At 44.3% G+C, this 120,430-nt stretch overlaps 2 protein-coding genes across 5 annotated transcripts; both read right to left on the reverse strand.

Annotated features, from left to right (window-relative positions):
* Positions 1 to 37,944: 37,944 nt before the first annotated feature.
* Positions 37,945 to 70,555, reverse strand: KIAA0408 (KIAA0408 ortholog). The gene is made up of 5 exons (XM_049817683.1): positions 70,421 to 70,555; positions 67,289 to 67,627; positions 66,863 to 66,942; positions 64,153 to 65,527; positions 37,945 to 38,145 (listed from the first exon to the last, which is right to left on the reverse strand). The coding sequence occupies exons 1-5, from the start codon at positions 70,553 to 70,555 to the stop codon at positions 37,945 to 37,947; spliced, it is 2,130 nt and encodes a 709-aa protein (XP_049673640.1).
* SOGA3 (SOGA family member 3) lies at positions 70,553 to 116,212 on the reverse strand. 4 transcript variants are annotated; one of them, XM_049818241.1, is made up of 10 exons: positions 116,100 to 116,212; positions 113,024 to 114,060; positions 112,435 to 112,659; positions 108,785 to 108,943; positions 85,275 to 85,346; positions 83,472 to 84,638; positions 82,557 to 82,571; positions 81,848 to 82,183; positions 74,750 to 74,848; positions 70,553 to 70,666 (listed from the first exon to the last, which is right to left on the reverse strand). In XM_049818241.1, exons 2-8 carry the CDS (start codon positions 113,975 to 113,977, stop codon positions 82,073 to 82,075), a joined length of 2,703 nt encoding a protein of 900 aa, XP_049674198.1. In that variant the 5' UTR covers positions 113,978 to 114,060; positions 116,100 to 116,212; the 3' UTR covers positions 70,553 to 70,666; positions 74,750 to 74,848; positions 81,848 to 82,072. The 4 variants fall into 4 exon arrangements, with proteins under 4 accessions (XP_049674198.1, XP_049674195.1, XP_049674200.1 ...); XM_049818238.1 differs by having other exon boundaries at positions 83,463 to 84,638; XM_049818243.1 differs by lacking the exon at positions 82,557 to 82,571.
* Between the last annotated feature and the right edge of the window lie 4,218 nt (positions 116,213 to 120,430).

The raw sequence follows: 120,430 nt of genomic DNA on the forward strand, positions 1-120,430 counted from the left end.
CTCATTTCTCCGCCATCCCAGAACAACACCTCGCCGCTGGAGTCGGGATACAGCCGGCAGGATTCAGCCTGGAGCGAAGGGGCAGCTCACCGACCTCCCGCCCCGCTTGCTCTCCCTGCCCTTACGCTGCCTGGAGCAGAGGCATTAATGCCGTGCCTGTGCCGTCACAGGGAGAGACGTGGCCTCCCCGTGTTCACATATATGTACTTTATCCATCAGACCCAGCGCGAGCCCTTCCCGGCAGGCTCCCGGCCACCGGCCGCCCCGGCTTCAGGTGCTGCTCTCCTGCACCCACGCTCTGGCGGCTGGGCCAGAGCGCCAAGCCAGCTGAAAACTAGCCCTGCGTCACCAGGGTGTAATCCTTAAACTGTAATTTTGTGTAAATTTGCAGCTGGCGTCAAACGGCACCGTCGGGGACAGCCCTGCCCTCACTGCCCTTCGCCGGGCTGTTGGTTTCCCCTCCTGGAAGAACGTGTGCTGCCGTGCCAGGAGCCAGATCAAGGGGAAAAAATGCCTGTTTCAATGCAGATCACTTTGGGTATTCAAAGCAATATGCAAATAAGAGCCAGTCTTTATTGCTATGTCCTTGTTAATACACATACATAAGATGACTCACTTCTAAGCAGTTGTAGCATGGCTGAAGGATGTATCCGGCAATACATCTTCTCCACCTTTATTAAAGCTGTTTTTCAACCCAACTGTCAATACAAATGTCTTGAAGTTGGTCTAGTTGATTAAATATTATGATTGAACATGTAGAGGATTTCAATTAATCATGCATTTGGAAAAGGAAAATCTTTGCACTCTGAACAGATATTTTCAATTTTGTATTGTTAAGAGAATTCTGTGAGAATATGAAATATTCTAGTCTCAGGTGGCAGTATCTTTATACAACAGAAGGATTCATTCCCTTATTGCAATGCTCCCAGTATAAACAGAAATACTGCAACAGGCGGGCTTGCCTCTTATTTTTCCTCTTGGGTTCACAGAAGAGAGATTTTTCCAGTAGGATTCGGTCCTGCATGTGTTTCTGGAAAACCTCAGTACCGAGTTAGCAATCTGTGACCGTGAAGCAGCTCTCCCCAGGTCCTGCTCCAAGGCCTTGTCCTCTTCTGGAGCAGAGCAATGCCCAGACACGTCCCAGCTAGGTCTGAAGCAGAGGAGAGCGCTGGTGGTTGGAAGCTCGTGGTTTTCTAGGTAACACATTGCCACCTAGCAGCACTTAGCGAAAGTAGCACAAACCTGACCTCCAGTTCCATAAACAGTTTGCTTCACTTTTGGTTTTATTGCCTTGTATCATATACGACGTGATGATTAGAATAGGATATACTCGGAGTGCAGAATGAGAACTGTAGGAAAACAAAGAGATGAATGGGATCCTCTCTGAAAACAGACACTAAAGACCCCTTAAGGGTTGTAACTTCCAGCAGGACAGTGACACTAGTCCCTGCATGTTTGACTGTACCATAAGAAGGAAAAAAAGAAAGGCAAAACAGAAGAAAAAAAATGCACAATCCTGCAAAGTTTCTTATTCATGCAAACAATCCCACTGATTTCAATAACAGTTTCTCCTTGCATTGCTAAAGCAGCACTGCCCTAGGAGAGTCAGGTCACCACCTGAATTATTTAGTATGTTCCCATTCCCTCTCACTGACCCAGAACCTGGCGACAGGGTACTGACTAAAAGAGCAGCGCTTCACTCTCAGATCCAGGGCTGCCAGACTGAAATATTGAATTCCGATAGATACAGAGCTCCCTGGTGCTATTTTTACAACCTCCTTTCAGAGCCATGGAACAAACCGATGACAAATCCGGGCTTAGATCTCAGTAATTATTGGATACTAACTGACACATAACCCCACAGTCAGTTAATAAAGGGTCCCTTAACTGTAATTTTTAGGAGGCAAATATAATCAGCTCTGTGTGGAAGTGTAACAGGCTAAAGGATGGCCTAATGCATGCTCCAAAGACTAGATCCACAAAAAAAGACGTGGATACGTGCATTCTATTTCCAAATTTCTGAAATCTTTCTAAAATTTAGATTTCAGGATCCAAAATCATGACACTCGGTTTCTCTTCACAGCCTAACCCTGGAGGCTCCCAAATCCCATTGGTGCCTGGTAGCTGCGATTCCTGGGAAGGGACGATTTATATCAGGCTAGCTGACAAGACTACCACCCCAGCTGTCTCTCCTGTCCCCACTGCGGATATCTGAAATACCCCTGAGCTGCCACAGCTTTCTAAATGCAGCCCTGCATGCCAAGTTAAATTTGGGTTGATTTTGTGAGGCAGGGTCTGCCCGGGGACAGGGCAGTCACCGTCCAGACCTCGGAACTTCAGTGTTATCGGGCACTCGTATGTCAGCCCATCCGCCCCATGCATCACACCCACCAGCGTGCGGGACTGGGGCTGTTTCCCACACAGTATTCAGTCACTGGACATAGCCGCAAAGGACTCAGCTCTTCCCAGGTAGCTTCATACCCATCCTACCACGATGTGTTGATTTTACGTTCTCTGCCCATGTCGTTTAAGGGTCTCCTCCTGTGGACCTGGTGAGAACCAGCAGAGCTGACCACGGGCTCCACCAAGACGTGGCTGGAAGAAGAGGCAAAGCAACACCCTCCTCTGTAGCACGGCATGAGAAGTGTCACCCAGCCGGGCTCAATGCCCTCTTCTGCCCAAGAAAACCAGCTGGTTTCTCTGGGGAAGGTGCTCTGATCAGCAGGTTTGCGGCGTATTCTGGGGAAGCTGAGGGAAAGGAGCCCAGGCCCCCCCCATGCTGAAAGCTGTTTCACTTGGTATAGAGTAATGAAATATTCATCAGGCCAGAGAGCAGGAGAGAGGTTCGGCATGGCCACAGCTTGGTGTTTGCTCACGCCCGCAGTGACCCAGCAAATATTGATGCGTTTAAACATTCATAGCTACTTAAGTTAGTGCATGCCATACAGACCAGTTTGAACAGGTAGAGGGTAAAGCATGTTCTTGCTCTGCAAAGTCCTCTGTCTGGTTTCGGCTCACCACTGGAAGAGCGGGATCAGTCCAGCCAAAAGGGCCAGCAGGCCCCTGCCACGTGCTCCCACCTTTCACTTTACCAGCACTGTCGTTTGATTAGACGTTCATCTTCTGGCAGGAAAAGTACAAAAACGTGCTCGTGTGTGGTTTACCTTCCTACACGAGATAAGATGGGATTTCACAAGACCACTCAATTTCCAGTATAGCTTCAAACACCAGCTCATCTCCGCTGCAGGGCGGTGGTCCCACACTTCTTCCTCCTCCTTCCCGGGAGCGAGGACCGGGAGCAACTGCGCATTGAGCCGGTTGAGCTCACCGAACTGGCAGGAGACTGCTTTAGCACGACAAGAAGTTTTTGGTTTGATTCCAGGGCTAAGGAACTGAACCAGCCTGGCTTGCTACCAGGTGAGCCTCAGGGACGCAAAACAGCGGAAGGAAGACGGAGGAAACCGTAGGAGGAAGGCCGTCGCGTTTTAGCGGCAGTGAGCTAGCAAACGGGCTCGGCTGTATTATTATTCCTGATGTTCCCAGCAGCGCTCAGGGCATTGGCAGTTTGAGGAGAGGGAGTGCGTTCGAAATACACGGCCCAAGGCAAAGCCGAGAGATGCATGAGCAGGTGCCCCTGTTTTGAGGGGGCAGCCGGTCGCTGTGTCAGGCTAATTGTAATGGAAAACTCCACCCTAAATCCCTTTGAAGATTTGGCTGTGTTTTCTCCCTCTTCCTCAGTTCTCTGTTGCTGCTCTGTTCTGTAAAATTTTCAGGAAAAAAAGCCGTCCTGCCTTTTTCTGCAAGAGCATTTGAATTGCACAGAAGTAGGCCAGGTGATAATTGCACAGCACATTGTAGTGCTGCTAAAATGTCAGCTGTTAATTAAAGTCTCTCCTGAAAATGGGCCATTAATTAGGGCAAATGCAGCCGTTCTGTATGGGTTCTGACTAACCAGTGAGTAAAAGCATTATTTCAACATCGGTATTGGAATTCTTCATTTTTATTTGCCTGAGGTGTGTTTGCTAGTGAAAGAAAAACAACTGAAAAAAATTGTAAGTCCCTGAACTTACTGTTCTTTCTTTTAAAGAGAGTTTAAAATAAATATTCTGGCACAGGAATATTCACGCACACACAGATTGCAACAGGGAACATTTCAGTATTGGGTCCAGATGTCTCTAGCAGTTGTATAACCTTGGTAGGAATGCTTAAATGCTGTAGATATTAAAACACAGCTCTGACCTGTGAAAACAGCGTATTGTGGCACTTCACTCGTGTCTTTCTGTTCTTAAGAAAATGGCACTATCTGAATGAATAATGTTACACAGACACCAAAATGTTTGCTAAATCAGGGCCAGAAAGTAAAGCATGTGTTTCCTTCAAAGCTTTCCTAAACCACCGTGAATTACCAGGGAGAATCGTAATATTAATAAAGGATCCAAGTGTTCCAGCCTAAAGATATATATATCCAAGCCTTGCAGCTTAACCATCTTGCTTTTTGTCTCTTTGGCCTGGATTCAGCAAAGCAATTAAGCCCCTAAATAGTCCCATTGATTTCAGTGACACATAAGCACTTGGCTGAATCAGGTCCACTCTGCCTGCCAAACCTCATTCCTTCTTGCTTCACAGTGTGTTAGAGATTTTGGAAGAGCAGTTCCAGTTGTTATCAGTAGCTGTAAGGTGAAATCATGGTAGATGTTGGCACTTTTAGCCTAGATACCTATGCAGGAGGTCCATTTATGAGAAACTATGCAGAGATCTGGCTGAAGATTTCAGTCTTTCACAGCAGTGTTGCCTCATTTCCACAGAGGGCAGTTGAGCACTCCGCCACAGACACCCATCATCGCATCCCTGGCAAGGTCTTCATCTACGGAGCAGCCAGATCTTCACAGCTAAAGCAGAGGCAAGCCCTTGATTCAGGACTGACCTCTTGAAATCCAGTCATTGAGGAGAAGCCCATGTATCTGCCGTGCCAGAGAGGCATCCGTCGCCCGTGGGTGCACCCAGCTCCCAGCTGGGACGGGCACCAGTGGGGGGCTGACACGCTGCCCACCAGCTCCCTGGCCTCAGCTCCTACAGTCGCTGGTCGCAGAAATGCTAAATCGACATTGGTTTTGTTCAATACGCGGTTCTAGTTCCCGTTTTGACATTAAGAGATAGTAAGCGGTTCTGGGTGAAATGGAAAACACTGTGATGCGATGTGAGGATTGTTGATAAATGAGCAGAGCTGGAATATTTTTAGGTACCATTTTTAAGGTAGCATTATTCCCTTCTTTCAACTGCCTTTTCATCGTTTCTCTTCTGTCTTTTCTGGTCATCGCTATTTTTTGCTCATAACATTTTTCTAGTTCACACTTTACAGAGAAAGAGGAAATTGTGAGAATTAAGTGGCGGGAGGAGCTGCAGAGCATTCCTCTTTAAAAGCAGAGATGCTTTTCTTTTTCTGAAGTATGCGTTATATAAGTGTATCACTTCTACAGCTGAAATATTTCAAAAGATGGATAATGAGGTTCTTAGCTGGGTTGGGGCAGAGCAGCCTGCTGAATCCTATGACTCCGATTTCACTGGGGCCACTGGACTTTACATGGGAAAAGTGACCAGCTTAGAGCTTATCCTGTAGTTGAGCACATTAAACAGAAACAGAAAGCATGTAAAACTACTGTAATGGTAAAAGAGTTAATTAATAAAAAGAAACTTCTGACTGTCACCAGAGATTTCATTGTATTAAATCTAGATATTTTAATAGTATTAAAGAACTGTTAATGGCTGTGATCATGTCCCTGAAGTAGTTAATTTAGGAATAAATTCATTTATACCTACATGTTAGTATTTTTTTAATATTGTAAAATGCTGGGTTTGTATATATTGTTTCATTTTTCACAGAAAAAAACCATGAATATCTACTGTTCCTAAAGCCTTTAAAGATTAGCCAGGCCCTGCACTTTTCCTCCATTGAAAGCATAATCCTGTGCAGGTCTAATGTTCTAACCCACCACTTTTTTTACAGTGTCAAAATTTACTGCTTTTGTGGTTTAATTCGAAGCTAAAACCACATGCAGAGAGATTTGGAAGAAAAATAAACCTCCCGAGATTCCTGTTGTGTTACTGATGCTTCCCGTGCTGACTTGCTTCCCCCGTCAACAGATGACAACTGGACAAAGAACATACAAAATCTCAATCAACTGGCTGTTTTTCAAAATAAATAATTTAAGCCTAAATTAACACCTAACATGAATAACACTGGAATATAAATATCATGAGTTAGTTTTTCATTCTCGCTATGTTTTCACTAGCAGTGCAGTCAAACCTCATTTTACTTAAGTTGATCTAGATAGGTGCACGTTGCCAGCTGGCCTGAAGTAACAGGAGTGCAAAATCCCTGGACTATCAAAGGTAACCAGGGGACGGCAGGCTGGAGTCAGCCTGAGCGTAAATTTATATGATCTGTGTCCCTGAGGCAGGGCTGCTCCTGCTTGCGTTGGTTGCGCATAATCTGGTTGTACATTCAGACAGCTTTATTTCAGGATGCTGCTGCGGAGTACATCTGAAAATGTGACCAGCCTACCCCGACAAGAAATAGCATAAAGAAATGAGAAGAACACTTCATCGATTTTATCATCTCTCTTTATTGCCTTTCAGATACATGTGAATAAAATAGGATTTAAAATATTAACAAAAAGCCTGAATCTTCACAGAATGCCTTTCTGTCTTTCTGGTGCTTAAACAACACATACTTCCCAGTAATACACCAAGAAAACAAATTTTACAAGCTTTTAACTGCTGAATCGAGTGAATAAATCACAATTAATAATTTATTTAATGCAGACAAATTTGTTTTCCTATTCCTAGAAAGCTGGCGATGAGGTACCCCGTCATCATTCCCAAAGGTGCTCAGGATTTGTGCTGGTCGTCCCTCCACCCTCATTAGCCAGGCAGGCTGGTTTGCTCCGCTCGGAGGGCCGCTGCCCCGCGTGCGTGCCGGCGTGCGTGCCGGCAGGGTGCTGAGCACACGCCTCGGTGCGGTTTCACAGGGAGGCAGAGGGGCCACGTGAGCTGGCAGCGGGGGATGCTCTGCCCGTGGGGTTGAGCTAACACCTCTGCCGAGACCGAGCAAACATTCCCCCGCGATGAAGACAACGGGCACCGGCAAGGGAAGCCTCCCGCCTTTCCACTTTGCTCCCCTTCTGGGAGAATGATGGATGGATGGCTAGTCAGACATCCTTTAGGGAGGGTTTTGTAACACTAGGTATGGGTATTGTTATTCATCAAATGTGATCAGACATTTGTGGCCATATGTATTTTAGCAGCCTCTAATCTGGCATTCTGTGCAGTATTCCATTTGCTGTCTCTTCATCCGAGCAGGAAGAGATGGGTAGGGAGCATAATTACATTTTTAAAAAAAACCCTGCAAACGAAAATAACAGAAATGAATCTTTCTACAGATTTGGCACATGGGGAATTAGCCCCATCTCAAGCCCTAGGTGGTTTAAAATCCTGCCTGGGGACCTGGCACCCAACCTGTCTGCAACCGTTTGGGAGCCTCAGAGCAGCTGCTGTGCTTTAAATGTCACTGAGGGAGGATGGGACACCCAGGAAAAAAGTGAACCAGGAAATTTGTCAGGATCCGGTGCGTGGGACAGGCTCTGTCTGTCAGATGCCAGGTCACACAGCGAGGGCAGAGACCCCCATAAGTAGTGTGAGCGAGTATTTGCGTGGCTCCCACAGCGCTCCAGCCTCTCCCTCTGTTGCTCGGTGGTGCGTCGCAGCCGTTCGTCAAACAGCTACAACAACGCGTCCTCACCACGTAGAAGAGAAGCCAAAGTGCTGCCTTAAATGCATGCGGTACAGGTCTTTAGAGGAAGGTGGAAAAAGCGTTCCACCCAAAATGCGGTGGTAGCCGGCAGATCCCATCTCCCAGTGGGCTCCAGTGCAGCTACTGGTGAGTCCTCGCAGCGGCGCTCGGCTCCTGCTGTGGTCTGGACTCAGAACCAGGAGCTGAGCCAGTGCTTCTCACAAAGGTTTCTCAGAAGGGAGAAAGTTTTGTTCCATGCGGTTATTAAAAATCTGTCCTGCTATGACTTGTAGAGCCTTTGTCAATACAAATTATCAATGCAAATAAGCTCTTCCATACTAGAAGATGAAAGGCGAGTTTATTGGCCTAGGAACAGAAGCCACCATTTCTTTTGAGAGACCTTTTTTTTCAGGATTCTTTTTGTCAAACACCACAGATAAAAATTAGAAAACACTAGAAGTGATTCTCCAAATTTTTCTCTGCATTAGCTGCCACGTGAGCTCATTCCTTCTCCTACCCTGCCCTGCTACCACTTAACAACCTGGGACTTCGCAGGTCCCTTATGTACTACCGTGCCTCTACTCTGCCACATCGCTTTTGAAGTGGAATCGGTACCATTTCAAACAGCACTGAAATGCCATCTTAATTTACTAAATTGTGATGTATATTTAAGGCTGTGAGAGAAGACAACGGACCACAGCATGACCAGCACTCACTACCCCCTGCACTCCAAGCCCAGGAGACTCTGTATTGGCACTTGGCCCGACAGTTTTTTCTGTGAGCGAGAAAACCAAGGCGATGCGCTTTCCTACGGATTTGTGCCTGCCCGATGGCTCCTCCATCTCCTTTGCAACAACCCGATGTTCCCCGTAGGGCACCCCAAGGCGGAGGCAGTGCACCCCAGCATGTGTGCGGGCTGGCTGCCAGGGCGCTGGGTGACCACTGGCAGAAGGAGGGGTGTTTTGCTTAGCTTCCCCTTGAAGGGGAATTCGTTTGAGTCCCCTAAGGTGATTTGCATGAAACTTTCAGGAATCTGAATACCTCTGAGGCCTGGAGACCTCTGTCAGACTTGGCTGACATAAAGCAAAGGATTCAGAAACTGTAAGGGGAGTGACTGATGTACAGACAGCATAATCCCATAAAACTGATTTGGGGGCTAAAAATCTTGGTAATAAATGTGATTTTCACACATACATTTTGTTTCTTATCTGTATTCTTTGGAGTCACTATGATAATTTGGATCACATTTTTGAGACTGCTAAAGAAGGACTAAAAATGAACTTAAAAAACCTTAAAAATGGCTATTCTTACATAATTATTTGACTTACATTTGGAATTTTAAACTGGCAAAATTCCTTGAAAATAAAGTCATTACCAGTCAGGTAAGGGTAAGTGCACATTAGAGTTCACCTACTTCTAACAGATGCTGCAGTCTCAGGGAAATCCTGGTGGCCGAGCACCTTCTTCCCCATTTTGCAGGTAAGGCTTTTCACTTGGAGAGGTTTTTTTCGGGCTGCCATCCTCACTGGCAGCCCCTGCAGCCGCTGCTGTGCAGTCTGGTAGAGGGACAAATGCCCACAGCCTCCAGGGCTTCCCGCTGCAGGGCTTGGCACTGGGAGAGCAGGTCAGCAGCAAGGCAACCTGGAAAGAAGGGGAAGCCTTGGAGTGAGCCGGGTTGCCTGGAGTAGAAATTTACTTTATGTGGTTTTGCCCCACTTCTACCCCTTCTGTTCTTGATAACTGATTTAATTATGGCATTAGTTTTGCTCCTGGCTCCTGCAGTGAAGGAGGTTTGTCTATCTTTGCTTCCATTTTGACGCATAAATATGCTTTTGTAAGACCCCACCTGGCCAGATGGCTGCTGCTAGTCTTAGTGCTTCAGCAAGTGGACACAAATTGTCAGATTACCTCATCTAGATAGAGGTATACATAGATCTGAATACATTACTTGTGCACAGCATAAGAACTTCAGAGCTAATCGTGATGCAGCAAGGGAAGCAAGGCCAAGGAATGGGGCCCATTAACACCATTAACCTTAACCATTGGCACAAGGGTTTGTGTGTCCAGATCATCAACTGAATCGATGCTTTGGTTTGGCTGAAAAGTAGCACGGCCAAGAAAATGCATGTTGACTTGCAGACAGACAAGTTCTCTGGTCTAGTTCATTGCATGGCTATACAAGCAGTTGTGCCAGCCACAACGAAAGAGGGGAGTGCGGTGTAGGGACAAGACACGGAGGTGAGAAGGAAGAAGGGGCCACTTCAGCAAGCATTGCTGCACAACAAAGGTCTGTAGAGCCATAACCCAGGCTGCTTTAGCAGAAACTAGTAATTCTGATCATTCCTGCACCACGTCTTATCTCCTCCTTCAGTAAGGTATAGAGACATTATCCCTTCTTGGCAGCTTTTCTTTCTTTTTAAAAATAAAATAAGTTTCAACAATAATATAATATGTCTGTTTCAATGACACAGCATAGCCAAGGCATACGTCTGAGCTATTGTGACAGCTTTTTCAACAGAATAAATAAAAAATTCCCTGCTTTCTCCAATCCCCTGTATGTTAATGTCTTTTTGACATTTCATCCGCATTGCCCTGTGCTCTGAGATCGCTTTCCAGATCCAGTCAGTCTGATACGTGGAACTGTATGTTCCTTACAGCAGTCCACATCAGGGAAACCTCCACTTTTTCGTACACAGGCAATCAGATACGCCAGATACTAGCACCATTTCTGGTCAATATAGCTTTCCTCTGACACCAGACTTACACACATAAGGCCGGCGCTAAATCATAGGACTGCACACATACCTGTCACCGGCAAGCAGAGTGAGCTCACAGAAGAAATTTATTGTTATAACAGGATCACCTGCCCAAGATGTTCAGGGCTCCCCCGCACACTTTCCCAGGTTTTATAGCTCATATGGTATGGGGCAGTTTAAGGACTTTAGCTGCCTTTTCTAGCTCTCCCAGAAACACAATGGCAATGTGGGAGCCTACGACCCAGGAGCAGTGGAGTTTTCATCCCCTCGTAGTCATAACATTTATTTCTTTCCATGGGGGCTGCTCCTCTGTTCTTGCCTTATAAAGTCAAGGCAGGAAGGAACAAGGAGCAAGGAATTAATAACAATGGCAAGTTTATACAGTGAAGGCAGGAGGGAAGTGTCAGGAGAGTAACAGAAAAGAGGAGGAGGGGAAGAAGATGGGTGAGATGCTGTGCACAGACAGCTTACTTGACCTCACCAAGACAGGAGACGATCAAATCTATTTGCAAAGATGATATTGGCTGGCCAACGCTTTTGACATGAAGCAGAAGGATCCCTTGCTGTGGCCATGCTTTTTGAGCTTTGCAGCTGTGGGGTTTCTGCTGATAGGTAAGCACTGTCTGTGTTGTATATCAACGCCCAGGTGTCATCCTGCCTGGGGTGGCTGTATGACACAGGTCATGATCCATTCACTGAGGCTTGCACAAGAAAACCAAGATGAATTCCTCTAGCATGTAAGACTTTGTGGTGACCCAGCTGGAGAAGAAACTAGGAAACAGTCTGTGTTATAGATAGGTAGGTAGGTAGGTAGATAGAGAGAGATAGAGAGATATAGATATAGATAGAGAGATAGATAGATAGAGGGGTGTGTGTATACAGATGACATTGGTCCAGTTTGACCTCACCATGCTGTTTGAAATAATGGCGTATTTTGATAATCTTGACGTACCTACTATACATAGCCTTGCCTCAACGTAGATGATAGTTTTAGCAGCATGACCACTCTAGTCTGAGACCTGTCTTTGGAGTTAAGCGTGGATGCTGAGAGCAGACACAGATTATTGTCTAAGCACGTCCTTCAGCCTCAGGTTCAGGTGCTGCACTGAGTTTCTAGAGGAAAATGTGATAAGGGGCTCCTTTTAGTCCCAGGCGCTCGGAAGTCATAGAAACAGTGTGATTAACAGCACTACGCACAATGCGGCCCCGTCTCAGACTCGGCCGATGTTTGCCCCAGCACAGGGATGGAGTTGCCCCTTCCCTTCCCAGCAGGAGTTGCTGCAGCCATGGCAGACAGGGGGAGAGCTTGCGGCGCGGCTGCCCCCAGCTCCCGGAGGCCAGAAGCAGAGGCTGCAAGCTCTGGTGCTCCTGCTGCTACCTGGGACAACCTGGGACAGTCACTGGGTTTGCTTTAAAACAAATAATGGAGGAGCTGCTGATTGTTTCAGCATTCCTTCCAGATTAAACAAGGTTATTCATCATTAATAGTAGTTACATGTACTCCCAAAGTAACCGAGCGATACTTTAACAAAACAAAACGGGAATACAGTTTTCCTACAACAAAAAGCCAATTCAAATTCCCCGTAAGATTAGACGAATGGGGAAACCCAATGTTTACAGCAGGACAGAGGACATCATAGCTGGCGCTTTGATGATGTTAATGATACAACTCCAGGGAAGGCAACACAGCAATCAATATGCATTTTAGTTTGGCCTGGTATTCACAAGACGGGATTGACTTTGAGAAGGAAATAACAGACAGCCTTGCGCCTGAGGCTTACCCCAGAGCGGAGACTTCAGGAGTTGCGGCTTCTTAATAGGAAAACACCTCAGCTCCTCGTTCACTGCTGTCTTCACGTAGCTGTGAGGGATGGCCGCACTTTCTGCAGTGGAGATGCCGGAGTAATTACACTCACAGGCAGTTCTTCAGGTACTGGTGAGGGTGAGGAGGCGAGGCAGGCAGGCCGTGCCTGCAGCACTCATCTGCACCAGGGGAAGCTCACAGGAGCCGCACCGAGGCTTGTGCATCACGTACGCCTTGGCTCAATTTTGTCATCCTCATGCCCGCACCAGGAGGAGGTACCAGCTTCTACACGGCCCTTCATGCCAGCAGAGAAAAAGTCATGATGTGAACCAATGTGAACCAGTTAATACCAGGAGAGAAATCTTTCATGGTTTTAAGTGAGAAAATAGAAACCTGTTTTTTAAGCGCAGGGGTGGAGTGGGGAATCAACCGTCAGAACAAATGCCGAGAGAACTAGTGGGGGGTTTAGCTCTTGGTGTGCATTTGGCTCAGATGACTTCCACTCAAATTCCCAAACAACTATGCTTAATGTAGGAATAAATGGGTGAAGTGCAATGCTCTGTTTTGTTCAGGTGGTCAGATGAGACCATGCCCAGTCTGTCCTGGCCTGAGTTTACGAATCAGTGTCCAGTACCGAGTGCCATCTTGAGTATACTGTGTTACAGAAGGCCAAATGCTCCCTGCAGATAAAAACAAGCATTTAAAAAACATCATTGTAGGCAGGGAATGTATGATGATATAACCTAAACTTCAGTCAATGGCGTCCCAAACTACAAAATGTGACTGTCTGACAAAGCTGATCTGCAGCTGTGGCAGCCAGAGCGGGAGGTGCCCACTGTTTCTCTGTAATCCAAGCAGAAGTTAAATCACTGCAATTATAAAACGGCCCAGACGCACTCATCGGACAGAGACAGACATGTGCCCATCTCACTGTGCTATAATCCAACATGTGCTCCACGAAATGGGTTTTCAGCTGTCCCACAGGAGAGTGTTTCCAAGTCTTGTTGTGGGAAGGAATCAGCTGCCTGCTGGCCACGAGCTGCTTTTCCAAGGTGCTATATAGAAGAGGTGATCAGCAGCACAGGGAAACCGGTGCTGTATAAGCCTGCCGCAGCTGGCTTTCATTAGTGATTTGCAAAATGGCCATGGTTTGAGCAGCTAGTTCCACCGCCTTAGGCTGAACTGTCTCAGCCCAGCCTTGGTTTTTTTCCTTAGTGATGCAGCTCCTTGTGGTGCTTAATTGATTTGACCAGAGAAGGTGACCAAAGAGTCAATTTTCTAACATTTTGTGCAAAACGCATATATCTGTCATTTTAAGCTGAGATTTTCCAAGCTGCCAGGTCAGGACCAGATCCCAGGCCCTCTGTGTCTACAGCTGTATTCAGTTAATGACTTGAGACTTCCACTAATGCACAGCAGCTACAAAGCACATTTCAGGTTTATGGCCAGTGTATACCTGTGGTACTACAAAACAGCTGCAGCAGACGGATGGATCTGACCAATGCGGTAATCAAATATTCGGGAAGCTGTGTGGGAACAAATGGAAGAGTGTAAAAGCTGTTGACTGTGGGCAGGGTTTGGTGGGAGAATTGAGGAAAAAATATCCTGCAGTGGCAAAGACTGATGATATTTTGAAATTGCTCATCATAAAGTTCAGTTATTGCCCTGCATATCTATGCCAGGGAATACTCTATTCTCTTCCATACAGTTACCAGGGAAATTAAATAGGAGATTGCTACTATTTCAGGACTTAGAATGAAAAATAAACGTGCTAGTTTGCTGCAGCAGAGTGAATTTACAGGGAGTCTCTGTGCCAGGCTGTTGAAACAGACTGAAGAGTGCACATGGGTTTTTTATTCTTCATGTCAAAAGCAGACTTGGGCTCTGATTTTCCAAGCAGGAAAAATTGTTGTGGAAGTGTGTGCTCCCTACCTTGCTTGCAGTACAGAGTGAAAGAAGTTAAAGGTGCAGATGCTATTCGATGAAGCAGAGCTCTGCCTTAGTTAGAAGTGTTGCAAAGACTTTTAATGGGAGGAGTGTTCTTCTGCTCTTAAAATACTGCTGTGCCTCATTTGTAACCCCCGAGAGCTGCACACTGATACCAGGTTGCCAAGAGAGGCTGAATACTGTTCACAGGCCTCGAAGATGTGCTGGGGCTGAGGTAAGAACCAGAGCTTCAAACCAGAATTGCTGCGATGTGACATGACAGCATGTATGTGTCCCCTCCTGCCCCTTCCCAGGAAATCTAGCTTCTTTTTCATTACAAACTTAAAACAGCTTTAGGTGTATATTGATGCAGGGATCTAGCGTTAAAGAATGAGGATAAATGCAGAGAAGCAGAATTATTTGCTATACAGATTTATTATGCCAAGTCACTAGAGGAAGAGCAGTGACAAGCAGAACCCTCCCCTAAGTTATATTTTGGTAACTTCATAAAATTAATGACATGCTATTACATCCTGAAATTCACTTGCAGTTCCTGAGAAAATTCCTCTATGCTCTGCAATGGCACATGAAAAATGCATCCTCTGGCATTACTGCTCCGAGGCAGAGGAATGAGGGATCTCCTCTGAGGCACCGTACCGTCACTGCATTGGCAGCATATCAATTGCCAGAAGTCCTTGGTTGCCTCCACAGCATCTATTTAGATGAACGGTGGGGTATCGGGGTAAAGAAGAACGAGATGCTGATCCGATACCCCCAAGGAGTGCCTCTTTGCTGCAGGGACACGCTACCTCAGTGTGGAGTTAAGTGGTGTCACTGGAAGAGCACGAGACCCCTGGAAACAGAGTAGAGACCCCTGAAAACAGAATAGCCCCCCGGCAGAGCCCAACACTGGCCTGTCAGGCTGTGCCCTGCACGCTGTCACTGCCGTACCTCGAGGTGCTGCACTGCTGTACCCTCAACTCCTGTCAAAAGTGACACACGCCACATTCAAATGTTGCTTCAGACCTCTGCTCTCCTCTTGCCTCTCCCTACCTGTAGCTACAAATGAAACACAAGGGGTTGTGTCTGTCAGGTTTGCAAAATATTTACCGTAATCATCACAAATTGTGGTTTTTGCTAGAAATGCCACAAGGGGGAAGAATCGTGTTATTTACAGGGCAGCATTCCTTTAAAACCTTTGGTTTGTTCAGTCAAATGAAGACTGAGATTGCTCTACAAACCCTTTGTTGGGTGAGTGTATTGGGTCTGGCTGAGATGGAGTTAGTACTCCCTATAGCAGCCCTCACAGCACTGTGCTCTGCAGCTCTGTAGCTAGAAAGGTGTTGATAACACACCAGTGTTTTGGCTACTGCTGAGCAGTGCTGGCACAGCATCAAGGCTGTCTCTCCAACATTTTTGCCCTCCCCTCAATGGCAGGCTGGGGCAGGGCAAGATCTTGGGACGGGACATAACCAGGACAGCTGACCTAAACTAACCAAACAGATATTCCATACCATATGACGTCAGCTCAGATATAAAAGCTAAGTGAAGGGAGACGGAGGGGGGGACATTTTTGTCTTCCGGAGCAAGCACTACGCGTACTGGAGCCCTGCTTCCCGGGAAGTGGCCAGACATCGCCTGCTGATGGGAAGTAGAGAGTAACATCATTTGTTTTTTTTTCTTTGCTTTCGCGCGCAACCTTTGCTATCGTTTTATTAAACTGCCCTTATCTTGACCCACGAGCCTTTCGTTATATTTTTCTCTCCCCCGTCCAGCTGAGGAGGGGGAGTGATAGAGCGGCTTTGGTGGGCACCTGTTATCCAGCCAGGGTCAACCCACCACAGTCCTTTTTTGGCGCCCAACGTGGGGCACGACAACGGCAGTTTTGCATTAAGCGTTCTATAGCTAGTTATTAAGTGGCAAGCTCCTGTGCAGGTCACAGAGCTTGTTAGCTGCTTGCTTATCTCTAGCTTGCTGAGTTTGGGAACATGTTAATGCAAATAATGGCTGTGTGCTTTGTCCTGGCACTGATGGCTTTGTTGTGCTGTGGGAGTTATCTTGTGTGGAGAATGAAGGAACGTGGGAACGTGCTAATACAAATAGTGTCTATGTGCTTTGTCCTGGCAGTGATGGCTTTGCTGTGTTGTGGGAGCTATCTTGTGGAGGAGATGAGGGAACACATCTCCCTCTCCCTACCAGGCATTGATGTGAATGGTTTTATTATGCAGGCTCCCGAGGTCCTTGTTCACCCTTACGTGAGCTGTTCAATACTAATAATTAACACTGGTGGCATATTATGGGTATTGTGGAACCTGGTCTCTTCCTGGTATAAGAGGAGGCAAGTTTTAGGTGAGGCAATATTGAAATGTGCCCTCAAGCGACCAGTCCCTGGGTGGCAGGGTATATGGAAGGATTTGGGCAGATTCCTAGGACGGTTATCACCTCCCATAATCTGGGATTTTACATCCGAACAGGCAAGTAACCCTGGCAAACTGACACGTCACCTGATAGAAGGGTGCCTTGCCTATCCCAATGAAAACCAGCAGCTTCTCGCACTGTACTGGGGCCTGGCCTATGCCTACCGAGCCACAGTTCAATACTCTCAGAGGACCATGGTTGAGGCAGGGACCCAGACTGCATCTAAGGACACGATGCTCGAGATAGGGACCCAAACAACAACTACAGTAATTGCCCCAGTAGTGAAACGGAAACAGTGGACAAGGAGATCAACGGGTCCATACCATCGATTAGTGAGGGAAGAAGAAGAAGAGGAAAGGCTTGATTTAGAAGCTGGTCCTTCGATAAGGAAATTGGAGGAAGGAGTGAGGGAACTTAAACAAGAAGCAGAAACTACCCGGTCCCTGACATCCTCAGAACTTCGGGACTTGCGGAAAGATTACAGCCGCCAGCCAGGTGAGCGGATTGCTGCCTGGCTGCTCCGATGCTGGGATAACGGGGCTGATAGTCAGCTACTGGAAGGCAAGGAAGCGCAACAGCTGGGATCCCTCGCTAGAAACCGGGGAATTGAAAGAGGAATTGGGAAAGAGGCAGCAATTTGCAGTCTCTGGAGCCGGCTCCTCTCAAGTGTGAAGGCAAGATATCCATTCAAGGAAGATCTTGTAAATTCATCAGAAAAGTGGACTACTGCAGATGAAGGCATTCAGTACCTGAGAGAGTTAGCAGTGGTGGAAGTCATCTACAGTGATCTAGATGACGAGGAAGTTTCCAAAGACCCAGAGGATGTCCTGTGCACACGAGCCATGTGGCGAAAGGTGATTCAAGGTGCCCCAGCGTCGTATTCTAACAGCTTGGCAGCAATGTATTGTCCAGATATGGAAACACCAACTGTGGAGAAAGTGTCGTCTTGGCTCCAAAACTTTGAGGAAAATCTCTGTGTCTCCTCATCCCTACAGGACAGTGCCTTGGCTGTTAGGGATGCTCCAAGAAATCAGTTCTCCCCTGCCCCAGTCAGAGGGAAAGGGAGCCCAAGGCGTATGCCACGTGGTACACTCTGGTTCTTCCTGCGTGACCAAGGGGAGGACATGAGGAAGTGGGATGGTGAACCCACCTTTAAGCTGGAAGCCCGCGTACGTGAACTGAGAGGGAAGACAGCTGTTAAGAAGGGGTCACCCAAGAAGAAGGCTGTCAGCGTAGTTGCTGTAGAGGCCCAAGAAGGCACTCAGCGATCCTCCAGGCATAGAAGAACTGAAAACACCTCCCTTGATTCTGGTGAGGGGACTTCTGGTCTGGTACCGCAAGGATCGGACAGTGAATATTCTGATGAGGAACAGCAATAGAGGGTCCCTGCCTTCGGCCAGGAGAAGGAAAGGGATGATCGGATATACTGGACTGTGTGGATTCGATGGCCTGGCACATCAGACCCACAGAAGTATAAGGCTTTGGTAGACACTGGTGCACAGTGTACACTGATGCCATCAGGATACAGGGGCACAGAATCCATCTGGATCTCTGGAGTGACAGGGGGATGCCAAGAATTGACTATACTGGAGGCTGAAGTGAGCTTGACAGGGGACAAGTGGGAAAAGCACCCCATTGTGACCGGTCCAGAGGCCCCTTGTATCCTTGGCATAGACTACCTCAAGAGAGGGTACTTCAAGGACCCAAAGGGGTGCTGGTGGGCTTTTGGTGTAGCCACTGTAAATGCAGAGAAGATCAAACAGCTATCTACCCTGCCTGGCCTCTCGGAAGATCCCTTTACTGTGGGATTGCTGCAAGTTGAAGAACAGCAGGTGCCTATCGCTACCAGGACGGTGCACCGTCGGCAATACCGGACAAACCGAGACTCCCTGGCTCCCATCCATGAGCTGATTCATCACCTAGAGAGCCAAGGAGTCATCAGCAAGACTCATTCACCTTTTAATAGTCCTATATGGCCAGTGCAGAAGTCTGATGGAGGATGGAGGTTAACAGTAGATTATCGCGGCCTGAATGAAGTGACACCGCCATTGAGTGCTGCTGTACCAGACATGTTAGAGCTTCAATATGAACTGGCATCAAAGGCAGCCACATGGTATGCTACAATTGATATTGCCAATGCATTTTTCTCCATTCCTTTGGCAGCAGAGTGCAGGCCACAGTTTGCTTTCACATGGAGAGGTGTCCAATACACCTGGAATCGGCTGCCCCAGGGGTGGAAGCACAGCCCTACCATTTGTTACGGATTAATCCAAATGGCACTGGAACAAGGCGATGCCCCTGAACATTTACAATACATAGATGACATCATCGTATGGGGCAACAAGGCAGAAGAAGTGTTTGAGAAGGGAAAAAGAATAATTCAGATTCTTCTGAAAGCTGGTTTCGCCATAAAGAAAAGTAAGGTCAAGGGACCTGCACAGGAGATTCAGTTCTTGGGAATAAAATGGCAGGATGGTCGCTGTCATGTCCCTATGGATGTGGTTAACAAGATAGCAACTATGTCTCCACCAGCTAACAAGAAAGAAACACAAGCTTTCCTAGGCCTTGTGGGGTTCTGGAGAATGCATATTCCAGGTTATAGTCAGCTTGTGAGCCCTCTCTATCGAGTAACGCGGAAAAAGAACTATTTTGAATGGGGCCCTGAACAACAACAAGCCTTTGAGCATATCAGACAGGAAATAGCTCGTGCAGTAGCTCTTGGGCCCGTCCGAACAGGACCAGATGTACAAAATGTACTCTACACTGCAGCTGGGGAACATGGTCTCACCTGGAGCCTGTGGCAGAAAACACCAGGAGAAACCCGAGGTCGACCATTAGGGTTTTGGAGTCGGGGGTACCGAGGATCAGAAGCTCACTATACCCCGACTGAAAAAGAGATATTAGCAGCATATGAGGGGGTTCGAGCCGCTTCAGAAGTTGTTGGTACAGAAACATATCTCCTCTTGGCACCACGATTGCCCGTGCTACACTGGATGTTCAAAGGAAACATCCCCTCTACACATCATGCAACCAGCGCTACGTGGAGTAAGTGGATAGCATTGATCACGCAACGGGCTCGACTGGGGAAATCTAACCGCCCAGGAATTCTGGAAGAGATCATGGAATGGCCAGAAGGCAGAGATTTTGGAGCATCACCTGAGGAGGTGACTCGTGCCCAAGAGGCACCACCATATAATGAGTTACCAGAAGACGAAAGGTGTTATGCTTTGTTTACTGATGGATCCTGTCGTGTGGTAGGGAACCATCGGAAGTGGAAAGCTGCTGTGTGGAGCCCCACATGACAAGTCATTGAGGCCACTGAAGGAGAAGGCGAGTCAAGTCAGTTTGCAGAAGTGAAAGCCATCCAACTGGCTCTAGACATTGCTGAACGAGAAAAGTGGCCGGTACTCTACCTCTATACCGACTCCTGGATGGTGGCTAATGCCCTATGGGGGTGGCTACAGCAGTGGAAGAAGACCAATTGGCAACGCAAGGGTAAACCCATCTGGGCAGCAGCATTGTGGCAGGACATTGCTGCCCGTGTAGAACACATGACTCTAAAGGTACGTCATGTAGATGCTCACGTGCCCAAAAGCCGTGCCACTGAAGAACATCGAAATAATGAACAGGTAGACAAGGCTGCCAAAATAGATATAGCTCAGGTGGACCTGGACTGGGAGCGTAAGGGTGAGCTATTTGTAGCTCGATGGGCCCATGAGACATCGGGACATCTAGGGAGAGATGCAACATATAGGTGGGCTCGTGATCGAGGGGTGGACCTGACCATGGAGGCCATCACACAGGTCACTCATGAATGTGAAACATGTGCTGCAATCAAAAGAGCCACCAGAGTAAAGTCTCCCTGGAACAGAGGGCGGTGGTTGGGTTTTCAATATGGCGAGGCCTGGCAAATTGACTACATTGGACCACTGCCACGAACACGCCAAGGCAAGTGCTACGTACTCACCATGGTGGAAGCAACTACTGGTTGGCTAGAAACATATCCTGTAAACCATGCCACTGCCCGAAACACCATCTTAGGCCTCGAAAGGCAAATTTTATGGCGACACGGTACCCCAGAAAGAATTGAATCAGACAATGGGACTCATTTCCGAAATAACCTTATAAGCTCCTGGGCAAAGAAACATGGCATTGAGTGGGTATACCACATACCCTATCACCCTCAGGCATCTGGAAAAATTGAGAGATATAATGGACTGTTGAAGAGTATGTTGAGAGCGCTAGGCAATGGGACATGGAAGCATTGGGATGCAAATTTAGCAGAAGCCACTTGGCTAGTTAACTCTAGAGGATCTGCTAACCGTCCTGGTCCTGCCCAAACAAAACCCCTACATACTGTGGGAGGAGATAAGGTCCCCGTGGTGCACATGGGGAAGTGGCTGGGGAAGGCAGTGTGGATTGCACCTCCCATGGGAAAAGGCAAACCCATTCGTGGGATTGTCTTTGCTCAGGGACCTGGGTGTACTTGGTGGGTAATGCGGAAGGATGGGGAGACCCAGTGTGTGCCTCAAGGACATTTAACCTTGGGGGAAAAATAATCTGTGATGTGAGTTGTATGTTGCAGGAAGTAATGTAGCAGGAATGACCTGAACTGCAGAGGAGTGAACTTCGCAAGGAACCAGACAAGTGCATCGGTGACCCAAACCAAGCCGACGTTGGTGCCCAACGATTGAACGTACTGCTTCTCCTGTCCTGACCACTCATCTTGATGGATGGGGCCCAAGTCATAACCTGTGTGTGAACATCTGAAGGAGTGGAAGAAGCCCCTGGAATATCTATCTCTTAAAGGACAAGGGATAGTAATTAATAAGAATGTATAAATCTGTACGTTGGGTATAAAAGTTGTTTAAGTACGTAGTTTCAGTTGTAAGTGTTGGTAAGAAAGGATTTCAGTAATGAGAATTAAATACAATAGTATGGTTAGAAGATATCTGTATTAAATTATGTGGGACCTGAGCAGGACGCAAATGGTATGGAATAAGGGGTGGAGATTGTATTGGGTCTGGCTGAGATGGAGTTAGTACTCCCTATAGCAGCCCTCATAGCACTGTGCTCTGCAGCTCTGTAGCTAGAAAGGTGTTGATCACACACCAGTGTTTTGGCTACTGCTGAGCAGTGCTGGCACAGCATCAAGGCTGTCTCTCCAACATTTTTGCCCTCCCCTCAATGGCAGGCTGGGGCAGGGCAAGATCTTGGGACGGGACATAACCAGGACAGCTGACCTAAACTAACCAAACAGATATTCCATACCATATGACGTCAGCTCAGATATAAAAGCTAAGTGAAGGGAGACGGAGGGGGGGACATTTTTGTCTTCCGGAGCAAGCACTACGCGTACTGGAGCCCTGCTTCCCGGGAAGTGGCCAGACATCGCCTGCTGATGGGAAGTAGAGAGTAACATCATTTGTTTTTTTTTCTTTGCTTTCGCGCGCAACCTTTGCTATCGTTTTATTAAACTGCCCTTATCTTGACCCACGAGCCTTTCGTTATATTTTTCTCTCCCCCGTCCAGCTGAGGAGGGGGAGTGATAGAGCGGCTTTGGTGGGCACCTGGTATCCAGCCAGGGTCAACCCACCACAGTGAGGCAGGGAGGGAAAGAGGAGAAAGGATAGGGTCAAACAAATCCCTAAGACCCAAGGAAAACTCACTCAAACTCTTCAAACAACTGTGGGTTTGTATCCAGAAGGGGCAAACTGAAGTTTTGCATCGTATTGGTGCAAAAAAAAAAAAAAATATCTGGCCTGTGCAAAATCAGTCTGGCCCTTTCAAAAGCAGGCATAGGTTGGCTCTTAGGAAAACTACTTCTGCTTAAGTTTTCCATTAATCTGTTCAACGAAAGATTGTAAGCATTCAGTTTAACAGATTGCCCAGCTCTACAACTGACAATACGTCCTCTGGTTTTAATAACACATCACCGAAACCAGCCCCAATAAGGTTGAGAGAGGCACGCCATGGCAGCATGGCCAGTCGATGTGCCTGTAGGCTCACTGGGCACGGTTCTCCTTTTAAAAAGTTTTTTTTCTCATCACTCTAACAGTGTCTGTGAAAATCCCAGCCACACGCTTCAGGTTTATTTAAAGGCAGCAGCGCCTGCTTAGCAAGCAGAGCTGTACGTTGTGCTGACGCTGCGCTCCAAAGCACACCCGTATGACGATATGGTGCCGGGTTTTTACAGAAAAGAAGCGGAGGCCAAACCACCTTCTGCTTCAGATCAGCACATCAGCTTTACAACCGATGGGCCGTAACTGCTAGAAATTTATGTATGCATATACAAGCATTGTTATGCTCATGGGCTGACATAATGAAGACATGCTTGCATGACGTCGTCATTTGGATGCTCTTAGCTGAGCAGCTCAATGAGACAGCGTAATGAAATATGGGGTGTGAATTGCTTTAAAATAATCTTGGATGTTCGCAAACTTTTGCCTGAGTGGTTTGACTATAAGAAGAGAAAGAAGAGAGGCGCTGAATTAGCATTCCTGGGAAATGAATAAACTGTTGCAGCCTGATCAGGAAGGCAGACGTAACGTTTTCTCTCCTCAGGAAGTAGCGGAAGCTGAGTTCATACTGCAAAACGTAACAAGGGGTGTTTGTCATAAGTCAAAAATCAATGAACTCCAGCTGTTCCCATGGTTCTGGAAGGTTCATTTTCAATGAAGAAATATTTCTTCTTGCAGGAGCATGCCAGAAAACAGACTTTGCCCTCAGTGACAGTGTGGAAAGTCAAATGGAATGGGACGTAGCTTTCCAAGCTAGTAGAAAGGCTCTGTGATGAGCCCTTAAAATAAAATAAAAAAAATTAACACGCCAAATGAGGATTTTAGCCCAATTTCTACAGTTAGAAAATCAGCAGAACGAGACTTGCCTCTTCTTTTGAACCGAGGTTCAGGCTCTATTTTGAAAGTTGCCTCCTGGCTCACCAAGGAGCACTTTCTATGACCAATCCATCACCCTGAAGTATGCAGAAGACAAACCAACTTCTGGCATGAACCAGACTAGCCTTAGGGTGCCTACCTAGTAAAACATTGACTTATCTAACCAAGGCAAACCAGAACAGATGGATCATGGGGGATTTTGGCTTCTCCATCTTCCAGCCCGGCTCTGCTTGCTCTTTATTATTCAAGAAAGTCTTCTGGTTAAGTGTCTTGCCTCTGAGCAAGGATTAAAGATGCTTTAAGTCCCCTTTGAATAGGAGGAGTTGCCTCAGTGGTAGAAGGCATGTTAGGGATCTGGATCTCCAGTTCTGCTATTTATTCCGTATGGACATGGCAATAAACCTGTGTGATGGTAAGGAGGGAAAAGTAAATGCAAACTGCACCCAGGCAATAAATCTGACAGAACCCTCTTTACTGTTGGAAAAATGTCTCACATACAGCCTGTTTGGGTGGAAAAGAAATGATTTCATAGTTTCTGGAGTTCCTCATTCCTGTTTATGTCAGCGTCTCCCAGGGAAAAAAAAAAATATCAAAATTCTAGTGGGATTTTTAAGCCGGAGTTGGAGCCAGCCAGCCATCAGAAAGAATCATGTCACTCCTGAGAGCAAGCACAGCAAGAAGCAATGTCAGGGGGAATGGCTTCTGTGTCCAGTTCGCAAGCTCTAATAATGCCAGCACCCCACATGGGTGAATTTAGCCAAGAAACACACTGGAAGAAACCCACCTGTACTGCAGGCAAATAAAGATCAAGTTCACAGAGCAGTTTGGTCGCTAGCAATTATTCACACATAGTGAGTAAATAACTGTGTCAACAGGAAAGAAGACAAGGGAAGTTACAGTTAAATCTTGGTTTCACATTCTTCTTTTAAGAAATGTAAACCCAGAATAATTTCTTAGGGAAAGCAGGAATATTCCTGAAATTTCCTGAAATATTTCTGAGTTTTCCTTCTATCCAGCATTCATTCAAAGGATCCCCAACTATAAGTTGCAGCCGTGACTTCCCAGGAGAGCAAGGCTTGTAACTAATTAAAATGCAAAATTACAAATTTTATCATCTTCTAATGGTGGTGCTACCAAAGGATTACATGACCTTACCTACAGTGCTGAATTTATGTACTGCGCTATCTGTATTAAATAGTAAGTGTAAGTTAAGTAAGTGCGTTGATTTGCATGGTAAAGCTATTAAAAAAAGGGAGTTGGGTTTTTTTCCCCATTTTCCTCAAGCAGCACCTTTCTTGTAAAGCTAATCCTTGCCCCCAGCTGCAGTAGTAAGCAGCACTTGCCCACGAATACATTTCTCTGATGTCATGGATTTGGATTCAGCAATCCTTCTTTGGTCTATGTTACTGTAAGTGAATTCAATTTACCTAAACCAATGAAAAGGATATTTTTTAAACTACAGTCAGCTTTCCTTAAAAAAAGCCCCCACAATTTTGCAATCAACAGATGAACAAAATGTTCCAGAAAATAATGTCTTTTTCTTAAAAAGATTTAAATAGGATTTTTTTGAAATCTGAATATGCAATACAGCCTGAGTCTCTGTGGCTTTCATCCAGGAGTCACAGAAAAATAAACTAAAAAGATCAATGGCCTTCTGTCATTATTTCTGATAAATCTTAGTATACTTGAGAAAAGCCCAAGTCTGGAAGTATTAAAACAGAACACAAAAGAAGACTTAAATAATTACAGGTCGTCTACCTGATATCACATTCAATGTAGTATGTGTGGACAGTGTCAAGACACATAGTTTATGGAAAGTGTTTAGTGTGAGACATTGAAGAGTTTAGTTGATAAAAGTAGCTTGCACATATAGAATCACAGAATCATTTAGGTCGGAAAGGACCTTTAAGATCATCAAGTCCAACTGTTAACCTAACACTGTCAAGTCCACCACTAAACCATGTCCCTGCGCACCACATCTACAAGTCTTTTAAATACCTCCAGAGATGGTGACTCAACTACGTCCCCGGGCAGCCTGTGCCAGTGCTTGACAACCCTTTTGGTGAAGAAATTTTTCCTAATAACCAAACTAAACTTCCCCTGGCATGACTTGAGGCCATTTCCTCTTGTCCTATCGCTTGTTACTTGGGAGGAGAGACTGACACCCACCTCACTACAACCTCCTTTCTGGTAGCTGTAGAGACCGATAAGGTCTCCCCTCAGCCTCCTTTTCTCCAGACTAAACAACCCCAGTTCCCTCAGCTGCTCCTCATGAGTTCTCTAGACCCTTCTCCTTGTTCTCCAGACCCTTCACCAACTGGGTTGCCCTTCTCTGGACACACTCCAGCCCCTCCATGTCTTTCCTGTAGTGAGGGGCCCAAAACTGAACACAGGACTCGAGGTGCGGCCTCACCAGTGCTGAGTACAAGGGAACAACCACCTCCCCGCTCCTGCTGGCCACACTATTTCTGATACAGGCCAGGATGCCGTTGGCCTTCTTGGCCACCTGGGCACACTGCTGGCTCACATTCAGCGGCTGTCAACCAGCACCCCAGGTCTTTCTCTGCCGGGCAGCTTTCCAGACACTCTTCCCCAAGCCTGTAGCGCTGCGTGGGGTTGTTGTGACCCAAGTGCAGGACCCGGCACTTGGTCTTGTTGAACCTCCATACAATTGGCCTCGGCCCATTGATCCAGCCTGTCCAGATCCCTCTGTAGAGCCTCCCTACCCTCAAGCAGATCGACCCTGCCTCCCAACTTGGTGTCATCTGCAAACTTGCTGAGGGTACACTTGATCCCCTCATCCAGATCATGGATAAAGATATTAAACATATGCAACTTTTCATGATTTTGGATATTCTAATATGTGATATGACCCGAACCAAAAACTTTGTCCAATTGTGTAATGCAGCCAGCTTTAAAACACACAACATTCTTGTTTCAAAAATGAGTGCTCCCTGGCAAGGAGACATGTGACCCCATATCTCAAACTGGTTGTTAGTGAGGAATCATCATTGAAAGAGGACGTATCTGGGGAGCTTCTGCAGACCTCAGGCCAAGTCTAGCAATAGTCACCATTTTCATGTGGACCAAGAAGTAAATATAAAAATACTGATGCTAAAACTGGTGGTTGAGACAAGATGAAAGAAATAGATAAGATCAGGCTAAGACTGTTAACCATAGCGGTCTTGATCATTTGGCAAACCGGAACTATTCAATGAAAATAGCTTCAACACAAACCTGCAAAGTTTTACATTAAGGAAGAAGAGATACAAGGCAGGCTAGCAGACTGAAAGGCACTATCCTAGGAAACAAACAAACAAACAAACAAACACACAAAATGACCTAAAGAGTTCAATCATTAAAAAAAAGATGACACGGTTACATGGTGACATTTCATGAGGAAATATAAAGGGTTTAAAATATCTCTAGTTGTGTAGACATGGTGTTACAAGAACAGTGGCTGGAAAATGAAGCCAAACTAATTAATGTGAGAAATCAGACACATACCTATAACTTCCCTTTGCTTATGTGCATGTGTGTGTGTGTGTATCTGTGTATACATATATAAACCCAGCAATCCAGAACACACTAAATGGTAGGACAGATTCTCCATCGCTGTTGTCTTTAGTTTCTTTCCAGAAGCCTTAGCTAAACACATTATTTTTGGGTCAGAAATGAATTGTTGGACTCAGTACAGGAATAGCTGGATGAAGTGTAATGGCATGTTGTTTTACAGGAAGCCAGATTTGAAGATCTAACAGTTCCTTTAAACCACTGAAGCAACAAACCAGCACCGTTAGCAGGAGTATTAACAACAATTATTCAAAAAGCCAGTCCCGAGCAAAATATTCAGTGAGCACAAATGCTCCTGTTTTGCATTGATGCCCCAAAATTATTCTGTGGAAACACCATGATATGGGAGATTGTGGCCACATGTTCAGAGACCCTTGATTCCTCTGTGCCCAGCAAGGATTTATTCATGGATCTGCCATCCTTTTTTTTGGTGGTGTGTCTTTTTTACTGTGGCTTATGAAGTGGCTTGGGGAGGCAGTGTGGGCTGAGGGGACCAAGGGACTGCCTGCTGCGTGGCAGAAGGCTGGACGCAGCTTTTTACAAGAATTTGTTTCTTTTAGGTTTTATTCATACATAGTGATTCAGTAAAAGAAAGTTACATGTGAAAAGCAGATCCCCAACGTGTTTTGTAGAATCTAAACAGGTTTCCCATTTAGGTGGTCGAGGAGAGAGTCATGTGGAGAAATACAAAAGGTAAAAATCACAGGAGGTAGATTATAAACAATATCCTCAGTATGATACTAAAAATTCTGCTGGGGTCCTTCATACCTATTACCTTCATGACTTGCAATAGCAACAGTAACCCTTAAGAATAGAAATCTTTATTATACCTACTTAAGGACTGACAATGGACCTTATAGTTTGATACGGATTTTTAACTTGCATGTTTCCCATGCCAGATAATATATCCTAGGACAGTGTGTTGAAACATTTTTTGACTTGCTGACTCTTATTTTTTTAAGCATCTAGCCTGCCACTGAATTTAAACCTAGTGACAATAGGCTTGCCTTCCTTAGTGCCTTCTCACAGACCTTTTAGAAGTAGTCTACAAACCCTAGGTAAAAACATTCTGGTCAAGGCAGTATGAGCACGCTGAGCGGTTAGGGCTTGGTGACTTTTATCTTCACAGTATATAATGCCAATCATGGCACAGTAGGAGTACCCAGAAATGCTTGTGCCTGTTGGAATCAGGGAGCTCCCTGGCATTCAGGAAAGCTCTTCTCCAACCACCATACCCAGGTGCAAGTGGTAAATACTTGGTGATACCTCTTCGCAGCGATGTGTGTAGAAGGCTAGGACAGCCACCGACAGATGACCGTGTCCCTCAGAGGGGCACACAGAGATGACAGCCCCAAGAAGGCTGAAATGTAAGTGCCAGGAAAATCCCAGGTGCAGAAAGAGACCAGAGTCTTTCTTCACGTAGGCAACACCACTGCAAGTGCGGCAGCCGGCTCCATCCAGAAATCCATCCAGAAATCCATCCAGAAATCCAGGCCATCATGTACTCTGATACCTGCTGGTGTGTTCAAATACTGCCTTAGCACTGCTTTAGACTTGGCAGTGCTACAGGGATCTGGTTTGATGGGAGTACCCAGCATAAGAGACCAGCGTTTGCAAGAAGACTTTAGTAGGGTAGGAAGTGAATGAGCGGGGAAAGCCCAGGGCTGAAGTTGGATTTCAGAGGCAGACAGTAAAACCCAGCAGCCAGGAGACAGAGCAAATGCAGAGCCTGCTTCTGCGTGTCCTGCTTTTCCTGGCTGCTGGCTGCAATAGAAACGCTAGTGAGGAAACTAATCCGGCCGTTAAAGGCAGAAAGGAGTGATTTGGGTTGTGAGCAGCACAGATACATAGTAAAGCTGTCAAACTTCACTTGAGCTATTCCACCTTCACCAGGTCCCACCTACTTTTATATTTTACTTTGCAGAACACACAAGTTTGCTATCATTTTACAAACTTCACATGTCAGGGCCCCTCTCTCCTTCGAGGTCATTTGCTTCAGACGATGTAAATGTCAGCTGCCAGTTTTAAGTATTATTATTTATATGGAGCCGTCAAGGAGTGAGGGGGAAATGATGCAGGCAGCTCAATTCTGTCTTGTTAGCTCTCAAGAAAGGTCAGCAGAACCCTTCAAAAAGGACACACTGTCAAAGCCAAACTGTCTTCCAAAATCCACCCTGCAGAAACATTGCAAGAAAGCACATGCTTTAAAGCCAGCCAAGGTAGCACTGAAGTGCTGGGTTTTTTTCTCTTATCAAAAAGCTCCATTAGCGACTACTTGTGGTGTAAGAACCCAAAGTGGCCAGAGAATGGACAGAGCTCACACTAACAATTGCACCCAGCTGCATTTTGTTTGCTTTGGGGATTACTTTTTTTAGCCTTCTGTGTGACCTCACATCTGAGCAACTTTCACCCTCTGAAGAACATCCCCACGTATCCCCCTTTCATCCTCCCTGAGCTGCCAGTACACAGAGCGGCTCTCCACCCCACAACCTGGGTGGGAGCAGAGGAATGCCCTCTACCCACGCACCACGTCCAACCAAGCTGTACAGCTTCCAGCTCTAACACTCAGGGTAGGTTTTTTCCTGGCAAACTCGGCAAAGGCATATGGGATGTATGGCTGAGAACGTTAAGATTCAAGACAGATTGTGGCACTTAGCTGTGGATAGACTGACCAGAAATTTTATAAGTGCAAAAAAGGAGACCTCTCCGCAGAGGTTTGGCTCAAATCCCCCCAAAACTTAGGTGCCTAATTCCTGAGGAAATCTGTAGCAATCAAATGGCTAAATGTCCTGCCTGTTACGTAAAGGAAGCAGAAAGATATTACTTTAGCTCTCCTATCCGAATTGCTGATGCAATTCTGTGAAAATCTCCCCAAAGGGGACAAGATTAAAGGAGGAAAGGCAAATTCCAGATGAATGCCATGAACAGCTTCTTGGTATCCAGCGGTGCTCTCCCAAGAACCTCCCAGCCCAGAAATGCTCTGGAATAGTTTCAAGCATGCTGGGTTTCAAACTATTAAATCCACCTTCCAGGTTTTTGCTTCACCCAATTCAATAAAATCAGAAAACCCTCACATTTCCCTGAAGGCATCTAAAAGAAGAGAGAGATCCACTTACTATTGTAGCTACATAATACTTCAAGAAAACAAAAGTGAGCAGGGCTTTATGAACTCTGCCCACATTAATATTTACTGTTCTGGCTCCTTCTTAGCCAGATCCACATTGTTAAAGAAATGGGATCTTTCCCCAGCAGGATGTGGGCAAAGCCATATAGGAAGACCTCCCGCTCCTGGTTTTCCGATCCGAGGGCAACGCTGAGCCAAACTGCGTGGTTGCAGAGCCTTGCCCCTCTTGGCGTGGCTACCATGTCTATTTTTATTTTATCGGTGTGCTCAGCTGTTCTTTTTCCCCTTGGCCCGCACCATGCTGAGATCTCAGCTTCTGAGCCCTGCTTACGAAATTCAGACAGAAAGCACTGAGACGGAGAAGCATTAAAATAAAAAGTAGTTTCATGTGCACTTAAGCCTACTGTTACTGTGGGTCCAAGTCCTCTAAGAGAACAGCGTAGGGTACTTAAATCAGAGATTGAGGAGCTGGTTTTCACTGCTGTTTCTGATTCTGCCAGAGGAGGTCCTCAGGAGCAGAAGCACATGAAGAAAGACAAAAGCCCACTGCCAGAACACATTTTGGATGAGGCTATCACCGCTTGAAAAATGCACAGCTCCTTTACCCATGAGGCTGTTTTCCCATTGACACAGAATTTGCCTTTGCTGGCAGGTACTGAAAGCTCACTGGGAAGACTTGCCAGAAGTTGTGCTGATGGAGGGAAATGCAGATTCTTTGGTTCCTCCAACTCTTTACCCTCAGCTGTGCCCTTCTGGCCACCCCAGCAAGCTGGAGACCTTCCTGCGGGAAGCAGAGGCGGCTTGCCATGGCTCCTCAGCTCCCAGCTGGAGAGTGGGGACCGTCTGCTGCCAGGCCTGGAGGGAGCTGCCTGGGGTTTGCCAAGGTTTCTTGCAAGACGCCAGACAAACCCACCACCCACGTATGCCCAACTTCACCGTAAAATGGGAGCATGAGTGTTTACCCATCTCATATGCTGCCTCTTTTTAAGTCAGCGATGGCTAGGAAGTGCTTTGGATGAAGGGTTCATCAAAATATCAGGCCTTAGCCTTTCCCCTCACCATGCCTACTTTCACCACTTATCCCTGAAGAATTGTATCTGGAGTTTATTATTGCTCCGCTTTTACTTCTTCCCTGGAGATTTGCATTCCCCCCGCCCCCCTTTTATTCCCTTATTCTCCCTGGAAAGCCCACACTGGAGCAGTCTGTGCCTGGAGGACTGCAGCCCATGGAAAGGATCCACGCCAGAGCAGTTCATGGAGGACTGTCTCCCGTGGGAGGGAGCCCACGGCGGAGCAGGGGCCGAGCGCGGAGTCCTCCTCCCCCTGAGGAGGAAGGAGCGGCAGACACAAGGTGTGATGAACTGACCCCAACTCCCATTCCCCGTCCCCCTGCACCGCTGGAGGGAGGAGGTGGAGAAATCAGGAGTGGAGTTGAGCTGGGAAGGAGGGAGGGGGGGGGGGGAGGTGTTTCAAGATTTGGTTTTACTTTCCATTATCCTTTTTTTGATCTTATTGATAGTAAATTTAATTGATTTTGGTTTTTCCCCAAGTTGGTCTGGTTTTTTGCCCATTACCATAACCGGTGAGTGATCCCTCCCTGTCCTTGTCTCGACCCACGGGCTTTTCTTTATATTTTCTCCTCATCATCCTACTGGGGGCGGTTGGGGGGGGGGGGTGGGTGGTATGAAGTGAGCAAGCGGCCGTGTGGTGCTTTGTTGCTGGCTGGGCTTAAACATGTATATACTTGTTAGGGCCTTGTTTTTCAGAGATGCTGACACATGCAATTCCCGCTCATGTCAGGAACATTTCCAGATCTACCAACTTTTTAAAAATCAGGTCAAATGTAGTTTTCTGTTTTGCTGGTCTTCAGCATGTCGAGAACACCATGTTGGTATGGTGTAGACAACATGAACCTTGCTCCCTGCTTCCCTGCTCTGTGCTCTGTGTTAACAAATTGCTACTTGTAAGAAATATCATTATATTCCTTATTTTTAATAGGGTAGTGAATTGCCATGGAAACCGCCAGTCCATTTCTGCTCCTGCATCCTGGCATTTCCAGTTAGCTCAGAAATGCAGTCTGAACAAGCTGTCACCCGTAGCAATATCTGTGGTCAACTGTATGCATAGCCTGATTCTTGAAGGGTTCATAGAAGAAAAAAGCAGGCTAAGGAAAGAAAGAAAAAAGGTCTCCTTCTCCTCTGGGTAATGTCTGGTGCTCTCAAAATTAAGAAAGTTGGAAAGCACTGGGCTAGCTTAGCTTCTCTTCATCAGGGGCTGCTTGTGAGTTTACATGCTTGTGGCTTTGCCAGAGTGTGCTATAGAGCTCCTCTTTTTTTTTTTTCATTTTTCTTTTTTTTTTTTTTTTTTTTTTTGCTATATTAGCTCTATGGCCATATATAGGTGACATGGACATTAGCTATACTTTCTGTGGACTTTAACTTATTGGCTGATGTAGGACTACCTGCTAAAGCAGGAATTCCCACAGAATTACAGGCATTTTGGCACATAAGGAAATGACATTAAAACTATTAGCACATGGAATAGCCTGGGAAACTCCCAGGTGCTCTGAGGTTTAATAAAAGAAAAATTGTATTTGTATGATGCAAGGCCTGAAACAGAGGACAATTTCACTGTTTAGGCTAATTTAATCCCAGGAAAAGGTATTTGCTTTCTGGAACAGCTCATAAAATGATAGGAAATAGGGATGGAAGCAGCTTCAGGAAGAGTCTCAAATATCAAGGCAAGATAAGCCAGACTTGGACTGCCTCAGAGAGCTCCCTTCCCATGCCTTGCTATCCCTAATGTTGGGAGAGCTTTCTTTAAAAGTTAAACGGGACATCTGACGTTGCACTTCATTTAAAACTCTTCCTTCTTGTCTAACCCTCTATCGCCATGGAGAATTGGCTTTCCCTTTCTCCTCGCAGCATTTACTTTCATGTCCACCAGGCCTTTGCATCCAATCTCCTACTGCAGGGCAGTCCTGTTGTTTTGGTTTGCCCTCCGCAGCATATGACTGCCAGAAGGTGCCTGCTGTAGAAAGCCTGAACACGGTCCTGCACAAGCTTTGGACAAGGCCTTTGTTCAGACTTGGTTACTGCATTTAAGTCATCAGTGCTGTCAGAGCACAACCAGAGCCAGAGGGACATAAAGAACTGTCTGCTTAGCATAGTCTGTGTGCAAACACCACCACCCCCCCCCCCACACACACACACTGCAGTTTCTCTACCAAGGCAACCCACATTTTTGCTGGCTTTTGGCTTCTTTGCATAAAAATTGTAAAGCGACTTTCACAGGGCAGGGAAATAGGGAGAGAATGCATAGAACCAGGTAAAGTGATGGCTTATTCTCTCTGGTTATCATGAAATGGTGCTCTTCAGTATTTCCACTGTGATAAATGTATCAGGATATCTGAAACAGACGGGAATAACTTCAGATTTAACTCAGTCCCAGCCAGACCAGCTTGCAACAGACATATTGTTTCCTATTGTCAAAATGTGATTGGATGCCTTATTTTATTTGTGGGAAAGGGCTGAGTGTGCATCTTGAATGGATTAATTTCACTTCTTACATAAACCTACAAAACTGCCCACAGAGATAATCTAGATGAAAAGTGTTCTCTTGGTAACTACTCTTTCCCCTAAATTCTACCATTTTTTAATTCTAAAAAATCCATCTTTACAATAAATCTGAGCTGTGTGGTTGTATAATTTTGGGTTTCCTTTTAAGTACAAGAAGGGTTGCAGAACTTATAAAAGTGGCAGCGCGTATGAACCCTCCTTTTGCGATATTTGATTAACAATATTAGTCCCAGAGCTATGCTGCCATCAGAGAAGGCGAAATGCTATTTATGCATGGGAATAATAGGCTTCCTGACACCAGACTTCCCAGAGGGGCAATGGGGGGAGAGTTGGGAGTTTGCCCTTTATTCACACAGCCCCCCAGGTGGATGTAAGGGCCGGGCACGGTGGCCAGCAAGGCACCGCAGCTCGGCACAGCACCAGCACCTCCGGGATGCCCGCCTGGCCGGCATCACCCATAGGACCATTACACACAGCCCGGCTGCGAGCTGCCGCATAAAAACAACCCTTGCACGCAGGCAGTGACCCGGCAGCTAACTAGCAAGCGCGGTGCCCCAGGGTGGGCAAAGATTTTTCTGCCCGCATTCTCCTCCATGAACCAGTACAGCGCTTGCTTTGACCAATGCTATCGGATTCAACGCACCGATCCTTTTTATTTATTTCTTATTTAAAGAGGGAGCGACTGCTAAATAAAAGGTCAGATGTTACACCATTGGTGAAAGCCTTTTCATTACCCTCTGCCCTGTGCTGCTTTTCTTCATCGCCCCCATTCTCATCCCCACAGCAGCAAAGCCAGGCAGGGGTGTGGGAAAGGGCTCACGGGTGAGGGGCAAGGAGAGGAGCTGGAGGAGCTGCTGAGTTTGCACACCTAAGGCTGCGGTTTGGTAATAAAAGACCTTTAAGACTAGGGAAGTTAGGGCTCCTAGTACCAGATCAAAACCTCCCCAGTCCCCCGAAACCAGTCTGACACCAATAAACTCTGCCAGCTCCCACTTGCTCAAAGAACATTGGCAGGTATGAGCTTTTTTAACCGCTCCCCCACTCCCCTCCACGGGCTGCCGGGGCATCCCCTCCTCCGGCGACCCTCCTCCCCTCCTTCTTCACCAACCTCCGTATCTGCACAGGGGTTTCTCTCACATTCTAATCTCCTCCTTTGCTGCAGGTTTCCCTTAAATCCGTTCTCCCAGAGGTGCTACCACTGTTGCTGATGGGCTCGGTGTTGGCCAGAGTCGGGTCCGACTTGGAGCCGGGGGAGCTTCGAGCAGCTTCTCCCAGGAGCCGGCCCTGCAGCCCCTTGCCTGCTACCAAAACCTGCCACACAAACCCAAAACAACATATGGACGGTGGCAAGAAACAGCCTGCTTGTACGCAGGCTTATTTACAGTCTGTTTCAGTCAATACAAGTCTATTTCTGATGAGATGCCAGAGCCGACCCCATTTCCCAAGAACACATCAGTAAGGAAAGACCTATAAAACCAGATGAAGATCTCAGGAGGCTTTTTTTAAGACATTATAACCTTGACAGTTATGAAGTAAACAAAGCTGTTTTCACATCTGTAAGCAGAGATTCTGAAGAGTCAAATATGCTGAGAATTTTTACTCTTAGTGCCAGGTATTCGTACTATTTTTTCATGTTCAATAGAGTTCATCAAATGCATGCTCTGTTTTTATGTTGTTAAGTGATTTTCATTACATCTTCATGGAACAAATGCCATTTCTTCCAGCTTGATTTCCAAAAGAGCTTGCTGCTCGGCCGCTTCTGATTTTTACAGAATTTTACTTTACTGCTATCTTTAATGGAGTTGCTGCCATAGGCAAATGCCTCCCCACGCAGCGTCGCAGGCACGCTTCTCGCCACCCCTCTAGTACATTTGCAGGGCTACTGCACAGCAGTTCCCTTGGTGCATGCTAGTATATATACCTCTCTGGACATGACCTTAAGATGTGGCTGTCATGTCACATGCAGTAAACAAGATATTTAAAAAGCAGGAGAGTACTTAACCGCTGTATTTGCTGATGCTTTTTAAAGCTTTCAACACATGTTAGGGCAGAGAAATTCCTTAGGAGGGGAGCTCCAGTGCGTGGTGTCAGCCTGTGCCATCTGCTGAACCCGTTCATCAACAGCCTTTACTCCGGGGTGCTAAAACACAGTGGCTTTTGTTAGGGGTGTCCATCTCCATGGGCGCTAGGAGAAAGGCACTGGTGCAGCTGGGGAGGGTGGCCTTCCATGCAGTCGTCGGTGCCAGACGGGGAAGGCTTTTTCCACCCTGTTATCAGCCCCGCTCACCGTCTGTCCTTGGCACAGAGCAGACGTACCCCCGACGGCGGGGCAGGGGCTCGGGGAGGACGGGTCGCAGGGTTTGGGGTGGGAGTATGCGTGGCACCGACTGGTGCCAGTGGCACAGCTCCTGCAGGTCTCCTGCCGCCGGCCCTCTGCCCTCGGGGCTTTGGCAGAGAGCCTTCAAGGATCAGCAGCTGCAGAAATGAGCCAAAAATCCACGGGCAGCCCCACGTGCATCTCTTTTTTTTGTGGGCGGCCTTTCCTTCCCTGTGCCAGAAATAGGGTAAGCTGTGAACCGAGCAGCTGAAATTCAAACGCTCGGGGTTGAGGAGCTTGCTAAGGATTAAAAGCAGCATCGCTCTATCAGGTAGGCACCTTGTGAAGCTCGTGACAGCAAGACCTGGAAAGACTGCCCTCCGGTCCCAGCCTTACTGCTCGCCTGCAATTAAAGTCTCTGCTCCGAGAATTTGGCAGGACCAGAAGACGCGGAGAGTTGGCTGCTTTCGGGGCTGAATTCCCTTGCTTTTGTTCATCCTTTGAGGCAGAAGAAGCCAAGCCAGTGAGAACTGGCTAGAAACAAGCCTCTTCCCAGCCGGCTGGTGCCCGGCAGGAATCTGGGGTCCCCCAGGCAGAGTAGGGGGGGGCATTGCTCCCCGCAAGGAAAGGGTCTCATCCTTCCCCCCAGCTCCTGGTCCAGGAGCGCAGCCCGACCAGCAGCACTGCAATACCAGGCTGGCTAGAAACCACTGGTGAAACTGCACCTCGGCTCCCCACCTGCTACCACACGACGTAAATCCACGGGCACCTATCCTCCAGCACCCAAGCACTAGTCCGTCCAGCAGCAGGCTGTGCGGAAAACACAGCTTGGTTAATTCCTTACTACACTACGGTCCTTTTCCTCCCCAGTGACAGTTAATAAAGAAAAATACTAGGATGATATCCTTTAAAAATAGTTCTGCTTTAAGAGCATGTGGTTGTAATTACTGTCTTTATGGACAAGTCTATTATTTTTCTTTCCTTCCATCTCCTCTGTGTTATAGGAAACATGCCAGTTTTCAAGCATCCTGCTTCATGACTATTGGAAGGAAATTTCCAAAAAGCAGAGTTTAACACAGGCTCCTGTGTTAAACCCATCCCGAGCCCATCCCAAGAGTCACCCTCAAAACTGGGCTGGAACAAGAATAATGAACTGATATTTCTAAAAGTCCTGGGCACTTCCTTGCTTCTTGATGTTCATTCTTCATTTTTCTCCATTACATTAACCTCTTGCATGTTTTCTTTCCCTCTTTCTTGTCCTGATTCTTCTTACCCCAAGTCCAGCCTGCCTTCACCTTCTCCCCATCACCTCTTCTCTGCCCCATCTCTCTTTTGCCCACAGCTTTCCCATCAGTCCTCCTGCTGGCCCTGATGCTGGCCCGCTCCCCGTGTCCCTCTGTCCTGCCAGAGAGCTCCTTCCATTTCCCAGCATCTGATTCCCCTCCCAGGATTCTGAAATCATCCTCTCCTTATTTTCCCTCTTCTGCCCTCCTTTCCATGGTTTCCCATGTCACCACCTTTTCCCCTTCCTAGCCCCCTGTCCTTACCCTGTCCCCCAGCTCTCTGTCCCTCTGCTCAGCCACCCTCCAGCATCCCTTCTCCATCCCCATTTATCTTCCCAGGGGCTTTCCATGCAGGATTCCCCTTCCCTCTCCCCATTGCCTCCATCCACCACCCCCAGCCCTCTCTCGTGCCTCCTTCAGTTGCCACCAGAGCTGGGGTCCCAATCCAGCAGCGCTCCATCACTCTCCCCCCACATTAACTCATGCTCCGGTGGGGCTGGCACCGATGGGGGATGGGATTTGCACGGGGCCACCGGGGTCCAGGCGGTTTGCCGGGGGGGTTGCTGCCATGCCGGAGCAATCACTGCTGCCCGGAGGTGTTGGCACTGGCTTTCCACCTCCGTGCCGCCCCGGGGAACCGCCGTTGGAGCCAACAGGCACAAAGCGGTGCAGGCTCCAGCCCTACTGCGAGAGGTTTGTTTATAATGAAAACAGTCCTCCCGGATTAGGGGAAGCTGCCTCTTCCAAAAAACACATCAGATTTCAATATTAGATGGGGAGAAGCGGCCAAAGTAACACGACCCTCAAAATACCTTTGAACTTTCGAGTTTTTGGCATGAGAGCAGCAGGCACGGTGTTGCAGTCAGCCACCAAACCGGTCCCTCTTGCATGGCTAAAACCCCTCCTGCCACTACTGCTAAGGGTAACCGCAGAGTCCTGCCTCCCACCACAGAATTTTGGTGTGCAATACAAACGCGAATTAATGAATTATCAGAATACTGAGGGCAGATAAATATTTTCGTTATTCTTTCACACACAAGAATTCAGATTGGGCACAGTATGTATTGCCAGTGCCACTCACCACCTTTATTCTCACATCCTTTTGGTACCAGAAAGATAGTCTAGCAGGTTGGTGTGAGGCTTGATAATCCAGGAGAGTGGGACACTGGGCAGTCCCTGGAGCACTCAGAAAATTAAAGTGCAATATTTATAACAGTATTTTTTGTTTAGAGATTTGGGGGTTACTTTTCTCTTTTGGAAGCATGAACAGTGACAAAACCTGAAAATGCAAATGTCTGTAGTTAGGATGTTTCTATATACAAGAACTGAACCTTTTTTTAGGGAAAATCTGCTCTGTTACAATGCAAGGCTTGCATCTGCCACCTTTGGTGAAACCACACCGTCACTTGCCTGTCACATGCAGAGACATGTGCACACACAGTCAGAGTACTCCTCCTAGGTAATGCCCTCAACACACCCCATAATGTTAATTCCCAGTCTTTGCAGGGCCAGAACTGATCATTAGTTCACAGATTTATGTCTTTCTAGAAGAGAGCAGGAAAAAAATGAAAGTAAATGGAAAATATTGGAAAAGTAAATGTACATGCTTCTAAATTTCAAATACTATTTTATTTCTTTATGTAATTTATTATCAAAAACTGTTGGCTCCAAGTTGGTTTGAGTTTCAGAGAAGTTCTCTGGCCTCTGAATGCCCATTACCAGCAGTCCCAAGTCTGTGCACGTACTGACATTTCAAGTCTGTACAGACTGTTTTGCTGTAGTTGAAAACAGCTCCCAGAAACTGGGTGACCAGTCTGGGTCAAGCCAGTAGCAAACAAATGGGTGTATGGGGAGAGGGATATGCAGGGCTGTACGTGGAATTAGGGAAAGGAGCAACTGGAAATGACACTTCCCTGGTAGACAAAAATGTAACAGAAAGAAACAAAGTGTAGCCTAAAGAGAAAACAATCGGACCGGGCATGAACAAATGAGAGAGCGATCCAGACCATCATAAAAGTTGAAGAGCAGAAAAAAATACATGAAACAGAACACAAGTACTAACCTCAGTGTTGCCCAGTGCAGACATGAGATACTTGCAGGACTGAGCCTTGTGTAGACCATGAACGGGTTTGCTGCGTTAGAGTGAATCACTGCCTTATATATGAGAGGGAGAGGGGCTGTACGGGGCTGTTCCCCTCCCTCTATAGGGGACTTACGCAGAGAAGAGACATCAGGAAATCAACCTCTTGAAGATCTGCCTTCAAGAGTCCACAAGCCCTGGCAGTTTTGCCTGTGCTAAAACAAGACTACAGGAGGGACACGACTGCAAACCAGAGATGTGGTGTGCGCTTCTCCTGACTCGGCGGAAGCAGCCACCAGCTGCCATTAGCAAAACCTCAGGAAAACACAGCGGAGCGACCAGCGAAGGCTGCGCAGCATGTTGTGGTGCTGAAGTTTGCCGAGTCACAAGCCTGGGATGAGCGTATGAGCTAAAGACAAATGTGTGTTGACAGCAAAAAAAACAAAGAGAAAGTATCACGGGTCTTCCTGGGAGGCGACAGAAACGGGGCTTCGTGGGCACAGAGTTCGCTGGCGTGGCAGGCCAGGGGTGCTGAGCAGGGGGAATGCCCGCTCCTTCCAACTGTGCTCCGGAGAACAAGGCTTCATGCTTTGTCGTCTAAAGATGTTCATGCCGAAGGACAGGTGATTCATGTAATTATTCCTCCCAAAGGAGATGATCCCGAATATCTATCAACTGCTCCAGCTGGATGAGACATTTCTTGTCAACACCTCCTGTCTGCTGGCCACCAAGAGAAAGCAAGCCAAGAAAGCAAATCCACTGCATTTTTAAATTGCAATCGCTTCACTCAAAACTAACTGCAAAGCACTAGTAAGGTCAAAGGCTAGCCTTTAACTTGCCTTTCACTATTTTTGCGGTTCACAAAACAGGTCAGGAAATGCACAGTTTCAGACCAAAAGGTGACTGTTGTCTTCTGGGGCCGTCGTCCCAACAGGGGAGCCTACGCTGGTTTACCTGCAGACCGTCGCCGTCTCTGCTCTTACCCCCGTGTTTCCGCCCCTTTCTGGTGTTTGTCAGAGGCTGTGCAAAAGGCATGCCAGCACCGTGGCCTGCTTGGGAAGAATTCATTTTCTTTGGATGGGTTAATGTGCTGAGGATTTAACACGCTGAACCGATCAGCATGGGGTTCTGCAGACCCCAGAGCCATTACAGCAAGGGGGGCAGGACATGGCTGGGAAGGGGTGGGTGAAGGGAAGAAGGGAGAGAAGCCACGTCAGCCAGCAACTGGGCTCTCAAGTGCCCTAAATTCATTTAAGTACCTCGGGGGATAAAGTTCTTCATGGTTAATGCTTATTTCTATTTTAGTCTAGAAAGACAGTCCAGATATAAACAAACAGTCTCCTTGAAACAAACCCTCGAATGCTGCTCCACGTCTGACCTGCATGAACCAGCCTGGGGTTTCATGTGCGGTTACACAGATCTGATTTCACGCTGTTATCAAAAGGGACAAGACTGGCCCTGCCACACATCTCCAAAGCCTCCCTTGCGCTGTCACCAGCAGAAGCGGGGACCCACGGCAAACTGAGTCAGGGAGCATCTCAGACTGACCGTGAGTCTTGATTTTTCCCTCTGGGTTGGTTTTCAGCTGGACCTCTCCCAGATCCTGCTTGCCAGGCAGGGGCACAAGCATTCCTAGCGCTGGGAATGTGCAGCTGGGAGTAAAGTCCCCTTTGGCAGCAGTGCACGCTGCGGTCTGAGTGAGCAGCCCCGTCTGATGCCGACGGCATCGCAGGGCGACACTTGCGCGAGGGGTCTTGGGTCACGCGTGCCTGAGCTAAACGTCTGCATATGTGTGCGTGACCATGTCCATTTGCAGGTCCTTTCTCATAGACACAACAGAGCTGTCTTCACAGGCATGGAAACTGGTACACACATGATTTTTGTCCTGACTTGGCAAAGCTTCCCCATCTTGCTGCCATTAGTGCATTTTTTCCTTTCAGTGGTCCAGCCCTGGAGACCACCCTGAGCTCTTCATGGGATATGTTTGGCAGCTAGAAGGGTTTGCATGCCAGCTGGATTATATTTTATACATCAGCAGCCATGCCTGGAACAGCGCCTGATCTTTTGGCTTCCTTTCGGGTGACCTTCTCTTTCGTTCAACTCCTGCATGCTCTGATGCCCATCAGTCCATCAGGTGCCAGGGAAGCAGCAGCAGGACAGAAAGCCTCCGAGGATGTATTTGCCCTTTCCACACGAGTTCAGGCACTACAAGGAGGTTCATGAGGAGCAGCTTATGAAAAATTCAGCTCTTGTTGGACAATATGTCCTCTGTGTCAAGCAGTGGGCCAGCAGGAGCTTCTGGGGTTGACAGCTTTGGCTTGTCTGAGTTAACAGCCATGCAGTCAACCCAGCTCTGGCCCATAAAAACAATGAACGCTCTTGTGATCCCTTGGAGAAGTTATATGTCCTTTGGCTAGTGGCCCTGTGAAAGTTTGTGTGTTTGTACAGATCCTGTGTTTCTGTACAGCAATTTGGGTGTGCTCTCTAGCACACTCTTATGCTGCTATAGGCCACCTCTTGACACAATATAGTGCTTAAGATTAAACTCATATCCCACACCACATGGACCAAAGGATAATGCCTGCCTTTTCACAAACTAGAAGATACTGCTAGCATCAAACTATTCTTTGCAGATGCAACAGACGCTCATCTTTCACACGGCTCTGCAGACTGCTCAGCGTAACTTCATGTACTACAGGTAGTGAGGAGTGGGACCCCCACGTTCTCCTGGGACCCACAGGAATCTGATGTGAGATGATCCAGCAGGCTTTACCCACTCCTGCGTCCCCTCCTGCACATTGTCCTGTGCACTGGGAACGACATGCATTCTTTCCTCTGGATATGTATTTTGCCTTCACCCTGGAGACACCTTATCAGCTAGAAGCTCATGATGGACCATGGTCACTGAAGGTGTGGGATGAAAGCTCCTGCAAGGAGGAGGCAGGAGCACTGCTCCATGGTCCTGCTCCCAGGCACCACCGAGGCCATGGGGAACTCAGGGCGTGACAAGCACGTCACTGAGGAACGTGGCTGCTGTTGGCACTTTTTACATGATGCAGAAGGTGTGAAAGACCTTGAAGTAGACATAAGTTCTGCATCAGCTTGATTGGTGCTTTTACTGCCTATTTTGCTCTAAATGACAGCCAGCCCCAAAATATCCAAGTTAATGTATCATAGCAATAGAGTTTCATGTTGTGTCATACCATGAAGGACAAATGAAAGACCTAGTCCTGCAAAAATATTTAGTACCTTCAGAAGACTCTCAGACAGCCCTCGGTGGCTATTTATAGCAGGCGTACATTGCTCTGTGGTGCTCTGAGGTCCGGGGTCTGCTGTAGCAGAAGGATGCACAATCTGGAGCAAGCTGTATTTGCTCATGGCTAGTAAACCACGGAGTTTATTGTAGGTCTTCTTCCACTGCTGTTTGCTATTCACTTTTAAATGCTACTCACTTTTAAATACTACTCACTTTCTCTGCCAGAAAAGTACACAATTACTACTAACAATCAGAGTAGATTACACTCCTAAAGTAATTTCCACTGAAACAGAGACCCCTCCAGGGTGAATCACTCCCGCTTAGCTCTGCATAGCTGTGCTAGGGTGCAAGCAGGAACAAAATAAAGTCTATATCTTGAGTATAGGAACTTGAAAGAATTGTCACGAGCGTTTCCAGTAACATGCTGCTTTTCTTCTTTTTCAGTTGAATGTTCCCTTTGCTATCACCTTTTCCATCCTTCGTCTCCAGCTCAGTGAAGTACTTGGACACATGTGTAACTTCAAGCAGTCAGTCATGTGCTTACGTGCTTTGCTCAGTTGGGAGCCTGATTATTAACTACCTGCTTCATATCACGAAGGAGGGTTCTGTATGATCATAAGCATCTGCTAACCTCACCTTTGGGGCTCTGTGAGGTTACTCCAAACATTAGACCAAATAGACTTGTTCAAGAGCATTACAGTTGCTATTTCCCCTGGGAACACATCATGCCGGCATAGCATCAGTCTCAGCCTATGTACACCTCATTGAGATGGCAACTGCCCGTGTCCTCTGCAGAAAGCAGACTCTAAATCAGAGGCTTTGCGTGATACTGCACTATTACCACCCTGCAGCAACCGCTCTGAAGACAGCAGTCTCAAAGTCGAACCCTCCATGGCATTCAAAGCAAGGGGTAGGAAGAGTATTTTGTCAGCACATTGGTTTCTCTCTAGTTGTGCATGCAGTTGCACTGCATTAGCCTAAAGGTATTTTCCTGCTTATGTGCCTGTTAGTATGTACCTCATTCGGCTGACTACAGTTTAAAGTGAATTGGGTCTGGCAGAACACAAGCCTTGCTTTCCACAGCAAATTTCTTTAAGAAAGGCTCTCCTGGGACTGCAGGTTCACAGAGGGAGTGGAGCAAAAGCTGCAGAGCTGGGCACAGAGCCACTTCTGCAGGGAGAAAGGACTCATGTAGTGCCATCTGCCCTGGAAATATTTCTGGCGGTGTAAACATATATACCATGTCTTCAACGTGTAGCACACCCCATATAGAGAAAGCTAACACCCCTTGCTAAATCACACCCCATTTCCCCTGGATTTCACTCTACTTGGATAGATTCTTACAGAAATGCTAAACGCCAAATTCTCTGACTGACTTTAGTCCCTGTCATTTTTGACAGGCCTGAGTTAATGTGCTAAGAGGAATGCATGTTTAATGCTTTGTTCATGATTGTGCAATGAGGATGGAAGAGCTGTAACGGCTGTTCCATGATGCAGACACTATAAATAGAGCGTATGGAAAAGGATGCTCTCTAATGCATTATGTTCTAATCAATAACAACAAGCTGACTCCAATTATATTTTATTGTCTCTGAGAAAAGTATTTACATTGCAGAACTGCTGTGACTCACAGCAGTTGTTTAGTTAGGAGTCAGATTCAGTTAGGAATATTTTAGACTAATGGCTATTGTTTTCTGCGCTCAGGCACTGTACCATCCACTGGTCTTGCTGCAGTTAATACGTAATCCCCTCATTGAACTCTCCCTGCTTACATATATGGCTGTCTGAGCGCTCTCTAAGGTCGTATGAACCAAAATGTTCATATCCTAGCTGGATGCAAACCCCGACAAACATAAGAATCCTTTGTATGGGGAAGTCTAGAGATCCCAAGTGCGTATGATCCTTCATTCTTTTAACCTAAGTAAACAAGAGAGAGAAGAAAAGTAAAAGGGAAGAGAGGAAGATGACAGGTCAAAGTGATTTGCCCAAAGTTGCACAGCAGATGAGTGGCAGAGAGAGGAAAAACCCTCAAGTTTCCTAACCCTTGCATTGTTAGGTCTGACTGCAGTCCTCGGGTACCATGTTTTATTTTCAGAACGGTCTGAGCTATGTTGCATTACCTTGTATATATGGCAGACTAGCAACTGGTACACAGAGGATTACTAGTGATACCCAGGTGGCACATGGCAATTAACCAACACTTTAGTCATGTGGCAGAGACCTCATGTCCATATGAGCTTCAGGAAAACCTTCACAGAACATGATCAACCCGCAGACTTCAAATACTCAGAACACGAGTAAACAAAATCCAGACACTGCATACTGATACTTAATGAGAACTGGACCTGGGAAAAGCACATAGTTTTAACTTTCAGCCATTTTCCCTCTTCAGTAATGAAGTGATGATAAACACTGAGAAAAGTGCATGGTTTATCTTTCTTTCCTAAGAGATTTAAAAGCTTGGCTAATGCTTTAAAAAAACTCCCTTCAATTATATACTGCAATATGGCAAGTACAATGGTAATTATTATAATTTCATATATCTATTTTCCATAGCAGCATTTACCTCCCTGATTTCTCCAGAGCACTTAATGCTTTCTGGCAGCTGGTGAGGATGACTTGTTGGGAGGAGGAAAGCAGGGAGGGAGAACATATTTGGTGTTCCAGGAGAGCATTCACATCTACATGGAGGTTGCCTACAGCAACTAATAGTATAAAGTTCCTTTTGTCTTCCTAAAGTGGGAAATTTTAAGACACTGCTTGTGCTTTCTTGCTTTTTTCAACTGCCAGACAAGGAGAGAAACATGGAGAGAGAGGTTGAGAGGCAGCAAGAGAAACAGGTAACGGTCAAGACCAAAACACAAGGTACCCTCAGAGATAAACCAAGCAGATCTATTTGTCTCTTGGACACAGTTGCCCTTTGGTGAGAGGAAACCCGCTCCTGCCAGTGAGCTACAGACGTCAGAAGGCAGGACCTGAAAATATCCATTAGGACATTATTGGCAGGCTGGATCCCAAAATAGCATTGCCTTTGAGAAAGAGGAGGTTGGCTTGCTCTCAGTCTGTACCTCTTGACTGTTATGATTACGGACTGTGACTGTGGCCTGGGGAGTTGCTAATGTCTGGACCCTGATTTACAGAGAAACTGTGCATTACTGGGATGTCCATTTTGCCAAAAGTTGTTTTCCCCCCTGCTTTGTGAAGTCTTGGTAGTACTCAAGTACCCGAAGCAAGCACAGGTACCAAATTACACTTTTACTAGGAATGTCCAATGGTTATTCTGACATAAAATGTGAATTCACACAAGATCGCTGCTTGCCCAGTGCTTTGGGGAATCTAACATGCCACATAAGCACCAGGTGTGCTAAACTATCACAGTCAATTGGTGACATCCCCCTCCATTGCTGGCAAAGCTGTCCAGTTTCACAGACAGTACAGGGCCCCATAGGTACAGAATGAGCACAGCTACATAAATAGCATTGCCAGGGTAAATATGTAAACACACAATGTTAGGAGGTGGTCCCACATGATACTTTCAATACCAGACACCAGTTAGTACCTCTGCTATGACCTAGTCATTCAGAAATGAGCCATTGCTGATGTCTCGACCTTGGTGAGCCTATGAGTTCATGTGGAAGAAGATTTATATCATTTTGCAGTAAAATGTCTTTCAGTATTTGTCTGCACAGTTATAAGAAATGCAGGGTGTAGGATGCCTCTTGGTGTGATAAATGACACTAGAGTGTTTGGAGATGCAGTAGTTATACTTATTTTGGTTATAACATTTCCAGCGATAGTTTCTATTTGATTCTGCCTATGGTAGGAACTTTCAGCACAAGGATAAACATTTCTTTTTGTCTCTCTGTCTTGTCCATTTAATGCTGTACACTGTTCACACCCACAAATTCTGATCAATGTGTGGTTGTATGTGTCTGGCACGATGCAGTCCAAATCTCCCCTGGTGCCTCCAAAAAGTACTCAACTAGATTTGTGTTTCTCACACTAAAATGTGTGTCTCTTAGTTTTCTGATGTTTTTAAACAATTACCCAGTGTATGATTACCCTCCTACTTTATTTTGCCTACACCATTTTAAAGGGCATCTTTTTCTTAACCCTAGCTTGGCAGAACACTAAATACTCTCTGGTAATCTAAGAGAACAGTTCACTTACTGAAACAAAATTATTCACTTAAACAATTCTTTAATGAAGCCAGGGATCAGAAGCACTAAACAGGATCAAGGTCCAACCAAACAGGATTTTGTGTACTGCATTGGCATGCTTTAGTTATCCTCTTTTTTAAAGGGAGAGAGGATTATATTTTACTAAACAAGAAAAGTAGCAACTTTAATGAGACTGTACCACAAAAAATTTCATAACAGTGTGTTTCAGAGCAGTGGCTAACCTACTTTGTACCTGTGCAGGCTGAACTTGCACCCCTGTTTTTGGCTTGATCTTAGGCTCCTTTCAACCATCACTTGCCCCATGTCAGGTGGCTCTTCTAGGAAGAGCTAAGGAGATTATTCCCAGGTAGGATCCAGGACTGACTCCTTTCCACCTGTGGTCTGCCGCTACCAGAGGCAACGGGGCCGTGGGATGCTTTGCACGGCAGGGAGGTATGCCAGGGAAGCTGCCGTAGCGCGGGGCTCAGATTTGGAAGCATCATCTGGGTTTCCTTGTAGCCACATCCCGAGGAGTTCCCACTGGCAAGTGGTGTCAGCAGGGTGAACTCAGCCCCGTGCTTCGTCCAGGGGCTGCCCCTGAGCAGCTGTGCAAACCCAGCCAGTGAACTTCTTACGAGCAGGACTAACTTCTACGTATATATTTCAAGTGCAGCTTTCAGCTAGATTTTTCTCTATGTAGTTTTATTGTTTGTCTAACCCTGAGGATCTTCTAGTATTTCTACTAGTCATGGGCAAAAATCCCATGAATTTCAATGCAAGTTAAATTTGGCTGCATGAAGAGACATGTCATTTAGCCCGTGTGATGGCTTTTGGTCTTTCATTAGCATTTGCTGCCCACTGCTATACAAAACAAAATGACAGGTTTCTGAAAGGAAAGATTATTCTTTTGTATGTGTGTTTTCTAACCACATGAGTAACAAATAGACATGGCAATTTCACTGCCTGCGAGTGAACATCTGGACCTTCTTGAAAATCATCTTCCAGAGGCACCACGTGAACCTGCAGGGCTCGCTAAGTGGGACCCAGGTGTTCATTCTATGACTAAGTTGTGTTGAAGCGACTCAGAGACAACCACAAAGTGATATTCGGTGGCTGAGCATCTCTCAGGTCAGTGTATGCCCCAGCTCCACTTCATTGTGCGGATGTGTCCCAGGGCATCTGTAATCCATGTTAGGAATTAACTTGGTGTTGGCATAAAGAACCACCAAAAACCTCTGCCCAAATTGCAGCAGTGGTGGAAAGAGCTGATGTATGTCAGAATACAAAAAGAAGGGGATGGAAAACAGTATGAAATATGTTCTGTGTCATTTGATGATCCAGGGAGAGTTTCTTATCCAAAACGCATTGTTCAGTCCTGCCTATTTTGGGAGGACAGGATGGTATTGGAGGCAATTCCAAAGCATAGTTAGAGGCAAGGCAAAATTCCTCTTAAAGGATGCTTGAAAAGTTTGGGACCATTTTATTGGACTGGATAAAAAAGTTTGAATAAAAAGAAACATGACTAAAAGCACATAAAATGACCCAGACGGAGAAAGTGAATCTGGAAGTTGCACTCATTCTCTCTCTCATAAGAGACCAAATCCCAGTCTTAGTTGGTGGGGTTGTAGCTATAATGGTGGATGTGAGAGGTGTGGGTTCAATCTCTTTCTCTACCCTGTAATCACAGTTTGGCGAGGGAGGGAGGAAAGACAATAGCTGGCCAGATGCTGAAACTTGGTTTGGAAACCTGACTCCCATGAGAATTCTCTGGAATTACACAGTTCAATGCCTTTAAAACATGGGTTTCTCTGTGCCTCTGCTCTCCAGCTACAAAGTGGGAACAATGGCATTGCGCTCCATCCAAAAAATACGAAAGGGCCAATCCATCAATGTGCACAGATACATATTCCTGTGACCAAGAGCAGGACAAACATTATCTTCAGAACAAATTAACTCATGTTCCTACTTCTGGGGTTTTTGTTGTTTGGTTGTTGGGGTTTTTTTCTCTCTCCTTCCCCCAGAGCACACGACACTGCTGACTGCTACCACGGTCTAGCTGGGCTCGTACTGCAGCAGCAGTCCTGCTCCTGGGGGAGGTTATTCTATCGCCAGAGAGTCAGGAGGGCAGAAGCAGTGTTTGATGAGTCTTGCCTGCGACCCAGCATTCCTCTCCTCTTCCTCTGGTCTTTAAACTTAAGCCACTCAACCTATATCCATACTTTTTTCTCCAGCGTGAACCTTCAATAACAAAGCACCAGAAAGGGTAGCAAAAGTGACCTCGGAGTGAATCTAGGAACCAGCTGTTGTCAACACTGTGTGGATCCTTTACTTCCATACACTGACATGGTGTTGAAACGACAAGTCCCAGCGTGCAATATCACATCTTCATCAAAATGGTATATTAGTTGCCTAGCAATTACAAATCTTGGTCACAAAATATCTATACCTATGAGTATGTAGGCAAACATTATCTGGTTTGGTATTGCTGCCCCCTGTAAACTGTGTTTGAGGCATTTGTTGTAGCAAAATTCAGAAGTCAGCAGATTCAGAGCACCAGAAAGCTACTAGATTCACACCAGAGGAGAAAAAAGGCAATGCAGCACTTTTTGACTGCATTCTGCAGTATATACTGGTATATAAATCACACAGCAAATATCAGAAGATGCAGTTTGGCATTACGTCCAACCATGCTTGAATAATCAGGTCAGTCTTATTTGTTGCTGTTCCAATCTCTCCTACAAATACTAGCTTCCTTGTTTTACTCTGATTCACGCAGGCCCCACAACCATCTGCGATTTGGCAGCTTCTACTGAGCTAGAAAATGTCAGCAGGAGAGGGGAGGAGTGATTAAAGAGAAGAGAAGAGACAGAAACTTTTCCAGCCATCAGCTTGCCTGCCTTTTCAGCGTGCTTTGTGTGAGCTCTGCTGGCAACACCTACAACTTCTTTCTTTCGTTAGAACATCTGATTGTGCTAACTGTGGCTGCCCAGCACTTGATTAAAGACGTGTTTTAACTGAGAAGAGTGCAATTAAATGTGCGAGTTGTATGGATCCAAGACCTTAATCAGGGGCAGGAAAATAAAGTATTGCAGATTTGGAACCTGCATGGAATCTGTTAAATCATACTGACAGTCACAGACCAGCTTGGTTTTGAATCCAATATGCCTTATATGGTAAATTCAGCAATATTTTAATAACTTTATCCACTACCTTGATAGTAAGTTCTTTTGACGACAGTCTGCAAGGCTGTCAGCTGTCATTTGGGATACCCACATTTTTGCAGAAGTAGAACTAACATTCAGCAAATTGTGCAAAAAAAAAAAAAAGTAATTGGGAGATACTTGTTAATCGAAGAAAAGAATGCTCTTTGCATCTGTTCAGGTCCTTCTTTCACGGCTCCTTTCCTTAGTATTCTCACAAATTCAATGGCAGGAAATATTAGCTGAAAATTGATCTTAAAAACACAGGGCAAGATCCAAGATAGAAGACTTCTAATGATTTCAGTGGATTTTGGATTTGTTACTATTCTTTCTGCACTGAAAGGGAGTTCCTGTTGTCTCTCTGCTACGTCTGCAGAGTGGCTAACATAATCTAAACAGACCAGTCAGCCAAAGAAAGTATTATTATAACCATTATTTTGCACAAGGGGAACAAAAGCTGAGGCCTGCAGAACTATGCAAGCGCCTCACTCCCTCCTGTAGAAATAAGCAAGCACTAGGTGCCTATTTGAGAATCTCACCCAGTGGTTTGAGCAAGAGCAGCTACGGGGGTGTCCTGCTAGATCAAAAAACTGAGCACAGATCTCCAAAGTCCCAGTCCCATGATCCATCTTGCTGGTGTTTCTGTTCTTTGGATTAAGCCCCTACGGACAAACAAGAACAGAAAACTAATAATAAACATGTGGTTGTTAGACGAGAAATGTACGTACAAGGATGAACCCCTGGAGAACATACATCCATTTTGAAAAAAGACTCTTAAGATTGTGGATACAGATTTACAGAATTAGTTGCCGAGTTGCTACACAGTTTGCTGGCTAGAATAAACTTGACAGAGTTATCAAATTACTTGAGATAGTGACCAAATCTCTGAAAAATTCTTTCCTTGCCGATCTATGAAAAAAAGACTGTACCCAACCAGTAAGTTACTCACTGTGAACTGAGTCTAAGCAGAGCAAATGGTACCTCCTCAGCCTCCAGTGAGATCTAGCATTAAATAATATAGCTCTGAACTACTTAATAGGTTGATATTTCATGTTGGGGGGGAAGCAGGGAGAGAGGTCGAAGAGTCTGAGGTCCCACATGGAGAAGCAGGATGCAAAGCCCAGACAACAGCTCTGCCTTCCCGTCTGTTCAGTGTTCTAGCCAGAGACCTGCCACTTACCCTTGGGTATCCTGCTACAGATCACTAGGGGCTGATTTCTACCCCCCACTTGGCTGTTCTGCCTTTGGCTATAACAAATCCACATGTTGCCAGACCTACTGCAGGGTGTGCACAAGCACGCCTCACACCCTGTTTCAGGCCAGGCTAATGCATTACCAGATTTGAGCAACTCTATTAGGGCACTGGTGACAGAAAATCTTCTGTACCACAACAAGGGCACGTTAATGGCACAGTAGCATCTTTGGGGCACGGTTCTGGGCACGGAAAGTCTGCTTAGGCTGCAGTGAACCGGCACAGCAGGCACAACAGTGCTGGCTCCGTAGCAGGTTCCCCCTTCTCACCAGCTGCCTCTCCTCCCTCCGCGGGAGGCACCCACTTTCCTGGGAAGAGCTGCTGGAATGAATCGTACCAGTCCCCCACCCGCTTCGATGCAAAATCAGATCGTTTTTTCCCTTCCCCAGTATTAGGTGAGCTGACATCAATCCGAGTATTTGGCTTGTAAGGTGGTGGAGGTTTCAGTCTTTCCCTCTTGAAAGGGCAGTAAAAAAGAGCATGGCACATCTTACGTCACTACAGCTGTTTCTGCTCTGAGCTTCTGTTTCACCTCCTTCCTCCCACTTCCCCCCAGAAAATCAAGAGTTTCCTGCTATTTCTTTTTCTGCTTCATTTTCCTTCACTTCAAAAATAGGAATGTTAATGCTTGCTCCACAGGGCTGCAGAAAACCCATCTAGAAGATAAACGTACCAGTGCAGCGCTTTAACATCTTGTATCTAGCATGCTCTCACACTGTGAGATGCCTGTGGGGAGAAGGGTGGTCTTCCCAACCCCCAGATTTATGACTTAGCTGGATCCCAGTCATTTAGTCTACCTCCAAAGTCTAGTGATCAGAAGTTCTTCTTGTGTGAAAGTATTAAAGAGTTTTGCAGATCAAGACCTGTCTGAAATGGTGGAGATGGATGAATGCCCTCTCCTCTTGATCCAACTGAAAGCTAAAAGCTGTGTGTGTAATGAAAACCAAATTCTCTGTGTCTCTGCCACAGAAATAAAAAATTCAAGAATGGCATTTCCTTATCCCTGACCTGCTGCAGCTGGCCTTTTCTGTAATACTCAATTAGTCAACAGTGAGTAATAACATTGTCATGAAAAAGAGTTTTAGTCAACAGTGACTAGGTGTGTACACACAGCATTTCAGAAAGAGTAGAAGTGAGGCTATTTGGTTTTTTACTGTGTTTAGGAAAAGAAATGCTGTATGGTTCACGCTTCAGCAATCCTAAACTTGCTATGGGTGGCAAGAAGACCCTTCTTGCCTCCTGCCTTTCTTGGTCGGTAGTAACAGCAAGGAGTTCTGGAACAAAGATGATGACTGATGACATCAGCATCCACAAGAGCATTTCAATTCTGCTCATTTCCACTCATTTCAATTCAGCTCTGCCAGTTGCTCTTTCAGGAAAGTTGGTGCAAACCTGGGAATCCAGCTTTGAACACGGAGAAGTCCCTCCAATGCTCCTTTGTACACGAGAAAAAGGCCAATCCTTTTCCACATCCATGGCACTAAGTCACCAGTGCAGCAAAGCTGTATTTGCCCATGTGGCAAAGCTGGTCTCTGCTTCCTTGTTTTAGCAGGGATGTCCCAGGTGTGGCTGGAGCTTAGGGTTTTTTCCGTGGGTTTTTTTTTGTGGTTTTGTTGTTCTTCTTCTTTCTCCTTTGGATGTTGGGGTCCATGGCTTTTACACAATTGGTCTTACAGGCTAGAGTGGAGATCACCAGTGTAAAACATCAACAGGAACTTTTGAGCTGCGTGAAGTGCTTTGAGATTCATTATGGTCTCTGCATGCTGATAATACTTACACATGCATGTAAAATTTGAAGTTTCTCTCTGCGGTCATTCAAAATTCAAACTCTATGGGAGGTAGCAGGACTGGCAGATTAATTTGTGATTTGCTTTTGGATTTTAGGGAGTTTCAAGCAGCAATTAGACTAAACCAAAGGTCTGAATTTGAAGACTCAGTTCCTCTCCAACTTTCAATAAATTCCGGTCAGACACAGTTTACATTTGACCCCTGTGTGCCAAGCGAATGAACTGAATCTAATCATCCTGAATTTGGAAAATCTTTGATCTTTTTCAAAGTCATTTTTCTACACCCTGTCTTTCTCCAAATCACAGGAAAATGTAGGTAGGGAAAAATATGAGTATACTCAAAGTGGCCCTGTAAAGACAGCTGCAAACCTATAATGTTTGAACAGAATAGCATGAGAAAGGATTAGGACTGCTTTAGCTGAAATAAATGATAAATTACTTGGTTCAACTCCCTACCATAAAGTGTCTCAACATATCCTTTCACTGGGATTTTGGTTGGGATCCCACGTCCAGTGTAACACCTCTGCTTGTTCCAGCTTAGCTAAGACTGTAACCATGTACAGGTCCCACTGTTGCTGTTTCCATACAGGGGAGTGACAGCACAAAAGCAAGAAGGAAGCAGTAAAAAAATTGATCAGTGTATATATACATGTGGTGCATACATATCTGTGTGTGTGTAGACATAAAAGGAAAGCAGGCACTCTGAATTAGTGAGCTTTGATTTTCTCAGATGTTGCAGATCACAGAGATGGTGTCTCCAGCATTACATCAGCCTGGTTCTCCCTGGCATATTTAAATGAAACACAGCAGTCTAGACCAAAAGACATACGGGCTGCACGGAATGGCAATCTAGGAAAAACAGAATATCTAACACATAACTACTCATAGGAGGCTGTACGAGCAGCATAGTGCTACTTAAATCACCAGAGCACTGTTATCTTCATTTCTGAGTGTTGCAAATTACTTTCATCATCCACTTTCCACTCCCTACAACAGAAACAAGTTGGTTTATTTCCCAGAGCCAAGCTTAGACTGTTCAGTTCTAAAAACCTTGGTGGGCTGACTGCAGATTGCTTTGGCTGGAGATTTTAAAACAGTTTTAAACTCTTCTTGGCCCTTTGTGCATCTAGTTCAGCTTCTGGCTACCTTCCAATAGAGAATGAGGAATTCTTCACTTTCTGTCCAAACTGCTGTGAAATTTTGCTGTAAAATGAATTAAAATTGCAGAAACCCATCCAAGAGGTGGTTGAGAGGGAGACAGACTCCCGCATAGAAGAGGCAAAAGTTCTCTCCACACTACAATAGCAAAAAAGCCCCTATAAAACTATTCAGCCCCAAACTGGCTGCTTCAGTGCTTGTTGCAGAAAGACCACAAAAGGCATCTTTCTCTGACTTCTCAGAGCTGGTCTGTGGAAACGTCATGTGTTTTGCAGGTCTGGAGGTTTGCAGAAGAGAAGCTGGAAAGTGCAGAGAAGCTTCCAGACAGCTATTTTTACCAGGCCTATTTCTCTTCTCCTTGGGTGGTTGAATCTTCACCTCCCCATGGAAGGAGAGGGAAGGAAGGAGTAAAACTACAGAGAGGAGAAATGGATGGTCAGCTTCTCTGCATGGACAATCCTGTTTAATCTTAAGCTGCCAAAGTCTCATACCCAGGTACTGGGAGACCAGGACCAGTGCCTAAGCTAGAGGATTTTTCTGACTATTTCCACTTTTTTTTTTTTTTCCCCCCTGCATTACAAGAGGCAATATCAAGCTCAGAGCTGTAAGGTAGCCTTACAATATTTGGAAGGAGAAGGTGACATGCATAAGCACATTTTTTTCATTAAAAGATTTGATTGCATTTACTTATATGAAAATGGGCTTTCACAAACTGCTGGATCCCATTAAGTCACATGCTGTTTTTACTGTAAAGGATTTCAGTGCCATTCCTTGGGAGGAATCTGTTTACATACAATATTAGGCATCATTTTTCTGTATGTACTATGTATCTGACTGTGGTATTCATATACGCAGTAAATGGAGTCTTACAGCAAAAACAGCTGCATTGGACACTGTGGGACTTCCTGAAGGAAAATTCCGAAAATGTGTCATATGTATACAGAGGAGATGTGACAGTGTACAAGCCGGCTTGTGAACACCTTACCTCCTTTGGTAGCCAGCTACTTCTCTGAGTAGACATTTGGGGTTCAGAAGAACTCCCTGTATAACTTCTTACCAGCAATAGCTTGGGTAGCTCAACTGCCTTCAGCTGAATTTGGAAAAAAAATCCCAAACTCCCCAAACAATCAGAATATCTGTGGAAAATAGAAAGATTCTGCAAAGAAACAAGCAGAATGTATGTACACATATATCTGTCTGCAGTGCATTTCCATCCATATCTTAAGCAGCTCTACCTCATATATGGAACCAGAATAGCTGGCCTGCTGCAGGTATCTTGTGATGTAGAAATAAAACTCAGTATGATTTTCTGTGTCACCATGCCAACTGGCAGTGTCATGTTTGCAGAGTTCACACATGAGTGCAACTTTCTTCAATGAAAGTCCTTTTCTACTGTGAATACAATTTAGAAATTCTTCTAGCTGCGGTAAAGTACTTTAGGGAAATTTGAGGGGCACTGGCAAAAGACTATGCAGGCACATCTGCCAAAGGCAGTTTCATACCTCCAGTTGGAGGGGCAATCAAAACCAGACTCCTTAGCATTAAGATCCCTGTGACACGTTAGCAAGTTAGTAGAAGTCTATGCATCCACTGCAACCGAATACTAAAGAACCTCTGGCTTTACTGGGGTGACTAGTCAAGGGATTTTAGTTCACCCATTAATAGCAGCCAGTACAGCTTACTTACCTGTATTACATGCCTTAGCCGTATCTGTGCGGTGCCTATTCTCTTTCCCCCATTCATATTGGGATCACATCTACTCTGTAGTAAAGGGAAACATTATCTCATGCAATAGAGCAATGTATTTTGGGCTCATATGTTAGATAATCTGATTTAAAAGTATAAGATGTATAGACTCCCCCCTACAGTGCCTGACCATGCACACACAAACATGCACCAGTAGGAGGAATCAAACTCTGGACCCTTAAACAGAAACACTGTAGGCTGCAGTTACTAGAGAAAAGGCACAAACCAGCAGCCCCTGGATAGATACTAGGAAAACTATAAGAATAAACACTAATTGGTATATTGAACTCACTCTCCCCCCCCCCCCCCCTTTTTCCTTTCCCTCAAAAGTGGTGAGGGATTTAACACTACATGAAATGGGTCTGATCCAAATTCAGGAGGTGCCCCATCCTAGGACAGGTTCTACTTTTCCTTTGTTCCCCAGCTGTCCCTAGAGAGGGGCATGCCTCTGCAAAACAGCACAAGACTGTAATTTCGTCACAGTGGGGTAAAAAAAATCCATCCCTCCAGAAAAGACCATAAGATTGTATTTTTGTCCCAGTGTGGTAAAAAAACATCCTGTACTGAGGACTGAAGTTGCTTGTACTCTAGTCATGCTGCCTGGCACAACCAGTGGAGTTGAGGCACGGTCTGGCTCTTCCTGTACTCAGGAACGAGGCTGGTTCACATTTATCTTCCAGGAATCTCCCCATTTGAGCAGCGTGACAGAGTATGCCCTTGCACAGTGCTGGGAATCCGGTGTGGGTGGAAGACACGACATGTTGTACATTCCGTAATGTTCCTGCTGTGAGCACCACCATGCACCTCCTGGTAAAACCGACTGCTGCCACAGAAAGGATTAACAACAATTAACTGCATTCTTCAATAACCACCATCCCATCAAATATGGGAAGAGGAAGGACTGGTGTTAATACGACATAGTAACAGCAGCCTTTCAGTACCTCTTGCTATTATGAGCTCACAGAGCAGGAGAAGCGTACATACAAAGATGCTGACTGAAAAAAGACAGTACTTCATTACTGAAAGTTTCAGGTGGTATGAAGTAGGCGCACAGAGGGATCTTCCATTAGAAGCAAAGAACTAGCCACAACATTCACTACGTCTTGCACCCTCCTCTTTGATTCTTCTGTTTTCTTTCTGATTTTTATTTGCAGACTTTCACTCATATTGAGGGTTCAAGCTCTCTTTCTCCATGGCCATTCTGACACCATTCTTTTTAGAGGAACAGAGTTAGCAAGGCACCCTTAGGTATGAACTCCCACAGCCACACAGCAACTGGGTCAACGGTACACATCAGAAATACATCTTTGCCAATGCAAGTATTTTGCAAAACAGAAAAGGTGTGAGGGAGAGGGGTAAAAGCAAACCTTAAAAGCAGATTAATCATCATTTCAAAAAACGAGAGCACAAGTTTTGTATAATGTATGCCACTAACAGTTGATGAAGAAAGTGCATTTTCAGTGATGCAAAACAATAGATCAAGATCTAATGTATTTGTGAATGGCAATAGTATTATCAGCACTTTTTAGAATAGGCTGTCCAGAAAATATTTTGACTGCGATACAGACAGAAAGCCCTATGGTATGGCATATACATATAGAACAATGGCAATAAACCACATAAAAATATACATCCACTGGGAATCAAGGAGGATTCTGGAAAGACCAGAGGCAACAAAGGGCTTTGATTTAGTGCATTTAGAGCAAATGCATTCTGCCTTCCAGTTTAAAGAGCATGTACACAACCAAAGACACCATTACAGATTAGTCCAACAGAGAATATCAGCAGTAAAATGGCTAGAGTTGTATATTACAGATCTCAAAGCCAAAGAAATTCTTTGCATAGCAGCACTGTGAGAATTGCATAAGTTCTTGAATGCTAGGAAATTTAGACTTGGTCCAGAAATAACAAAACTCTAAAGGAAATGGCCTGCCTGCTGGGTTGCTGTAGATCTTTGCTAAAATGCTGCTGAAGCTATTTGGATATAAAATCCTTATTTACAGAAACAATTTTTTAAATGGACAACTGGAGAAATAAATTGGTGCTCTGAATGCTCTGGAAAATTATATTACACTGATTGCCAATTCTTTGCTATATGTAACAGCTAACTCCCTTACTGTATGTGTAATAGTGAGAGATAATTGTGGTGTTGCTGGAGAACAAGCAAAGTTCATCCCTTCAGCAACATTTTAAAGTTACATAAGAGGTCTATCACCAACACTGGAAAGACAAAACATTTAGTGGAAATGCACTCTGAGGTTGAGGAAGGATATCCAGAGGTTTTAAAGGGATTTTTTAAATTATTTTTTTTTAATCTCTGCTCCTTCTGCCTCTAGCAGAGGCTCTGACTCAGGCCAGTCTTCCAGCCTTCAGGCAGCCTGCTATGCTGCATATGTAGATAAGGGCTAACTGACTCCTCTAAGTGTTTCTACCCTGCCACGCTCCTCCCTAAAAGGGTGGCAGGGAAAGGTTATGGCTCCATCTCCCAGGGGGAGGGAGAATGATCCTTTCTGTCAACTAAGTACCAGCCAGCTGATTCCTAGTGACATCCCCATTTCAATGGGCAGCTGACTCTGTGTGCAGGGAGTTTTGCATTTATTTCAGTACTAAAGCCCATAAATATGCAATAAAGAGTCTTAGACTTGTTCAGAGCACAAGTAAGAAGAAGCTATTTCTGCATTAAGACTTTAGACAGCATATGGAGGAATAATATCAAAAACCTATTTTAAAAACAGGCTTACAAAACTCACCGCTTCTATAGGTGACACTAGGATTAATAGAAAGGTCAAGTTATACTTGATCATTTGTGGTTCTTGCATGAATGTGTGTGTGTGTGTGTGTGTAGAAAAGTCTCTCGCTTCAGAGATTCCAAGGTAACTATATTTTCTTGTCAGAGATAGCATGGGGGAACCTGAAAGTCCAACGGAGCTCTTCCCCCTATAGCAAACAAGTGCAATAAAGCCATTACTATGGTTCAGTAAGCCCAGTTCTGGGATATAAAAAATTCACCACAGTGCACTGACCTGCTACAAGTGCAGCTGAAAAGACTATATAAACAACTTCAATTTTCTAAAATTGGTATGTCCAACTAGCCACCTGCAGACCAAAATCACCAGTTTTAATACTTTTGGGCATCAGAAGCAATGTCTGTAATTAGGCGGACGCAGAAAATCTTGACAAAATGGACTTGTCCTTGACCTATTAGTTTATTTCAAAAACCTTCTGTTCATTAAACTTACATACATTAGGGAATGTTGTAGATACTTGATCCTTTCTCTGTTATTCGACAATGTGATATATGTCAAAGGCGATCAAAGAAACTGAAGGGAACTAAAGAAACACCTTCACTGACTAATCAAGGGAAATGCTTTTGTAGTTACATACTTCAAACAAAAGTGCACCACCATTTTTCAGAACAAAATTGCTTGAACAAAACTGCTTAACTTTACCATGAAGGTAATTTAAAGAAGTTTTAGTGCAGTCAACACTGACTGAAATTAAGAACCGTATTTTTTTACAATTCTCTCATATTACCCTTTCCTCAGCCTTAGGCATTTAAAGCTGCTCAACTACTTAGGCATTTAAAAGGTCAGTTTGCAAGGCATTTGAGTTTGCTAATTTCCACAGTTAGCTAGAATCTTAAGCCATGTTCCAAACTCACTACGAATCATCTCTAATTCTTCTAGTTCTAAGGAAGTTAATGGAGTGCAACCTTTAAATTAGGGCAAACAGGCAAATTTATAGTACTCTTGATTTTTCACTCAAGTACACAGATTTTTTGTCTCTATCCAAACTGTATAAATTTTCTTCGAGCTTTTCTGTCCTTGCATCTTTTCCGGTAACAACTTTGCAATAATGTCTGAATAAATTTTGATGAATTGTTCATCTGCTTGAAGCTTCATTTATTGTTGTGGGATTTTCCCACCACTCACACCTGGAAAGGACCAGAAGTCTAGATTGGGCAAATTACTCTGAGTGTGTTTTTGCCATGCAGGCAGCCACAATGGCAGGATAAGGCGGGATTTCTGGCTCTAATGCCTGCTCGCTCCAACACTGGCATGCCTGAACAGTTACTAATACTACCATACAGGCAATATTGATCAGAACACATGGCCTTCTGTTTCCTCTCTCTGCAAAACCAAAGTTGTGCGGAGGAAAGAAGAAAAAGGACCTAAAAGGAAGGAAAAAGGCGTGGATTCTCAACATGACTGGAGAAGGACAATAGATCACTATCAAATTAAGCACAATTAATTTTCCCTATATCGCCACATATACAATTCACTAGGACAAAAGCCTACACTCTCTCTCAAATCCTTTTTACATTCACATAAGAAGATGTGCACATTAATGGATCCTGGGATGATTTCTGAAATTCCTTTGAACACACTATGTTTCTCCAGTAGAAGAAGAAACGTTGCAAGACAAGATCAGGCTGATGTTGAAGAAGTGCCTCTTTACTCCTTTTAACCTAGACATGCTGTTTAAAGGTAACATTTATGATCATTACTGCACTACGCATCCAGCAACAGCCTCAAGAAGGGTGCAAAAAGTCCAGGATGAAGGACACTGTCTTTCTGAAAGTTCAGCAAGAGTCTGGGTAGCATCCATGTTTCTTTCACACTGTGGGAAGGAACAAGCCAGGCTCTGTGCACGTCATACAGATGGCCCATAATACCGAGTCAAGTGATGGCAAACACATACTTCCAACGCCATGAGTCTAGGATTTCGGGCACCATTGTGATCATACCTCGATGCAATATTTCCATACTAGATGCAGCGTGTTGCCAGAGTGCAAGTAAACTTCATAACTGACTGCCACGAGTCAGTCCGGGAGCAGTAAATTAGCAAGTGGCTCAGGCACTCTAGTCTAGGAGGAGAGTAAAAAAAGGAGTGTGGCTGCAGCACTGGGAACAACGGGCCTTGTTCTCCTGCCTTGAGTGAAAGTAAACAAGTCCATTGTTATCTGACTTTGCCAAACCTCAAAGTATAATGCTAGAAGGAAAAGTAAGTCTTACAGAATTGAGCATACACAACCCTTTTCTTCCCTTCATAAATTGTATGTTACACTAGTTGAAACTACCGAAGTGTTTACAGTATGCTATATATATATAATGGCACATTTAAGCTTTTTAAAGGGATTGGAACATTTCAGGAATGTCTCTGGTGCTGAAAAAGGCTAATGTATTACAAATCATATAATATTTTAATTCAGAAAAAATATGTTTGGGTATTTTGACCTAGCATCATAAGGGTTAGGAAACCGAACGAGGATGCCATGAAGCATGACTGACGAATCAGTCGAGCTAGTCTGCTTCAGATACATATTGTGCAAGGCATTATCGCTGCAATCAGTCACAAAAATGCATATTTAGGTTTTGTACATTAAATACTACACCTGTGAACCTATGTAAAAGATATACAAAATATAAATGTCATCAAGACTGTATATTTCAAACTTTTTAAAATAAACACAAAGTATATATATATGTATGCGTATAGGTTGTAATTTCAATGTCAACACTAGCACAGTTTGCCTCTTCTAAATACAGACCTGTATACTTCCTAGTCCAACACATGCACCTACAAACACATCATCATGCATACAGCTTTACGTTCTGCTGTTTGCAGAAGAGTCAGAATATACAGCACTATACATTGTTTCAACTCAAAATTGATTGGCAAATTAAGGAAGATGCCACTCAAAAGAAATTCCTTGTGAGCTATTACAAAAAAACAGAGAAAACCAGGGGTAGAGTTATTTCATCTCAATAAAAACACTGAAGACCATGGTGATGATGATCTAAGATTCAAAACGCTTTGTCCGGCATGTGGTGGGGGTCACTCTTGGACAAGATACAATGGTGTGGAACTGGTTGCTATAACACATACCGAACACAGTTATAATGAGGCGTAGAGCTTTCACAACACCATCCAAACCAGCTCTGGGTTCAGACTACTGAGGTCTCTGACCGAAAGGAGACAGAGCAGTTATACGCCGTTCTTCTCACAGCAGGCGGTGCTGACGGTGATCTGGATGCCCATCTGGAAGGTAAGCGTCGATTTGCTGGCCGAGCGGGCCGGGAGAACCCCTTCCCACTTGAACATTTAGCTGGCACAGATATCTAGAACACAAAGGCAATTCCTTGCTTTAACAAGTTACGGCTTTTGTGGAATGCAGCAGGAATGTCAGCAGACATCTGGGGTGACCTCAGAACAGGTGGTCTGAAGCTATTAAAAGGAGCACAGTAATGCGTAGAATGCAAAAGAACAGCTATTTCTATGTGTAGGGACTCTCACATCGGTTGTGGTTTAAAATATATGGAGACAAGTGTCAGACACAAGGAAAGGTATGAAATGTTAATGCAAGGCAAAACTGACATTCACTTCTCATTTCTTTTCATTTTTGGCAGTTTTTTTGTCAATGAACACCGTATACCATTCTAAACGTAGAACTCACAATACCATCTTACGTTACTGGAGTATGATCTACATAATCTTCCGGTATTTTTTGATAGATACTATTTCAGCAGTCACATCTTGCTAAGAACTCTGTTTCCATTAGTGCAACATGAAGCTGTTTACACTCGGTAGCTAATTCAGAATTGTTATGTATTAATGCAGTGTCATGTCTCCAAGCGGAGCCTTGTATACACAGGAAAACCAACAGATTTTTATCGTAGCTACAGTGATGTAAATTGGAAATATTGAAAATAAACCAAATGCCTCATGCCATGTGTAGTTCTTTACATCTTTGTGATGTGAATGCTGCTGGACCTAAAATGGTACCCCCTAATCAGGCAATATTCTACACTTAGTTTGTACAGATAGAAATGACAAAATAAAGTGTGAGCCTGTGGAGAAAAAAAATCCAATTGGCTTAGTAAAGTTATTCTGGGCTTACATGAGTGTAAAGTCAGTCATTCTCTAGTCATTATTTCTTCCCTACATATTCACTGATGAAAATTTGTTTTCCTATCAAAAGTTCATTAGATGAAAAAGAAATCAGAAGCTTCATGTTTTTTTCTTTCTGTGCTGTAGTGAAGATGTGTCTGCTAAGCAAGATGTTGCATCACTGCAAGGCTGTCAGAAAGACACGCAGAAGAAAATCTGCATGATCGGATTCTCAGCTGTTTAAATCCACATAGCTCCCCTAAAGTCTGTGAATTTGTGAAAGTTAAAAGCATACCAGCTGACAGTCTGAACCCATATAAGTTTCTCAGCTCCAAACACATCTGCCTTCTCTTTTCCTAGACGCTAAGGGGCATATCTCTTTGTGTTCGTTGGCCAAGGAGCTCTTCAGAAAAAATGATTTTTCTTTCTTTGTGGCCTTTTACAGAACCTGCAACTTACAGTGTATTTTCAAAACCATCTGTTTCTCTTTTCATTAAGAAAGAATGTTGGCAAAGGCAATATTTCTAAACTTCTGCAAATAAAATTCAGCCAAATATGAATTAATTAATCATGCCATACTCTTCCGTTTCTGTGAGCCTATGCTTGAATATATAGGAGAAGCCTGGAACTGAGACACAAGTAAGAGGAGGTCACTCTATTCCTGGAAACTTTATGGAGCCACAATACCCCTTTTCATAGGCAGTTCCAAGGAAATCCTGAATCAAGCAGCACCCTGGATGCTGAAGAATGCTATCTAAGCTGTCCAGGATTTTGACATGGCCAAGTGTGCTTAAGCCTTTTGGGAAGGCTTATGAAATAACTCATCAGCTAAAGCAAGGAGGGAGAGAGTTAAAACCTGACTGCAGTACCCACTAGTTCAATCCTTGAATAACTGCACAGCAGTTAAAATCTAGCTTTACACAACAGCAGCAGAGATCAGAATCTGGCACACGTCTTCACTGGTCATTCTACCTATATGCTTCTACCCTCCCACAACTCTATTATCTTCAGTAGAAATACTCCTGATTCATCCAGATCCTGGCCTAAAGTGTCTATTTTTTTACATAGCTATTTACACTATCACGTTAGCCTGCCTCATGTTAGAATCTGAAGCTTGAAACTGAATTATTTTGTTCTTGCTATTCTTATGAACCTTACCTCTGGTAACTTCTGTCTCTCTTTTCCTTGCTTGAGTTGCTGCCCAATATGCCTGGCTGAATTCCTTGGAAATTCTTGCTTTCCTTGCTCAATCTGGAGCATTTCTAAATACTGACTCAATGTCTCACAACCCCCATCGGTGAATTCAGAATTTGCCCATGTCCGCTTATCTTTGCAGCAGTTTGCATTACCCAGAGAAGTCACTGTTGTTTTTTCATAGTTTTTCAAAAGCTTTTCAACAACACCATAGTTCGACCTTGAGTCAGCTGAACGCGGGCGACCGGATAAATTACTTGGTCTCCAGTCATGCTCATGAAGCATGTGCCTATAACCACTAGTGTTTGGAAGTCCATTTATTTGCTTTTGTTGCCCCACCGCTCTGACAGCTTTGCTGGGGTTGCTAGTTTCTTGCTCCTTTGCTGCAGAGAATTTGGGATTTGAAACAGAAGATGTATTTACAGTTTCTGTCCTGCTAATAGCAGAGTCACACAGTGGGCCGCAGGGTTTGTGATCTTCTGACGCTGTTTGAGGCACCTGGTTTTCTTGCAGAGCATTGTTACGTTTATCTGTGTGAAATACAGTCCGGTTAAACTCATCGATCTTTGCTGCTAAAGTTTCATTTCTTTGGGTCTTTCCCAAAGTATACCTAGACTCTTCCAAAAGATCATTGTGCAGGGTAGCAGGGGCATAAAAGTCATTACTGTAATAAGGGCTGCTGTGAGACTTGGGACTTTGTTTCTGGTGCATCTTGTTGCTTTGGGCCATATTTCCATCTGAACAACTCTTTTGGGCTGACAGTGGGGAAGGTTCACTTTTATTGACTTTTCCAAGTTTGCCCACATCATATGCCCACGTGTTGTGGCAGAAACTTGTTGGTACATTGCACTCATTTTTGGTTACAGGTATTGCAGCAGTTACCAACACAGGACCTTTCACAGACTGCCCCTCATTTGCACAGGCTGCTGCAGTTTCATTCTGGTTTAAGGGTGAAGGATTCATCAGTTTCCTTCCAATCCTACAGTCCTGAGCCTTGCAATTGCTTTTGATGCCTGGATCTCTTATTGGTGCTTCAGAAAGCTGTACAACTGCAGAAAGTGAGTTTGTTAGGTGCCGAGAAGTGCTCCGTGGAGGAACTGGTGGAGCTTCTTTTTTTTGCCAAGGTCTGAAGTCTGGTCCTCTGTCCCCAGTAAGACCACCATAAGACATGTCCTGCAAAGCCTTGGTGGAGCTCATCAGATTCTTCCTATTATTATGTTCCTCTGTTTCAAAAGCAACTGAAGTCTGTGATTCATTGCTGGACACATGGTTCATCTCAGGCAGAATAACTGTGTTTTGGGTTTCCTCAAATTCCCCCAGGAAAGGAAGTGACTTCATTCTGGAAATAAAAGGAGAGGTGTTTTAGGGATGAGCAATAAGGGTATTCCCCCAGGGGACTTCAGCATGGCTTCATTCTCCCCATGAGCAGGTGTTTTAACACTGGCTGCTTAAAAAGATTTGGGAGCAGCTTTGCTGCAGCTGATACACCCAGCATATTTGAAACATACACAAAGAATTTGAAGAAAGCTCAACAAAGGGAATCTTGTATGCTTTTCCCCTGCCACTAAAATTCTTTTTCTGAGCTTTTGTAGATGATTGCTTGTTTTCTTACCTATCCTACAGTAAGGACAGTGGGATCTTGTGAATTCTAATAACTCCAGTGAGAGTCTACCTGACTATGAACTGAAAGAAGCAAGCTTTAGGACATAGTGCATCCCTCATGTAGGTTTCCTAACATTATACATGATGGTACAAATGTGTCTTCTGAGATCTGTTCAAAAATCACCTTTCTCAGCCAGGATTTAGAAACGATACATCAGCTATGAATCTATCTGCTTTAAAGATGCAAACACTAACCCAGCTACAATAATAAATTAGTGACAGCCAGCCAACTGATTGCATGGGGGAGTGTAAGAAGTCCCTCTGCTCTTTGGGACCATCTGAGAAGATCTTCTATGATGCAGAATTCCATGGTGTCACAGCATAGCTGAGACATAGCCTTTCTCAATCTCTCTCACGGTGTGCACCCTGTCACACCATGGGTTCAGTCTTACATTCTGAGAATTTCTGCATAACTCGAAAGGAAGACTGGTGTTTAGCTTGCTAAAGGAGACCATGAACATTGAATTTTTAACAGATGGCTGAACGTTCATTTGCCATACTTTTCAGGGTTTGGTTTTCTATCTTGCCATTAGTACAAATGTATGGTTGTTCTTCCTTCTCTTGCCTTCTTTGCACTCTTGGATTGTCAGTCCCTGACACATCTCCCTCACTTAAGGCTAGATCTAGGCTTAATGTAAGAAACCTCCCAGCCTAACAAACTCATACACTGTTGTATAGAACTAGATGGAAATGGGACCAGGGCAGACAGAAATATCTGTTCATTTTCCGAATCCTCTATATAGCCATCAGAAACAAGTACAATTTCATCTCATATAAATACTAATTTCATTTTGTAGGTTCTATAGATAAACTCCATTTTGCCAGTAAAATGTGCCCTTTTATCATATTTCAGTATTCTTCATTTGAAAGCTTTATGCTGAGCACTGAAACACTAGGAGGATAGGAACTGCCCAACTCCTAATAAATTCAACAGCAAAACCCTCTTCAAAGTGAACACACAGTCTCATTATTCATTTTCTTCCTCGGCTATAGAGTCCAAATATGTTTTTACCTTCTGTGGTTGGACTTCTTTCGAATTTCCTCTTGATAGCTGCATAATTCTTCACTGACTCTGGCAAGTTCCTTAAGAGCCTTTATAAATATAAAAACAGTCCTTTAATGTAAGTCTTTTAAATGGTATCTCCAGAATTATTTTGAAACTTGTGGTGATTTGCATTTAAGACTCACAGCAGAGGAAAGTAGCACAAGGAAAGATACAAAAATGCCCCCAAGTTATGACTAGAGGTAAAGAGCACGCAGTTAACACATTTAAACAGTGAGAAGATGCTCATCAATAGCAAACCAAGGTGGAAGTAGAGACAGTGCCTTGCTGGAAAGCTAAAATCAGGGAGATTGGTTCTTTAGGTTAACCTGGCAGGCCAAAGCCCTCAGTATTTTCTTTGCCCTTGTAGCTGAAACATGCTCATACTTTACTTACTACATTGAGATCACCAATATAATTCTTGGCATTTTTCTTGGAAGTTTTGATGCTGAGGCTATCTTCAGGTTCCTCATGGTCAAAGCCCAGATTGTCCATTAACAGACTATTGTTTCTGCTCTTGGCTCTGGTTTCTTTACATTCGTGTCCTGTTTTACTGAGCAAACTCCCTTTTTCCATCCTGTCATTTGCCACACTGTGTTGATAGTTCAGCTCCACTGTGCCACTCTCTTCCAAAGTAGGGGAATGCATGGACAGCTGCAGCATCTTGCTCTGAATGGCCTTATTATCATGGACGTTCATATTGCTCTCCCTTCTAAGTTTTACCTCCTGGTAAAGCTGAAAAAACAATAGAACTGTCTATTAAATCATGGTACTGTGATGAACTTCATGGTAAAAGAACATATGCAACTTCCATTTTGAACGATGCTTCACACCAGGTAGAAAGATTTTATACATGTGCTAGTAGAAAAGTGTTGAGTCACATAGTGTGATAGTTCACAGACCATTATTGTCACAGGATGAGGAAAGGTCTGTTACCATTCACAAACTCTTTGTCATGGTTTTAATCTATGGTTTCCACCCATAGGATGGGATTGGAATAGACCTCATGACGTCAATGGCCCTGCCTTGAGCAAGAAGCTGTAAGGTTGTCTTCCAAGTAATATCAGCACACGAAGTGGCGGACACAGCCCTGATGTGATGGATGGGGAATGTGAAGGAATGGGAGGGAGGGAGAGGGCTCTGGCTATGTTACAGCCTGTTAAAGTATATTAATTTAAGGAGGGGAAGTGAATTCTCATCACACACAGTGCTATCTGCACTAGAGCAGACTTTTCTGGTTCTCAGGCAAATGGAATTCTTCCCTATGACTGGAGTGATAAATCAGTATTGCAGAATGGTACTGTTTGGCGATGTGCTGTCACCCTCTTACCTTCTTTCATGCTACCTGCTGAGAGCCTGTGGCTTCATTAGTAAATGAAAAGGTGTTAATTCCTGTCACCCAGCACATTCAAACTAGGGAACTGAGATAAATTATAAATTAGAAAAAATAGCAACATCATAAAAACCTCTTCTGCTTACGGTATCGTTTCCAGTGCCAAGAATCCCATGGCTCTCTATAAACATTCATTCTTAACTTGCTCTTATGAAGAAACCACAGAGCAGGGACCTCGGAACAGCCACCTGCCTGCTCTCTCCCAGCGCACAAGGCCATCACAACAGCTTTTGGAAGGACAGTGAAAAAGAATAACAACATGAAGGACATGTGGCCATTTCATGGGTAGTGCTGTGGATTAGAAGTATTCTCACGTTCAGAGACTTGACAGTTGACCTCATCCTGGGCTTTCAGATTTCACTCCCAAAGCCCAGCTGCTCATGGAACCTGAGGGCTGAACTTTGTCACTTCCAAGAAATGAGAGCTTCATACGGGCTCAGCATAGCAGTAAGAAGGAAGCATAACACCTCATAACTCAACAATATCATCTCCTAAACCACGTAAGTCTTCCTGGAGGAATCCAGGAATTAAGTTAGGTTTTGGTGGGCTAGAGAAAACTACCAAATAAAAATACAAGCTGATAAGGTAGCACAAGTTTTATTGAGGAAATCCCTCTACAGATAAAGGCATTTAAAAGGTATCTCCCCTTTTCTCCAGCCAGGTGCTTCTGGCAAAGAAATGTCAGGCAACTGAAATCAAAGGCAGCTATAGACTCAGTTTAAGAGGGGACCTTAGGATACCAATAACTTTGGGGTATCATCTGCAGTTTTGTCTGTTCCTGCAGTACCCAGTGATTTGCTTCATTCTCTTCCCCTCAGCCCCATTCCATTCTTTATCTCTTTTTCTGTCTCTGTCACACTGTCCTAATCCATATGCTAATAACGAACATGGAAAAAAACATGGTCTTTGCTGCCATTGTCAGGACTACTAATAGCCAGAATACCTTTTCACAACACATTATTGTCATTCCAAAACAGCTCACATACCTAACAAACTGAAATTCAACCACAGAGATCAGATTACTAACTTTTGAAGCACTCTAACCTTGGTGGTGAAATTAGGTAAGACTGCACAGAAAAGTCCTTACACAAAAGACAAAATGTGGTAAAGACTATCATACCAAAGGCTGCAAGAACTGCAGGTAAATATAAGAGAGCTGCCATTATGGAGTTATGTATGCTGCAGGCTGGTTTAACGGGCAGTGTATGGCTGCAATTCATTTGGCTCTGATCATTTTCCTTCTCATATTTTCATGTGAGCAATCTCTGCCATACATTCCTGTGTTGCTCAGCCACGGGACGGTGTTGGCAGAGAGCAAGCAAAACCACTCCATGTGTATATTAGAATGAAAAATGTGGAAAGCTCAGTGGTGAAAAAACTTGCTTCTATATGTTGCCAAGGCAGATTCAATTTATGCATTATAGAGTGCCAGAGGGTTCTGCTGCAGGGAAAATTTGGGGATAAAAGAATAATAAATAATTATTCTTATAATCCTTAGCTATTTCTGGAAGGAGATGCATTAGAAATGGCAGGAAGTGAGTGTCTGTTAGTATGTGTAAACACAAGTGATGTCAGGACTTTCATGCTATTTACTGTAGCTGTTTTCTCTACTAAAAGTCACCCATAAATGGAGCAGGTTCTAGCCAGAACGATTCTGCATCATGCAGCATTTAATGAATGACATTCTTTTTAATATTACCATTTACACCAGCAGACCTGTGACATCCAATTCCTTTTTGCCAGAGAATTATGATACCTGGATTTTTTGTTACTAAATACGTGTTTTCCTAAACCCCATATATGCGGTTGTTCAGCATGTCCTTGAAAAAAGCATGTATAATATGAGCAGTGTGGCTCATGCCCAGCAGAACTGGCAGCAGTATATATAGCCAACAATATCATAGCAAACGTCACACAAAGTGACATTTAACCTCCTGCCTCGTATTCATGACTATTAAATGAGCAATTGGAAATACTGCTTAACCCCAGGCTTTGCATCCTACCAGCAGCTATTAGAAACTTCCAGTGACAGATAAGAAATAGGACATAAATCAGAAAAAAAATAAATTGAAGCAACACCTCGTCACTTCACTCCAAGTGAAAATATTAGTGTTCAGAGTTTTGTTTAAAAGTACCTCTTCTATTTTCTTCTGCATGACCTTCCATTGACATTCCCATTCTTTCCTTTCATTGTCAAATCTCTCCAGCAATTCCATCTTCTCTTTATTCCAGTTCCTCTCAGTGTTCTCCAGTTGTTTACGCAGGTCCATGGTTACAGTCTATGCAACAGCAAGAAGATAGCTCTGCTTTTTGTCTTTCTTCCCTGAATGTTTCCTGGAAGTTTATCAGAATAAGTCTTACTTGTGTTTGATTCGAGCTTTCTGGGGAAAAAAACAACCCAGCAAAACCCCCAAATAATTAACCAAAATGTGCTTGCAGGAGACAGCATCACACGATTGCATGATATATACCTGGAGTGTAACTAGAGTATGGACGAACTAAGCATTATTGGACACAAACGCAAAGGCAGAGAGTCCCAGTCTGGAAAGGGGAGGAGGGACACGCATCCGGCATCATAAAATTCAGGAACGTCTGCCACAGCAGGCCCTGTACTATGGCCACTTCGCATCTTTGCCATTATTCTTCATTATAAACCTGTTTTCAATGAAATTTGAGTCTGCATGATATTGAATGGCACTTCAGGGCCTTGGGATCCTGCAACATCTGCCCTTGAGGGTGAAAGCTATTTTTATGTTTGTTCAAAAGACAACTGCAAGTGTAAAGGTATCATGTTTGCTCGTCCACTCCTTTCACACATGCATGTAGCATAACAAAGACTATGACATTATTTTGGCAATTGAAGACTGTAAACTTAATACATGCAGAAAATTCTCATGGCTATATGAATGCTTTAGAAAACATGAAGGAAAACAGGACAGGAAAGCTATTAACAGGTAACAAATACATATACACTAGAAAGCATCATTCTACTATATAAAGGACTATAGGTCATTTTAAAGAGTTCCTGTATTTTGGATTTCCAAATCTAAATCTATAAATGTTAGTTCCAGGACCAGCATAGGGAAAACTAGAAACTATTTTCCAATAGCACTAACTCAAATCAAGTTCAAAACCTTGCTCAGAATATTTAACTCATTTGTGCTTCAGTTTCTCCTTCCCCTTCAGAAGTTTTTAGTATCTTAGTATCTGTGAATGAAAAATTATCAATTGAACCACTAAATATGTATATTTTAAGGGAAATATTTTGGACCTGATCATCTGACTTTGGAGCAAAACAATTACAGATTTTATGGGCCTGGTGTTCCTCTTGCTTCCTTAGGCTTTACAATAGAAACTACACTACCATCAGCACATTTACTATGCCAGCAAGGCAAAAATAACACTCATTCATTCAGTTACGGTAGCTCCTGTGGTATAATGGCGGTACACACACACTGATACTTGAGTTTGTTAACTGTGGCTCTCAAAGCCAGCTGTTGGGTTACTTGGGTGGACACTAGTCACAAAATGCCTCTGCATTGCTTTGGTCTCCTGCCAGAAACCAAGCGTATAGGCAGGCAAATGAATTACCAGAGAATTAACTAGGGGTAAGCCCAGTTTACCCTCATGGAATTTGTTCATTTCCCTGACCGATGGGCAATGATTGTCAGCTCACAAGAACTGCCCATTTTATAGCCCACATTTTCTTTGATATAGTGAAAATTCATTCTTGAGATTCACGCAAAATTCTTCCCCATCCTGTATTTTATTGGACAAGCCTTGTTGATTCTGCTGTGGCTACTGTGTAATCACTGCTTACCAGTGTCTGCATTATTTCAGCTGACTGGGAAGCTGATGCCAAACTTGGAGTCAGCTTCTTTTATGAACAAGTAAGCAGAAGAGCTCAGCTGAAGCCCAATGGGTTATTCAGGTCTTTGGGTCATAGGAAGTCCTGCTACAGGGTCTCTCAACTGGCAGCCATGGGCCCAACCCTAACTCAGAGGTTGCAAAACTGTTTACCCCAAGCAATTTTGGACAGAGGACTTAGAGAACAAGTTGACTGTTCTCCAAACATCTCTGTCAGCCCATTTCACGATGGTGTAACCATGTCACCATGTAACGTGGTATTGGAGCTTTCTCTTTCAAACTCTGATTCACACCTGCCTTGGAGCTCTGAAATGGCAATCTGTCCCTCAACTATCTACAAACAGATTTCAGACCCCTTTTCCTCCACCTGCTTTATAAAACCATAAAACTCCTTGAAACTAAGAGCTGCTGAAAGATAGCACAGCATTCTCATCACAAAAGAAGTGAAGCACTGGTTTGCTCATGGCTTCTTAGGGAAGGCAGCCAGGCTATAGAGACTGCACCTCTCCAGGCCAATGTTTCAGCTTTGTGGAGGCTTCAGTAAGTGTTGACCAAAAACAACTTACAAAAAAATTTCACTGCACTTAAGACCTGTTGCATTCTAAACATCTATTGCTAATGAACTTTAAAAACATTTCAATACTTTCTCACTTTGCTAATTCAAAGTTTGCAATTCTTAGTACAGTAATTTGCATCCTTTCTTTTCCTTTCCTTTCCTTTCCTTTCCTTTCCTTTCCTTTCCTTTCCTTTCCTTTCCTTTCCTTTCCTTTCCGGCTCCATTTATGTCTTTATAACCTTTCAAGACATCTCTGAGAAACAAACAAAAGTCAACTCCACTCCACTAGAATCCTTCAAATACATGTCAGAAAGAAATAGAAAAACATATAAATGCTGTAAAGTCATGAACAAGAGAGGCAGGCATAATCTGTTTTCGACTTGCAGAAATGGTAATTTTTGCTAGTGCACTATTAGTAATAATAACCATGCTTCAATCAGCAGCCTATTACTAGAAAGTCAACACTATATAGCATATTTTTCTTTACACAAATAAGAATAGACGTATAATATGTACTCCTTTCAAGTATGCATATAGCACTGAAAAGGCCCCTCGTGGTTTCTGAGTGCGGGGAACTACTATTGCCATGTTTGCATTCATCTTAACAGTTTCCAAGTTGTTTCATATGGGTCTCTGATTATAAAAAGGGATTGGACACCACGAAAATGAAATCAAGTCTTGGAAGAGGTTAGTTACAGAAATTACAGATAGCCACTTGTAGCTCTAAGATCCACAAAAAACTTGTATTGCTTCTCATGCTTCTCTGATTTCCTCTTGACATAAATTCTGAGAAGAAAACTCATGTTTATTGATGTTAGCAGCTGGATGACTATATGGTTTTGCTGCTATTGTACAGTGGATAAATTCCTCAGAGAGTTTTAACTCTTATTTCTATGAATCCCCACCCCCCACCCCCCCTTTTTTTCTTGGTATTTGGTTTGGGGGTGGGGGGGCAGTTGCTTGGGATTTTTTCCCTATTAGCAATAAAATCCAATTTGTAGTCCTGGTAGTATACCCTCTGTCTGTATAGTGCACCAAGATGTCCCCATGGGTATTTCACATAGCTTAAGCAACCCAAAGCAATGTAAAATGCCACATTATAATTTGCTGTGTGGATCAGAACAGTATCCATGCTCTTGCAGTATTGGCACTTTCTGCATGTCCTAGACAAGGTCAGAAGCTCATTACAGCAATCAAATTCAAGCAAATAATCAATTTTGCCTACATCAGCTTCATTTTCCCGTAACTCTTCCTTGCAAGCAAAAAAATGTTTTAAGCAACTATTTGATGTTAATGTTATTATTCCCCCATATCTTACCTGTGCCTTTTCTATCCACATATTAAAAATGGAACACAGTTGGCAACCAACCTCTATCAACTTCTGAAAATAATCTGCAGTGACATCAGCTAAGTTATTTTTCAACAGAGATTAATTAGATTGGATGTGCACAACCATTCAGATACACAAATCTTCCCTTCATTTTACAGGGAAAAAAGTGATTAAATTATATTTCCAAGAAAGTGCTGTATTTTAGATGACTAAGGAAATTGTAAATTTATGTATTTGTTCAACTACAAAAGTGTGCCATGTGTCACAATACTGTGCACTTTATACATAAAAATAAACTACAATTGAGTGAGACAGTGAAAGAGAGAGAAGGGAAAGAAAAAAGAAAGAGGGATGAATGAGAGAGTGAAAGAAAGAAAAAAGAAAAAGAAGAGAGGGAAGAAAGAAAGAAAGAAAAAAGGAAGGAAGGGAGAGAGAGCGAGAAAGAAGGAAGGGAAGAGACTCGAGTGCTCACAATGCTACCTGTCATCCCTGTTCTCTTGATATATCTGTGCCTGCTCTGAAGAAACTAACTGAACTAATGAAGAGTCTTTCTCTAAGAATAAAGACAATATATAACATATACAAACACCACATTACATATAAATAACATTAGAGAGATATTTAAATAACTGTTTGCCACATTAGTAAATTGTTTTCTTTTTTAATCTTAACTGTTCAAACCCACTGATTTAAAATAAACCGTAACCGTACCTTTCATGGAATAAGAAATCCTTTAGAAGTCCATTTCTAAACAGCAGTGAAAGCAATGAAATGCATAGCTAGCTGGGATCCAGTTCTGCGAATCTTGATCTTTAAAAGAAATAAGAAATCTAAGCAAGACACAACCTTTCAACTGGGGCAGCATCTGCAGCTGTCTTTGAATAACTCCGCAACTTTTGCAAACTGAAAAACAGTTCCGTTCAGCATCATCCCAGCAGCTGGCTTCCACGTGACGTCAGTGCACGGAGGATGGTTTTAAAGCCATCTCTTCCAACCCCCAGCTCTGTAACTTTATATCTCCTCATATTTTGTGTAAACAACTCCAAGTCCAGGACATTTTTAGGTTTTATAGTGCAGTCCAGTCTTTAAAGCTTGCCAAAGCAGTCAGTGTTAATATTAAAGCTATGACAATAGGCAATTTTTGGTTTCTTTTATTAGCATCCATGTTGTAAAGGAAGATTCTTTGCTGCCTTCCAGACCCAGTTTTCAGGGTTATATTTTTTAGTATGAACATTTTGAGCTTTGCAACTTGATCCTCATAAACTGCTTCATAAAGGTACTTTCTTTAAAGCAGCAGTTTTGTTGGTTAACAGCTATCTTAAAGAGCTAAAAGCAAACCATTCATCCCTAAAATCTTTTTCTGTCTTCTAACTATGCTACCACTTATGAAGTGCAGAATTATTGGGCACTGTGTAATCCTACTGTCTTGCATTCTGGGAATGGTGAGAAGAGTTTCTTTGGGATATACCCAAATATTCCTGCTACTTTATAAAGTTTCTGGATCAGATTCACCAGTCTGTTAAGATACTTTGTGTCTCAGCAAAGCAAAGCACTTGAAATTGGATGGAGAATCTCCGTTGCGCAGGGAAACTCATCCCTGGCATAAGGCGAGCAAGGAAGGTCCAAAACCACCTCGGCCTGAATTTAAAGCACTGGGAGTGCCCATAGCGAGTGTCGGCATGGGGTGAGGGCAGGGAGCGTATGTGACAAAAAATGAGCCAGCAAGTGACAGTCCACGGGAGACCCTGAAGGCAGCACAGCGAAATTTAGCTGCTCCCCCTGCTGAGCCGCAGGCAGGAGGAGCTCGGCTCGCTCCTTGCGTCTCTGCCCACCACAGCAACTCTCCTGCTGCACCGTGTGTTAAATCGCTTTCATTTGGCACGCCGAGAGAGACCCAGGGCAGAAGCTTCATGCACATACCACTGCCCTGCCAGGTACCTGCGCTTGGGTGCGGCTGCGGTCAGTGATTGAGACCACCTGCAGTCAGAAAATTCACCTTTCGGGGAACTTTTGTCCCCACCTGTAACCTGGAGAAGGGCCACAAAGTACTTGACGCATGCAGCATAAAAGCCTGGACAAACTCTGCTATAAGATGGGCGTCTTCGAATGCACTAAGCAGGAGTTGCATATGTTTTTGTGGGCAGAGCAGCTGATGACAAGAGGATCAGTGAGATGAAGGACATGATATGAGGATTCACACATCCTTTGCTCACTCAGCACTCTCCTCTTCAGAACAATAAGGTTTTATCTGTGATAAAATCCATGCACAGCATAAATATTTTAGCTCTGGGTGTATTTTGTAGTAAATACCAAAGCAGGTTTCAGGGAAAACACATTTTTTCTCCTTATATGGTCTAGCTGTAAGTCTCGGGGAATACATTACTGGGGTGGTTATTCTGCTCCCATGTAACATAAATAATGGGACGTGGGCCATTAGTGAAAATTTCAAAAAGATGATCTAAAAATTGAACAAAGTTGCCCAAGTAAACAACTGAACGTTCCTGAAGAAAATCCCCAGCCTCTAAACTCCGAGGATTTAAAACTTCCCTGTTCATAAAGCAACAGCGTGACTTTCTTTTGGGAGGTTACGTCCCAAGACGCCAGCTGACATGGCTGGGAGCGAAGCCCGAGTGCCTGGGAGCAGCACTGAGCCCACAGCTGGAGGCCGGGTGCCACAGCCCTGCCTCCTCCCTGAAACCAGCACAGCTGCACCACCGCAAATGAAGACAGACTCTGAAGACATTTTTTTTTACTCTTATCCGTCAGCATAGGCTATTATTCTTGTGTCTTTAATACTTCTAACTCGATGCCCCTCGTCTTGTTACATGAACTCTTTGAAGCAGAACATAGCAAAATTAAAGAAAACAATGGACTAAATCCCAGGCTTGAGCTTTCGCTCAGGCAAAATCCTACATTTCTGTCAGTGTGAGGAATTAGAAATGTGTGGGACTGAGGGGCTTATTAGGAGAAAAGAGCTGGACCCCACTCATAGGTCATAGGGCCATGTTAAACTCATGCTAATACGGGAACAGTAGAGAAAAGTTGGGACAAAGAAAACATGAAGTGAGCTCTAAAAACCTGGGCTCATTGCTCTGGACGCCCTTAAGTGTAGCAGTAGTGACTTTTGCTTTTGAGGAAAAAAAGGTTCTCCAACAGAGACTGTCCCTCCTCCACCAGCAGCAGACAAAGCAGCAAATGTGGCTTTCTGGCCTCTGGCACAGGCAAAATAAACAGGAATGCTATTATAAGTTTATTACATCTGACACACTGCTTCCACAGGCAAAGTGTACTTTGTCCATATCTGGTGTCAACTCTGCTTGTGTTAGAAGTAAGCATCTCAACAAAAAAGGTGCAAGAGCATTTTAAACAAGCCCTCTGCTAAATTTCTCTTCATCATGCAAGATTGTAGACAAAGGAGCATGAGTTTCAGCATGGGCTATAATCTGATTTTATACTCAGGGTAGTGTGTGTTCTGGTTAATAGTCTGTGCTCAAGATCACTTTAGAACATCTTCAGTTCTGCTGCACTAGCTTGGTTATGGCACACCCATTTTGTTATGTCCACATAAATTTGGTAACAAGAAGGACGAACAGCACTGCTGCCACTGTAATCAACCCAACCACAACCTCAGATTCCTGAATGGTGTACACCTTGATAATCCTGGCAAATACATCTCAAGAGTGAATATATACATTGAGAAATGGGCAGAAGGGAATACAAATTCTGTCTCCTCCTACTGTTGTGCACTTCTGCGATAGTATGTAACTTAGTGGAGAAATAGAGCCAACAGCGTTATGTCATGTCACTTCTCCAAGGTTACATTGGAAATCGGTGGCAGATACTTTAGATGTTTACTTTAAATAGAGCCACTGTAATTTTCCCCATAGGCAACCGCATGTGTAATGGCAAAAGTTGGGTTTGAATATCACTTCCCCTGGCATTAAATCAGAGACAGAAATGTAAGCCAATGGGAATTACGTCCCTGAAACTGATGCCTTTAGAAGTCTCCTACTCACCTATCAAATTCTGGGGTGATTAAGGAGAAGGGCATCTAATATCCTAAAGCTCTGCTTGTTTTTGTAAACAACTCCCAAAGTTCATGTGCAGTTCATCTCTTTTTATAACACATATTTAGACAGCCATGTTTTTGGCAATTTTCTATTTTCCGACTGCCAGGCATATTTCTGCACTATAGCACCTGCTCTCTTCTAGTTTTGATTCTGAAGCACTGGTGACATGTGTCAGCACACACTTATTCTATATCTAACTGGAGCTTCAGGCATGGATTTTTTTGGTTGAAAGAAGTATCTCTGATCCTGGAGAAGATTATCATTCTAGTATCATGGGAATTTTTCAGTAAGAGTAAAGAAAATAGTTGTAGAGGTATTTTGTCAGGGCATTCAGAGCCAACTCTGAGTAGGAAACAAATTTAATTGAATGTATCTGGTTGCATTAAAGGAAAAAATGCCTCTAGTTTCTAAATGACATAAAAATTCATTGGAGTTACTGCCAATTTACACAAGTGTATAAATGTCAGAATTAGATCCACAGATGCAAGATCTCTTCTTTCTGAAAGAACATAGAATGAATTCTCTGGGAACACAGGAAACAGAAATTTTATCTTTCAGAGCAATGTAAAATTAAGGCAATCTTGGGGTTCAAAGTCAATGCCATTTTTGCTAGAATATTAATATTTGTCCAGAATATTGCAAAATAAGAACTATGAATCTGCTACTGGTTTAAGTAAGATTTGAACTGATAGGTAACCTGGCATATCCAGCTTGTTGCCACATAAAAGCAAAAAATCTTATATTCTTCTTATTATCACTTTTCAGAATTAGACGCTATGTAGCAGACAGAACCTAGTGAATCAGCAGTGTTCTGGCTGGCTCTGTCCTGCCTGACGCCCACACACTCCTGCTAGAGGATGTGGACATGTTCAGCTGCATTTACTCACTCACCTGCAAGGTGGACTTTGCCCACCAGGCCAGTAACTGCATGGGAAGAATCTGCTTCCTTTCTTGGCAAGTATAATTATTGCATTTCTTTGTGAGACCAAGTTATTACAATTTAGCAAGACACAGAACACTTATTTCTTTGGCTAGATGTTATCTTCTGGCTATGGACAGGTGTCCATACTGATTTTATTAGCTTCCTCAGCAGCTTTTAAAATAGTGAAAAATGGAGGGTTGTGAGCTTCTCTGCAATATCTGGTGTGAAACAGAGAAGCAGCTCCAATCACTCCCTTCAAGCTGAATGCAGAAGAACATGAAAAACATATCTCATCTCTCATTGAGATTTCTCTGTACTGAGGTTTGCAGAGGTCCTCACTGTTCTCCTTGCTCATCACAGATTCAAAGACTGTGGTGAGTTTCTAAAGTGATTTTGTATGCTTCGGTATGTTTTAATTTCAGATTGTAGCTTGTGCCATAGCTCCCTAAATGTCCCAAAAGGTCTCAGCTTTGATTTGCTTTGTTGATGCCTGACAGAATTAGGATGAGGAAAGCTCCAGCTAAACACCTGAAAAAACAGTGTGAGACATCAATGGGGTTATAATCGCCAGTCCTGTGCAGAAGTTATCTCCACTTTTCTGAGGAGGTTCATCCTCACCTTTTCTGATTTCTGAGAAAGAAGCAATTCTTTCCCAATTACTTCCAAGATGTATTCAATATATGAATTCAACGCATTAAACTTCCCTACTACTTTACAGTAGTACTGTTACTGATACACTCAGTGTAAATCAAACTGTCTCCACTCATCCTTATTACATACAAGGCTGAGAAAGATATAAACAAGCGTGGGTTAAAACCTGAAAGCCCAAAACTTCAGATCAGATTTAAGTATGATTTCTTCTCTTTTATGGGATTGAGCCAGTAATATTTAACAAAACCCAAATGATCTTTTCTTCCCCCAAGAGAGACACTAAAACAGAAAGAAACTCAAAAAGTCAGTCTCATGCTAAGATTTAGTATGACAAGTTTAAGCCTCAAATTATTATACTTTTAATGTCCAAACTGCAAATCCATTGGGGGGGGAATTTCTTGAGCAATTGATGAAAAATTTCTTACAGCACTTGCTGAAAGAAAAGCAGCAGAAGGGCCTTTTCCCAGTGGTTTGAGAACCATCTTTACAGTAACAGAAAATCACTTTGAAAGGATGATATGCTTGACCATATCTTGTCATAATAGCTTCTAATATGTGGAACTTAACTTTTAGGCAACTGAGCATAAATTAGAGCAGCTTAGAAATGCCCTGAAATTAATTTGGGCCTGACTTTCTCTTTAATGAGGACACCAGGCAAGGCTGTCTATTAATCTCACATACATTGATTATAGTTTCCTTAAGACATATCTTGCTAATTACAAAATAAATATTGATGACAACATCCCCTGGTAGGAATAAGTTTTTTGATTAAATGAAGGTTAAATGATTTAACTGATCAAGGTTACTACAGCTGCAGAGTATGCTGAGGGAAAGCTAGACAAACAGGGAGAAAAACACAAATTTCGTTTAATACTGAATATTGAGTTTACTATTTTTTTAGTTCTCATAAAATACATTTTACTGCCCAACCTCTGCTTCCCTCTGAGGGGTTTCCCTCAAAACGGTGTCTCTCTACTATTTCAGGTAGCAGAGCACAAGCCAGGCACGAAGATGAACTGTTCTCACTGGGGAATGTGTTAAGTGAACTAAGGGCTAGCATGATAAATCAAAGGGAATCCTTATTGCCAGCTAGAAGAACAGCTGCTTTATTTATTACCACTATTCATCACTAGATTTTTTTATCAGGGCATCTGCACAAAAAAAAATTCATTAACACACTTACTTGTAAACGATCACCTCTGGAGAATGCAAATTTGTGGGACTCAGTGGTTTCAATTTGGGTTGAATAAAACAGAAAAAAACCCTGAGCTTCACTGGGCATTTCAGGTGAGGTTTTCATACTGGGAGCTCTACTGTTTGTAGGAACTATGTTCAGTGTGATAGAAAGATCATGAGTCACCTGCACTGTCAGTGCAGCCTCTCGTAGGCAAGACAGGAATATTTAGTGACTATTGATGCACACCAATGTATACAAGCTTCCCTCACCTATGGTCACTCGCTATCAACAGCGTGGTCAGATGGGGATCACTCCGCAAGCCAAGAGTTACGATGTTCATTCAAAACTCGTTCTGAAACCTGGAGAGAGAATCCAGAGCCTTGGCAGCTACAGACTGGAAAATGTTATCTGATAAACTAGGTTGTTAGGAAAAGGTATTTGACATAAGACAAGGCAACTAGCATCACTCTCTTCAGTTCAAGTCAGACGGTTAGAGTGGCCATTTTTCTAGAGCACAGAGAGAATGCAGCCAGCCTACATCTCTCAGAAGACTCCTCGCCTACTCTGATACCTCCTCCTCGTGCATCTCATTCTCAGGGGCTCCAGCTCCTTGCCATATTTCCAGATCTAGTGCTCTACATACCAACTGTTCTGATCTTGTCCCCTCCGTGGTGTCTAATCCACATAATATAGTGCTGAAAATCATTATCATCACAATCATGCAAAATATGTACAAGCTGTGACAAACAATTGCAGAATACACATCAAATGTGGTTTTACTATTTATACGTGGCTAGAATACAAATTCTTTTTCTGGGAGTGGGAAAAGGAAAGGAACAGACTCCTCACACCCACTCTGCATATTTCTGGTTTGCTTCTGATTTGGTGCAAATTAATGAATATTAAATTGGTTCCGGTCACTCAGGGAATTTTTATTAAAAAATTATAAAACCAGATAAAGTGAAAAATATCATTTTCTGTTTGCTTACCTGGAACACCATGGTGAGCGGGTTTCCTATTCAACTGGGTGACTTTTTGGTATGTTTTTTGCAGTTTTTTTGATTTTGTTTTGGTTTTGGCAAACAAGTAGTCTTCAGTGTTTTTACAGCAGTGGCTATTACAGAAACTATGTCTCTTGCACTTCTTATCTTGGAGGGTGGACAAAATAAACAAACTGAAAATAATACTACAATGAACAGTAAATGATGAATGGCTTACAGTACAAAAAACAGTGTAAAAAGGAAGACAAGTTTAAATATTGTTGTGTATGAAAGGGATGAAAATAATACAAGGATGAGAATAAGTAAAATGATAGGCTGGAACATCTGGGAAGGTAAATACAAAGACAAAGAGAACAGTCAATTAATGGAATAGCAAGTCCAAAGTTTCAACAAAATAAATAGTGAACCAGACTATGCTTGTGGAGGGACCAAGTGTCCATCTCCCATTGACTTCAGCAGGAGTTCTGCATGGTCAAGCCCTGAAATGTCCAATTTAACTATTGCTGTTATTTGTTTAGAGAAAATACTAATTAGTTTGGTTTAAATTTGTATAAGCCCATGCAGTGCTCTGCCTTTAAGCTAATGGGAGCTCTACAAGCTCAGAGCTATTGCTAGATCAGAAAGTGAGCATGCTAAATGCCGTTTCTGTTTGATTTCATGCAATACATGTAGAGTAATTGATTAACTTTAAACTCACTGCGTCTGTGACTTTCTGATACAAGGAAACAAAAGACTAATTAGTCAGCATAGGAATAAGAAATAGCTTTCAGCTTCACCTGGCAACTACTTTGACTGTAAACTAGCACAACCGCACAAAGTAAATTAACACAGCAAGAGACTTACTAAAACATTGGATAATACCATGAGCAATAACAAGATTTGCCAACTACAGGATTGCATGATAAGATAAGGGTAGGTAATTTTCATTTTTCATGGCAAAAGATCTCGAGTCAGCAAGGAATTTGCTCCCCAAAACCTCTCTGGAACAATTCTGCATAAAAATGAACTACAGAAAAGATGCTAGTCACTGCTGCATGTAAGCAGTGACCCACAGGCCTTCAACAAGATACAAACAGTTACAGCAATTCCAATATTCACGCTACCGCATGGCTCTGTGACTCTGTAAAGTAGATTTGCATGGTTTATTTTTCTCTGTGGTTTGTCATATTCTCTATAATTTTGTAAATCTAATGTTTACTCCTATTTAACATTAATCAAATTTTCTTTTTATTCATTTAACAGGAACCCAACCACTATCATGTTCATTTATGTGCCAAAAATGCTGTCTGCACTGCCTTTACTGGTGATGAAGGCACAACTCTGGCAAATGCAGTTGCGAAGCCAGAAAGGAGCACAAACTTCCACCTCCTAGAGCATAATTGTTTTAAGTTCCAGGAGACCAGACTTATTCACTGTTCAAAAACAGCCCCATTGATAGAACAAGGTTTCATATGGCCAAATGAGGATTTAAAATAATTTAAGAAATAGAGATTTTTGTCCCCTGTCTAGAATAAAGAATTTTCATGTGCCAGACATCGAATTTAAGGCTTAATTCACTTGGCAGAGCCTTTTTACCTGTAGGCCGTAATAAGTAAAAGTCTACCTGACTCACTGACAAAGGTTCATCTGCACTTCGATCATCCGAAGACTTTGGAACTTCGAGTCTGTCGATGAAAGCCTGGAGCTCTTTCCTGAAGGCCTTCATCTGTGCGTTGATCCGGTAAAGAAGCTCATGCTCACGTATTCTGCTGCCATCATCTTCCTCATCCATCAGTCCAAAGAGATCCCCGTTAGCTACATAAATTCTCGCCTCTGTTATGATGGTGCTGGTGTCAGAAATTAAGCGATCTATTGTCTTGCCCAGCCGCTCAGCTTCAGAGCGAATGTCCTTCATCTGCTGTCTGTCAGTGAAGTTCTTCTGCCACCCAGATGGTGTCGGATAAAAAGACCTCGTGGGTGTCAGGCACCGAATGTTGCGTACCTCTTCGGAGTCGCTTTCCCCACCGATGGGGCCTTCCCTTTTGCGGTGAGGGGGGCGGGAATCATCATCGCTCTCTTTTTTTCCTGCATCGCTTTCCGCATCACTGTCTCTGGGACTGCCACGGATCCCAAGATGAGAGGCCAAGTCATAGCGTTGCATGTTGGACATTAAGACTCTGTTCTCATACTGGAGTTGCATGACTTTGCCGCTCAGCTCATTGATCTGCATTCGTGCAGCTTTTAGCTCCTCCTGTAACGCTTCTGTCTTGGCATTATCATGGTGCCTAGAGCTCTCATGGGCCCCAGACTTGTACTTGTATTTGTTCAGCTCAGCTGTTATGCGCTTGTTTTGTTCTTCCAAATCAGCTAAATTTCTCCTCAGCAATTCTGTTTCATCTTCTACTAGCTGCAAATGCTGTCGTAATTCTGACAGGGATTCACTCTGCTCTCCCAGGAGCGGGTTAGCGGTCCCTGAGAAATCATCTCCTCTTAAATCATCAAGTTCTGCTTTCAGTCCTCGATTTTCTACTTCTAGTTCCACTATTTTCCTCCCAAGAATGTTAGCTTCCTCCTCCACCAGTCTCAAGCGAAGCTTGAGTTCAGCTTCTCTTGTGGTAGGTGGCCCACCTGCTTCGCCTTTTGGCAAGGGACTGTCCAAATCCCCATAAAATGATCTGTATTTTTGCAGCTCATGTTCAAATCTGTCTTTCTCTTTATCGATCTTAGCCATTTTCTTCCTCATCAAGGCTGCTTCTTCTTTGACAAACTGTAGCTGGCATTTCAGGTCTTCATTGTCCTCCTTAGAAAAAAGAAAAAGTAGTATTTGAAGAAACCTGATGTAAAACAGGAGACCTTCAGCGGATGGTCTTCAATTACAAGATTAACAATCATAGGTACACAGCTTTAGATACTAAGAGATTTTCCTGCAATCATTTTTTCACTGATCAATAAATGAGAGGGAAATAAATACTTAAATTTAAAAGAGGGGAAGAGACTATTTTACTTGCAACTAATGTTTGCACAGTCCCCAGAAAATACATTGGGGGGTGGGGGGGGCTTGTAAAAAATCCTTATATTTTCTAGGTTTGCAACACTGTAATAGACATTACAGTGTTCAAAAATCCTGAAGTCAGCACACAAAGGGCCTATAATCTTGTTACACTGGTACTCCCATTTACTTATTTTGCCTAAAATATAGAGTACATGAAAGCTGGTGGGTTCTGTTGCAACACCAGCAGTTTGTTTAGGTGGTCCTTGACATAGTGTTGTCTAACTGCAGATCTGGGGTAAGAGCTCTCCATTGCACAGCATACAGGAAAACAAAGAACAAAGCAAACAAGCAAGCAAAGTGCAAATCTACAAGTCACGTACATCATTTCCACAGTGTCCCTGAAGCCTCCACATGAGAATCCAGGCTACAGTGATTACAACATACCTCTGTCGGTGTCTGCTGTGACTTTTTTTCTGATTTTGGTAGGTCTTTGCTCCCTCTTCTTTTCAGTGATTGCTGCAACAACAACAAAATGAGATGTGCTGAATATTTCACTAAAAAGGTATATAATTCATATTTCATTCATTGTAGAAGATAGCAAGTCAAATGCAACTATAAACGAATTAATTTCTTGTGACCCTTGAAATACCAAATATAGAGGGGAGACACAGCTGCCCCCAAATGACACAGCAATGTCATACAAGTAAAGTATTGGTTTAATCAGTCTGTTACCTTTTTTATTCAACACATTTTAAGACTAGTGCATAATGAATGTTTACCACATGACAAGAGAGGTAAGAAAGCAGGTGTCCCAAGTGGTAACTTACAGATGGAAAGCTGAGGCAAGCAGTGAAACCCAGCTTGCCCATTGGATATCAACCCTATTAGGGCCAAGGCACTTAAAGATGCATCTAGCCAGACAGTAGCCTTAGCCTTTGCGGTAGGCGAGCTACATAAAACAGTGTCACTGAGATACCATCAGCTGACTTGAGTGTACATCTACAAGCACACCTTTCTCTGCGTCCCACCCATGGACTTCAAGCTTGTGGTGTATCGCGGTCACACCTCTGTAGGTGTGCACTGTAGACAAACTCTGTGCAGACAAACTCACACATAGATCTGGTCACTAGGTTTGTTCCGTTTTCAGAACATGTTCAAGTAAACACAATTTAAAGCTGCTTGGACTCCAAAGTCCTAATGTGAAACAAAGCATATTAGCTTAAGAACGGCACCACGCAAGCACATGTACGCACCACCACATGAACAAGCTGCTTTGGTGTCTTCTCATCTGCTATGTAGCCAAAGTGAGTAGAAAAGAAACTCCTGCTTTTAGAGCAGGATGCACTGGCACTGAAGCCTACTAGCATATCCAGCAAAAATCTTGTAATTGCTGACAGTAGAAAGTTTGTTAGTGGGCAAGCGGTAGCAGTGGAAAACAACTGCAACCACCCCACCGTCAACACTCAATAGAGAGCAACAAGAAAACAGCAGGAGAAAGGAAAGCGAGTGGGAGAGTATGTTAATACATAACATCCCACTTGCAGCTGTTCCCAGTTTTTACGTTCCCCAGGTAAAATGTAGGCCCTGAGGCTGGGCAGTGATACAACCAACACCATCTCCCTCTGAGATTATTCTCTAGTAGATGGATCCTTTGTGCTGCAGAGAAACATGCATTTCCCTGCACCAGCCGGGGAGAATCCAGCTAAAAGCCATCCAGTTCCATACAGTGGGAATTAAATAACGTTCATAATCCTCAAGGAACAGAGTACAGTGGGCGAGTATGCCGTACTTAACAATCCTGTGCACTATTCACCTGCTGGTACCAATTGTTCTCTTTCTTCTGTAGATCATCCCTGTAGCAAATACTAAGCTCATGAACTGCTCACTCCAAAGGAAAAATCAATGCCATAGAAATGACTCACATATAAATCTGAGCAACCACAAGAGACGATTTCTCGTGATGCTTTTTGCTCAAATTTACTATAGAGTTATGCAAGAATTAAGAAAAATGACCTCACATTCAGAATCAGAACTAAAATTCACAGATGGGTCCACCAAGAACCACAGTTAAAATTTTTATGCCTCTTGCAGAAACATTGAATGCTCTCAGTAAACAAAACAATAAAACCAATCAAAGATCATCAGCTATGATAGCCATATATCTGGATAGCTGTGAATCACAGGCTTCTAAAGGAAAAGACACAGAAAATAGTTAAATAACTCACTTTTTTCCTTTAAATATAAAGCCAACAAATTGGGATCCAGTCTACAAACAAAATGCTTCTTCTCCAGGGTCACCCACCAGTTATAGTATTGCAGAAATGGTATATGCATGTGGAGGGGTTTTTGTTGTTTTTCTTTTTGAATTGGCAAATTTATAAAGCGATAAACTTTCAGAGGAGAAGCTTCCTCCTCTGTATTACCACTAATTACACCACTATGTATTATCACTTTGAAAAAAACCTTTTCAAATCAGTTAGCACTGCAGACTTCTTGCTCCAGATTCTTGCCAATACCACCCACTGATAAAACAACAAAGGGATAGTTAAACTATATTTCTGCTTGATTACCCAAATGCCTTCTATTCATCCTGCCGAGCTCAGCATCTCTCCAGGTATAATGAGGTTCTGAAATGCTGAGCTGCAACTTCTTGTGTACCCTACAAATTTTCAGAAGATGAGATATATGAAAAAGTTTCCCGAGACAAAAAAAACCAAACCCAACACCAAAAGATAAACTACAGAGAGCAAAAGGTATTTTCCTAGTTTTGACATAAATTGAAAAATCTGGTTTTTTCCTTTCTTTCTGTATTTTTTGTGTTCCTTTTGGTAGTCAGGATAGCAATATTTTAATTAAGACAATAGCTGTGTCTATGTAATGACTAGGCACTACTTTCTATTCTGCCCTACTCGAATTACAACAAACCATCCTCAGAGCTTGTCATATTCACCAATGAAATGGTGTTTAGCAACAAAATTTTGTAGCAGAAAGCAATGAAGAACATGCACAATTCAATTAGCAGGATGATTTGGGTAAGTGAATTAGGCCCAGCTGGAGTTGGTATGATCTCTTTTCTTGTGAAAACCACCACGAGACAATTTCTGATCACTAGGGGTCAAGATCTCACTTGAACATCTCAGCTGACAGATGACATCTGCAAAATCACAGTGCCCCATAACATCATGTTAGGTCGCTGAGGCAATACTCATACTGATCAAAGAATGCCACATATCAAGCAGTATATCCTGCTATAAATAATAAATTTCTGAGAGCTTTTTCAGAGGTACATTTCACAACTTACAGTGGCTACTCTTTCTATCATTTCTCTCAAGCCTTGTACTAGTCCACTCTTCCAATCCAATTTTCAACATTAAACAATTTATTGCTGCTAATGGAAGAAATTCATCAAAACAAAACAGAAAAAGGAAAAAAAAGTTCAAATAAACATATGGCAAAAAGAAAAATAGCAACCCAGACTTCTGCAAGTGAATCTTCATATTATCCCTGCAACTGGACACTATTAAAACTGTCTGCATGTTGCTTGTTTTGACATACTAACAAATGTTAGGTGAGTGAGTGATTCAGCCACCTTCGTGTACAAAACCTGTGTGTTCAAAAATTTTTGTGTTAGATCACCTTTTAATATAACTCACCGCTTGTTGATCCTTTTCCCGTATCAGAGTACCACAAAGCATACTGTAGTGCCACTAAAAGCCACCTCTGCTGGTTTCTCAACTGTAGCAAAAAAATCTGCCCCTCATGTTCTAGAATTGGTTTTGAGACCTTGTTGTGAAGGATAATGTGAGGGCTCAGATAATTCTTGTGCCATATAATTTTAAAAATCATATTCAGTTCACTCTAGTGATTATGAGTTAAAAAAAGGCAAATATAAAGTAAGTGCAAAAGTAGTCTTATGTCTAACTGATCAGTAATGCTTAGCAGACAGCATTATGGTTTTAATACCCTTGAACAAAGTTACCCATCTGCAGGAGAAAAGAATAAGCAAAAAATGCATATAATACTGTCTCTACAGTGGGGAGTTTGCTAAACTGCTCAAGTACTAATGAAATATTTCAACAGCACTGGGGATAAGACGACCAGGAACTGAGGCATGTATTATTATTTTGTATAATCTCTTACTTCTGAAAGACTAGGAGGCAAAACTGGGTTTGACTGACTATTCGAGCATTCACTGTAGCCACCACACGTGGGGTTGCATGTGTGTTCTGGCAATGCTGAGAAGTTTCCACATCCTAGATAAGACCACAGATAACGTTCGTATTATGTGCACACCAGATCACATGCAACAGGCAATTCTGTTGTCATGATCAATTCTCTAGACTTTCCCTGGAGTTTATTCAATGTCTTGCTGGACATGCTAAGCACTTCTCAAGACCAGACGGTATAATCCTTCTCTTGCCAGCCCTAAACTGAAAGCCAAATGTGCAGTCCTAACATCACCTGTGATGCTCAGTGCTTCTCAGGTGTAAAAAGACCTGAAATCTACTCTGAGAGTAACACAATGCAGAAACAATAGCATCACACTCCACTGAGTACGAAAGCTGTAAAATGAACTCAAATTCTCACTACCTGATCCTAAGCTACAGTAAATCTCTCAGCAATTAATAAAGAAGCCCTAAGCAAAACATACCAAGATTTTTCAAGACGCTTAGGTTTGATTATTTCAAGCCTGATCTGGGGGTATATGATCTAAAAATCGATGTAGGCAACCACAGGAGGAATTCCTGACACGAAGGGATTTATGGGTGCACAGAGCCCCCACAACAGCCGTTATCCCTACTTACAGAGCAGGCTAAGGCAAAGGGTGTGCTGCTTCTTGAACCTCCACAGCTACAACCAAACCTTCTCATCTGCGCACAACTGTACTGTACGCGGTTACGGTTAACTGCCTCCCAACTGCTGTGACAGGTCTGCAGAGCTTTCAAAAATCAGAGCAAACCTAACACCATCTTTACAGTCTTGAAATGTTGCTGAGTATTGGAACAACTTTTGGGCTGCACAAACCTGCCTCTGTCTGGCACAGAGCGACTATGACCAGGGAAATGGAAATTTGCCCTAAGACTCTCTCTGCATTTTCCCTTCAGTCAATACAGTTGGGTAACTCATGGAGCTGGATCAAAACAGAAGCAAGACAGATTTTTTTAGTTTACTGCCACCAAATTTAATTCAATGTATAGTAAATATGTAACTCAATGTGTAGTAAAAACTAAATGGACACTATATGTGTTGACAAATTGAAAATGCATGTTCTCCTAAAAAAAAATAAAAATCTTTGTATTTAAAATATCTCCCTTATTCTGTAACTCTACCAGTGCAATCTGACAGCAACAAACTCAAGACACTGCCTTTGTCTGTCATTGGCACAAGTACATAGCATGATACAACCCTTTACGCCTTCCACCCTCCTTGAAAGGCAGGAGGAGTCCTGCATATTTCAGTACTCATTTGCAAAACTAAGGCAGGAAAGAAAAAGCAGGGGATCAGCGAAATGCGAAGAAGCACAGCACCCCTGTCTATAAAGCAAACACTAAGCATATCCCTACTAGCTCTAGCAATGCTCTCTTCATATTAAAACTGGCATATTTGAAAACACTGATGAGGAATGATACAAAATGAAAGCAATCTTTTCTACTTCACCATGGAGAGAAAAACAGTTCTTACGTAGTCTTTTGAATGTCTTCATATTGCAGAAGAGAAAAGAGGAGCTGCCCTCCAGTATTTGTATTATTTAATTTGCATTTATTTAGGAGTTATTTCAGTTATCATTTTCAGATCCTTTGCCATTATTCATTTGCCAATTAAATGAGAAAAAAAAAAGGAAAAGATACACAACATTTGCACTTTACCCAGAGAAATCCTTTGCATTTTGAACCAAAACCACATTGCTAGAGCAAATAATAGCAACTCTGTGATATAACCAGGTAAAAGCATTCTTTGCAGTGCATAAAATGAAGCAGCACATTTATGCTTCCATTACATTTGCTTCCTTCTTTTTCTTATTTGAAAATAGTCCTGAGCAGTAGAAGATGAAAGGTGTCTTTCAAAGCTCTCCGTATGACCTGGTCAAATAGCCAGCCAAACTCTGATACTTTGCTTTCTGTGATTGCACACTCCCTCACCCACCAGGATACTATAAAACCGTGGAAGCAACTTCTCTGAAGAGGAAGAGGTCTCCTGCCATTTGAACCTTTCAAAAGATGGAAGAGCTAGATGTGCTTAGTCCCCCAGCACTATCCAACTAGGCCTCATTATGGATGCAGAGATCACAGTCAGCTTACACTCAGCTTCCTAATCCTGAAATACAAAAGCAAATCTCAGAACACTATGCATCCTTTGGAGGGAAAGCACTGGAATAAGGTATTTTATTGCAAAGTGATGCTAGTTAAACCTATTTCCTAGGGCTTCCTAAGTTGCTGTTTATTTGTCAGCTCAGCTATTTGTCTTTTTCGGGAGAAGAGAGTCAGGTGTTTTTGTCAGGGTTTGCACAATGCCTAATATAATGCACTGTCCCAGTCTTTATCTGGGAGTGCCAGTATGACAGACAGTGTGTCAACATAGTTCAAAACACCACCACATAACAATAGCAAAAATCACAGTCACAGACATGGATACAGCAATTATGAATTAAATACATACAAGATTTTGCCAGATCTAAAGAGTTTTCTTTCTCACACCTATTATCACATGTAGAGTTTTTCAATCTTCTTAGAATAATGTCTCAGAAGAGATTCCAAAGAAATTTTCATGAGAATGGGAAAGCACAAGCAACCAGATGAGGTTCATTGCCTTGGTTACAAAAATCATATATATAAACCAAAGCGTAGTTACCATATCCCAACAAAAAAGGTTAGTCTGAAAAATGAATAGTAATAAGAAGGAAAATGAGAATGATTCTGCACACAATGTGCACCTCTACACTGCTCGCTGGAAATGTATACAAAAGCCAGTTCTGCAAAGTTGTGGGCTGATCACACGTGCACTTTTGTGCTCAAACTCATTTCATACTGAGGAGTTGTATTAAATACACAGACAGCTCTTACAGTCCCTCACCTGGATTCACAGGGCAGGATAGCATCAAGAACACGCACATCTGTGTAGGTTTGTAGGCATACACAGAGAAAGGGGCTTTGCAGCTCGCCCTACCAGACTGTGCACCTCAGACAACACCTCCAGTTACAGGAAGACCTCACCAAAAAAAGAAATTTAAAAAAAATCAGATTTTAGAGTTCCTTTGAGAGGATGCAAAAATTTAAGATGAATTCAGGTAGGAAAAATTCTGAAATCTGCACTTGGTCTAGAAGCCTGAGCAGTGAGCAGAAGATTTTCTCTTAACAGGGGCAAGAATTCCATCTCTCACATGTCAGCAATCACAACTCTGTCCTCTGACTATAAGGTGTGGTCTTCTGTTACTCTTTGTCTCTTCTTTTGTCTGTGTTTACTTGGGAAAGTTCTATTGTAAATTTAGCTGTTTGTAAATTGGCTGAAAAATATTTTCCATAATACAACATATGGAGAAGTTTCAAAGATGTTTGGGAACTTAGGTTATTGAAAACAGAGGATCAGACTGCAGTGCTCTGAAGTTATGCCAGTGTGATCCTGCCACAAATTAAATCTAAGTTTTAATCTAAGTTTTGTTGAGCAGTTCATGTAAAGAAGGTGCTCTGGAAAAAATAAACCATGGAGGGTAGAAACTAAAATGGAAGGAAGACATTTTAGCAGTTTGGACATCCTCACAACTACCTTTCTCACTCTGGTACCAGTCTGCTGTCCCATAAGACTGCACCCAGTGCTTTTCCTGGTATTTCAACCATGCAAAAATGGAGATGAGGGGAAGTAGAATATTGCAGCGCCAGCTGGAGCAGTGTCCAGTGGCTTCACTGACTACAAAAGGCTCAGAAGACCTGTGACTGATACCCATGCCTCGTCCTCCTAAATGATGACTCTTCCCCCTAAATGAAACTTGCTCAGGCTCTTAAGGGAAATGCTTATTCCCAGCAAGGGAAGGGGCTGCAGCTCTTAGGCTGACTTAAAACCTTCATGAAGAGCTTGACTTGAGACTGTTACTTAAAGGTTCCCTTTGCTAGAAATGTGAAAAATCTCATTGTGAAATGGAGTTTGACAGTCTTCAGCTCATTATAAATATTTGATCACTGGGATGCCTTTTTAACTAGCTATCATGAACAAACATCTGACTCTTCAGCATTTATCATAAATGTCACTGAACCAGCAAATCACCTGCAAATTAATGCCACAGCAGTCCTAAATGGGGTTACACAAGAATCAATTCTTGGTCCTACGCTAATTAACATTTTTTGCCACTGCCTGGAAAAAATATAATATAATATTGGGTAAACACTGCACATAGAGTAAAGGTTGGAGAAATGTTAAATACTGAAAAGGATGGTCACTGATACAAACCTTGGTGCGATCAAATAATATCTATTTTAATATAACTAAATATGAAGACACACATGTAAGAACAAGGAGTGAAACCTATTCTAAGACAATAGAAAAACAGCCTAGAGAATAGAGAAGATCTCTTGCAAAGCCACATCTCTGAAAAAAGACTACAGGCATAATCAGCTGAAATAATGTCCAAGTGTAATTTTGTGACCAAAAGGCTTCATTTAGTCCGAGGATGTAGATGTCAAAAACAAGATTCACTGTGCAATAACTAGAAAGGGATGTGCCTCACCACAGAGTCAAACCACCCTCAGACAAGTGGAATGAATCACTTCCAAGTAGTGCCCATCTTTCTCCTTTGAGGGAGGCCAAATTCCTAACTTAGGTTAAATGCTTAATTTTTAAATTACTAAATTATATCAATCCTAAGCATGCAGATTTAAGAAAACAAACAAACAAAAAAAAAAAACCACGAAAGGATTGATGCTGGATTCTTGAATTTAGCATGGTAGTAAGAACATATGTTTCCTGGCTGGTAACCAGCTTTCGGCAAATTCAGATGAGAAGGGAGGTGCAAATTTTTCTGTTCCTGGGACAGCTCAGGAAGAGTTGTGGAAGACTGTTCTCAGCTGTCATTTTTTAACACAGACCAGCACCCTTTTCTGAAAAGTAGGCATCAGTTTAAATAAAATAGCTGGGAGTATTTTATGACCCATGTTATGCAGGAGGCCAGACTGGTTGATCATATTGTACAGTTCTGGCCTCACAATTTCTGAACGCATGAAACCTGACCAAAGTTTGGGAACTCAGCAACAATACTCCCAGAAGCACACCACAAGGCAAATGAACCTTTGAGTGTATCTATGTGTACCATCAAGGCAATGCTCCAGTTCAAAACTCTTTCTGGGGCACTGTTACTGGTGCTTCTAATTAATCATGTATTCAAAGACCTAAACTGCTAGCATCTGTGAAAATTAAAATAATTCAGCCAAGCCTGTAATATAAAACACTCTTGATAATTGGGCCAGTTGGATGTCATCATCAGTGATGCTTTACAGCGATGTAGAAGCCTCTCATTACACACAACAGTGATGGAAACAGATGCATGGCAAATACCTTCTAAGTGCAAGTACTCATCTGTGACCTAAGCGAAGAGCTTGGTTATTATCCTAACCTGGATTCATTGCTGAGATAACCAAAGTCAATTAACACAACCATACAACTAGGATCAGACAAAGCAAAAGAGAATTGATACCCAAAGGTCTCATTCTACACATCTCAATATATGCTGTTGTTAAACCTAGCAATGGGAAGAAAAAAAAAAATAATAAAAAAATCACATAATATGTCAAAACATGTCAGGAGAAACAAACAGTTCAGAAAAGCACACCTGCACTTCTAAAAGGTTAATCCAGTGTCCTTTACTTCAAAATAAGTAATGCAGTGCTTGGAACTCTTAACTATGGAGCGTTATCAAAACCTGAATCTGCCTAAATGCCAGGGGGCTGCATTTCTTGATATTACGAACACTGCTGTAAGTCAAAAATAAACCTCCAGGTTGTAGTGAACAAACATCAAAAGCCTGGCCTTCTTGTTCCTGGCTGGTATTGATTCCACGTAATTCAGAAGAGCAGCTGGGCTGATCCCAGAGCCCCGCACACCCTATAGCTGGGTGTTCTCCCTGTCAAGTGACTCATCTCTATTTAACATGCAGTGACATACACCATAGAATATGGCTATAAATGTGTGCAAATGAGGGTCTAACAGAAGAACGTGGCGGAAAACATGCCATTCTGCTCTCCCGCAGCATAGTACTTACAGGGCAGGGCAGAGGTAGAGCACAAGTAGCACACTGGTAGTGAAGAATCAGCTGGCTGCTTTGCACAATCACATACAGTCTCTACTCCTGTGACACGGCCACAGAAGCCATTTGTTAGGCACCATTCCTCACCACTGTACCGTGCCTAATACTCTCTTTGTTGTTCTTTGTACATCACTCTCCTTACTGCATGTAAGGTATCCGCCTGATGGAAGGTTTATTACATCGCGCACAGACACACACGCGTACAGCTGTATTGCACAGAACACAACTAGTTGCACAAAACACCATGCGTAACAGTGCAGCAGGAAAAATGCCCTGCTTGGTGGCACGTACCCGCCCCTGACCTCCTGTTCACTCACCATGTTTTGCCTGAGAAGAAAGACAGCTTGGACAGACCGTGAACTCTTCCTGTTTAACAGAAATAACCTGGAGACCATTTCCTTTGTCCCCTTCCAGAACTGACCTTTTCTAACCCTCTGCTGCAAAATGAGAAATTAGATTCTGCTTGTTAGTAACAAGTACAGTCCACGGAGTTGAGAAAAAGCACAGACCAGTTGAGGCTGAAAGGGGCCTCTGGAGATCTAATCCAGTCCCCCCTCAGAGCAGAGTCAACTAAAACAGGCTTCTCAGAGCCATGTGCTGGGGGGGTCTGGAATATCTCCAAGGATGGAGACGCCTTCCTCTATAGGCGACGTGTTCAGTGCCTGACCACCTTCACGAAAAAAGTTCGTTCTTTTCCTGTCGCTGGACACCACTGAAAAGAGTTTGACTCCTTCTTCACACTCTCCTGTCAGGTATTTATACACATTGGTAAGATCCACCGCCCCACACAACCCCCTACTCCTCCTGTCAGGGCCCTGAGGGCACCCACAGGCCTTACTGACCAGCCTGACGTGGGGACTCCCCGCACACCCTGCCCACGGGCCCAGGAGCCCCACTTCAGCTCAGCCCGGGGGGCTTCAGGTCCTGCTTAAGCTATGTGAGAGGAGTATGGGTCTCCAGCTCACCACGGCTGTGCCTGCGCCCCGCCACGGACCCTGCTGATCTGGCCTTGACCTGCAGATTGCCTTCTCGGCTTCACCTCAGACCTGAACCTCCTGGGTAACCATGGCTCTTGTTTGAACCTGGCCACGAGCTCCGGGTCTGGGTACAGCGGCACTGGGTCTTGGTTGGCAAAGCTTCTGTCCTGCCGGCCGTGTTACCCCCCGGCCCCCCAGCCCCCGGCGAGCAGCCAGCCCTCGTTGCTCCCCAACATCTCCAGGCTGAACAGCCCCAGCTCCCTCAGGCTCCCCTTCCTACGACACGTGCTCCAATCCCTTAATCATCTTCACAGCCGTTTGCTGGACTCTCTCCAGCGTGTCCATGTCTCTCGTACTGAGGAGCCCAGAACTGGACCCAGCACCCCAGGTGTGGCCTCACCAGTGCTGAGTGGAGGGGAAGGATCACCTCCCTCCATCTCCTGGTGACACATCTCCTAATGCAGCCCAGGACACCATTAGCCGCCTTTGCTGCAAGGGCACATTGCTGGCTCACGGTCAAGTTGGTGCCCACCAGGACCCTCGCGTTCTTCTCCACAAAGCTGCTTTCCAGGCAATTCGCCCCCAGCCTGAACTGGTGCCTCGGGTTGTTCCTCCCCAGGTGCAGCCCTTAGTACTTCTCTTTGCTGAACGTCACGACGCTCTTGTCAGCCCATTTCTCCAGCCTGCCGAGGTCCCTCCGAATGTCAGTAATGCTACCGCACATATCAACCACTCCACGGTTCTGTAGCGTATCCAAACTCGCTGAGGGTGCACTCAGCCTTATCGTTAGGTTGGTAACGAAGTCATTAAACATGACTGGCCAAGAGTTGATCCCTAGGGTCCTGCCGGAGGCCTGAGTGTGCTAATAGGGCTTCATCACCCTGATGAGCTTCAGCAGGGGTTCACACCCACACCCTGCCCATGGACCCAGAAGCTCCCCTCAGATGCTCGAGTCCCTGCCCGAGTGATTTTGTAGCTGTATCCCGCTCTGTCACAGCTGTGCGTGGCCATGGACTCTCCTGATCTTAACCCTGACCTGTGGCCTGGCTTCCCGGCTTAGCCTTGCACTGGCCTCATCACTTAATGATTCCTGGACTTGCGGATTGACTTCCTGGCTTAATCTCAGACCTACCTTGTCACACAAACCTGTCGGATGATCTGGACACTTGGTTGATCCCAGCTGCCTTCCCTGGGCCATGTTCTGGTCACTTCTCTCAGGTACTGGGCCCTGGCTGGTGGGGCCCCAGCCCTACGGGCTGTGTTATTGTGCATGGCTCCGGGCTCCCCGTTCCTCAGAGCAGCTGGCCCTTGCTGTTCCCTGACAGGCACACCACTTGTCCACCAGCCTCCATATGGACTTCGTGCTGCTGATCACAACTGTTTGAGCCTGGTATTTCATCAGCCAGTTTTCAATCAACCTCACTGCCCATACTTCATCAGCTTGTCTAGGAGAACGTTATGAAAGATTGTGTCAAAAGCCTTACTAAAGTCAAGATAAATGACATCTAGTGCTCTCCCCTCATCCACCAAGCTAGTCATCTCTTCATAGAGGGCTATCAGTTTTGTCAAGCATGATTTCCTCTTTCAAATCCCTGTTTCAGATTACCTTCTTGGCTTTGGTATGTTTGGAAATAGTTTCCAGAATTATTGATACCACCTTCCCAGGGATCTAGGTGAGGCTGACAAGCCTGTAGTTCCCCACACCCTCCTTCTTGCCCTTCCAGAAGACAGAAGTGACATTTGCTCTCTTTCAGTCCTCAGGAATCTCCCCTGATCACCACGATCTTTCAAAGATAATCAAGAGTGGCCTTGCAATGACATCAGCCAGCTCCCTCAGCACTCCTGGCTGCATCCCAACAGGCCCCATGGACTCATGCATGCCCACTTTGTTTAAATGTTCCCTAACTTGGTCATCATCCATCAAGTGTAAGTCTTTCTTGCTCCAGACTTCCCTATTGATATCAGAGGCCTCGGATTCCTGAAGGCTGGTCTTACCAGCAAAAAACAATGCAAAGAAGATTCCCTGCACCATTCACCAGTGTGTACACATTTTCCCTCATCTTCGTTTTGCTGCTGATACATCTGTAGAAGCCCTTCTTGTTGACCTTCAATGTCCTTCACCAGAACTCGGTTCCAGGTGAGTTTTGGCTTTTCTAACCCCATCCCTATAAGTTTGGACAGTGTCTCTGCTTTTCTCTAGAATCACCTTTACTTGATTTCCTACACACTGGCATAGACCGCTCAAAAATCCACAACACTGCAACCAATAGCCTCACCATACTGCATAACCTTTTTTATTTTTAAATGCATTGGAGACAAACACAAGAGACTTTATCAAGCACTTGCAATAAAACATTTAGTTGGATTACCTCTCTTTGGGGGGGGGGAAAGGATGGCTTAGGCAACAACTTTCAAAGAAAAGGACCAAGACTTACAGTCCAATCAAAAGCCTAGATGTATCACACTACATCTTTTGCATCCTACTATGTGCCATTAGCACACTAGTAATCAAACAGTATTTTCTCTCTTTCAAGAACTACTTATTAATCATATATAGCAGCACATATAGAAGCCATACTTGCTTCAGCTGGCTTTTCTGATTCTGTAAGAATTATGCTAGCCACCCAAGTTCTCAGAACTATCATTCTGAAGAAGTCATGAGTAATATATTGAATAGTAAACATAGCAATTTCTGTGGTAGTTTTGTTGCATATGGCTCTGCTGTCTCTGTTCCCATTTGAGGTTTCGCCCATCTTTCACCTGTTTTTACACTGGAAACTGCACTGAGGTTACTCCCTGAGAGCCCATGCCATGCTCCAGAACAGCCGTCTGTATGGTGACAGGAGAAGGTTCTCCTTCCTCACACTGGCAGCTGAGTTCAGCCGAAACATAGGGCAGCACTTACCTCCACGGTGCTACTTTCTGCTTACTGTCCTAAAGTCAGGACAAACTACCTAGGGCTGTGAGGCTCTGCCAAAGAGCCATCAGGAATGCAGGCACCTCAAAGATGCACTGGGAATTTCTATGTGTAGAATAACTAATAAATCTACTAGGCTACATAGTGCCCAGATTTTTTTAACTGTGGACTTGCTAGCAGCACCAGAAAATGTAAACGCAGAAAACCGTTTCACGTGGGGTTGCTGAAGAGTTCAATTTAAGACTACGAGAAAGACAGCCCTGAAGCCAGCAGCAAGCACATGCACTAAATAAAAATAAAGCTGTGGTAATTTTCCTTTCAATCTGAAACATGCTCAGCTTTGACCTGTATCAGCACATTGCAAGTGCTGTTTTTCCAGGTGTTTTTTGAAAGGATTGGTACAGTTAAGAAGTATACTGAACACAGTGGTATAAGGAGCAGAAATCATGTATTACTATTATTCATCAAAGCCTTGGTGAGACTTCCAGTAAGAGTCTGACATTTGGTGTATATAGATTCTGTACGAAAACGTGTATCTGGACCTCCGGTTCAGCGCTCAGAAAATGTCCCTGTTCTGCTTCCATAAAGCCTTCCAGATGACAGAGAACAATTTTGCAAAGTCATCTGGATTTCCTCTAATTCTAGAGAAACGTGGCCTACTTCTATACTCCCCTTTGCACTCTTCTAGCAGTGCAAAGGGGTTGAATTTGGCCACTCTATCATGCAATCTGTTTCTTTAAGAAACTAAGCAAATCATACACAGTGTCTTACAAAAAATTTCCAGAGCTCTGCCAAAAATCACAAAATGGTCATAAATAAAATTATAGTTGGAATTTAAAAAATATAACATTGTTAAAAAACATAAGCGAAACAACAACAAAAGAACCAATGGGGATTATGTACTGTCTATGGATACAACTATACATACAACTGTGAAAGGCAGCATGACATCTATCAACTGAAACTGCGAAGTGCAAAGTTAAAAATTTGTTTTCTGTGATTCAGGATTATTACAGACTCCTACAAAGCTTTATGTCTTTTCCTAGAAAATCTGTAAACTTCTCAGGCTTACAAACAGCACAGTGCCAAAAAAAGATTAGGAGATGACTAAATGTAAACCAAGCAATACTGGATTTCCCAAACTTTCCTCTGTTTGTTAATGTGGTATGGTACTTTGAGGACTTTAGTGAAGTCGTTAGCAACACCGCCTCATTAGAAAGATCTTCTTTCTCCTTTAGATCTCAAGGAAGTCATACTCTAAAGTCCGTAGCAACAGAGATGCATCTTCTCCAGCCTGCCCCACTGTGAGTTCATGCTCACACACCATTTTCTCTGGTAACCGGTTACCATCCACCACCTGAGCCACTGTTACCGCACGATCCATTACTCCCACAGACAGCTGGACATGCCAGTTGCGTTGGCTTTGTCGCTGCTTCTGGTTGCCCCTTGCCATTAATTCTCAGCAGTAGGAATTCACATGGCAGCAATGGACTGGACTTGCTGTTCTGTGTCTCATTTGCCATCTCATCTGGCTCCATACCAAGCCAGAGACCCTTTGCCTAGTTTTTACACTAGTAAATGAAATGGTCAGGGACTGTTCTCAGGATCTGATGCCAACTGGCACTTCCACAACTTGGTCTCCTTTCAGCTACAAAGACAATACAGCTAAACTCCCCCACAGCTTCCTCCCAAACAAGCATGACCGCATCCAACCCGTCAATCAGATACAAGCTCTGCCCCAGGCTAGACCCCAAATCATGCCCAAGCACTGAAGCAGTGGCAGCAGACCCAGTCTAAAACCATCTGAGGGATGTGCTAGCATTGCTTGCCTGTGTGGGGGCCCTTCCTTAGCCTGATTTACTTTACAAACCTAGTTGTCGACTAATGGAAGTAAGTCTGTAGCAAAGAACAACTTTGAGAAGCATGACCCAAGCAAAGAAATGGTCTCAGGTGCTGACTTGAGACCAGAATGTAGGGACTCACATCCTTTCTCTAACAAAGATTTTCTATGTGTTTGGAAGCTCAGCTCTTATTCTGTGACTCTGTTCTGGTTAGGTCATTAGTTTTCTTTTTTTTTTTTTCTTCTTTTTTTCTTTTTTTTTTTTTTTATGCAGAGCTTACTGCAAAGAGACTCTGATTTTACCTGGAGACTGTATGTAGTATCAATAATAACAATTTTGACAAAAGAACTTGCAAATCTAAGACTGCTCATATCCATCACAGGAAGGAAGGAAAATAAGGTAACACTGCCACAAGGAAGGGACTCCCATGCCCCCATTAAACCAGAGAAGCAGCATTAAGTTTACAGATGCAAAAGAATTGATCAAACTTAACTTTGGTTTTTAATGGTTAAATTCTTTTCTGTTTTAGACATATTCCAGTACACTCTTTTTACTACAGTTGCCACTCTTTCATTATTAATTCCTCATTAGCAAGCAATCCTGCCACTCCTTTTACACATCCTTGCAAACTTTAAGACAATTCAATAGGAATCCACAAAGCAGCACACCAGCTTCAATGACTGAAAAAAATTTCCTCTAGGCATCTTTACTCACAAAACCTCTTCAAAATAAGATATTTATAGAGCTTTATTCTTTTGAAATCATTCATTATTTCTTACATATGTTTTGGAGTTATATTATTATTGACATCAGGCTGTTCAGTTTTGATAAACTCTCTTGAAGCAAATGGCTCATGTGAATTCCTGATGGTTGATACATAATTAAAATGTAATTTTATGAGGTTTAAGTGTAAACTGCTTCTTAAATGCATGCATTTTTTTTTCCTGTTTATGGCAGGACATTTTCAGACAATTACTACCACAGATTTTGTAACAAATTCATTTCTTTCTGCATTACGATTCTTTTCTCATATTCGAAGAACTAAACTGAAGTAAACTCTGCTTATCTGGCTCACTGTGAAATCTGTGGAACTGATCACAGTGTGCTCCGAGCAAAGATGTCAGAATCACACCCTCACAGATGATGAATAGCATCCCTGCGAGTACTGTTTTCAAAGGAACAAAATATTTGGGCAGGACACCAAAGGCAACAGCATTTCACACAAGTAAGTCTGACAGAAGTCACTGGGGGTTCTGCGTCTGTGGGGTTGTGGTGCTTAGAGAATCACTGAGCTGCGCTTGGAGACAGAGGACTTTTCTGCTTTCTCCTGTATAAGCTCAGGCAGAGACTTATTTCTCATCTCTTTAAAAAAAACAACCTTCCTCATTGTCCTGTTCTTTTCACCAAAGCAAATTGAATTTTCATGAGGCGACAAACTGAGATTCCAGATCACGGAAACCCTCTACTTAAAGGTACTTTTAGTAGAAGTGTCACTGATAGATGTGATATTTGGGTCCTCCAAAAGACCCAGGAAGAAACCAGGCCTGTGAGAGACCTATTAAATCCTCCCCTGCTGCCATCTGGTGCCAGGAGCAAGTAAATTACTGTAACTCTTCGAAGAGTACCATTTACTACACTGATCCTGTGAAGCCGATAAGCTACATCAGCAGGCGTACCAGCGTCTCATCTCTCTCTCTGCCTTGTCCCTACTCCCTCCATTACCAGCTGTTTGAAATGAGGCTTAAACTCTGAAGAGAAATGAAAACATGAAGTGCAATTAGGAAGTGCTTGGGGGACAGGATGATGGAGGAGACTCAAACTTTCCTTTGCAAAGCATCTTGAGTGACTTGTATGCGTGCAGCTTGGGCAACAAACAGAAGCTAGGAATCCATGAATATTTACATAGCTATGACCTCACTGGGATCACAGAGACATGATGGGATACCTCACATGCCTGGAGCGCAGCCATGGATTGATAAAAACTCTGAGGGTGAGGAAGAAGGGTTGTGCTCGACACAAAAGAGCAGTTCAATTGCATGTAGCATTGCCTTGTAATGGGTGATGGGCCAGCTGTGAGCTATGGGAAAGAATCAGAGAACAGAGAAGCATTGGTGGCATCACTTGGGGTATCTTCTAGAGACCATCTGATGAATAAGAGGAAATAGATGAAGCGTTTTTCAGACAACTAAAAGACATCACATGCTTTCTGCAATGGATTGAAGACAACTTTTGCCACAGGTGGTAAGTCAGCTGTGGCAATCACTTTGAATGGACCTCTTGCAAATAAGGAGGCGTTGGTCAGGGGATTGACGGCCAATGGTAGCACTGGCAGTCCCAACTGTCCGATCATGAAGTTTAAGGTCCTGAGCAAAGGGACCAAGACAAATAGCAGACGAGAAAGTTTCAATTCTGAAGGCATCCAAAAACGTAATGCTGCTGTTGGATATGGTTGCCTTGCCTATTGGAAATCTTGCAAACCACCACCCATTATAAGACTTGTTTCCAGTTTCTTACAAGCTCACCACGTTTTAGATGGTGCAGATTTTCCACATCAAGCATCTGTCTCAGGATAAGTTATCAACATTGTTAGTATTTTGGAAAATTTCAGCAAAACTGTTCAGCTCTTTCCAAGAAAAGAATATCCGGGTTTGCTCGTATGAAATTATTCTAGCAACTGTTCTTTTGAGAAGTTCCACTACGCCTGTGCTCTGGAACATTTTTGTCTGTATATGATATATACCTCATACTTTTCTAATTCATCCAAATCATGCCTGGCCAAACCATAACCTTTTAGAAATCTTCCATTCCTATAAATTACCAAGTAATTATTTCTTGGAGTTTACCAGTTCAAATTGCTGAAAATTCTGTATTTACAAATTACCACATCCTCTCACACCCCAGCTCTCGATCTGCACATTTTCTCCAGCTGACAGATTATGTTCCAACTCCAGGCCAGAAGGCAAAGCCTAACTAGTCCTGCAATTGTTGTTCCATGCAGGTCTGGATGAAGCTGAGGCTAGGCATTAGAACCAGAAACCTTTTCTCCAGTGCTCACAGTGATTGATAGAGTTGCGGTTTGAGTGAGTGATCCTCCACTGCTCTCAGTCCAGATGCAGAAGTGAAGAGCTAAGGCTTGGAAACAAGGAAAGGAAGCTTGGCAAATTTGTATTATGGAGTGGAAGAATCAGGGGAAAAGGACAAATTTCACAGAAGAGAGAAGCTGTAACTAAGAAATGGGGACAATATACTTTGAGTAGCATAAGAGGAAAATGAACTGGAAAAGACTTGAAATCCGGGGAGGAGATTGGACACTCATGAAGAGTTGAGAGGATGCAGGGAAGGAGGGAGTGGAAGAGAGGACAAGACTGGGACTCAGGAACCAGAACACAGGAAAATAGCCACTACCACAAGACACACACATACACACACACACAAACCAACAAAAACCCCACAAAACCAGAAATAAGATCAAGACCAAGAGAGAGAACCTGGAGAATCTGAGACTTTGTGAGTTATAGGAGAAAGACTGGAAATAAGTGGTTGTGGTTAATGGCAGGAGAAGGGGGTTAGAGAAAGGGCTGTGAGAAAGGAGAAACACTGGTTTTTTATCAGAGAGACATAGTTGGCAAGCTGATATTGGTGATCAAGGGGACTGGGACAGGATCATCCTCCACCAGTTCTTTTCACAGCTCTCCAGTTTTTTTGTTTGGGTTTGTGGGGGGGGGTGGTGGTGGTGGTGTTTATTTTACAGCACCTTTTGTTGTGAAATTTCCAGCTACCCTCCTGATTTCTGTGCAGCCTGAGCACTTAGAGATGTATAGAGAGCTAATCTGTGCATAAAAAGGGCAGGCAAAGGTTGTAAGAGCAAGCAGAAAGGTGTAATTACTTTCCTGTGGTCCTGCAGCAGGTTAGTATCAAAATCATGAACAGAATTCAGATTCCTCCTCCCAGCTCCAGTGCCCAGTTCCCCAGACCCTGCCACCTTCTTCCACCTCCATGCAGCATACAAACCAGACTGACTGACAAGACAGGTAACACTCCAGTAGAACACAGACCCACGGAGGGAGGCATAAACTCCTCTGCTTGCAGTCTGAACTGAAGGGACAAAAGGCATCTCTGGTTCACGTGTCGTGTAGCCACGGTTATCGCAAGCTCTGTATCTGAGCTAATAACCTATGCTTAGAAGAAGAAAATGGTAGCTTGACAACATCACCCTAATGGGGCTGTAAGAACTGAGCTGTCTTGCCTCTGTGCAGCTTGGAGCGCTAGCAGAGCAATCTATTTCTATCCAGAAGGACATATGACTCTGAAAAACACTGTGCCTCTTGCAATTACGCATCTCTGTTGCAATGAGGATTTGTAAGGCCCAGGGTCCACTACTTCTGTCATATTTTCCCCCTACTTCATTTGGCTCACAACATACCATCTAAAGCACAGCTAACTGGGCATTTCCTACATAGCTATAGCAAATGAATGAATTCTTCATTTATGCTATGATCATGAAAAGCTCTACAAGAGTAAGCTATGCTTTAAAAAATGGTTACCAACAAATTAATGAACATTAATTAATTAATTAACAATTTTTTATATCTGAAAAAATTACACCTAGCTACACTTAGTTTCTCTTTCTTCTAAGAAACAATTTCTCTACTTTGTTTTCAGCTTCACAAAAAGCATTACAATTAAACAACTAATAAAGAGGAAATCGGCAGCAGTTGCTACAAATAAATTCCAAGAACTGACAACGCAGATGAAAATTCTTGTCTTTCTGTGTGGACCTATGCAGGAATAACACTAAATGAAATAGCTGCAGGTCGGGGGACTGAAAGTAGAAGTAACTGATAGAAAATGTATGCTTTGCAAGAACACCTTCCAAATCCTGGATGCTTGCAAGCTACCGCTGCCATCAACAACATCTTCTATAGTCATGGAATATATCATAGCTATTTTTTTCAAAAGCTCCAAACCCAGGAAGCAAACAGCAACGATCTGTCTCTATTAATGGACTAATACATTCACAAGTCTATATTCACCCAAATGTTTACTGGAGAAGTCTAGATTTGTCTCTACACGAACACATCTGCTAGTGTTTATCTTTTATACATGTTTCCAGTCAAGTTTACCACGCTTTTTAGAACAATATAGAATCCACACAGAGAGAACTTTGGCTTTGGTCCTGCTCTAGAGACTACCTAAGAAAAAATTATGCTTCTGCCTCCAACTTTTTCTATTAAGTCTTTTAACCATTCTCTGCTATCTCACACTGTTCATTATAAAAGGAGAACAAATTTCCCATGGCAGTTATACATAAATAGATTTTAACAAGAATGGAAAGGTTTGTGGTTTTGCAGTACCTTTGATGACATAAAAGTACAGAAATCAGTCATTACATACTCTGAGCCCTGTTATTATGCTGTAAAATAAAAATGCTTCCTTGTCTTTGGAGATTAACTCTCCCATTAATTCTAGGCTCAGTAAAGTAAAGATCACAATCCAGACAAAAGGCCTTGATTCTGTATTTCTATTTACGCTGAGTAGAACTTCCTTAAGCAGGAGGTTCCATTGGTTATAATGGCTGTACTGAAATGAGAAAGCGTTGTAAACCCATGCAACTAGAGGAAATAACTCACAAGCAAATAGAAAATTAACATTATGACTACCTGCCAATGCTATTTAAGATGCGTGAAACATTCGATTGCCAGAGAAGAAGAAAAGGCATTTGTCACAGAAAAATTCTAATGCACTTCAGACTGCTTTGGGTTGTTTTCATTGTTGTTTCACGTTAACATTCTTATAGCTTCTTCACAGATTCTAAGTTTCAAGTCTGTAAGAATTAGTATTCTTCACCAGCATCCTTCCACCGGTCCCCCCAGTCACGGCATACTTGCAAAGTGTGTAATAATTTGGCTTCACTTCAAACTTGCTTTTCCCTGACTTGCACTTCCTCAACCATCCTCCAACTTCCCCCATGCTGTGCTCAAAGTCCTAGCCTGAGAAACAGCCTTCTCCTACTGAAAGGCACTCAGCAGCCTGTTCGAAATACATAAATGAAAACTCCTGCCTGATTATGATGACACATGTAATGACTGGGCATGGCAGTTCTCCTCTCCAGTTCAGTATAAGGATGTATTTCTGACTCTTTGTCCACTCCACCTCTGCTCTGGCGTAAAGTCTTACTGCATTTTTCCATTCTGGCTCAGTGCCCCCGATCTGTGCCAGTGGGAATCACCCATCTGTTTCAGCTTCATGAAAACACTACTGTGTAGAAGAGCCCCTAGCAAAAACATGACACTCTCCTTTCTCCTGGAGTCTCCAGTATCCTTCCACTGATACCAACAGCAAAGACAGAAAGGGGCAAACACCTAACCCAGAGAAAGAAGTGGAGAGCGGCGTGAGAGCCACAGAACCATAGTTCAACATAGTGGGCCAGAGGGAAGAATCAGGGTAAGGAGAAAGTGACTACTGATGACAAAGAAGCCTATTTATTGGGTTAATTTCCTGCAGGTACACAGCTCCCAAAGGACATAAGCTATTAAATTGCCACTGCACTTCATTGTAATCCGAAGATGCGTAAAAAGCAGCATGGCAAAAGAAGCTTTCAGTGGTACAACATACCAGAGGGTAGGAGGAAAGGATCCAGAAATGGGAATCTACAAGAAAGTTGAGTCTGAACGGACAGGAAAAATTAAAAATTTGGAGTAAAGCCAAGCTTGACAACAAGCCGTAAGGATAACTGCAGAAAGATCATGCTCTCGTAAAGAAGATGGTCCTGGAAACCAAGTTGCACTTGATGGCAGAAGCCAGAGTGAAAACGGAAGAAGAAATTCTCAGGCAGAGGGGAAGGAAGCTGAATACGTTCAGATTTTGTGCCCTTTTCAAATCTGCAATTATCTGGAAAAGCAGCAGAAGGTGGGAAAAAGCCACCTGTTTATCCTCTACTAACATGTTTGAAATTCAGTTCTTGTAAAGAAAATATATGAATATTTTTAATACTGCATCACTTAAAGCAAGCACTCGCAGTTCCTAAAAATACTGTAACTTATTATACAACTGAAAATTCCCCGCCTTTCTTAACAACTGAAATACATGTCTCTGTTTCATACAAGATCAAACTGGACATTGGCATTCCTGCTAGTAAATACTACTAAAAGTGAAAATCAGTGGCATTCACTGAATTTTAAACACTGAACTGGAGAGCTGTTTCTAAAATCTGTTCTGAGAAGTCATTCTTAGTCAACAGTTTCTCTTTTTACTGCATGCTTTGTTACCTCTGTCGGCCAAGCTATTACTGCTGTTAATACAATTTTCTGCTTACTTAATGGCACGGTATCTTGCATCTATATAATGGTGAATGGCATAATTTTGAAGATGAATTAGATATAATGTAAAATTATCCTCAGACTGAAAGGCCAGGCAGAGTGTCTCAGTTCCCAATACTCCAAAGAATATGACTGAACAAGATGGGGAGGTGGCTAAATCCCCAGCCTCAGTGTGCCTGCTAGTCCTAGTAGTAGTTAGCAAGGGAAAAATACTGGTCTTTGTAAAAACATGTGGGGAACATCATCTGCAAAGTTAGATGCCCCTGACTCCCTCCAGCACTCTTCCTGCACATATCTTAAGGTAAGTAGAATGCCTCAAAGCCTCTGAACTCTGTTACCATCAGTTCCACATTTCCCTCCTTGTATAGGAAAAACAAAACCATAGTTTAGTTTCCATTTGGCCTAGGAAACACCAAATATTTTAGTTTGCTCTCAGCTTCCCAATCACCAAGCTGTACTTCAGCACTCTTTGCAGCTTTCAGCTTTTGCCTGCTGTATTTTCTTGCCTCATTTTTGCCCCCAAAACAAGTTATAGGAAGAAAAACAGTTAGTTCGGCAACAAGAATTTGAGAACTTCAAATACTTTGTGTAGAAGCAAAAGGCAACACTAACCTCTTTCATTTTTTCCAGTTCATTCTGTAGTGCTTGTTTGGCAATTTCAACTTCTATAAGCTGCTGTCTTAATTTTTCATTTTCATCTTCTGTTACAGTACGTTTTTCTTCCACGTTTTCTAACTCATGATGAAGTCTCACCGATACATCTTTCGCAACCTAAATGAAATGGTATTTCAAAAGAAAGATTATTAAAAAAAAAAAAGAATTACTGCTGCAATTCTTAGTGCCTAAGCAAGAACTTAGAGGTTAATTCTGGATGTTTTGATGGAAGCGGTATGTAAGGACACATGTAGACAAGGACATCCACAGACAGAATTCTAAATTATTCCAAATTCAAGCCAATTCCTTCCAAAAAATGGTACATTATTCCTATGGACTTCACTGGGGACCACATTAGACACTAAACACCAACTCCTTGGGTTCTGTTACGTCAATGGTGCAAATGGACCTTCATTATTCCTGGAGACAGTGCAGCATCTATTTTCTCTCGACCACTGCTAGCTAATGTTTTTCAATGCACTAAGGCATACGCCCTTCCAACACTTGACAATACTTTTAGATGTTGCAAGGCCCACCTTCTCCAGGCCTTCCCTACCTGTGCCTTGTATAGGAGCACAAATGGACACATGTTTATTTTGACCCTGCTAGTTTCTCTCTCCTTCATGGACAGTTAATCTAAATCTCTGGTATGTACTACTATTGGTTCATTTAAAGAGTAAAATAGGAACAAACAACATTTTTACTGACGTTGTGTTCACCCAAATGATGTCCAATGATGGACATAAAATGAAAATGAACACTAAGGTTTTAGGGTTTGGGTTTGGTTTAATGCATTTTCACAGGAATAGAGTTAAAAGGCACACGCCAAGATGTAATTCCTCTTCTTCATGTAAAGTATTGAGGATTTTGCCTTTCAAGCCACTAGGACTGTATTTTGTGAAACCACCAGAAACTATAATCATGCACCAAAAATATTTAAATATCCACTAATCATGGTTATGATGGGGATTTAGACACATAGTTTGAAAAGCCTAATGTCCTGCTTTTTTTAGAACATTGGAAAGTATAATTGATCTTTCTTAGCATTAGCTAGGGAAGCTCAGAGAGCTATCCTTTATGGCTTTCACTGGAACGATCTTTATGCTTTTATGTCAAAGAACTCTCTTTGACATACTAAAACTCCAAAGAAAAAAATAATTTTAAGCAAGCAGTCTAGAAGAATCCGATCTACCAGAAAACAGCAGCAGCAAGTGACTCAGCCTCCCCTGACAAGAAACCCAGTGTGTGTGAATTACAGATACAACACTGCAGTGTAGCACAAGATCATTCAATAACCTCCCCCACAGCACACGCACTCAAGACACATAATGCCCAACAGAAAGAGCGAGTGGAGGGGAATTTCAATTATAACCATACTCCGAAGAGACTGCAGGATGAGCTGAGAATCACACCACAGGGCTACAGCTTGATGTCTTTTCCTCCACTCGGTATTAAACTGCTCATCTTGTTGTCCAACCAAAGTAAGTGGAAAATCATGGGGGACATTTTTAACAGCATCCTATCAGAATCTGTCTTCAGTCCATAGATAGTCTGGCTCAGTAAATACAACCAAATAACAAAACCATTACTGGTAGTGATTTTTTGACACAAAATTTGGTGGAGTAGCAATTAAGGCAGGGAAATCCTACAGAGCATTCTAGATCACATGGGAAATGGGACTCATTTATGCAAGATGCATTTTAATACAGCTATATGCAAGACTGTATCTCTGAAGGATTAAGTCCCCTAATATATTACCCATGCAAAATAAACAGTGTTATTTTGCTTAGAAATTCTTCAGAAGAGGCCTTGGGTACACTACAGAGAACTGCACATGAGTTACAATTATGGTTAGCCAGCACCCGGAATTCGACTGGGCAGAAATTTGGCATTAGACATTCATCCCTACTCCAAAGCAGAACACATTCACGATCAGTGGGAACGCTTTGCAAAACCACTATTCCTTTCCAAAGAGTCAGTCGTATGGTTATTGGGAAAGACATGGGAGAAATCCTAGTTAAGGCGAGTCCTTTGTCCAGCTCAACCTAAGGCCTTAGCTGCTGTCTCCTCTACTGCAGGCGAGCACCTCACCGGAGGTGCCCTCACCATTTGCCTCCCAGGCCCTGCGCTTGTACAACTTGTTAATGCAAAGCAACATTGAGCCAAGAAAGAAATCAACTCTATAAGCTCTATAACTCTATAAGCTGGAATCACCATATTCACTTGGGACATGAAGGCTCACATTCAAATTCTGCCCGCAAAGGTGCGTGTCTCAACTATCACCTAAGCACCCTTCTGAGTGTGCAAAACATCCCTTGTTTCGATCTGAAATTCCCCTGACAAAGGAGTTGTTTTTCTTCTGACCAGGAAGACACTATTTTGACAAAAGCCACGCGGACAGCTGTACTTACAGAACCGTCAGAGCCACAACAGCAAACATGGGTTTGGAATATGTACAGAAAAGGAATATCGAACAGAAATAGAGAGAAAGATATTAGCATTTTAAATGGCATTAGTGAGAAAATTACTGGAACGTGTCTTGGACTGGTTTCTACATTTTAATAAGAATGATGACAAGCTGGAAATTATTCAGAAAAGATGACCCAAGTCTGTAAACCAGACCTGGGAATAGCAGACTCTCAACCCATTATACTGATCAGAAAGAAGTTTGAAAATTACGTTTTTCCTGATCATGTATTAAATTAGCATTTTCAACTGCAGTCCACAGAATCCCATGAGCCATAGTTAACTAGAGTCCTAGGCGGAAGTGTGGTCAATAAGCTCACATGTGCTAAAAGAGGTCTGAACTTCCATGAGAAATGGCAGGAGACCAGTCAACTGAAAAAGTTTAGGACTCCTGATTCAGTAGCAGCCTTCACAAAGTCTAGTGGATGGAAGCAGAAATTAAACAACTTCCAACTAGCGCAAGAAAGGGGTTTTTTTTTTCTGTAATTGGACCAATCTAGAATGGAAATGATGGATATTTTACCAATGGCAATCTTTAAACAAGGACTGAATCTTTTCCTCAACAACAGGCTGTGGTTCATTCAGACATTATAGATGAAATACAGTTGATTACACGCTGAAATTTGATGGGTTGTGTCTATGGTTTCAGGAGGATGTGGAAAATCCTGGCTTCACTAAAGATAACAGCAGTTTTTCCACTGACACCAATGGAGTCCGGATTTTCTGTTGTGGCTCTGCAAGTATTCAATCTGCCAGTCCTCTGAAATCTTTCCTATAGAGTACCATAATCCCCTCAAAGTCAGTGGGACTATTTGGTGAGGCTGGTTTAATTTTGCAGTGGTAGGGTATGTTTCGTGTTTGTCGTAAAAGATCCAAGACCTCTAGATCCTAGTTTGTATTTGAGCTGCTTCTTGCACATTAACTTCACAAAAAAATTATCGGACTAAAGCTGCAAATAGCCTACCTACATGCCGAAGGGCTTCTGTTACCGAGGTGAGCTTGGCCATTGCCATCCTGTGAGCTGCACTGGGTGCAGAGTGTACGACAGAACGGATGGAAATGCCTGAGTCATGAGGACCGAGAGCACGGCCGTGTCTCCGTCCGAGGCGCTCCCTCCCCTTGATACCTGCTCACGTCTGTACCTTGAGGTCCTGCTCCATGCTGCGCAGGAGCTCGCCATCGATCTCGCCGGTCTGGGCGTAGCGCAGCCTCTTGCGCTCGGCCTTGCGCAGCCGGTACTGAAGGATCCGGCAGTTCTTGTTGGCTCGCTCCAGTTCGTGGCGCATTTCTTGAAGCTGACAAGCGTCCTCCTCGAAGAAACTGTCCCTCATCTCGTCCATCTCTGTCCTCAGCTCATCTATCTCGTTCTGGCACCGGGGCGAGAGGGGGACAAGGACGCAACAGGTGGGTCAAAAGCACAAATGCCAGCAGGCAGAAGGGAAGACGGCCAAAACGGAGCTCCTGCCCGCAGGGACGCACCAGCTAAACACAACCCAGCTCACGAAAAGCACCGCAAAGCAGCGGAGAAGTGCCGCCGCCCGCACGCCCCACGACCGGGCCCTCTTCGCTCTGCCTCCAGCGCTAGTGCCGGCCGAGAGGGAGCCGGGGAAGCCCCCTCCCGGCGCGGGGGTGGGAGGCCGCCCGCTCCCGGTTCCCCCCCCCCCGACCCCCCCCCGGACCCGGTCCCCCCGTCCCCCCCCCTCCCCGCCGCCGCCGCCCCCGGCCCCTCACCTTGAGGCTCTCGTTCTCCTCCCGCAGCTTCTCCATCTCTTCCTGCATCTCCTCCTGCAGCTGCGGGCTGAGGGAGCCCTCGGGGCCGCCGCTCCTGCCGCCGCCTCCCGCCTCGCCCTGCCGCAGCCCCTCCGCCCCGGCCGCCGCCATGGCAGAGAGCGAGGAGGCGGAGGCGGCCGGGGGAGTCTCGGCCGGGGCGGCGGCCGCGGAGGCGGAGGCGGAGGAGGAGGAGGAGGAGGAGGAGGAAGCGCTGCCGCTGTGGTTGCTGCCCTTGGTTTGCATCTGGGCGGCCGCCGCCAGCCCCTTCCTGAGGTGGAACTGGATGAGCTCACTTTGCAGGCATCCCTCCTTCCAGTACCCGCCGCCGCCCGCCGCCCCGCGGCCCTTCCCCGCGCCCGAGGAAGACGCCGGAGGCGCCGGAGCCGCCTCCCCCGCGCCCTTCAGCGGAGCCCGCCCCGCTTTCCCCCGCCAGTGCTTGGGCGGCGGCGGCGGCGGCGGCGGCTGCGGAGCCACCGCCCCCTCCCGCTCCCCCCCGCCTCCTCCTGCAGGGGGCGCCTCCTCGGCGGCCGGCGGCGGCGGCGGCGGCGGCGGCTCCTCCTCGGCGGCGGGTTTCCCGGCGGGCGGCGGTTCAGCACCGGCGCCGGCTTGGACAGCTCCCGGCGGCCCCGCGCAGCGCGGCGGCTTGTCGGCGGCGCGGCCGCGGGCGGCTCTGGGGGCCGGAGCCGGCGACGATCGCGCCGAGGCGGCTTTGGCGGCGGGCGGGAGGCGGGAGGCGGCGGCGGCGGGCGGCGGGCGAAGGGGGGTGTCGCGGGCCCTGGCCGGCGAGGAGGCTCGCTGCTGCTTCTTGCTGCCGCTGCCGCCGCCGCCGCCGCCGCTGCTGCTGCTGCTGCTGCTGCTGCCCTCGGGGTGGAGGCGAGGCTCGGCGGCCGCGCCCCCTGCAGGCGGCTGGCTCATGGCGGCGGCTATCTCGGGGAGACGTCCATCACCGGCGGCGTCCTCCTCCTCCGCCTCCGCCGCCGCCGCCGCCGCCCTGAGAGCTGCGAGGGGAGAAGCGGGAGAAGGCGGTCGGGGTGGCGGCCGGGGGGGAGTTGGGGGGGGAGGCCGCCGCCGTGCCCCCCGTCCGCTCCCCGAGCCTCGGCCCGGCCCCCGCCGCCCGCCCCGCAGCCTGCCCTCCCGCTCCCGCCTCGCCGCCGAGGCCAGAGGACCGGCCCGGGGCTGCCGCCGCAGCCGTCCGCCTCCTCGGGGGCCCCTTCCAGGTGTCTGTGGGGGCCGAGCGAGGACAAGGCTGCTCCGCAAAAGGGGCCGCGGGCTGCGAGCGACAGCAGCGTCCCCTTCGGCTTTGGCTTCGACGGGGTTAGGCCTCCGAAACTCGGGAATCGAGGGCCGTAGAGGAAGAGGGGGCCCCTCGAGCAGCTCCTAAACCCAGACCTGCCCCTGCTTGGTTTCCAGAGGTGTTGTCGGGACTTCAGACTGAGCCAGGTTTGTCGCGGGTTGTGCTGACGTAGGGCTGAGGCGTAATCTCTCCGGCAGATTTTCAGGGCAGAGGAAGCAAGGACTACACCCTCGCCCAGCGCGAGATGGTACGGGGTGTTTGTCTGCCAAAGGGCGCTCACGTGGCGATTCCCCCCCCCGTAGTGACAAAACCAGAGTTTTCACGGCTGCAACAGATCATTAAAAAGGGCCGTGACAGGCCACATCGTGCTGCTACCGTTCCTCAATATATTCTGAAAATAACGGCTATGATCCACAAACTGTTTCCACATAGCCTTTACTCAACTCTCCTTAAAGGCAAAACACCGGCAAAAGTAGAAACGGCAGCGTTCCTAACACGGCCTAATGATTCCCTCCTAGAACACGGCTTAACCGTTCCCTGCTAGAAGAGAGAATAAAGAAAGAAACACGACTGGGCAAATTCAATGTAGACATTATACCGTACCCTGACGATTGGTTTACTCCCTGGAACATACTAGACAATGAGACTGTGTTTGCTCTGCTCTCACTGGCAAGAGCACAGGGTCTCTTCTCAAATGCACTGTCATTATCGCCCTGATTTTAACCAATATAGTGGGAACTAATGCTCAAGAGAACACAATTTGGCAGAAACTTCCCAGGCGCTAATTAGTAAAAAGGGAGCATGGGAGTGTAAACCTATCAAAACTTACACTTGTATCACAACACTTCACAAAAGATTTGCTTTGCATCTCTGTTTTACCCATCACAAACCACATTCCCACACTACTGTTGTTCAGAGCTGTACAGGTACAAAATGCCACTCTTGAAATCCAAACCTAAAGAAACTGCAAAAAGCCAGGACTCAGCTTAGATCCTCTATCTTACTCATTACTCTGCCGTTTACCTACTGTTCAAAATGAAATTAAAAATAGTAATCGGGAACCCTACACTCTACCTGGATCTTTTCGGGAAGTTTCACTGCAGCAAAGTCATCAGGCTCAGCCGCGATCTGCCGGGAGCACAACCCACACCGTGCATGCCCCCAGTTCCAGGCCCGGCCACCACCTATGGTTCAGTTGGACGACTGTATATTTTTTGTTTGTTTTTCTTTTAACTGGCACCACGAAAGCCCCTTTTGAGCCAAGCCCGAAATCTCCAGCCTCACAAAACTCCGCCACACAACCTCCTCCCCAGAGGCAAACCCACGTGGCATCTCCGCAGGTTTTCCTGTCGGGAACAGCTGCCCAGGCGGAAAAAAAACAGGTAAATAAACGGCAGGAACAAAAGGGCAAAGTCTGGTGGCTCCAGCTGCCGGCGTGGGGATCTCCCCAGCCGGGGGCTTCAGGCAGGGCTTCTCCGTGGCCCCGGCCCCCCTTCTCCTCACCTCTCCCTCTGCGAGATCCCAATTTGCAAACGCGGTTTAAGGTTTGGGAGCGCTTCTGCCTTTTGTCCGGCTTATAAAGGCACAGGAGGATTTTTTGCTGGTTCCCCTTTATACCTAGCGGGTTTGTTGCATCTGAATCCCGAGTAACATTCCCTTTTTAGAGGAAGGAAAAAAGAAAAAAAAGAAAAAAAAGAAAAAAAAAGAAGAAAGGCTTGGATCTAAAGCAGCCGCATTACTCACCACCACTTTGTCTGCTGCCGGGCTGGCGAAATGCATGCACAGAGAGACGGGCACCCGCACACGAGGTACCCGGCGCTGCCAGAGCCTCTCAGGAAAATGAAGCAATATTCATGAGCTGACCTCACTGGGCCTGGGAGACGGAAAGGGGGGGCGGGGGAGGGAGGGAGGGAGGGATGAAAGCAGCGAAGGGGAGAGAAGAGAAAAGATTAAACGGCAAGAACCCCGCCCAGGCCTGAAGGCTGAGTTGCGTCCCCTTATCTAGCTGCACATGGTGGAATAGGATTACAGCGCAAATGGGGGGGAAGGAGCAGGCTGCGTGCAAGGGATGCTCCCCGTTTCCCTCCCCAATGCGTCCCGGCAGTCGACTCCGATCAATTCTTCAGTGTCCCCTTCAGGGGAGCCTGCCTTGACCAGGCAGGGATGCCGGGCGCCTTCTGGCCCGGCAGCGGGACGGTGACTGGGTTTTCCTTTGTTCCCTGCCTTCGTCTGCGAGCGGGTCCTCCCCGCGTCCCTTCGACAGCAGCCCACTACCACCGGGAAGGGGAGAAACAAAGGCAAGCCGCTCTGCTCTGTTGAAGATCATCCCCTGGTGGTATTTATTCGCGTGAATACAGACGGCGACTGATGGGCCGCCGACCGTTTGCTCCCATCGCGGGCAAACCCCGGAGCTGGTCACCTGGTTCACCTTTTTATTTTACCATGAGGTGAATTTACCTTTGCTCTGAAGCACCTTAGATGGCTCTTAAGTCTTGGTGCTTGAAGTCTTTCCCAAACAGAGACAAAGAAAAGCAGGGAAAAAAAGGCTTTCGTTCCTTTCCTTTCCCCTGCCCTCCGAGGAGGGAGTATTTCCATCCGACGGCTGTGCCTGGGTGTCCCGGACCCACCTGTGTCTGTGTGTCCGCAGGAACACCCGGCATGGACAGGCTGGGGGGAGCAGTGCCCGGCTTGGGGTCCTTCTCCTTCCTCCTGCAGCAGCTGGCAGGTCCAGGTGAGGTAGGTCCTCGGCTCTGCCTCAGCCCCCAAAAGTGCTTTCTCGGGGGGGTGGGGCTGGCCCGGTACTGTGCTCCAGCTAGGGGGGGGAGACTGGGTTTCCCGGCTGGAAATTCCTCCCCAGGGCTAATTAACAGAGGATTTCCTGCCCATAGGTATACCAGCATATACATATGCGCATACATCCATGGACAGAATATGTACACACAAATACACTGTGCATACATAAATGTGTGTGCATGCGCACATATGAACACGCATGTAAAATATACATCTATGTGCATGTTTTTATAGATTGTATGTACGTATATATACGTATCTGTGAGGTCCTTGTGCAGCCCTTGGGGGAAGGCAAGCTCAGGGGAGACCAGCTGCCCCCACCCCACAGTCCTCTCCACCTCTCCTGATGCGGCCAGCGGGACCCAACACATCTGAAACAGCATATCCTGGGATGTGGGAAGGTACACCCCCCCCCCCCCCCCCCCCCCCCCCCCAGGCCCATGCAGACACATGTCCTCCAGCCTTGAGCCCAGGGACTGTGTGAACTGGATATATATAGATGCGATGAGTTGAGGCCAATTAGAAAATAAGAAATGGAACATTTATGCTGAAGAAGAAAAACACTGGGATGATGAAAAGCTACTTTTAAAATTCATAATATTTAATGATTTCTTAGGCCTTTGAAACTCATAAATATTGATTGCAGTCATACCAACTGAACAGAATAATTGGTTGAAAACATGAGGAATGACAATACAAAATATTTCTGGAGGCGGAGCTGGGAAATTTTCCAGTGAAAGTGGTGGATAGATTCTGCTAGAACACCTAGGCTCCTTGACCCGATGAATATGCAGAATAGCAGTGATGAGGTCATTACAATAACATAACACTTTGTCTACACAATATGCTCCAGAAGGACAAGCACAGCAGTCCCTTCCTTTAAGCACCGGACAGCAGTTAGCATCCTTTCTGTTCCCTTGGTGGATGAGATCCCTGTATGGACTTTCCCCAATAAAAAAAAAAAAATGGGGTGTGATGACATCTCATACCATCTACAACAAGTTTTATTATTTATTGTGCATTTGGAAAGATAGAGATCCTTATTTTCTCACAGTAGTGTCCAAATGAAAACCAGGTCATCAGATTATCTTCACCCATATTATCAGGCCATATGTCTGATAGTAGAGACCAATCTTATGGTAGAAAAATTTACCCATCTCTCAGAGTTACTTGGGATTGTTCACTTCATTCTCTGAATTTCTATTCTGCCTAAAATGTCTGTGCTGGCACAGTTATAAAAATTGACATGGGCACAAAAATGCTTCTACTCATATAATTTACTTTTCGGCGGGAATGGGTGCAATCTACACAAGCCAAAGCACTCTTTCACTAATAAAAGCTGTATTTCCATTAGGAAATTTGCTGCTAGACCTCTGTAGGCATTTTACATCACCAGCAGGTCATGATATAATAGATAGAATAATTATGTCTACCCGAGAATAAGTCCAGTATGAAAAGACCTATACAGAAAAGTTAATACAGTAGGAGTTCCATTTATGATCAGATTTTGTTGTAGAGACTCTAAAAAATGTTGGATGGAAATAATACACAGAAAGATCTTAACTTCACAGAAAAAACAAGGGGCTCTCAGCTGACTGCAACCATTCAGGTATGAAGCACTGACATGATGCTGAACAGCTGTATAAATACATGGGCTCAAATGTCAGGGGCAGCCAAAAGAATGGAAATCAAATATTAGAAATTATTTAGGGAGAAGTAGAGAACAAACCAGAAAAACCTCATTATTGCTCCAGTATAATTTGATGGTACAGACAGATTTTGATTACCGAGAGCAGTTCTGGTCCCTCATCTCAAACCAGGCGTGGTGGTGCAAGGGGCTGAGGTACAGAGCGGGGCAGCCAGGGGCTGAAGTGGCTCCGCTCAAGGAGTGACTGGGTATGGTAGGAGTCTTCAGGCTGGAAACAGGGTGACTGAGGAGAAATATGACGCAGGTCCCTACAACCTGTAGTAAGGAAGGTAAACGAGGGTAGAAGGTTCACTGTTACTCACCGTCTTTTCCCGTACAAGTAGTGCAAAGATGCAAATGTGAATGAAAGAAACAAGCAGGTGATGGATTAAAAAAAAAAAAAAAAAAAAAAAACCAGAAAAAAAAAATATGGTCCTTGTCATTAAGCTATTTGACTCCCTGCCACAGGGTGTTGTGAATATAAGGGTCTACGTGGGTTTAAAAAGTGATTGAACAAAGCCATGGAAGACAAATCAGTTGGGGACAACAAAAGCAAAACATGTAGCTCAAAAAACCTCTCCACTGACAATTTTTTTGCTGGGAAATCATCTAGGAGAGATATCGGTATGTGGTTTTGTGTTCTCTTCTAGCATCCACTATTGACAACAGTCAGATACCTCTCAGTAAGCTAAAAGATCTTTGATCTGGCTCCATATGAAAATTCTTATCCTGTTAGTATCACCCTCTAGTGCTGCCTCTCTCTTTCCCACCTTCTTTTATTTTCTTCATTTCTTTTTCATTCTTCCTCCTTAGATTTCTTGTCATGCGGAGCATTGGTAACCTTGTTGCACCCTGCTAGAGCATACCTATGACTTTTTCAGTACTTTTTTGCCTTCAAAAGCTAAAAGTATTTTGACTCAAATTAGAGCTGTGAACACCTTGTTTTCTAGTCCCCATTATTGCTTGCTCACATAGAGACGTATTATTTTTATTCAGCCTACAGTTGCATTTAGTTGTATGTAGCTGTGCAAGAGATGAAAGGACACTAGGCTGAAAGAGCAGGAGCGGAAGGGGAAGGAGAGGAAGAATTTCTCCTCCAAGCAGAGTTTCAGTTTAAGTCACATAGGTTTCTTTTCCTAAGTTAAGATGAGAATCCCTTTACATAACACCCTAAAAGTATGACCCAAGCGTGACCTCTTAGCTTTCAGCAGAGAATGCTTTAATAAGAGATTTCAGAAGTGGGCCGGAGAGGATGCTTTTCCAGGAGGATGCCTGGGTGGCACGCACTCGCTGTACTTCTGCCACTTTGCTTACTCACCTCCTCTGCCCTCTTGGGAATGTGCTGGGTTATGCTGGGGCAGCAAGAGAAGCTGCTGGAGCGTGCTGTGCTAGTTCATGGTACTGGCACTGCCCCAGCTGGCACAGGCTGCAGATTATCTCCCTGCCCAAGGAGATGTGCCGGACACGACTAATTATACACCAGACCAGAGCCCTTTTCCTCTGTCCATGAAAAACTGAAAGTTTGAGACTGTAACTCACCAATTTCTAATGCGTTGACTAAATGGCCCTGATCTCTATTGTACCAAGACATAAT

Source organism: Accipiter gentilis, chromosome 15 (assembly GCF_929443795.1).
Source record: "Accipiter gentilis chromosome 15, bAccGen1.1, whole genome shotgun sequence".
NCBI lineage: Eukaryota > Metazoa > Chordata > Aves > Accipitriformes > Accipitridae > Astur > Astur gentilis.

Bases quoted from the DNA above. Each gene is read 5' to 3' on its own strand.
- SOGA3 (XM_049818238.1), bottom strand. From the start codon at position 113,977: ATGAGCCAGCCGCCTGCAGGGGGCGCGGCCGCCGAGCCTCGCCTCCAC. The intron at 112,660-113,023 runs GTGAGGGGCCGG...CCCCGGTGCCAG, and splicing joins AGGAGAACGAGAGCCTCAAG to AACGAGATAGATGAGCTGAG. The intron at 108,944-112,434 runs GTACAGACGTGA...CATTTCATTTAG, and splicing joins GCATGGAGCAGGACCTCAAG to GTTGCGAAAGATGTATCGGT.
- KIAA0408 (XM_049817683.1), bottom strand. From the start codon at position 70,555: ATGGACCTGCGTAAACAACTGGAGAACACTGAGAGGAACTGGAATAAA. The intron at 67,628-70,420 runs GTACTTTTAAAC...TTGTTTTTTCAG, and splicing joins TGCAGAAGAAAATAGAAGAG to CTTTACCAGGAGGTAAAACT. The intron at 38,146-64,152 runs GTAAGGTTCATA...CTCTCGCAGTAG, and splicing joins AGAGACAGAAGTTACCAGAG to GGCTGGAGCCTGCACCGCTT.